At 45.5% G+C, this 144179-nt stretch overlaps 1 protein-coding gene across 1 annotated transcript; it reads right to left on the bottom strand.

Annotated features, from left to right (window-relative positions):
* Positions 1-39531: 39531 nt before the first annotated feature.
* Positions 39532-121791, bottom strand: FBXO30 (F-box protein 30). The gene is made up of 2 exons (XM_077486515.1): positions 119832-121791; positions 39532-49124 (listed from the first exon to the last, which is right to left on the bottom strand). Exons 1-2 carry the CDS (start codon positions 121779-121781, stop codon positions 48894-48896), a joined length of 2181 nt encoding a protein of 726 aa, XP_077342641.1. The 5' UTR covers positions 121782-121791; the 3' UTR covers positions 39532-48893.
* Positions 121792-144179: the final 22388 nt, after the last annotated feature.

Below are 144179 nucleotides of genomic sequence, written 5' to 3'. Positions count from 1 at the left end.
TCTACACGGTAGAATCCAGGGTCTCCGATGTTAAGGATATTTCTCACACCCAGGGGGCAACTATAACTGAATTAAGAGACATAGTGCTTTCCCTTCAACGTAGGGCTAACGATGCCGAGGACAGACAATGAAGGAACAGCATTAGGGTGGTAGGCCTGCCTGAGAGAGTGGAGGGGGACAAGCCGGTCCTGTTTGCTGAGGCCCTATTCAAGCAATTGTTATCGCTGGAAAATTTACCCCCACATATGTTGTGGAGAGAGCTCATAGGGTCCCCACTGGCCGCAGACCACCAGGTGCTTTCCCTAGACCCTTCCTGGTCCGGTTCTTAAATTACAGAGACCACGACATGATCGTAGCCCAATCCAGAAAACTGCCAAAGCTTAAATATGAAAATGGGTAATGTTTTTCTCAGACTTCTCGGCAGCTACGCAGCAGCAACGCTGTTCATTCAATGATGTCCACAAGCATCTAAAGGACAAGGAGATTCAATACAGTATGCTATACCCGAGCAGACTCAGGATCCAATTCAAGGGCAGTGTGAAATTCTTTGATGACCCTGGGGAGGCGAGTGATTGGATCGACAAGGAACTCTCCTGAATCACATCAGCCTAAGTGGCCAACATCCCTGGATTTACAGTTGCACCAGTTGTGCCTTGTTCCAGTACTTTAGTTACGATTCTCTGACTTTGTATGATTGTAATGCTGGAGGGAAAAATTACTGCAAGATCATGGCGGATAAGGTTAATAAAGTGTCCTGGAACGTCAGGGGTCTCAATAATAAAATTTAAAAGGGCCTCAATTTTTCAATACCTGAAGCATTATAAGCCCCATCTAATTTTTATGCAGGAAACTCATTTAGAGGGATGCAGAGTTCTGGCCTTGCACAGACATTAGATACAGAGAGCGGTTCACGCTATGATCTCCATGTTTGCGAGAGGAGTCTCCATTCTTATAAGTAGATTGGTTCCGTGTACCATCCACCAGGTAATATCGGACCCAGGTGGAAGATATGTGGGGGTGGTGCTAGACATTTTTCACAGTCATATTTTGATCTTAAATGTATACATGCCTCCTCCCTTCCAGGTACATATTCTTTATGACATGTTGACTCGGCTGGCTCAATTTGTACATCTACCCCTGGTTGTGTTGGGCGATTTCAACGCCATTCTGGACTAGGTGTTGGATTCCTCCAACCCAGGTAGTGCAAGCTCTGCTGATTTGCAGGGGGTGGGCCTCGGTGGCTGGCGTGGTGGAGTTATGGAGATGGAAGCATCCATATACAGTACCTCATCACCACTGTTGATGCTCAAGAAGAAGACCTCATTCTACCTGACCCAAGGTTTTATTGGTGAACTGTTCCTGGAGTCAAGTCTTTGGAAAATTTTGCAGGAAAGAAGAAGAATTTCTTTGTGTTTTCAGCTTTTCCAGTGTTTTAAAGTTACAAGGACTCTGGGGCAGTTAGGTAGGTAGTTACTGCGGGAAAATGCACGTCAAGTTCTTCAGGCTTTTAGCCCACCGTGCTCTGTTATTGAGAGACTTGTAGTTACAGCGGCTCTGACCACTAGGTGGCGTGAGTAGTAGCAGGAAAAGAGCAGTAAAAGGCAAGAACTTTTTATTTTACAAAGTCGTTAGAAAATGTTAGATGAGAAAACTCATGTGTCTTTGAAGGCGGAAGTTCCGTTGAAATAATAATGGAATTTCACTCTTCAAGGTGAAATGTATAGTGTACAGTGTTGTCTTTTGTATCGTGTTTTCGTTCAGGATGCACCAAGATTGTCTGTCAAGCTCATCAGAGGTTGGGTGGGTTTAGTCAGTCAGCTTGGTGGTATATGTACAGCATTGAATGTGTCATTGTGAAAACATTAATGTTTGAATATGTTTTCCCTCCTTTCCCTTCCCCAACACCCAAGAAAAAAAAAAAACTCAGGCACTACATAGTTTTTTGGATAGGATTTTTACCCTGGTTGTTACCTAGACGATGGGGGGCATGTGTAGCGGATGACATTTTGGACAAAGTGTCATTCGTGTGTAAATTTCGTTTTTGCCTCAGAACAGTAGTGGGGTTCTGAGGGTTAATTATGTAGGTTAACTTTGACATCAGTTTTTGGCTTGGCTGTGTTAGAGTTCTGCCTGGTTGTGTGTACGGTGAGGGGCACATGACAGGCCAGAACCAGGCCTGGTTGGACGTTTTGGGTATTAACTTCCTCGGAACCAATCAGTGGGCTGAGGAGTCTGGGGAAGGGTATTTAAGATGTTAAGATGTTGAAGTCACGTGTTGAGTAGGAGTTTGTGAGGCCCGAGCGGTCTGTTCTTATTTCGTGGACCCGGGTAGCCCCATGAGGGGTCCCGGTCATGGAGCATTCGACGCTCCGCGACATGCTTCTGTTAGTTAGCCCCAATAGACCCACCTGGTCTGGGTTAGGGATTCGTCTGTTCCCGAGTCTAGGAACCGGCTGGTCCGAGGTGCAGTTACTGAGGGAGGATTCAAGGCGTCCGGGTGTGCTCTCGGCTTAGAGGGGCACAGCAGGTCGTGAAAGTGATCGGGGGAGGACTTTTCGGAGGAGGGCCGACAAGCGGCATCCTGACAAGTGCCTGGTTACTGAGTGTGTGTTGTGTGTCAACTTACCACAACACCATTATTATCTTTTTATTTTATGGTTTTCTTTTTTAATCTAGGAGGTTGTTTGGTGTTGGTGCCCCTTGTTATTAATTTGACTTTGTATTTTTGAAATGTACCTGCCTACTCACAAATAAACTGTCCTTTTTGAGGTAAAACACATAGGCAAGTATTTCTTGAACCAAAAAACCTTTATTTAGGTGTCAGTAACAAATAAAGAGGGAGGCAGCGCTAAAGAAACTGGGGAGATTAGCGAAGCCTTTGGCCCCAGGGCACACATCAACTAAATAAACGCAAAAATTGGTGGGCAGAGGAGTACAAATTTGAGGGAGAGCAGTCTGGTCCTGAAGTCCACGAAACCCAGAACAGCAGCAGATGACATCTATGTTCCCAGGCTGTGGTCCTACAAGAGGATGCATCTTCTGTCAGACCAGACTGAATACCAGGCCATCACTCTCTGGTCTTCCTTCCAGGCTGTGGCTGTGGTGTTGGAGGTGTGGTAGAAGGAGGAGGAGCATGGCTCCAAATCACACAAGTGTGTTTGTGTGATTTGGCCCAACAACCCCTTGTTGATGGTCTGGATGATGAGCTCCTCACACAAGAGGATTTTCCCCTCCTCCATTTGCTGGAGTTTGCAGGCAGCCAAGGCGGCACAGGCCTCTTGATATGTGGGGGTGGCTTTGAGGGCTGCTGAAGCCTCTCCAATGAGCTTAAGAGCCGACTCCTCCACATTCCCCCCCCTTTCTGGCCCTTTTGGGTGGAAGGTGGAGGGGAGGGACCTGTGACTGAGTCAGGCTCCTATGCCTGCCCACCTCTTGGCTGCCACTTACCCCTGCCTCCTCCTGGCTGACACTTTCCACAGCCACCTCCTGGCTGCTGCATTCCACACCCTCCTCCTGGCTGAGGTCTTCCTGTGTATGAAAAAGGGACATAGTTTTAGTTTTTGGTTCATCAAACACACACAATTTTCAGCTCTTGACTGTTGCAAATTGTTAACAAATAGAAAAGACTATCATTCTGAGCCCAGCATTTTTCATTCTTGGCCCAAATGTTTTGCCCACTACTGTCTATTGATATATGAAACACTTTCTAAAATCAGCAATTAGTGAGCAACAATCAAGTTAACATCATTCATTTTTACTACAAAAATATGTATAACACTATACCTGGCTCAAGCTGGGCTCCTCCAGTTCTTCCTGTCTGGAAGGCCCAGGTTGGGCATCGGAAGACTCAGCAAGGGTGGAATTAAGCGTAGAAGGATGCGTGGAAGGAAGAGTAGAGAGGGATTCCCTGACCTCAGCCTGGTCTGACAGAAAATGCATCCTCTCATCGTACCACAGCTTGGGGACATAAACTTCATCTGCTGCAGCTCCAGTTTGCATGGACTTCAGCACCTTCTTACGCTCCCTCAGATATGTACTCCTCAGGCCACCAATTTCATTTTTTAAATAGGTGGTGTCTGCCCAGGTGTCCACCGGCTTCACAAACTCCAGCAGTTTCTCCATCGCTGCCTGCCTCTTTAATTTGTTAGGCCGCGTACACACGGGCGGACTGTCCGCCCAACTAGGTTCGTCAAACAGTTTGACAAACAGTCCGTTCAAAATTTGCATGAGCGGACTTGACCACACACGACGAACGAACAGTCCGCTGAAAACTTGCGCGATGACGTGAACGGCACGTACGACGGGATGAGAGATTCGAAGTCCTATACACTGCAATGCAACCTTCGGCGTGTAAATCCTTTCTGAGCATGCGCGGAACTTAGTTTGACGAACAAGCCTACACATGAGCGGACTGTCCGCTCAAACCAAGTTTCAGCGGACAGTCTTACGGAAATTCCGAAAAACTTTGTTCGTCAGACTGTCCGCTGAAACTGTCCGCTGAAGCCCACACACGAGCGGACTGTCTGCTGAAACACTGTTCAGCGGACAAAGTTGGACGAACAGTCCGCCCGTGTGTACGCGGCCTTACTGTAGTGTGGATGTGTAGCTTGCCACAGACAGGGCAGCTCCCTGTACTTATCGATGAACAGAGGGAGGAAACTATGGTCATTAAACCCATCCCTATTCTCTGCAAGACACAACACAAGACAAACCCTAATGTCAGGGTAAACTCTACTAAATCTTGTCCCAATACAGGCCTCAATCTAGAAGCAGTATAAGCTAGTGATGTACCAAGTTAAAAATTGTACCTTTGTTTGCACGATCGGCACGTCAGCTTCTCCCTCTGCTCACAGATCGTACGTACGACACACGCACGTTGCGTTTTATATACAGTGCACATGCGTGAAACTCCTCCTGCCCCTGACATTCTTTCTAGACTATTCCCCGCCGCTTCTCTTTCGGCACGCAGTGGGGAGAGCACATGGCAGAGAGACACAGCAGGGGCATGATAATTCCACTAATGAGGAGAAGGATGAGGAAAGCCCGGAGCCTGAAACGTCCCGATCCCAGAGGAGAAGATTTTAGGCCTCAAATATGTCTTTTGTTGAGATGTTGGAGATGGTGGACATATTGAAGAGGAACGACTATGATGGGAAGTATAGACCTTACCCAAACCCAAATGTCAGAAAGGCCAAGATCATGACTAAAGTTGTGAAGAGTCTTCAGAAGAATTTTGGGGTACAACGATCCAAGGATCAAATGAGAAAACGCTGGTCAGACCTGAAACTGAGGGAGCACGATCAGTACAGAAGGATCAAGCGAGTTCTTCAAAAAATTAAGTAGTTGTGTGTTCATATTATTATTATTGCTTGCATACTGCTCCATGTGCTTTGATTTAATGTTGTACATTTTAAAATGGCCACTTTCATGTTCATGGGTTCAATCATTCGTAATAAACATCGTTCGTTAGCACACTCCAAAAACGATGTTTTGCCAACTTGCACTTGACTACATTTGTTCACACAAGAGGTAAGTATTCCAGCTTTAGAAAGTGTCAAAAATAATGTTTTCACCTTTGAACTCTGGCAATAAACGACACTTCCAAGCAATGTTTCATATTCCTATTTCTGCCCTCTGTATGCTAAGTATTCCTTTTTTACATTCTCATAGGGGAGAGAAGACTTGGGACGTCTGAGGACACCAGGGACCCACACCTCCCAAAGAAGGGGAAATACCAAAAGCACAAGCAGAGGAGGAGGAGGAAGGAGAGATTGTCGAAATTGGCGAAATTGGCACCACAACAGGTGTCGGAGACCACAGCTTCAGGTAAGCTAATCAATGTATGCCTGCATATTTATAATACATGGTGTGTTTTTTTGTTTCTTTTTAGGTGATGTAGATGTTGTGGAAGAAGAATCGCATTTTACCAGTCAAAGTGCCCAGATCCTCATTGGGGAGATAATGGGGTACAATCGCGATTTAGAGAATATACAGAAAAACATCACTGATGTTCAACAAAAAATGAAGAACATCATTGATGTTTTGGGGAGAGTCTGAAACACCCCAAACTAGCTAGCATCCATTTTAAATTAAAAAAAAACACTTTTATATTTTTAGAAAAGCCAAATTTGGAAGATGCACATAGTGTGTCAACATGTACTATCTCCCATCATGAGGGATTAATAATGTACGTGTTTTGTGGGTGCAACCCCTTCCTTGCTACTAAAGTGGCTGAGATGAAGGGGTTGCACCCCCAAAACACGTACATTGATACCCCATGATGGGAAATAGCACAAGTTGACATTAGGCATGGGATCAGGAGGAAACTGGCCACTATTATTCTCAATTTGTGTGCATCTTCCAAATTTGGCTTTTCCAGGGGTGACACCACATCCGATGAAGGCAATATCAGCACAGTTTGTACATACTCATGTCTGATATTGTCTTCACTTTTCAAAGTTGAACTTTGTAAGTTCCTGTGTTCTGTATGTTATGCTTTGATACATGCCTGTTTATACAAAAACGCCAAGTTATAAAAATTTTACCCAAAATAATGTTTTATATACACCAAATATGTTGGTTTGTTGTAAAACCCTTTTCTAAATGCACATGTGAATGTGCTTTGAGTAAAAAGTTAAATTATCAACAATGTGTGGCTTCCTTTTTCAATGTGCAAAAAGCAGTATTTGTAGTAAAGTTATTGTTTTCTGTGGCAATAGGTGTCATTTACTAAAGGCAAATCCACTTTGCACTCCAAGCACACTTTCAGATGCACTTTTGCAGTGCACTTGTAGTGCATAGTGGATTTTCCTTTAGTAAATAACACCCACAGTGATGTTTAAATGTCCCCAATCACGCCATTTTCATGACCCCACATATTTCTGCCATGGTGCTGAAAATGAGCAATATTTTTGTCAGTAATGAACTACATACATTATCAACAAAAACAAGGTGTGTGTGTAGCAGACCTACAACATAATAAGATTATCTGAAGAAGAGATTGTCACCTCATCTTGCTCTGAACTTGGGTTTGCACTGTTGTAGAAAAAGGCCCAAAAAAGACAAAAAACAAACCTAGGAGACACCTAAGGCTTGGTTCACACAGGGGCGACTCAGATCCGACTTCAGGTCACCCCTAGTCGCCTCAGGTCGGACAACATTTAAAAATCAATGTAAGTGAATGAGAGCCGTCTTAATGCACGCTACTGAAGTCGCTCCGACTTCAAAAGAAGTTCCTGTACTACTTCAATCCGACTTGTAGGCGACTTGTACCCATTGATTTCAATGGAGGTCGCCTCCAAGTTGGATCTCTGTATATACAGAGGCGACTTTGACAGAATTATTAGCTCTGAAGGGGGAACTCCACGCCAAATTTATGAAAAAAATTTGGCGTGGGTTCCCCCTCCGAGGGCATACCAGGCCCTTAGGTCTGGTATGGATTCCAAGGGGAACCCCCTACGCCAAAAAAACAGCGTGGGGGTCCCCCTGATCCATACTAGACCCTTATCCGAGCACGCTACCCGGCCGGCCAGGAAAGGGGGTGGGGACGAGCAGGCGGCCCCTCCTCCTGAGCCGTACCAGGCCGCATGCCCTCAACATGGGGGGTGCCTTGGGGGAGGGTGGGCGTGTGGCCCCCCACCCCAAAGCACCTTGTCCTCATGTTGATGAGGACAAGGGCCTCTTCCCGACAACCCTGGCCGTTGGTTGTTGGTGTCTGCGGGTGGGGGGCTTATCGGAATCCGGAAGCCCCCGGATACCGCCCCCCCACCCTATGTGAATGAATATGGGGTACAATGTACCCCTACCCATTCACCTGTAAAATAAAGTACAAAAACACAACACACAGGATAAAATAGTTTATTGCACAGCTCCGGGGTCGTCTTCTTCTTCTTTCTTTTTCTTTTTCTTCTTCTCTCCGCCCCCTTACGACGTCACAGTCCCGGGGCTCCCGAATTCCGATAAGCCCCCCCGCCCACAGACCCCAATAACCAACGGCCAGGGTTGTCGGGAAAAGGCCCTTGTCCTCATCAACATGGGGACAAGGTGCTTTGGGGTGGGGGGCCGCAACCCCCCCCATGTTGAGGGCACACGGCCTGGTACGGCTCAGGAGGGGGGGGCCGCCCGCTCGTCCCCACCCCCTTTCCTGGCCAGCCGGTTAGCGTGCTCGGATAAGGGTCTGGTATGGATCTGGGGGGGACCCCCACGCCGTTTTTTCGGCATAGGGGGTTAGCCTTGGAATCCATACCAGACCTAAGGGCCTGGTATGCTCTCGGAGGGGGAACCCACGCCAAATTTTTTTCATAAATTTGGCGTGGAGTTCCCCCTTCAGAGCTCATTCTCTAATTGGCCACGGCAAAAGTCGCCAAGTTGCCTCACAAAGTCGTCCTGAAGTCGTATCGCCCCTGTGTGAACCGAGCCTAAAACAAAGCCAAGCAGTAAATGAAAACAAAGATTATTGGAGTTTCAAAGAAAAATGTATTAAAAAAATGCCTTTCAGACATTGTCTGGCATATCAATGGCCCCCCTACCCACAAAAAATTCCACATATCTGTATCGGACCTCACGGGCGCTTTGGGGGGCAAGCCATGACGAGCAGCTTCAAAGGCCGTGAGGTTCACATTTTCCATCAAGTCTGTATCAGGGCCAACGGAGGCCACATAGTTTTCTGAATGTTTTTAAAAAAAATTGTGCAGAACGCAGCAGGCAAGCACAATATGATTTAGTTTATATTCCGCCATGTGTATTGGAGTCAAAAATAGGCGGAACCGGCTGGCCATTATCCCGAAAGTGTTCTCCACTACTCTTCTGGCTCTGGCCAGCTGCACATTCAAGATCCTCTGATCCGGGGTGAGGGTCCTCATCAGGAAAGGCTGCATCAGGTGGTTTGCCAGAGCAAATGCCTCATTTGTGACGAAAACAAAGGGGAGTCCTTCTACATTCTTCTCTGGAGGTGGCAAGCCCAGACTGCCACTCTGGAGAGACACCAGTAGAACTCTGTCCACGCGAAAACTCCACCATCCGACATACAGCCATTTTCCCCCACGTCCACATACAGGAAGTCATACGTCGCTGACACCACCGCCAACATCACGATACTAATATACCCCTTGTAATTATAAGAGTAGGATCCCGAGTTGGGGGGTGGGATGATGCGGATGTGTTTCCCATCAATTGAACCTCCACAATTGGGAAAGTCCCAATGGCTGGCAAAGTGGGAGGCCACAGTCTGCCATTCCTGTGGCGTTGAAGGAAAATGTGGAGTCAAACAAGAAAAAAAGTTTGTCATTTTGCACATCAACATTGCAAGCAGATTAGACACAAACATTGTTGGCCAATATCAGTATAGCATTTTTTAAAATGAGTAGTTAAAGCCTAAAGTATAAGGTCCCCTTATCAGATTCCTAACCCCCCTCCCCCCATCTGATGGCCCATTGCAAAAAATTAGGGGGTGATGTTTAGGACAGGTAAACCTCTCCACTTCATTGAGAGCTGAATGCATAAATAAATGTGTGATACTCTGGCCAGCCCCTCCTTACTTACACTATTGGCAGCCCACCAGACAGGTAAAAAGTGTCATAATAATAAAAAGGAACAAATGGAAGCACATTTTGACATTCTGGGGGTGTTTAGGGGAAAGCAATACTATGGAGCTGACAAAATACATTGCTAAGCGACTAGGCTATAGGTTTATGGGCCCAGAAGAGCATGCTGGGGAAGTTAGTGAAGGCAAATATGCATGAAGGACAAAAAAGGAACTTGAAAAGCTTCCACCATGCATGAGGACAAAGGGGCACAGCATATCAATTACAGCATATTGCAATCATGGTAATTAGGGAACGAGGAAAGAATTCCAATACATTAGCAAACATTAAATACATAGAATGTGATGTTAAAGGAGAAAACTTACCTTCATATAGTCCTTCTGCAGGACCTGTATGATTGCAGAACAGGTCTCTGGAATAATGATACCCAGAGCCTGGGGGGAGATGCCTGTCGAGAACTTCAGGTCCTGACGACTTCTCCTTGTCGCCAAGTACCGCAACATGGCAACTAGCCTCTGCTCCAGAGTAATGGCTTGCTGCATGAAGTTATCCTGCCTGCTGATATAAGGGGACAGCAAAGCCAGCAGACGGTTAAAAATGGGTTATCTCCGTCATCCGGAGATAATTTCTGAAATCATCAGGATTATTCTCGAGGATCTCACGAAGCAAAGGCATGTGCGAGAACTGGTCACGCTGGAGCAACCAATTCTTGGTCGATGAACTCCTCGCCCTGTTCATGGACCGGGCTTGTGTCAAAGCTAAAAGCCCAACACCAAGCCCCTGCACAGCACGAACTCTATGACGAGTACATACACGAAACATGGCTTCAAAACGGTTGGCTGGTTAAGAACGGACAACAGAAGGCACCAATAAACAGCAAGGCCTGAAAGAACGAACTGAAAACCAGAAATGAGCAGACAATAAGCAATGATAATCAAAGCGTACTATATACCAAGATATAGTCCACAATGACCAACAAATGCTAACTGACTACACGCACTGATAAGTAGATACGCACCGACAAGTACAAACTGAAGAGCAGTAATGATCTGAAGCACAAATCTGAAAAGCTTGAATCTTCTCTAACCAATCTTCTACTAACACGCGATAAACACAAGACCAGCAGAAGGAGCCCTTTTCTAGTCATACACGGCTTACGTCACCGTGTTCTTGGCAACCGGAAATTCCGACAACTTAGTCTGACCGTGTGTATGCAACACCACTTCTGGACCACTTCCGGACTAAATCCGTCGGAATTTATCTAACGGATTTGGTTGTCGGAATGTCCGACCGTGTGTACAAGGGCTAAGAGATATTATATAAAATATACTTTAAAAAGGCAAAACAAATTAATCTGATTCATAGTATTACAATACATAAGTTATGGACAATAAATAAATGCATAAAATATACACTTATAAAAATTGGATATATAAAATTGTGATGCCCAAATGTATACCCCAAAAAATTGGATACATAAAATTGTGATGTCCAAATGTATACTCACCCCTACTAATACTTAGACACCTAGTGTTAATTAAATAAAAAACGATCTTTTTAGATAAAGTACCCACTGTGTTCTCAGCAACTAAATGCATGTGAAGTACATGAGTGTATAGAGCTACTTCAATTTGCGACAAATGTATACTACATGATGAAAGTACTCAGAATCAAATGGAAAAGGAAAGACACCCCTTATTCCCCAAGACGGTGGAAAACCACCACTACACCCTTGGAAATATTAAAAACTACATAAAAAATAAATACTAAATGAGAGAGCTTATTATCTATTAATCAGTACTACGTATCAATAATAAAGCAATTGATAGCTAATTCGATGTTCAGGCCTTTGGGCGCCAATACGTCCACCAAATAGATCCATTGAGTTTCACGTTTAGATAATTCGCGGACCATATTAATACCTCTCCAATGCGGTAGAATTTGTTAAACCCCCCAAAATTTCAAACCAGTTGCATCCATATCATGTTTTTGTTTAAAATGCAATGAAACATTGTGGTCTTTAAAACCAATTTTAATGTTATGGATATGTTCCGTTATCCTTACGCGCAGCATCCTTTTGGTCCGTCCAATGTAAATAAGCCCGCACGGGCACCTTAATGCATAGACTACATGGGTGCTATTGCACATGATACACTGATTAATCAAGACATTTGATTATTTGCTGGAGAAGTACATTTTTCCAGCCCCCTCATAGGTCTGGAAACTTCTCTGCATGCTTTGTACTTCCTGCATGCAAAAAAAATTCTGATCCCAAAAGGTTGGTGGATCAACCACTTTTCTATTAATCCTATCACCGAAACTTGTGGCCTTCCTATAAATAAATTGTGGTCTAGATGGCAATTCCATATTCCATTTTTTATCCAACAATAGTACATGCCAGTGCTGCCTGAAGATGGCTTCTACCTCCCTGTATTGAGAATGAAAGCCCTAGATGAAGCCCCACTCTTTGCTTTGGGTATTCTTCACCACTTCTTTTAAAAGGAGCAACAGCCGTTTTTTCTTCTAGACAGGTTGATCTTGGGATATCACCTATTTCCTCGATCACCTTCTCCAACCTGTTGTAGTCATAGCCCCGAATCACAAACCTTTCTGCCAATATATTGGCCTGTGCAATGTAATTGTCATGTTCGGAACAATTTCTACGAACTCTCATGATCTGTCCCTTTGGTATGTTTTTTAGCCACTGCGGGTGGTGCCCACTTGTTGTTGTTAGATAACTGTTTCTGTCTGTTTTCTTAAAATACACCATGGTTTGCAACTTATCATTCTTCCTATAGATCTTGACATCTAGGAAATTCATTTATTTTTCATGCCATTCAGAGGTTAGTCTGATGTTTTGGTCATTTGTATTCAGGTACTGTATAAATATCTCCAGATCTTTCACTGTACCGGCCCTGATAAAGAAGAGGTCATCTATAAATCGTTTGTAGAAGACGAGTTCGGGTAGCTGTTTACTAAATATGACCTTATCTTCCCACTCTGCCATAAATAAATTGGCAATGCTTGGTGCGAACTTTGCACCCATTGCAACGCCCCGTTGTTGTGAATAAAAATCGTTGTTGTACCAAAAATAATTATGGTTAAGACAAAAATCCAAAGCATTTCTTAAAAATATTTTTTGTTTGTGTGGGAGGTCATCTCTTCTACTTAAGGCCCAGTTCAAAGCTAAAAGAGCATAATGCTGAATTATTGAATATAATGATGATTGTCAGGACCTGGACTTGAACCTGGGACCTCAGCTGTGCCTGGCAATGAATCTTCTCACTAAGCTATCTGAGATGCTGGATAGTGTCTTGTCAGATCCTTTAGACAACCCTGCCATGTACCTTGATTTCAGCTGAACCTTGAACTCTTTGCTCCTCCCATGAACTTCCTGATATAAGCCATGTCTCTGCACTCCCTCCTTGCCAGAATATTGTGCTATCTCCAGCCTGTATCTCGCTCCCATCTTCCCTGCTGCCGTTAATACTTGCTACTGCTCGTTATTGACCCTTGGCTTGTTCCACGACTACGCTTCTGCCTGATCCCAACCTGCAACAACTCGTTACCGACCTTGCTCACCTCCTGGTGGGGCGATCCTGAGGACTGCGACCAGGTACTAACACACAGCTAAATCCATCTCCACCATCAGAAGCTCTGGGGAAAACCGGTTAGTACCTAGACTCCGCACCTCAGGTGAGCCTGTGTCATCTGCCAGGGTGACTGCCTGTGTACCTATCCTGCTGGTTAGTGGTAGTCCTGCAACTGCTATAGCAATTGGTCTTCGGGCCTGACCCCTGATCGTGACAGAATATTCTGGCCAATAACATGGAAGCCGCTATAGCAAATGCTGTGGCTCCGGTCAGGAAGCAAATTGCAGAGCTGCAGGAGTTCGGTATCACTTACCAAGAAAAATTCTCCGTACTGTAAGGTGTGGTGAAGGAGCAGCACGAAGAGATCCATGCTCTGACAAAACAATTGCAGGATCTACGTTCCCAAGATGATACTAACGCACATATGCCTCACCCACCCAAATTTAATGGTGACCACCACCATTACAGAGGTTTTCTTAACCAGTGTCACATCTATTTCCAAATGCGACCCACTGAATTAAATTCTGAAAGACAGAAGGTAATGTTTGTTATCAACCTCCTGACTGGGGAAGCTCTAGCCTGGGCCCCTGGGCCCCTGGGCTCCCCCCCCCCAGACAGTGCCATGCTGAATAATTTCTAGACTTTCGAAGATGCAATGAATCAAGTTTTTGATGATCCCTACTGCTGCGCTACGGCTGAAGCAAAGTTGCATAGTTTGCGGCAGGGTAAACGCTCTGTTGCCGAGTACACAGCTGAATTCAGACGTTGGATGGCAGATACCACTTGGAACCCAGCAGCGCAAAAAAGTCAGTTCTGCCAAGGGCTTTCTGAAAAGGTAAAAGATGAGCTTGCCAGAGTAGAGACTCCTAATGATCTTGAAGCCTTCATCCAACTATGTATCCGCTTTGATCAGAGGTTTACAGAAAGGAGGAAGGAGAGGCTGGGAATCTTACCAAACAAGTTCTCCGCTGGTTAAGGAATTGCAAGTTGGTGTGGTAACTACCCAGTCATATCACAACTTGCCTCCACAATGCCATGCGTTCTAGGATGTCTGTGATAAGAAAAATGCAGATCAATTACCTCCTCACCGTCCATACGATTGCCCCATTGAGCTTCTCCCAGGGGCTGAAATACCTTTTGGCCGCCTTTTTAATCTGTCAGAACCTGAATTAAAAGTGCTCAGGGAGTGGCTTGATGAAAATTTAGAGAAGGGTTTTATTAGACACTCAACATCTCCTGTAGGAGCAGCCCTACTATTCTTTGTTGAAAAGAAAGACTCCACCTTGCGTCCATGCATTTATTACAGGCACATAAATAAGGTCACTATTAAAAAACTTCATCCACGCCCTTGATCTCGGAAATGTTGGAAAGACTTCTTTCTGCTAAAGTGTTTACAAAACTTGACGTACGGGGGGCATATAACCTGGTCCGTAGTCGTCCAGGAGACGAATGGAAAACCGCTTTTAGAACCAGATATGGACATTTTGAGTCCTTGGTCATGCCTTTTGGTCTCTGCAATGCCCCTGCAACCTTTCAACACTTCATAAACGATGTTTTTCGAGATCTGTTGGACCAATTTGTTATTGCTTATCTGGATGACATGCTTATCTTTTCCGATAACTTGAAAGAGCGCCGCAAGCATGTTTGCACTGTCTGAAAGATTATGGCAGAATCGACTTTACATCAAACTGGAGAAGTGTGAGTTTGAACAAGCCCAGATCCAGTTCTTAGGGTATATTATTTCTCCAGATGGAGTGAGCATGGATCCCGAGAAGATTAAAGCAGTGGTAGATTGGCCTGCCCCTGGAAACATTAAGGAAATAGAACGTTTGTCGGGTTTGCCAACTTTTACAGAAAATTCATACGGAACTTCTCTAAGGTGATAGCTTCAATTACCCAACTAACAAAGAAAGGGGTGCCCTTTGTGTGGTCAGCTGAGGCACAGGCTGCTTTTGGAAAGTTAAAAACTCTCAATCCTGAATTACCTTTTATAGTGGAAGTGGATGCTTCGGACTCTGCCGTGGGAGATATTCTCTCTCAACGACGTGGTGAAAAGATGCAGCTTCATCCTTGTGCTTACTTCTCTCGTTTAATGTCTTCAGCTGAAAGAAATTATGATATTGGGAATAAACATGTGCAAAAGGAAAAAATTTGTTTTGTTTAGTTTTGTTTTAATTCGTTAATGAATTAATTTTGTTTAGTTATATTCGTTAAATTTGTTTTCGTATTTTGTGTAGTTTTCTACAGAATTCGAAAAATCGGTCGCATTCGAAAATATTTCAACCAAATTTCGAAAATATTTCAACCAAATTTCGAAAATATTTCAACCGGGTTCGAAAATATTTTGCGACCCGACTTTAGGGCCATGTATCTCGGGGTCACTTGGTGCTAGAAAGATATGTTGGAGTGCTAGTTCTATTTTGTTTGCATACCAAATTTGGTGTTTCTAGCTATAAGTGACCCTGAGATATGTGACCCCAAATTCGGGTCGCAAAATGTAATTCTCTGCTGCAGAAAAGTGCTTGACATTTTGTGACCTGACTTTGGGGCCACATATCTTGGGGTCACTTGGTGCTATAATATATTCTATTCTGTTCTATCATTTTTCTAGTCTATTTTCTATTTTATTATAATCTTTTCTATCCAAATTTAAAATTAATTAATTAAAAAATTTGAATTCATACTATTCGAAATTCAAATGTATTCTATTTGAAATTTGAATTTCAGAAGATGGTTGTATATTCTTTCTATTTTATTCTATTAAATTATATTTTTTTCTAATCTTTTCTATTTGAATTAGAAATTTTGGAAGATGGTTAGTTACTTATATACATCTGTCACATCAACTTCTCATACTTGCAGTGTACCAGTGCAAAAAAACACACACATCTTATTTCATTTATATTACTTTTCTGCAGAAGAGAATGACATTTTGCGACCCGACTTTGGAGCCACGTATCTCGGGGCCACTTATAGCTAGGAACCCCAAATTTTTAGCACTACAACATCTCCAAATTTGGGGTTCCTAGCAAGTGACCCCGAGTTACGGGGCCCCAAAGTCGGGTCGCAAAATGTCAAGCACTTTTCTGCAGCAGAGAATGACATTTTGCAACCCGAATTTGGGGCCCCGTAACTCGGGGTCACTTGGTGCTAGAAACCCAATTTGGAGATGTTATAGTGCTAGTTCTACTGTGTTTGCATACCAAATTTGGGGTTCCTAGCTATAAGTGACCCCAAGATACATGGCCCCAAAGTCGGGTCGCAAAATGTCATTTTTCGAATTTGATTCGAATTTCGTTTGAATTCGTTAGCATTGTAATTCGGTCATTCGGATGCATCCGAATGTCCGAATAATGAAAATTCGTCCGAATTTCGTTTTGGAACGAAACGGAATGCACATGTCTAATTGGGAATAAGGAGTTACTGGCAATTAAGGAAGCATTTTCTGAATGGAGTCATTTACTGGAAGGCGCTAAGCATCCTGTGACCGTTCTCACAGATCATAAGAATCTGGAATTCATTTGTTCTGCCAAGAGATTGTCTTCTAGGCAAGCACGTTGGTTGTTCTTCTTTTCCAGGTTCAATTTTATTATCTCGTATCGACCTGGGTCAAGGAATGGTAAGGCTGATGCCTTATCACGAATGTTGTCTGGGCCTCTACAGGAAAACAACTATGAATACACAGTCCTGCCTCAAAAGAACTCTAGGTGCCACAAGTTCTAAAGCACTCGAGTCTCCTTAAGGAAGGGTATGAGAATGACCCACTCCTCAAAAAATCCTTCTATGGACATCATCCTTGAGTATAAAAATGGCTTCTGGACTCAAGCACATCGCCTCTATGTACCTAAAGTTGCTCGGGTTGAAGTTCTCAAGGTGGTTCATGACTCCAAACTTGCTGGACATTTTGGAGTTTCTAAGACAGAGGAACTTTTATCCCGTTCCTTTTGGTGGCTTGGGTACAAAACAGATGTCAAAGGTTATGCAGCCTCGTGCCTGGTCTGTGCTCACAATAAGACACCCCGAGCTTCTCCTTTGGGGTTGCTCCAGCCACTCCCTGTCCCATCAAGACCATGGGGATCGATTTCTATGGACTTTGTAGTCGATTTACCCCCTCTAAAGAAATGACCACTATCTTGGTCGTTATTGACCGCTTCACGAAGATGGCTCACTTTATACCGGTCAAGGGTGTACCTTCTGCAGAACAAACTGCGGAGTTGATGGTTCGAGAAATCTTTAGACTACATGGAATTCCAGAAGATGTCGTTTCTGACAGGAGTACAGTTCACTTAAAAATTTTGGAAAAGCTTTTGCTCAGCTCTGTGAGTAACAATTAATCTATCTTCTGCTTTTCATCCTCAGTCTAATGGTCAGACTGAGAGGACCAATCAAATGTTAGAGCAGTACCTTTGATGTTTTGTTAATTATCTTCAGGATGACTGGGTGGACTATCTTCCTACAGTGGAGTTTGCTTATAACAATTCTAAACATAGCTCCACCTCTCAGACCCCTTTTTTCCTAAATACCGGGCATCATCCAGCTTTTATCCCTGATCTCCCTATCTCAACTCCGATTCCTGGTGTTACCAACAGATTAACTGCTTTACAGGAGATCCAGAAGAAACTGATCGAGACTTTGAGGGAAGCTCAGGAAAGTTACAAGAAGGCTGCAGATAGACATTGCAGAGCACTTCCTACCTTTCATGTGGGTGATCAAGTTTGGTTATCTACTAAAAATCTGAAGATGTTTTTGAGATGATCAAGATGATCATGTTCCTTCTGCAAAGTTGGGACAAACGTTTGTGGGACCTTTCCAGATCTAGGCCCAGATCAACCCAGTCGCCTTTTGCCTAAAACTTCCAGCCAGTATGAAGATTCACCCTGTGTTTCACATATTGCTACTCAAACCTTTTCACGAAAATACTTTTTCGGGAAGAATTCTTGCACCCCCACCCCCTCCTCCTGTTAAGGTACAGGGTGAAGAAGAATATGTGGTGGAGAAAATTCTTGATTCCAGGATGTATAGGAACAAATTGCAATATCTGGTTCAATTGGAAGGATATGGGCCAGAAGAAAAATCTTGGGAGCCTGAGCAGAATGTTCATGCTCCTAGATTAACAAGAGAATTCCACCAGAGGTTCCCTCTCAAACTGGGCCCTAGGATGTCCAGTGGACTTCCTGGGAGGAGGGGAGTACTGTCAGGAACTGGACTTGAACCTGGGACCTCAGCTATGTCTGGCAATTAATCTTCTCACTGAGCTATCTGAGATGCTGGACAGTGCTTTGTCAGATCCTTTAGACAACACTGCCATGTACCTTGATTTCAGCTGAACCTTGAACTCTTTGCTCTCCCCATGAACTTCATGATATAAGCCATGTCTCTGCACTTCCTCCTTGCCAGAATATTGTGCTATCTCCAGCCTGTATCTCGCTCCTGTCTTCCCTACTGCCATTTATACTTGCTACTGCTCCTTATCGACCCTTGTCTTGTTCCACGACTACGCTTCTGCCTGATCCCTACCTGCAACAACTCGTTACTGACCTTTTGGCTTGCTTACTGACCACGCTTCTGTTTGATCCTTACCTGCTCATCTGCTACTGAACCCCGGCTTGCTCACCTCCTGGTGGGGCGATCCTGAGGACCGCGACCTGGTGCTAACACGCAGCTAAATCCATCTCTACCATCAGGAGCTCTGGGGAAAACCGGTTAGTACTTAGACTCCGCACCTCAGATGAGCCTGTGTCATCTGCCAGGGTGACTGCCTGTGTACCTATCCTGCTGGCTAGTGGTAGTCCTGCAACTGCTATAGCAATTGGTCTTCGGGCTTGACCCCTGATCGTGACAATGATACAGCTGCCGTCACTATGAGTATTTGTACTTCATCCACCAAGTCAACATTTTGTAGAAGATTCAAACTTAATGTGATTGTAGCCGTATTAGTGCAATTGTGACAGAGAAAAGTGAGTACTGTCCGTGATACTTTTTTTATTTGCACTAACATACAATTTTTCAGGACAAGCTTTCGGGGTATGTCCCCTTCTTCAAGGTCCAAGCAGTACTGACAGTACCCTCAGAGGTGTTTTTTTTTTTTTTTCTACATTCTGCTTAAAAATTTGTAAATCAGTACTGCTTGGACCTTGAAGAAGGGGACATACCCCGAAAGCTTGTCCTGAAAAATTGTATGTTAGTGCAAATAAAAAAAAGTATCACGGACCGTACTCAATTTTCTCTGTAGAAGATTCAAAAAAACTTTTCGTATCCCGTAAGTAGGATCGGGTACCCTGTACACTTTTCTGTAAAAATGTATCCAAATACTGACCTAACCTAGAGGACACAGAATCGTTAGTTTACTATTGACCTTGCAGGTGGATTCACTGGGTCTTTGTGGATTTTTGGCAGGGTGTACAATGTAGGTACCCAATTACTGGATGGTAGCAGATATCTTCTCTCTTTGCCTGTTAGCACACCTGCGTTGGATCCCATATTTATCAATTTTTCAAGTTGATCTCTATACGGTGATGCAGGGTCTTTTTCCAATTTCTTATAAGTTACTGTGTCTGACAGCATATCCATAATCTGGCCATGGTAAAAAAATCTTTAGACAATACAACCATGCCTCCTCCTTTATCTGCTGGACGTATAATGATGTCCTTCCGTTTCTCCAACATTTCAATACCTTCATTGATGTGTCTTACACTTATTTCCTTTTTTGGTTTGATGGCTTCCAGATCTTGCAGAACCAGGCCCTTGAAAAGAGGGTTGAACAAAGACTTGTTTTTTAATCCACTATTCACCACTTTGTTCTCATAACGTACTGGGGTGCCTATTCTGGGATTGCTCCCCAGGAAATAGTTTTTAATGTTTAACTTTCTAACAAATTTATGGATGTCAATGAAGACATTAAATTTGTTAATAGGTTTCTTTAGCCCACATTTCAAACCTAGATTCAGTATATTTAATTCTTTGAGTTAGCTCTATTTGTGTTAAATTGAAAATGCCCCCTACTCCGACTCCCCTCTTCTTTTGTTGGGCCCTATAGCTTGCTCTGCAGCCTCGGGTCTTTCCTCTCTTTGGTGTTGGTGTGTTTTGGGCTCCTTTTCTCCCCCCGCTGTGGTTGCTCTCTCGGGTGCTGGTCCCTGTAGACCACTTGTTCCTGTGGTCCCTTGTATTGGGACTGGGGCCAGAGGTGCCCTGGAGGTCTCCCCCTTTGTATTGGGAATCCCTGATCCCTCCATTGATTCCCCCTCCCTAAAAAAGGACGAGGTTGGGGTTGACCTGAATATTGTTCCTGTTGTTGTAGTAATGGTTGAAACCGATTGTGCATTGGGATGTTGTACGGTGCCATATGAGATTGACCTCCTTAATAAACCTGATTATTCCTTCCCCTTATTCCCCTTGCTTTACCCCTTCCCCGTTTAAATCGGGGTCGAGAAATACACCGGGGAATGGATTTGTGTGGCTTCACCATTGTCATACACCCATGGTCTATCTGTCCCTTGGGCGGATGCTCTATTCACCTCCTGTTGGGGAGGTAAAGATTATTTTTTATGCATTCCCGGAGCCCTATGGTAATCAACCCTGACATCTAGTGGACGGTTGGAGACGAGCAGTGGAAAGTGGAGTTTTTAAGCTTGATATCAAGACTCTCTTATGGTCTGGTGAGTGTACCCACAAAAGGGGAGTTTTTTGCCACACATGGTAAATTGTGGGTGGAAGCTGTGTACAAATTACAATAAGAGACTCTGCTTTTCTGCTATTTACCTCATCGTATTGATCATGAGAAGTGATATCTGTATTTGAATGAGGGGAAAAAAAGCGCTGCTGCAATATTATAAAAAGGACTTCCATTTGTTTTTTTGTAGTATTGCCAATTTTCTATTTCTGACTTTCTAATATAAAGCAGCTGCTATTTATGATACACGTGTAACGATAAGGAGATTGGTCCAAAGAGTGCAGAGGGGTGTGCATAGGGGGGCGTTTTTTTTTCTGCAACATCCTTTATTATTTCCTTTTTATTTTAAATTATCTTTCTTTTTTAGGTCCAAAGTAAATATGGCAGCACCTCCAGAAAAAATCAATGTATGTCCAATATCCTGTGGTCTGATGAGACCAAGATAAACTTTTTTAGTTCAGATGGTGTCAAGCGTGTGTGGCGGAAACCAGGTGAGGAGTACAAAGACAAGTGTGTCTTGCCTACAGTCAAGCATGGTGGTGGGAATGTCATGGTCTGGGGCTGCATGAGTGCTGTCGGCACTGAGGAGCTCCAGTTCATTGAGGGAACCACGAATGACAACAAGTATTGTGACATACTGAAGCAGAGCATGATCCCCTCCCTTCAGAGACTGGGCCACAGGGCAGTATTCCAACATAACGACCCCAAACACACCTCCAAGACGACCACTGCCTTCCTAGAGAAGCTCAGGGTAAAGGTGATGGACTGGCCAAGCATGTCTCCAGACCTAAACCCTATTGAGCATCTGTTGGGCATCCTCAAATGGAAGGTGGAGGAGCGCAAGGTCTCTACCATCCATCAGCTCAGAGTCAGAGTAAGTCTATTATTCCTTAATGGGTTATACTTCATCTCCAGGTGACAGGACACTGGTAGACCAAAGGTCTTTAGACAGGAAGTGATCCCCTATATAACCCCTCCCATACAGGAAGTACTTAAATTTTTTACCAGTGCCTGCAAGGTGGATGGGCACGTTTGTTTGAGCTCTCTTGAGCTCCAGGTCTGGAGTCCCAGCACAGATCTTAAATGAATCAAGGGATTGACCGATCGGATCCGAGTGACCTCCGGGGTGCTGGACCCTGCGGAGTGGAATCCTGGACACCACAGAGCTAAGCCATTCCTGCAGGGTGCTGTACATGTCCAAGGGAGTGGACCCTAAAACATGAAAAGGGTACCCAGTTCTTTAACGTCCTCAAGTGACGGGAAAGATTGGGCACTTTGTTTTTAAGGTTGTCCTGCGCCTGGACGGGTAAGTGAAATCCCCCTAATTTACTTATTGTGGGGTGCCCCATGTGTGTAACAATCTGTCAATCTAGCTAAGGCTGGACACCTGTGTAGCGGTGAACGCAGGGTGTAGTTTTGGGCCGACTGTTGGAAAGAGTAGCTTTCTTGTTGCCTTTTTTGGATGGTCCGCGCACAACATTTTTTGCATGTGCGAACCCGGGACCGTGACTGCGCAGAGCGACCCGGCGCACACCCATCTTATTTAAGCTGAGAGTGGCTGACATGTGGTGCTTCCAGGGGACAGCTGTGGGACCACAAGGATGAACTGTCCTTAGCCCTAGCCGGTTTAGAGCACGGGATTGCTGGCATGATTGCCTCCATCCCACAGGGTGGCAAGAAGCGTGACAGATCTCTGTCCCCTGAGTCTCCTAATTTGGAGCAGGAATGGGTTGAGAAAAGGGAAGAGCTAGATGTTAAGGACTTAGGAGAAGGCCTGACAGATGAGTCTGCTTCTGAGAAATCTGGGCCAGATGATGTGCAGTTGGTTTCAGTCGCAGCGGCTTTTGATCCAGACTCTTACTGAGATGGTTGGTTCTGCCTTTAATTTACCTCCTGCAGAGGTTTCTGAGCCTCCCTTGTCCTCTTTGGGGTCCCTGAAGCCTCCTCAGGCTGCACAGGCTTTCATTGCACCGGCTGTTGGAAAAGGCAGTGTATGCCGGTTGGGAACATCTTGACAGGATTTTTGTTCCTGCTAAGAAATTTGTCCCCTTTTATATCCCATGGAGAAAAAGTTTGTTAAGAAATGGAGCACGTCAGCCGTAGATGCGGCAGTCTCTTCCTTAAACAAGAACTTAACTTGTCCAGTGGAGAACGCACTTTTCTTTCAGCAGTTCAGCTATTCAGCCAGCTGTCACAGCAATTGGAGTCTGCCAGTGCTTAAAGGATCAGGTCAGTGGGCCTGATAGGACTAACCAGGAAGATGATCTTGCTGAAAATAGGACAGATATTCCTTGACCGCTGTAGATGTCTTAAAGGATTCTATACAGCAAGTTTCTCATCTGGCTCTTCCGTCTGTACACATGCGCAGACTTGAGAACTGGCCAGCCGACTTCCCTGTAAGAATTTATTGGCCGGTTTCCCCTTCCATTGGGAAAGTTTGTTTGGTGATGAGCTGGACAAATACATCCAAAAGAGTTCCAGAGGAAAGAGTTCTTTACTTCCTGTAAGGAGGACCAAGCATCCCTCATTTAAAACCTTGGGGACTTTCTCAGGTATTTCAGTGCCAAGGCAGTTCCGCCGCCAACAGGGCGCTAGAGCCAGGGGTCAGGGCCAGAAAAAACCCTGGGTTCAGAACTCTAATCCTGACACCAAAGCCTCCTTTTGAGGTGACGCCCCCACTTTAACGGGTGGGGGGGGGGCTGCTCCAATTTGCAGGCATTTGGAGAACAGTGGGTCACCTCAACAGTGTACCGCGGTTACAAGCTGGAATTACGAAGATTTCCTCAGAGGTTTTTAACCACCTCGTGCCCGCCCTATAGCCGAATGACGGCCATAGAGCAGGCGCGTTCGTCCATGAGGCCATCCCTGGACGTCCTATTGTTTACTTCCGCAATGTGCGCTGCCGCGGGCGCGCATCGCGGAAGTTCTGTGTTCGCCGTGTCCCCCGGGGACAGGCAAACACAGATCGCTGTAAACGGCCAATCACAGCGGCCGTTTACAGCGTGATCGGCGTGTCCAATGGGAGATGATCTCATATGTAAACATATGAGATCATCTCTCAGCGCCGCTCTCCCTCCTCACACAGAGTGTGAGAGGGGAGAGATGAACGGCTGCAGCGGCAGCCGTTCTGCTTTGCTTTGATAAAAAAAAAAGTAAAAAAAAAGTGCCATCCTCCCCCAGCAGTGCCATCCATCCTCCCCCAGCAGTGCCATCCTCCCCCAGCAGTGCCATCCGCCCCAGTGCCATCCACCCCAGTGCTACCTGCCCCCAGTGCCATCCACCCCAGTGCTACCTGCCCCCAGTGCCACCTGTTGTCAGTGCCATTTGTCACCAGTGCCATCTGTCATCAGTGCCATGTATAAGTGCCATCTGTCATCAGTGCCACATAGTGCCATCTGTCATCAGTGCCACGTATTAGTGCCATCTGTCATCAGTGCCACGTATCAGTGCCACCTGTCAGTGTCACGTGCCATCTGTTGTCAGTGTCACATGTCATCAATGCCACTTATCAGTGCCATCTGTCATCAGTGTCACACGTCATCGGTGCCATGTATTAGTGCCATCTGTCATCGGTGGCAGGTATTAGTGCCACGTATTAGTGCCATCTGTCATCAGTGCACCGTATTAGTGCCACGTGTCTTCAGTGCCACGTATTAGTGCCACGTATAAGTGCCACGTGTCATCAGTGCCACATATTAGTGCTATCTGTCATCAGTGCCACATATTAGTGCCATCTGTCATCAGTGCCACGTGTCATGAGTGCCACGTATATGTGTCATCATTGCCACGTATCAGGGCCATCTGTCATCAGTGTCACGTGTCATTGTCCTGGTGCTTCAAAAGTGTAATAAATAGTCAACAAGTTAGATGTGTAATTTATGCTCCTAGAACACATGATGGCGCTACCTGCATGTTGGGCCTCTCTATGTGGCCAGGCTGTGAAAAAGTCCCACATATGTGGTATTGTAATACTCAGGAGGAGTAGCAGAATTTTTTGGGGGGTGTCATTTGTGGTATACACATGCCATGTGAGAGAAATAACCTATTACAATGACAATTTTGTGGAGAAAAAAAAAATGAAAAATCTTAATTTTGCATAGAATTGTGGGAAAAATATGACATCGAAAAGCTCACTATGCCTCTTACTAAATACCTTGGAATGTCTACTTTCCAAAAAGGGGTCATTTGGGGGGGTATTTGTACTTTCCTGACTTGTTCGGGTCAGAAGAAGCGAGATAGTCCACCAGTACATAAGATGTGATCAATTTTGTGCGATTCGCACCACAGCTTGTAGACTTTCTAACTTTCACAAAGACCAAATAATATCCACTAATTTGGGTTATTTTTACCAAAGATATGTAGCAGTATAAATTGTGGCCAAAATTTATGAAGAAAAATTTATAATTTGCATAATTCTGTCACAGAAACAAAGAAATATGCGTTTTTTTTCAAAATTTTCGGTCTTTTTTCATTTATAGCGCAAAAAATAAAAACCCCAGAGGTGATCAAATACCACCAAAAGAAAGCTCTATTTGTGGGAAAAAAAAGGACAAAAAATTAATTTGGGTACAGTGTTGCATGACTGAGTAATTGTCATTCAAAGTGTGAGAGCACCGAAAGCTGAAAATTGGTCTGGGCAGAAGGGTGTTTAAGTGGCCAGTAAGCAAGTGGTTAAGATCCAATGTTCCTGTGGATCCTCCAAAAAAAAACTTCTTGTTTCAAGCACTAATGCAGTTTGTGCATCAGGGAGTGATCATACAGGTTACGGTGTCTGAAAGAGGCACAGAGTTTTATTAGAACCTGTTCACGGTTCTAAAACCAAATGGGGACATAAGGCCAATCTTGGACCTAAGATCCCTTAACCAACATCTGTTAACCCATTCCTTCAGGATGGAGTCAGTCTGCTCGGTAGTAGCCTCACTCCAGATGGGAGACTTCTTAGCCTCCATCAATATCAAGGATGCGTATTTACACGTACCTATCTTTCAGCCTCATCAGAGGTTCCTGTGATTTGCAGTAGAGGAATGTCATTTCCAGTTTGTAGCATTGCACTTTTGGGCTTGCCACAGCACCTCGGGTGTTTACAAAGAACCTAGCACCTATACTGGGTGTTTTAAAGGCCCAGGGGATCTTGGTGTTCAGATACATGGACGACCTCCTGCTCAGGGATCACTCACTACAGGCCCTGGAACACAGTGTAGCCTGCACAGTGCGGTATTTAGAAAACCTGGGCTGGGTCATAAATACTGAAAAGTCTGCCTTGAGACCAGCTCAGAGTCTCAAGTATCTAGGTCTGATCCTGGATACGGTCCAGGCAAAAAGGTATTTTTGCCACCCGTATACACCTTTACCCTGAAGGATCAGGTGCGTCGGGTAAGGGGCACCAGGCAACCCTCCATTTGGCTCTGCATGAGTCTTCTGGGAAGGATGGTGTCCTCCTTTGAGGCAGTTCCCTACGATCAATTCTATTCCAGGCCTATACAACAAAACATCTTGTCGGCTTGGATCAGGAGAGCACAAGCCCTGGATTACCCCATGTCCTTATCTCCCCGGGCACGCTTAAGCCTAAGCTGGTGGTTGTAGGATCGGAACCTGCAAAAGGGAAGATCCTGCTTCCCGGTGTCTTGGAGCACTGACCACAGATGCCAGTCTCTCAGGCTGGGGAGCGACCCTGGTCAAGGGAAGAGCAGAGTCTGCCCATCAACATCCTGGAGTTACGGGCGGTACATCTGGCCCTACCATACTGGACGGTGGAGCTTCAGGACTGTTCAGTCTGACAATGCAGTGGCCTATATCAACCACCAGGGTGGTACCAGGAACCGTTCAACTCAAGAGGAGGTGAACCACATATTAACTTGGGCAGAGGGACATGTGCCTGTTCTATCGGCACTCCATATATTCCGGGGAGTAGAGAACTGGAAGGTAGAATATCGCAGCCACCAGCAGATCATGGAAGCAGTTCTCCCTGGTTTATGCTTTCTCCGTGATCCTTCTCCTTCCAAATTTGTTGCGTGGGATTCAGAGAGAGGGGGTCCCAATCATTCTGGTGGCACCAGCCTGGCCCAGAAGGCCCTGGTTCCCAGAGATCATGAGACTGGCAATAGATGGGCCATTGACGCTTCCGAGCCGCCCTGATCTATTGTCTCAAGGTCCTATATTCCACCTCAATTTACAGTCTCTAAATTTGACGGCATGGCTATTAAAGCCAGGGTGTTAATGGATGGTGGCATCTTTGGACCGGTGGTGTCTACCATAGTGAATGCCACAAAATTGAGCACACCCCTCACATTTTTGTAAATATTTTATTATATCTTTTCATGAGACAACACTTTGCTACAATGTAAAGTAGTGAGTGTACAACTTGAATAAAAGTGTAAATTTCCTGTCCCCTCAAAATAACTCAACACAGCCATTAATGTCTAAACTACTGGCAAGAAAAGTGAGTACACCCCTAAGTGAAAATGTCCAAATTGGGCCCAAAGTGTCAATATTTTGTGTGGCCACCCTAATTTTCCAGCACTGCCTTAACCCTCTTGAGCATGGAGTTCACCAGAGCCTCACAGGTTGCCACTGGAGTTATCTTCCACTCCTCCATGATGACATCATGGAGCTGGTGGATGTTAGAGACCTTGTGCTCCTCCACCTTCCATTTGAGGATGCTCCACAATAGGGTTTAGGTCTGGAGACATGCTTGGTCAGTCCATCACCTTTACTCTCAGATTCTTTAGCAAGGCAGTGGTCATCTTGGGAGGTGTGTTTGGGGTTATGTTAGAATACAGCCCTGCGGCCCAGGCTCTAATGGGAGGGGATTATGCTCTTCTTCAGTATATCACAATACATGTTGGCATTCATGGTTCCCTCAATGAACTGTAGCTCCCCAGTGCCGGCAGCACTCATGCAGTCCTAGACCATGACATTCCCACCACCATGCTTGACTGTAGGCAAGACACACTTGTCTTTGTACTCCTCACCTTGTTGCCATCATGCACGCTTGACACCAAATAAGTTTATCTTGGTCTCATCAGACCACAGGACATGGTTCCAGTAATCCATGTCTTAAGTCTACTTGTCTTCAGCAAATTGTTTGCAGGCTTTCATGTGCATCATCTTTAGAAGAGGCTTTGTTCAGGGACGGCAGCTATGAAGACCAATTTGATGCAGTGTGCAGCGTATGGTATGAGCACTGACAAGCTAACCCCCACCCCTTCAACCTCTGCAGCAATGCTGGCAGCACTCATTCATCTATTTCCCAAAGGCAACCTCTAGCTATGATGCTGAGCACATGCACTCAACTTCTTTGGTCAACCATGGCGAGGCCTGTTCTGAGCGGAACCAGTCCTGTTAAGCTGCTGTATTTTCTTGGCCAGCGAGCTGCAGCTCAGTTTCAGGGGCTTGGGAATCATCTTATAGCCTAGGCCATCTTTATGTAGAGCAACAATTCTTTTTTTCAGATCCTTAGAGTTTTTTGCCATGTTAAACTTCCAGTCACCACTGTAACACTAATGAGTCACATGGGAAGGAAAATGGCTAATTGGGCCCAATTTGGACATTTTCGATTATGGGTGTACTCACTTTTGTTGCCAGCAGTTTATACATTAACCACTTAAGGACCGGGCCTATTTGTCAAACTTGTTTATAAGTTAAAATTAGTTTTTTTTTGCTAGAAACCTTTGCTAGAAAATGACTTAATATAAAGGACCTCCTTAAAGTGGTAGTAAACCTGCTGACACTTTTTTATACCCCTGTAAGGCAAAAGACATAATGAGCTAGTATGCACCGCATACTAGCTCATTATGAAATACTTACCTTAGAACGAGGCGTTGGCATCTCACTCGATCCACGCCGAGGGATCTGACATTTTCCCTTCGCGTGTCTTCCAGGTAGCGCGGCTTAGATTTTTTTTTTACCTACAGGTAAGCCTCATTATAGGCGCTGGCAGGACGTCAGAAAAAAGTCCTGCCAGCAGCTACTTTGGAGCAGTGAAGGAGCGGTGTGTTTACCGCTCCTCCACCACTGCTCCCCATTGAAATCAATGGGGCAGCGCTGTAATGCCGCTATTGCGGCGTATTGACGGCGGTTGTAACCCTTTCGCGCCCGCTAGCGGGGGTAAAAGCACCCCGCTAATGGCCGAAATGTGGCGCAAATCCGGCGGTAAAACACCGCTAAAAATAGCAGCGTTTTACCGACCACGCTAACAGCGGTGTGTTGTGAAAGGGGTCTTAAAGTGATCTTGCATCTTGCGGTGAATCTGCTGCAGAGACCACTTTTATCTGAAAGTGGACTTCCCGCTGAAGAAGAGGATACTGGGGTTATGGCAGTTAGCTGTTGCCATAACAATGATATCCCTCTTCAAACAACTGTCGTATAACATATATAATTGGAATGGCCTCACACCAGAGAAATATAGCTACAAATTGATAATTATATAGAGTGCACCATCATCCAATTTATATGAAATAAACAATGGAAACTCTGGTCCCCAGCCAGAAACACCAAAAAAAAAAAAAGGGGAAGAGCTGGCAGACTGTTGCGGTGCACAACACAAATTACATATATAATTAACCACAAATATACAAAATTATTAAATACATTTATTGAAAGTTAAAACAAGAAACAAAATAGACAATCAATGGCTAATAGAAGCGGTGGTGTATTTAGACTAGTTTCGCTTTTCAGCTTCTTCAGGAAATACAAACATCTAGAAAATATACAGCATAATTGAGAAAAAAGGAATACACACAAGAAAATAGAGGGGGTGAAGGGTGACGTGAAATTATAAAAGAGACCCGTAAAGTGTGGAAAACAGTGAAGGTGATGCGGAACATGCCAACAAGAGCCCACAAAAATAAACGTGCATCATAAAATGCTGAAGAGGTGACTGTGAAACCAAATGGAGAGTGTGAATCGATAGAACCTACAAATTTAATTGTATATGTAGGAAATATGTATAAATAGTTACCCTATCCAAATGAAAATGATGAGACCCAGGTTTATTTTCGTGGGCTCCTGTTGGCATGTTCCGCATCACCTTCACTGTTTTCCACACTTTTCGGGTTTCTTTTATATTTTCTTTTTTTTTGTCAAATAACTTTTTATTATTTTAAAGTGAAACATTACACGTCAAACACTTCAGTTCAGCATTGGGGGAGCGGAAGAAAGGGATCAGAAAAATTACAGGGGAGAACATACCATAAAAGCATATTGGCCTACGTAATACAGCCACCTGGAGCAGGTACAAGCCAGGCCAGGTAGAGCTATTCACAGACAGCATGTTCTGCAACACATGTAAAACAGGGATACAGTCCAACCAATAATAGACCTATCCTCAAGACTTAACCGCCAAACCAGAGTTGCAATCCGAGGATACGTGTGGCAACGAATAATGTAAGACACTTATAATACACTTTAACCCAAACAAACACCCCCCCTCAGGGGGGGGGGGGGGTCTGGAAGAATGATAGGCATAAGAGAAAGGAAGAAGGGAAAAAGAAAGAAGATAGATAAAAAGAGAGAGGAAAGGGATACCTAAGGATAGAAAGAAAGGTAGAGAGGAAAGGGAGGGGGTAGGGGTGGGTAGTCATCCGAAAACTTCCGCTTGCCTGTCAGGGTCGATCGTCCTTAAGATTCCAGGGGTTCCAGACTACGTCATGCGCTTCCAGCCGGTCCCGTATCCTGGCGGTCATCCTCTCCATAAGCTCCACATCTCTGATGCGGGCGTATAATGCGTCCGGGGTAGGGGGGTGTGTTTTTTTCCAGTGGAGAGCAACCAGACACCTCGCTGCGGTCAAGATATGGCGGGATAATTTCTGTAGGGATTTGGACAATTTGGGGAAAGGGACTCCCAGTAAAAAGTGCTTTGGGTGTAAGTCCAGGGGTTGGTCCAGGATACTGGCCAAGAGCGTACGGACTTCCGTCCAGAAAGGGACTATACGAGGGCATTGCCAGTATATATGCAAGAGGGTGCCCTTATGCCTCACACAGCGCCAGCACCGGTCTGTTGTAGAAGGGTAAATAGCGTGCAGGACATCCGGGGTCATGTACCAGAAGAACAATATTTTGTATGCGTTCTCCCGGTAGAGCGTACACATGGAGCTCTTGGATGCCTGCGACCAAATCACCCGCCATTGCTCCTCCGTGAACACTTCACCCAGAGCCTCCTCCCATTTAAGCATATATGCATGTTTGCCGTTAGGGCCCATAGGAAAGGCGTTAATTATTTTATAAATATCCGATATCATCCCCTTCTGTGCCGTACCTGATGAGATTACTATTTCAAACATGGTAGGCGGGGAGAAACGGAGGTCTGAGGAGATGGTCTGGGCAAAGTGACGGATTTGTAAGTAACTATAGAAGCTCTGCCGGGGGAGGTCAAACCGGGATTGGAGTTCAGTGTAAGTCAGTAGTCTCCTAGATCTGGGATCCACCAGAGATCTCAGCTGGAAAAGGTTCCGGGAGGACCAGGGGTGTTGCATCTGGCGAGATAGGCTATCTGGCACTCGAGGGTTGGATATAAAAGAGGTCAGGAGCGATTTAGCTGAGGTCAGGGCAAATGCCTTGGAAGACCTACGCCATAGGTTCTGCAGGTGGGACATAGGGCCCAACAATTGGGACTGAGGAATCGCTGCCGCCGCACTCCAGAGCATACTATTAGGGTGTGTAGGGGCCAACCACCGGGATTCAATTTCCGACCAACGATTGTGAGGCCTCTGGGTAGTCCAGGAGGCGACCGCGCGGAGTTGGGCAGCCTGATAATATCTGACTAGGTCCGGGAACGCTAACCCCCCATCCGATTTGGAGGCGGTCATGACCGAACGAGGTATCCTGTGCCTTTTATGATTCCATACAAATCGAAGTAGGTCCCTTTGCAATTTTTTCAGGTGAGAGGAGGGGACTGGAATGGGGAGGGTCTGAAAAAGGTAGAGGAGTTTCGGGAGGATAGCCATCTTCACAGAGGCTATTCTACCAAGCAGAGATATCTGGTGTTTCCGCCACTTTAGCAAGAGACGCCTAATATCTCCATAGAGGGATGGGTAGTTTGCCTGATAAAGGGAGGTATAGGTTGGGGTGATGTTTACCCCCAGGTATCGAAGGGAGGTGGACCTCCAATGGTAGGGAAAGTTGGATCGTAGGTGTTCCACCTCCAACGGTGGAATGTTAATCGGAAGGGCTTCGGATTTCGACGCATTAAGTTTGTAACCCGATAGCGCACTGTAACGATCCAGCTCCATATGCAGGTTGGGTAGGGATATTCTGGGTTGGGTAAGAGTGAGAATTACGTCGTCCGCAAATAGCGAGATCTTAAACTCCTGGCCTCGCACCGGAACCCCTCTTATAGCCTGGTTCCGCCTGATAGACGCCGCCAGGGGTTCAATACAGAGGGCAAATAGTAGGGGTGACAGCGGGCATCCCTGACGCGTGCCGTTGGAGATGGAAAAGGGGGAAGAGGTGGCAAAGGGAGTCTTCACTTGAGAGGACGGGTCGGAGTAAAGATGTTGTATGGCTCGCAGAAAAGGTCCCTCCATCCCTATGTGGGTCAGAGTGGCGAAGAGGAAGGGCCAACCCAGTCTATCAAATGCTTTTTCTGCGTCCAAGCTCAGGAGCAGGGACGGCACTCCCTCCCTGTTCGCCACCTCGACCAGGTCTATCACCTTCCGGGTGTTATCCCCCGCTTGTCGGAGGGGGACAAAGCCCACCTGGTCCTTATGGATCAAAGAGGGTAGGACCTTGTTAAGGCGCAGAGATAGCAATTTAGTAAAAATTTTTAGGTCCGCGTTCAGCAGCGCAATGGGTCTATAATTCGCACAGTGGATGGGGTCCTTATCTGGCTTGGGGATTAAGGTAAGGAAGGAACGTTGCATATCTGAGGGGACGGGTGTTTTCTGTAGAAAAGCATTAAAGAGTCTGCTCATATGCGGAGTTAAGAGGGGGGAAAATGCTTTGTAATATTCGTAGGGCAGCCCGTCTGGGCCTGGGGACTTATGTGCGGGGAGGGATTGAATGGTCTCTCCCACTTCGTCTTCCGTGACGGGCTTGTTCAAAATGAGCAAGTCCGAATCTCTAATTTTGGGAATGGCGCTGTCGGACAAGTACTGCTGTATACGCTGTGAGACCTCCAGCGACACAGGGTTGCTAGGGATGTCAGGACTATTATAGAGCTCCGCGTAAAAGCCCGCAAACGTATCAACTATGTCTTTGGGGTGGGAGACAACCGCATTAGATCTAGTTTTTATCTGGTGTGGGGCAGAGAGAAGGGTTTTGTCTTTGAGCTTCCGCGCTAGAAGGGAGTGTGCTTTATTGCCCCTGTCATAGTATGTCTGTTTGATCCTCAGAAGGGCTTTCTCAACACGGCGAAGCGCCAGGTCCGCCAGCGCCATTCGCAAATTAACAATTTTCCTAAGGAGTGGTACCGTCGGTGAGGCCTGCAGGTTCTGCTCTAACTGTCTAAGTTCCTTCTCGGTGTTAAGCTTGGTGGCCGCGACGTCTCGCTTCAAGGCCGAGGAAAGCGCAATGCATCTACCCCGCATCACCGCCTTGTGGGCTTCCCACACAGTGGAGAGGGGGACGTCTGGGGTCAAATTCTCAGCAAAATAGTGACGCAGGGTCAAGGTTAATTCCGATTGAGAGGGAAGGTGCTGAAGAAGGAAAGTGTTCAGCTTCCAATTATATGGCCGAGTTATCGGGGGGCCTAAATCTAGGGTGAGTAAGATCGGGGCATGGTCCGACCAGGAGATCGGCAGGATAGATGCGGCACGCGTCGCTCTCAATGTAGCATTATTAGTGAAAAAATAGTCAATCCGAGAGTGCATGTGGTGAGGGGCTGAGTAATATGTGTACTGCCGATCCCCAGGCCGGAGAGCTCGCCACGCGTCAAACAGTGCATAGCGGCGAGTGAGTTGCCGAAAAAGCCTCGAATCCCGGAGGGCTCTAGGCGAGGGCACGCGGGTGGGCGCTGTCTGCCGATCAGCCGTGGCCGAGTGAGCCAGGTTAAAGTCTCCTCCCACCACCAAATAACCGTGGTCTTCCTTAAATAGCCGCGCAAAAACCCTGGAGAGGAAGCTATGCTGATGGACATTAGGGGCGTATAGCGTACACAGGGTGATCGGCCGTGACTGCCATGTACCCTTAAGTATCAGGAAACCCCCCCGAGGATCGCTGTAGTGATCAACATAGGTAAAGGGTGCTCCTTGTCGGATCAGGACAGCCACCCCCGCTCTCTTGTGGGACCCCGAGGATAGATACACAAGCGGAAAGCTCCTGGAGGCGAAGGCAAAAGATCCCCCCCTGTCAAAGTGCGTTTCCTGAACCAGGATAATATCCGCTCCCGACTGTTTAAACTCCCTTAGTGCCAGATGCCGTTTCCTGTTTGAATTTAAGCCGTGAACATTCATAGATAGAATCTTAGCCATCAGTCAAGTCCGGGGGGGGGGTGGGGGGGTAGGGGAGCGGTCTGTGTTTAGTAAATCTTACCCGACCACCACGTCCAAGATGGACCGCCAGGAGCCAGGAGCAGACGCTTTCCGGTCGTAGGGCCCCGCCACTACGTGTCCGATCCCTGCAGGCAGCGGAAGGATGACAGAGGAGAGAAGAGAGGGGGAAGTAGAAAGTGAGAGAAGGGAGAAAAACATTAGTACAACAAAAAAGGCATTGCAATGAAAACATGGGCCCATAACCGGACCAAACATAGGGCAATATACGGCCCCGGGTAAAAAAGTTATCCGGGACTACACGGATTCCCAGGGGGCCACCAGACCCAGCGCACAAGGCCTGGGCCTGGCGGCCGCATAGGAGTCCAGGTCTCCTCATTCAGGTCCTAAGGAGGAATAGAGGAGCTTAATATGTGTAAAAACTTGAACAGGAGCAAAATCACTAAAGTATAAATAAGATGAATAAAGTAACTAAATATGAAAAACAACCCAAAAAAAAAAGGGTTAGAGGGAGGGTCGTGAGAGCAAGGGGGAACCCACTCTCCCGAATCTCCCAACCAGCAGCCTAAGTGCGGTTGATTGTTGAAAAGGCACCAAAGGGGAAAGGGTAATGAGTGCAACTAGAACCAGGGCAAAACCACGTCTGAGCACTACGCCGCTGAGCGGTCCGGGACGCTGCAAATCTTCATCTCCACCGGCAACAGGTCGCGGAGGGCCAACCAGGCAGTGATGAGAAAAGTTAAGAGTCACTTGGAAAAGAGAAAAAGGGGGATGAAGGGCCGGGATCCTCAGCCAGGGCCTTGCCTCTTAGGTTTGTTTTGCGTTTCCCGGTTTCTGGGTCGTTGGCGTGGGGGAACTTTTTTCCACAGCGTCGGAGGGGTGGGTTGAGTAGCGATGAGGTCCCAATCGGGAAGCCGGGGTGGGCGGATGCCCAGATCCTCACAAAAAGTCGGCAGATCTTCAGGGTACCTCAGGAAGGCCGATTTACCCTGATGTTTGGCAGTGAGGCTAAATGGGAAACCCCAGCGGTACTGGATCTGGGCGTCTTGCAGGGTACGGAGCAAGGGTTGGAGAAGTCTACGTTTTTGCAGCGTAATCCAGGAGAGGTCCGGAAAGAGTTGCACTGGGTGGTTCCGGAAAGACACCTCACGGGCTAAACGGGCTTGTCGCAGGATATCCTCCTTGAGGTGGAACGAGTTGACTCTGCAAATAAAGTCCCTGGGGCCAGAAGTAGCATTTTTGGGGCGTAGGGCCCTATGAGCTCTATCCATCTCAATAAATTTAGTGGGGGGTTCTCCAAGGAGAGTGTTGAATAGTTCCTGCAAGATAATCTGAGCGTCCTCTGGGCCCTCCGACTCCGGAACCCCACGCACTCTGATGTTGTGCCGGCGCCCCCTATTGTCTAAATCCTCCACATGGCGCTGCATATCTCTCAGGAGCAAATGGTGTTCAGCCCCTTGCGTTTGGGTTTTGTGGACCGCAATTTTGGTTTCTTGTATCTCCTCTTCAGCCATCTCCACCCTGTCCGCAAGGTGCTTAAGGCCCGAGTGGAGCGTTTGTATTTCCGCCCGACACGTGGATTTGACATCTTCAATCAGTTGTTTAAAATCCTCTTTGGTAGGGATCGCTTGTAAGTATAGTTGCCACTGAGGGTACGGTGGTGTTGTGGTCATGTCTCCCGGGTCGTCCCGGTCTGTGTGATGACGTGGCGACAGTGGTCTAGGGTCCACGGGGCCTGCAGTACGTGAGGGGGGGGCATGCTCAGGGAGAGAATCCCAGACCCCCGGCCACTCTGAAGCACGGGCCAAGGGAGGTGGCTGGTGTCGTCCCCTGGTATCCTGGGGTGGAAGGGCTGCGGACCCCCCCGGATAAGCCGTCATCCCTGGTCGTTCCCCGCAATCACGTGGGGGGGAGGGGTGCCCCGAGGTGCCCAGCCTCTGGGACTTAGGTGGGGGCGACCCCGAGTCAGGGTTCAGCAGGGGTCCGTCCATTCCCCCGGGCCCCCGGTACGCCCAGATCAGGGGCTCCTCAGGGGGGGGGAGGGCAGGAAAGTCCTCGGCTGCAAAAGAGAGGGGGGACCCCTCGGACCCAGCACTGGAGTCCGGGGGCGTCCGGAGCAGCCTGGGCAAGGCCAATGAGCACTGAGTGTCCGGAGGTGGGGGGGACCTACTGCCAGAGGGCCCCAGGCCTAGTCCACCCCCCTCCCTGATCTGTCCAGTCCCGCTCAGAAACTCCTCGCCGGCGTCTAAAGCCGCGGACGTGCGGTGGGGGGGACTGCGGTGCCGTGCAGCATGGGGTTAGAGAGGGTCCCAGGGAGGGCCTGGTCTTGTGCCCTGGCGGCGGCGTGGTAGGCCGCAGGCCTAGCTGGGCGGCCTCGGAGGCGGGCGGGACCGGGGTTTGACTCACCGCACCGAAGGCCTCCGGGCCCGGGGATGTCATCCGCGGTGGTCCTCGATCCTTCGGTCCGTGCTGGATGTGCGGATGGGCCCTGCGGGCTGGAGAAGGAGCCCGCGCCGGCGCGGCTGCGGCCGCCGGCGCCATTTTGGGAGGTCCGTCGGTCGGGAGCTCCGTCGTGGAAAAGAAGGATCGGAGGTCCGTGGCAGTGCCCAACGACGGTGCGGGAGGTCCCCTGGAGCTGGAGGACCGTGTGGCCCTAGATTTCCCCATCGGATGGAGCTGGATTCTCCCCTTAGGTGCGGTATAGCTGAGGCTGGTGGGAGAGCAGGAGACTTAGGCTGCCATCCGGGTCGACTTCCGGTCACGCCCCCTCTTTTATATTTTCATGTCACCCTTCATCCCCTCTATTTGCTTAATCCCTCACCCCGAATTGGTCATTTTTGGAACTCAGTGACACCTACACTTCACCCCTATCCTGTTTGCTGTTCACAGCGTTATTTTATTCTATATCAAGTTCTTACGATCCTATAGACATGGGCCTGTTTTTGGCTAAATACCGCCCCCAGTCACCAGTGGAGACATTTGCGTTGCTTGAGCAATTCAGCGGGCTGAAGCCTTAGGGTAAGACCCTGATGCCTGTTTATCTTCAAAATTCAAGATTTTTCTTGTGTGTTCTCCTTTTTTTCCCCCTCTCCTTTCCCCCCCCCTATTTTATTCCCCTATATATGTACTTACATTCAATTATGCTGTATATTTTCTAGATGTTTATACCTGAAGAAGTTGAAAAGCGAAACTAGTCGAAATACACCACTGCTTCTATTAGCCATTGATTGTCTATTTTGTTTCTGGTTTTAACTTTCAATAAATCTATTTAATATTTTTGTATATTTGTGTTTAATTATATATGTAATTTGTGTTGTGCACCGCAACAGTCCGCCAACTCACTACTTTACATTGTAGCAAAGTGTAATTTCTTCACTGTTGTCACATGAAAAGATAATAAAATATTTACAAAAATGTGAAGGGTGTACTCACCTTTTGTGAGATACTGTATATTGCTTGGTGTGAAGCCAGAAAATGGCATCCTTGGAAATACGCAATTGGGAGAATTTTCTCTTTTCTACAGTCGGCTGTGGAAATCCAATTGGCTTTGAGTACAATCAGGGGTCAGACTTTTGCCTCGTCAGTATTTTTCCAAAGGCCCTTAGCTTCCCATTCACTGAACTGAACCTTTATGCAGGGGGTAAACTTGTCTGTTCCCCCCATTAAGTCACCTATGTGTCCTTGGGACTTAAACCTGGTACTGTGTGTTATAGAAACAACCATTTGAGCTTAGCAAGCAAATGCCATTAGTCTTACTGTCACACAAGCTAGCCTTCCTGATGGCCATCACCTTGGCTAGAAGAGTGCTGGAGTCAGCGGCCCTTTCATGCAGGGAACCATACTTGATCCTTCACCACGACAGGGTCATGTTACGACCTGTTCCATCCTTCTTACCTAAGGTGGCGTTGGCCTTTTATTTGTATCAGGACATTGTTTTGCCCTTTTTCTCTTGGCCTTGTTCGGCAGAAGAGAAGCAACTGCGCTCCTTGGATGTAGTGCGAGCAGTCATTTTATTTGTCTAGATCTGCGAAGATCCGAGGATCAGACTACTTTTTTGTTTTACCAGGAGGACCCAAAAAGGGGCAGGCAGCTTCCAAAGATTCCATTGTCAAATGGGTCCATTCAGGCCTCTGGTCTGAAATTAGGGCTCTTCCCTTTATGCAAGGGCTGCCACACATTTGAACAAGTCCTAAGAAGGTGAAAGAGCATTTGGATCAGTACTGTGAAAGTTAGAACATATATGTCAGCATTGTGACAGTGAAAAAACATATGGGTCATTACGATTTGTGCACGTATGAGCCAGTACCCCGTGTGCATGAGAGTATGTATCAGTACTATGTGTTGGACTGTTAAATAAATAAATGGGTAGGGGAATAAGGGTGCAATGGCAACCAGAATTTGTTTGGATCGGTTTTATTGATATATTTACACAAATGTACACTTTATGAGCGTTTGTGGATTCGTATACATGTCAGTAAACTAGACATGTGCACTGACAAAAAAATTAGTTAATTTTCATTTCATTAGTTAGATTTTTTCGGAAATTCAAAAATTCAGAAATTTCATGAATTTTCACATTTCGATTTTTTGGATTTCTGAATTTCCAGGATTTCCGAAAATTTCGGATTTTCAGAACTCAGACTTTTCAGATTTTTGGAATTCGGGAATTCAAAGATTTAAAAGTCTAAAAAATTTGAAAATCTGAAAAAAAGAAAATAAAATCAGTTTAATAACTATTAAATTAACGAATACAAATTTATCCGAAGTTACAAATTATCTGAAATAACGAATGCCGCATCTAAACAAATGGAACAAAACAAATTAATGATAAATAAAAAGGTTTATTATTAGATTGTTACATTCGATTTGTTTAGATGCGCCATTCGCTATTTCAGATAGTTCGTAATTTCGTACTCGTTATGTTCACTAACAGACAAATTTGAAAGGGAATTCCAATACCTATAATTTAATAGTTAGTTATTTAGAATTAAACCGATTCTTATTTTTTTCTGATTTTTGAATTTCCGAAAATTCTAAAATTCGGAAATTCGAAATTCCGGAAATTGACAAATTCAGAAATTCGGAATTAACGAATTTGTCAAAATTTGTTAAAAAACTAATTTGGAACTAAACGAATTGCACATGTCTACAGTAAAATAAGATTGTAAAATACCGATCACCATGGTATTACACAGACTGTAAATTGCTGGCTCCTTGAGCTCTGCGAGATTGATCCAGGCCAAGAAACCCATTAACACAGAAAGTAAAACATTAAGGCAAACATTTTTAAAAATACAAAAATCTGTGAAACTTTTGAAAAGCTTTTATTAGATTGCATCTTTATACTATGTGAAATAAGGTCAATAGGTAAAACAAGTTTTCAATAATAATTTGGATTTCCAGGTAATATACAACAAACATTTTAAAGCTGTTCCGTTTTTCAGTTCAGGTGTATAGAGGCAAAAAGCAAGAATGTGCAAAATTCGGTTACCCAAAATGATTACGTTTCAGCACAGCAACTTTCATTGAAGGGTAATTCATACTTATACATGTGCTGTAATGCACATTTTCAAGCATCAACACATGGTATACTTTTCTTCTTTAAGGTGACGATTGATTTCACATGGATTGCCAACATATATATTAAAATAATTGAATTAAAAAAACGTATTTTTCTCCATAGAAAACATGTACAGGTATGCAATTTGTTAGGTTCCAGGATCAATGTTTTTTTTTATGCATTGAAGTTGAGGGCCTACAGGAAATAAAGGAGTACCCCCACAATAAGCAAGGACTTTTGGAAGCAACAAGTGTCAGTGCATTAAAATTCTCTTTCAAATGCAATCTCCTGCGTGTGCTGGGGTGTGGACTGGCGCTTAACATTGCATTAAAGCCCAGTAATAACCATTCTTAAAAAATGTTTCCTCCTACCTACACTGTGTAAAAAAGAATCACATACTTACATTTTTGTCTCATCTGATCTGGCCATGTGATAGCAACATCGGAACCTCTGTCAGTGAGTAGCTGCTGCAGGGGAGAGGATGGAGTGCCGACAACAGCTGGGCTATGGAAATCTATGTTTGCCGTAAGGTGACCAGAATGGAGTGGATTAAAAAAAAAAAAAAAAATATGGGCTCATACCTTTTTTTTTTCTCGAGGTGGGCAAGATAGGTAGGAGGGAGGGAGGGAGGGAGGCTTCATGCACACTGGACATTTCTACAGCTGCTGTTAAGGGCGTCTGGCATTTTATCCACGCACACCTAGGTTTTTTAGCAATGTTGAGTGGTTTTTAGAGGCAGGAAAATGGGATTTTTGTACTCGCCATAAAATCCTTTTCTCTGAAGTTGACTGAAGGATACAGCTCCTTTAATTCTTGACCTTAGGGTCATCACGCCACCTTCAGGAGAGGACTAGGCAAAACATATAAAAACAGCAAGACTGCACAGCACTGCCCAGGGCGGTCCCTCTGGCTATACCCCTCACCCCACAGCTCAGTTTTTTTCTGCTTAGTGTAGGAGAAGGACCTGGCTCCCTGATGGGACCATTGGTCCTGGAAATCATTAAAAAGCAGTACAAATAAATAGGAGGGGTGGGTGCTGTGTCCGTCCATGAACTTCAGAGAAAAGGATTTTACGGCGAGTACAAAAACCCCATTTTCTCTTTCGTTTATTAACGGACAAAGCTCCTTTAATTCTTGACCTTAGGGACGTCCTCAAGCAGTTTAAAAAAACGAGGGGTGGAAACAGCAAACCATAACTTCACCCAAAACAAAAAGGAACACCTCAGAGGAGTTGCCATCTTAAAAACGGCCACCATCAAAACCTGTGGCCAACTTATGCATCAAAAGATGCGTTCACAACAAACTTGTAATTGAAAGAAAGTGTAAATTGCAACATTACACAGCCACCTGTAAAACCTTGCGGCCGAAGCAAGCATCCGAAGATACGGTTACGTCAACTATGTAGAATTTTGTGAAAGTGTGAGTGGACGACCAAGTCACCGCCTTACACACCTGACATACAAATGTCGGAAAGCCCAGGAGGTTCCAGTTGCCCTGGTGGAATGAGCCGTGACAGGAAAAGTGGGCACACGCCCCTTTAAGGCACAGGCTTGAACCATGATCTGTCTGATCCACCTAGAAATGGTGGATGATGAGACAGAGTTCTGACTTCCGGAAGGGAGCCGTAGCAGACAGATACACCCTTCAAGTCGGACCATGTCCGGGGAATGTAAGGCAACTTATTTTAGGCATGTTGCCTTAGGACATAGGGATGGTAACACAATGTCCTCATTTAGATGGCATGCCAAAACCACCTTTGGAAGGAAAGAGGGCTGCGACTGTAGCTCCACCTTATCCTTGTGGATGACCAGGTAGGGATATTTGCATGACAATACCGCCAACTCAGAAACCCCCGTCAGAAGTAATAGCCACTAGAAAGACTACTTTATGAGAAAGCGTTAACAAGGGAAATCTCCCTAAAGTTTTCAAACAGCTGTTTCTGGAGCACCGATGGCCCCAGATTCAGATCCCATGGAGGTAGTGGTGGTCAAACCTGAGGGACTGTGTCAAAACCCCTTTCACAAAAGTACCCACCAATGAGTGAGTCGCCAAGGGACATTGGAAAAAAAAGACAGCCAAGGCTGATATCTGCTCCTTGATGGTGCTTAAGGTAAGTTTCTGATCCACTGCTGGCTACAAAAACAGCAGGATGCTGGAAACTGAGCACGTGTGTGGACGCCACCCCATCTCCTCACAAATGGAGATGTAAGCCTTCCACGTACGATGGTAAATCTTTCGAGAAGACGACTTCCGTGCCCTCAGCATAGTGGAAATTACTGAGCCATGCCGTTAAAACCAGTGACGGTAAAGCAGGATGAAGTATCGGACCCTGCGATAGAAAGTCCTCTCACATCGGCAGCCGCCAAGGAACATCCGCCACCAGTCATACTATTTCGGTTTACCAAGGATGTCGAGGCCAATCTGGGGCAATCAGAATTACCGGAATCCCCTCCGCCTCCACTTTGCGCAGCAGACATGGTAGAAGTTTGAGGGGGGAGGCATAAATCAGCCGATAATGCCCCCACCAACGCATCTGATGCATCCGGGGGTCTCTTGTCCTGGACACAAACCTCTGCACCTTCCGGTTGAGCCAAGAGGCCAGGAGGTCCACATCTGGTGTGCCCCACCTTAGGCAAAGGAGCCAGAATACATCTGGAAGTAACGACCATTCCCCTGGGTCCAGCATCTGACGACTTAGGTATTCCGCCTGCCAGCTTTCTACGTCTGGAATGTAAATGGCCGACAGGGCTGGCAAGTGCTGCTCTGCCCACTAGAGGATGTGGGCGACCTTCCGTGCTGCGGCCAAGCTCCTTGTTGGTTGATATATGCCAACGCCATGGCGTTGTCAAACTGGATCCTGACCGGACGCCCCTGTAGCCTCCTGAACTATGTGGAGAGGCACCGTCTGATCGCCTGAAGCTCGAGCACATTGATCGGCAGTTGGGATTCTTCCCGCGACCAGAGGCCCTGGGCTGACTGTACGCCCAAAAGTCCCCCCCAACCGTCAGGCTGGCATCCGTTGTGATCACCATCCAATGGAGAGGAAGGAACGATCTCCCAGACCGAAGGACTGGAGACCTCAGCCACCAGAGAAGGGAATCCCTGACTAACTGGTTCACCCGAATTAGACAATCCAGTGATAATGTTCCATTTTGACAAAATCTCCTTTTGCAGGACTCAAGTGTGAAATTGAAAGCGGCTACCATGAGGCCTAGAACTCCCATGCAGAAGCGCAGCGATGACCACCCGCAGTTCACCAACAACTTCACTGCAGCTTGAAGAGTCTTCAGCTTGTCTGAAGGGAGAAAAACTCTTGCTTCTAAGGAGTCCAACGGTAAGCCCAGGTACGTCAGACGTTGAGACGGCACTAACACTTTCCAGCGTTGGTACATGTACTATCACCCCGCGCAGCAGCAGGTCCTATACTGCCCCGAACAGGGCTTCCCGATGAGCCGGAAGTAGAGGTAGGTTGGATGAAAAAAAAAAAAAAGTTTTTTGGACAAGAAAGAAACTCTTGTATCCCGATGAAACCAGTTCACAGACCCATTGGTTGGACAGTAGGGAGGTCCACCGAGCTGCAAACGCCCGACGGCGACCCCCCAACTGAGAGTTGGGTGGGGGCAAACCTTTATGCAGTAAAATTTTTGCTTGCAGACTTGTTTGGCTTGCGAAACCAGGGACGCTTTTGTCCTTCAGCAGGTGCCTTGTCGGACTGGAAATGCTTACCTGCCGACCTGGGCGGGCGAAAAAGCCATTTCTGAGCGGAAAGAGCCCTTGCCTACGGCGTGGCTCCTTACCCTTCTTGGACTGTGGGAGCAACATGCTCTTCCCACCGGTAACATTTTTAATAATGTCATCCAGCGAAGCTCCAAATAGCCTTTCACCTTGGAAGGGCAAATCCGCCAGTGCCTTTTTAGATGCCTGGTCCGCAGACCAGCATTTCAGCCAAATCAAGCACTGTAGCGCCACTGCTGATACTGATGCTCTAGAGAGCAAGGGAACTGTATCCAGGGCCGCATCACAGACATACTTGAGGCCATGCACGGATCTGCCAGTTCTACACAGACCAGGGAAGACTGTTGCTTCTCCAATTCAAGGTGCAACAACTTTGCCCATTCAGTAAGCATCTGCAACACCAAGGCCATGGCCGGCACAGGTCGTAACGCTGACCCCACCACCGTAAACATGGACCGGGCCACTGCCTCGGCCCTCCTGTTGGTAGGGTTCCTTGAAGGCAGGAGTCCCTTCTACCGGAATCATGGTTATGTTAATTAGCCTGGATACCAGGGGGTCAACGACCAGAGGAGACACCCATTTTTTCAAGAGGCTATTCTCAAAGGGGCAATGCACCACCATTCTTCTTGGGACTGAAAAGGCCTGTTGCGGGCTTCCCCATTCCTTGTAGATGAACTTATCAAAATAAGTCAAATACAGAAACACCTTAGGTGTGCGGGCCAGTTTGCGGGACCCAAAAGGGACCGCCACCTCAGCAGAAGTTCCTGCTGCATCCTGTATCTTCAGGGTATCCAGCACCGCAGTGATAAGTGTTCCTACTAGCATTTTTTCCCTGCGCTAACCCGGACACAGTCACTCACTGTCCGAACGGTCCTGGTCCGCATCCTCTGACACGTCAGAATAGGGGCCTGCCAGTCCCCGTGGGGCCAGAGTCTGAATCAGAGCTTTCCCCAGAAGACGGGGGCATTTTTTACCCCCCTTGCGCCCGCATGCCGCTTCCACCCTGGCAACAAAAGTCTTCAGGACCGCTGACAAAGCATTTTTAGCAGGTGAGCCAGTTGCAATAGCAGGGATGTCTGGGGGAAGAAGCGCCGCTGACCGCTTTGCCCTGTGTCAGTCACAAATTGCCCAGAGTAAAAAACACGCTGTTCTGAGGTACACAGACACCAGCACTAGAGGCAAGCCGCACTGAGGCTACAAGAAATGGCCGCCCTAGCAAAAAGAAACAAGAAAATGGCCGCCGAACCCTCTAGAAAATGGCTGACGGCACATACACTGCATAAGACTACTGGAAAACGGCGGCAGCCTCTCCTCATGGAAAATAGTCCAAGCACCTCACAGTGAAGAAAAAAGGGCAGTAAAGAAAAAAAAAAAAAAAAAAACAGACCCCAACAGCCAGCACAACCCCCGCCAAAGACCGGAGCCCCCTGGCCAGGTACATACACTAAACCTCATGCCCAGTCACACAACGACCCCAGCAGGGGGAGGAGGGAATGGGGGATAGGGAGAGAGGAAAGGGAGAGTGAGATATCCCCTAGTCGACCTCCCAGGGAATACCCAGCTGCTCTATCCTGCTGAGGCAGCGAGAGCCGTACTCACCCCTACTGTCAGGATTGCTGGACACATTCCACCACAGACCCATCACCTGAGCAGCACGGAGTGGCTTTTGGCCAAGGCACACTGACACGGACAGCAGTAGCCCTGTCATATGTGTGCCCCGGAGCATATAGCTCACCGGCTGCCACTGGAGCAGAAGGGGCATGTCGTGACCAACCCAGTGCATAGCCAGGTTCTTCTCCTACACTAGGCAGAAAAAAAATGAGCTGCAGGAAGTAGGGTGAAGGGTAGGGACCGCCCCCTGGGCGGTGCTGTGCAGTCTTGCGGTTTTTACATGTTTTACATGTTCTGCCTAGTCCTCTCCTGAAGGTGGCGTGATAACCCTAAGGTTAAGAATTAAAGGAGCTGTGTCCATCAATGAAGGAAAGAGAAAACCCACTGCCAGTGTGTCCAGGAGCAGCAGAGTTTGTGCAGGAAAAAAACAGGCCTAACACTACCAAACGTGACTAAACACTAGGCACATTTTGCACTTGAACATTAATTCAATGGCTAGAATAAATTATTTACCCTGGCCAATAAAATGAATTAATGCTCAAGAGCTTGATGTCTATAAAGCGTTAGACACTTTTACAAGCATCAGACATTTTTTCTGCAAAAACGCTGCTGACTTAGAGTGGGGTTAAATAAACGTCCTGTGTGCATGAAGCCTTAAGAAAAAAAAAAAAAAAAAAAAAAAAAAAAAAAGTGTGTGTTAACCTAAAAAAATACAGATCCTGGTCCCTTAAAGCAGAACAAACAGTACAGTGCTTGTGCTATGTAATCTGCCCCCCCTCTAAACTGTAAAAATCCTCCCTGGTCCCTCCACTTCCTGTGTCCCCCTCTCTACACCGACAATGAAAATCAGGGCTGTTGAGCCCTGACCCTCGTTTGAGTACGTCCGTCCATCATCCACAGCCCTGCTCTCTCCCCTTCCTCCCGGTCAGCTCCGTGTCTGTCTTTGGCCCGCCCCCACCAATATTAGTAAAATTAAAAACTTTGAAATGGTCACTGCCCTCTTTTAAAGCCTGGCATAGCACACTTCTTTTATAAAAAAAAGGCTTCTAAATACCTGTTTAGAGTGATATTCGGGCAGATCACATGACTCTTGGCTGGTTTCCAGGGCTACTGCAGGAGGGGCTGAGAGGACATGTGACCTCCCCAACTGACGTCGGAGGGATATCTTGGTCCCTCCTACAGAGTCCATTCCTCTGAGCTGTACAGCAAGTCATGTGACCGGCCTGAAGACAGCTCTAAACAGGTATTTACATAGTGGTAAGGCTGAAGACAATAGTCCATCCAGTTCAACCTGTGTAGGTGCATGTATCAGTGTCTATAATGATTTCCCATATCCCTGTATGCTGTGTCCTTTAGGGTTCGCTCCGTTTTTAAGTTATGCTGTTTGCGCCCCTGGGAGCATAACCCCATATTTGTACTGGTGACAAAGTGAGGAAAAATACATAATTTTAAAGTTAGAACTAGTAATGAGGCGAAGTTTCCAAAGAGTACGCCTATTCTAGTGAAAATAAAAGGGAAATTACACTCACTTTGGTAAATTTTCTGCAACTCCCTGTTGTGGCTCTTAAACTTGAAGTAACCGGTATTTTTTTTCCAACAGACAACCAAAAAAAAAAAAAAAAACACACACCTTAAATAGAGGTTAAACTTTAGGACATCCTGTCCTATCCAAAACTAAAACAAAGGCTATATATAACATTTTGCACAAATGAAAAATGAAGAACACAGTCTCAGAAGTCATAAAGCTATAAAAGAAAAGCTATTCCCCCAAGTAGAAAAAAGGGGAAAAGAACCACTCTCATATGACAACTATTTAGGGTCGGCTGGAGGGGTGTGCAGAAAAGCTGCCAGAATAGATCAGTTGTCAGCCAATGTGATCAGCTGTCAGCCAATGACAGCTGATCACATGATCAAAACAAAAGCTCAGTGATCGTTTTTTTTCTCCTCACGCTATCAGCAGAGGAGAAAAAAGCAGATCACCGGCTCATCTTTAAGGGAAATCGGTCCCAAAACAGAAGAGGCAATTATGCCTAATTAATGCCATCTGAAAGTGCCCACAAGTGCCACCTATCAATGCCCACCAGTGGTGCCAATCAGTGCCACCTAGAAGTGCTGCCCATCACTGGCACCCATCAGTGTCGCCTCATCAGCGTACATCAATGACGGACAAAAATGACCCGTTTTAAAATTAGAAAACATTTTTTTGAATTCAGTCTTTTGGTTTTTTTTTTGTTAAAAAAAAAAAAAATGTAAAAAAAAAATAAAAAATAAAATGCACAGGTGATCAAATACCACCAAAAGAAAGCTCTATTTGGGGGAAAAAAAATGATAAAAATTTCATTTGGGTAGTGTTGTATGACCACTCAATTGTCAAAGTGCATCAGCGCTGAAAGCTGAAAATTGGTCTGGATAGGATGGGTTTTAAGTGCCCAGTAAGTAAGTGGTTAAGTCCGCTCCAGCTCACCTGCCTCCATCAGTGGAGAGGAACGATTGATGATACCAGCTGGGCCTGGGAGCCTATGAGTGACATCATGGCTCCCAGAATGCCCAGCTGTTGTCAACTGCTCCCTCTTCGCCCACACAGCTGCCACACCTGTCAAGACCAGAGCAAAGTAGAAATAGGTAAGTGTACACCATTTTTTATGCAGGGAACATTTTTAAATCTCTTCTCCAGCTTTCATTTAACTATAAAAAGTTCCTTTGGACCAAGCTGGTCCAAACTAGTTTCATCACTGACAGTTGCTGTGGCTGTGTGCTGCTCAGTTATTCACAGGAAGCTTTGTATTCTGTGAATGAATACAAAGCTACCTCTGAGTGGCTGAGGTGGCATTTGTGTCATCAGTCCACCTCAGTCAATCAGAAAACGCTGCATTCATTCATAAGATACAAAGCTACCTGAAATGGATGAGCAGGGCTTAGCCTGACCCAATTTTGATCCAGAAGTGGGGAAGAAAGTTTAAATTCTGCTGCCAGAACAGTGACGTATACGGTATGTAGCTGAGGCTACATACAGCTTATACAGTGCACATAGCCGCTGCAACTGTTCATAAAGCAAGTAGTGTGTTTGGACTAACTTGTTCCAAAAGAACTTTGTAAAGTTAAATGAAATATGGAGATCAACTTTAAGATGTTATGGTTAGTCTGGAATTCTTTAAGTGAAATTTGGGAGTCTGGTATTTCCTCTTATATGGCAAAATATAAGCGCATGTCCTCAGATGTAGAAAGATAGTCAGGAACAAATTGCACTCAATGGTGCTCAGGTCCACTGCTACTAAAAATTACCTCAATTTATAAAAAAGGTACACAATAGAAAGCAAAGCTCCAACACACACATTTGAAAAGTGACAATACTTACATTGCTGAAATATGATTATTTGAAACAATGTTTAATCATGCACAAATAAAAATAAATAGTTACTCTTTAAATGCTTCTGAAAGCACCAATAAGCAAGCTCTGATAAAAGATGGAGGGTCAGTATCGATGTCTGCGCTCATTACCCCCTCCAATTATTATTCAATTTCTCAGAGTTTAAGGCATTTTTACCCACAAACGTATTTAATTTGATAAAATAAAATCACTTCTAAAAGCCATTGATCTCTAGATAGAGATCTATCTAGATCTATATCTCTCTCTACATACACACATACACACACACACACACACACACACACACACATTTTTTTCACATATATACACACTCAGTGGCTTTTTATTTAAATATGAGTATCAAAATAAAACCAAGCAAAGTTAAAAATGGTTTAGTGTTGGTGTTGTGTTGTGTCTGAAGACCAGACAGGCTTTAATACTGATTGAAGTGAGCGTCCTCCTTTAGTGAGTTCCCGAGTCACACACATACATGGAAGAGGAACAGCCTCTTCTCTTTTCTCAACAGTGTTGTAGCTGCATTTTTTCAAATGGTCAGCCATGCTGACAACATCTGCAAATTTCCACTCCTTCACTGCACTGAATGCTGTACTGAAGCGCCATACCTGGAAGGAAAAAGATAAAATATAATTAAAAAAAGTTTTAAGTTAAAATAAAATTAGGATGCCGCTTTATTTTGAGAAGCACAGTGCAGTACTGTATTCACTATAAGAAATAAAAAACAAATACCCGCACTAGTAAAGAATGACATTCGTGATAAAAATACAGCTGCTGACACATACAAAATCTCCTGGCATGAAAGACAAAATATCATAATCACAAAGTGCAGCATTAAAAGCTAATCGAAAGTCCCACTGTTGAGACAAGAAGACATCTCCATATAAACAGTCCTGAAAGCCCATACAAAGGAAAGTGCTGGGAAGGATCCGTCACCAAGAGGGAAAGGTTCACACCAGGGGTCTCAAACTGGTGGCCCTCCAGCTGTTGCGAAACTACAAGTCTCATGGGGCATTGCAAGGCTGACAGTTACAAGCATGACTCACACAGGCAGAGGCATGATGGGATTTGTAGTTTTGCAACAGCTGGAGGGCCACCAGTTTGAGACCCCTGGTTCACACATACTCTTACCCCAATGAGTGGACTGCTTAATCAAACACGCTTGAAAATCATCCATTTAGATTTCACCATACACATGGAGATAGACACATTGAACAATAGGATCCTCAGGCAAACTTATCACATCAGGACATCATGTAAATAGGCAAATAAACGTCATTGCACAGTATTACTGACCAGTATATTTATTTAGAGTACAGCAAAAGTATAGAATGCTAACACAGGTCCACAGCTTTGGTCAATCCAGGAAGAGCTGCCAGCCTGGGCTGTCTTGTAATTTAGTGTACCTTGCAACCTACCTTAGCATATACCCAGTCAGTGATTAACCACTTGCTGCCAAATTAAGCACATGATTTGACTGCATGTGGTTATACTGGGATTAAAGCTGCAGCTGTCCTTCATTAACCCTGTATCAACATTTTCAGCCAGTGGTGCGTTGTAAAGTAAAAGTAATCCTAGCAGCTAATTAGCCACTGAATTGCTTTTACAGGCAGCCGAAGGGGGTCATCAACCCCGCCCCCCCCCCGATGCTTGAGTTCTCCCATCCCAGCATCTAATCTGGCGGCTGCACAACAGAGGTGACCAGAGACCAGACTGTCTTTGATCACCTTTATGGTCTAGGAGACCAGAAGGGACGGGCATTTTTGGCACTTCTGGTGTAAACACTGCCATTTTTTTTTGGAAAAGCATGAGATCAATGTTTTTTGTTGTGTTTCTTTATCTCATGCTTTGAAGGGTAGAGGAGAGATCGGGAGTCTTATAGACCCCAGATGTCTCCATAAAGGGGACTTTTATTTTGTCTTTTTTTAAGTGTTCTCCTGCTTGCATGCAGAGGTGAACGCATACGTAGGTTGTGCACACATACAGTGGGGACGGAAAGTATTCAGACTCCCTTAAATTTTTCACTCTGTTATATTGCAGCCATTTGCTAAAATAATTTAAGTTATTTTTTTTCTCATTAATGTACACACAGCACCCCATACTGACAGAAAAACAATTGTTGACATTTTTGCACATTTAAAAAAAAAGAAAAACTGAAATATGACATAATAATATCACAAATATAAGTATTCAGACCCTTTTCTGTGACACTCATATTTAACTCAGGTGCTGTCCATTTATTCTGATCATCCTGGAGATGGTTCTACACCTTCATTTGAGTCCAGCTGTGTTTGATTATACTGATTGGACTTGGTTAGAAAAAGCCACACACCTGTCTATATAAGACCTTACAGCTCACAGTGCATATCAGAGCAAATGACAATCATGAGGTCAAAGAAACTGCCTGAAGAGCTCAGAGACAGAATTGTGGCAAGGCACAGATCTGGCCAAGGTTACAAAAAATTTCTGATGCACTTAAGGTTCCTAACAGCACAGTGGCCTCCATAATCCTTAAAAGGGAATATGTTTGGGATGACCAGAAGATGCAGTTGGGAGATGGGAGAAAGTTGTAGAAAGTCAACCATCACTGCAGCCCTCCACCAGTCGGGGCTTTATGGCAGAGTGGCCCGATGGAAGCCTCTCCTTGGTGCAAGACACATGAAAGCCTGCATGGAGTTTGCTAAAAAAAATACATGAAGGACTCCAAGATGGTGAGAAATAAGATTCTTTGGTCTGATGAGACCAAGATAGAACTTTTTGGCCTTAATTCTAAGCGGTATGTGTGGAGAAAACCAGGCACTGCTCATCACCTGTCCAATACAGTCCCAACACTGAAGCATGGTGGTGGCAGCATCATGCTGTGGGGGTGTTTTGCAGCTGCAAGGACAGGATGACTGGTTGCAATCAAGGGAAAGATGCATGTGGCCAAGTACAGGGATATCCTGGACGAAAACCTTCTCCAGAGTGCTCAGGACCTCAGACAGGGCCGAAGGTTTACCTTCCAACAAGACAATGACCCCAAGCACACAGCTAAAATAATTAAGGAGCGGCTTCAAAACAACTCTGACTGTTCTTGAATGGCCCAGCCAGAGCTCAGAAACGCTACGTGGGGGCGTGATAGCGTCATGACGTAGGAGGCGTGGCCTTGGAGCTCGTTCCTCCGTGTCCTCCCCGCTCTCCCTCGCTTCCCCCTCACCTCACGCCGCATTGAGCGTGGATCACTGCTCGGGCGCACGGGTGCCGCGGACCGGACAGCTGACACGGACGCCGGAGGGGGCATTGCCTGGATGGAGAAAATGAGCAGACCGGAAAGCAGACTCAGGCGCCGGGGCTACACCGGGATGAAGTAGGACACCACCACTCTCCGTTTGCTGCTAACTCTGCATACGCTGGCTGAATGATCCACATCCCCGCAGACCCTCGCTTCCCCAAGCAGCGCAGTGACGAAAGATAGGAGCCTCTGGAAGACAATGCTGACGGCGGAACGCCGGGACAGACTCTGCATGGCTGTACCAGGGAGGTGGTAAGCTCGTCAGCCTGTGAGGGCTAAACACAGCTATATAGTACATTTGCTTGGTGGTATCTGTAAGGGGAGCTTGGTGGCAGTGACAGGTGGAGGAAGACCTGGGACTGGAGAGTGCCCCAGGAAATGTAAGGATCTGACAGTAACCCCCTATAGATACACTGGAAGAAGGGCATCAGTATCCTAGATGGAAATTATATTGAAGACTATTTAAAAGCCAAGGTGTCACTGTAGTGCTGAAGTTCCTGTATTACTGAAGTTTCACCATTGCATATGTGTTGCTGAGCCCCCTTACAGTAAACAGCGGAAAAAAAAAAGGGGGGGGTACGGTCCCATAGAGGAATGGGGGAGAAATAAGCAAAATAACCTATAGTGAACATAGTTTTTGGGGCTCTCACTCGATCCTTCCTTAGAGTCAGTAGGAGTAGATGTAGCTGGGACCACTGGACGCGTCAGAGAGAGGAAATCAACCTTTTTCAATTTGCAACCAAAATATGGAAGTACTGAACGTGGTTACTTATAACGTAAGGGGTTTAAATACAAAAAGGAAAAGATATAGGATTAATGATGAACTAAGGCATATGGGAGCAAGTGTGGTGTGTCTCCAGGAGACACACATAACACACACTTCAGGCATAAAGATTAACACAGTGGACTTCCCGGTGTGGATATATGGGGATTCTCCCTCCGCTTACTCCAGAGGAGTGGCGATCGGTTTTGGTAAAGCAACAAGATTTGAGCTAGAAAAGCGTCTAGTGGACCCAGAGGGGAGATATTTGTGTGTAAAAGGGATGTTATTAAACATGAAATGTACAATTGTAAATGTTTATGCTCCGAATAAGAACGCGGATAAATTCTTAAGCAAGTTGTTAAAAAAGATAGAAGATTTTAAGGAAGGGAACCTGATCTTAGCAGGCGACCTTAATTGGAACATGGACGCGAAGAAGGAGAACATCGGGGAGGGAGGAAGTAGGCCACCTAATGTCAAACAGAGGAAGTTGGTAAAAGCTTTAGCAGGTTTTCAACTGCAGGATGCTTGGAGGGCATTACACCCAAGGGACAAGGACTATACCTGCTTCTCCCCGGTACACGGCTCTTTCTCTAGAATTGATTACATTTTTTTAGAGTACAATCTCCTATCAGCTTTGAGGAAGGCTGAAATAAAATCAATAACGGTTTCTGATCATGCGCCAGTGGTGATCCAGTTGGAGATGGGGGGGGAGTGCGTGAGCCGGGGACAAGCTGGAGGCTCAATGAATTACTGTTACAAGATAAGGAATCAATAAATAGGATCGAACAGGAAATGGAACAATTTTTTAGGTTAAATAATACCCCGGAAGTCTCCATCTCAATATTGTGGGAGTCACATAAAGTTGTAATGAGAGGTATACTAATTGGGATTGGGGCTGGAAAGAAGAAAGAGAGGGAGAGAAGGAAGCGACTATTGTATGAGGAAATACAGAGAGAGGAACAGAGTAGAAGGATGGAGGGAAACCCGGAGAGTCAGGAGTTGAAAAGGATGAAGAGTGAGCTAGAAGAATGTTTGGAGCAAAAGAGGAAGGCTGCTTACCACATGCTAGATAAGGAGAGATATCTTTGGGGGAATAAATCAGGCAAATGGTTGGCCAGGAAGGTGAAGGAAAAAAAAAATAGAACTTTTATCCCAAAGGTAAGAGATAAGAAGGGAGAAGTACAAACTATTCCGGAAAAGATAGTGGACACCTTTCATGCGTATTATAGTGCTCTCTATAATATTGAACATGGGAGGGAGGGTGCGACCCGAGAGGAAATAGGCGATTACCTGAGGGGGCTAGATCTACATAAACTAACGCAAGAGGAAATGGCCTCGTTAGAAGCTCCAATTGCGATTTAGGAAGTGGAAAGAGCAATCAAAAATACAACAGTGGGAGGATGTCCGGGCCCGGACGGGTTCCCGATCTTATATTATAAGAAATTTCAAAAACAACTCGCGCCAAAATTATGTGAGTACTTCAATGCGGTGGGAGAGGGGGGGGGGGGGGTAAGTTTAGAGATGAAACAATGCTGGCACATATAGCATTAATCTTGAAGGAGGAATGGCCCAGCCAGAGCCCTGACTTAAACCCAATTGAGCATCTCTGGAGAGACCTAAAAATGTCTACCATCCAACCTGACAGAACTGGAGAGGATCTGCAAGGAGGAATGGCAGATGATCCCCAAAACCAGGTGTGAAAAACTTGTTGCATCTTTCCCAAAAAGACTCATGGCTGTATTAGCTCAAAAGGGTGCTTCTACTAAATACTGAGCAAAGGGTTATCACTGCAAACATTGTAGCCAGAGCAAGAATTCTAGTGCTAGACCTCCTTTGTAAAAAAAAAGATTAAAAAAATATGAAAAAGCACCACTTAGATTTTTAGGTATCAGTTTGTTGCCATTCCTTGAGTGTGCGCAATTCTAAAGCGCGACATGTTAGGAATCCATTTACTCAGCATAACATCTTTTATTTTACCAAAATGTGGGTTACATATATAGTTTTTTTTTGCATTAAATTTAAGTGTATTTTGTTTTTAAATTGATTTTGAAAAACTGCTGCGCATGAATGTTTGGAGGCTCCAAGTAACTTTCAAGCAAAAAAAAAATACTGATTTTTACATTTGTCAAAAAGTGTCAGAATAGGCCTAGTCTTCAAGTGGTTAAAATGTCTTTCAATGAGTGCAGAGAAAAGGATTTTACAGAGGGTACAAAAATGATTTTTTCTAGACACTGGTTTGAGTGGGCATTCTATGCATTAAAGGTGAAAAACCTGTGTTGCAGCTCCCCCCTAGATCCCCTTTTTCTACACTGAGCCTGATCTAATCCAGCAATATGCATGAGTGCAGCAGCTCCAGCCACTGTCTCTCTCCTCATTGGACAGATTAATAGCAGCAGGAGCTGTTGGCTCTCGCTGCAGTCAATCAAATCCAGTGACAAGGAAGTGGGGCCAAGTCCTGCTCTCGGTGTCAATGGAAGCAGCAGCGGGACTCATGAGTGAGGGCACCCGATAAAGAGGGGCCTGGAGCATTGGCAGGGCACCCTAGAAGAAGCGGATCGGGGCTGCTCTGTGCAAAATTAATGCACAGAGTAGGTAAGTAGAGGCATGTTTGCAATTAAAAAAACAAATAAAAATCAGCATTTACAACCCCTTCAAAGTACTGGTTCCTCCTAGTATCAGTTAACTTTCCAGCAAGCAAAGAGTACCATGCATGCTCTAGTTGAAACTTACACATACCCAATGACCTTTTCTTTGTCCCTCACCTGCACAAAAGGGCAACACAATATGATCATATGGACTCTCATGGTTCTGATATGGTTTTATATCTTGTACATCTGTTACTCCACCAGTAACTTAATGTTCTTTTTTTTTAAATCAGTAAAAAGCTTTGTGTCACAAGGTCAGATGTAAAAAAAAGAATAGCACATAAGAAAATATCATCAGCGTATACATTAGAAACACTATAGTATAGAGGAGATGGTTCAGGGTACATAAAGCCAAGATATGCCATTTCCATTCACAGCAGAGAATACCTATGACAGACGTACCCCTTCCCAGGTTTTTATCACAGTACATGCTAATGATGAGCGGACAACAGATTAGTGGACAATCATAATCAAATAAGCAAGGGTACTGTAGAAGAACTACCTTCCGAAGGGAAGGTAAACTAACTGGAAATTCTTATAAGACCCAAGGGATTACAGCGGTTATCTCAGTTAGCTGGCTAGTGAGAGAGGAGATACTTAAAATTGATCAATGTTATTTACCTGCTCAATCCACTGTTTTGTTGTTGGACTATGCAGTGATAGCAATAAACAAGATATCTGTTTGCGAGCAATATACAGTAATATCAATACTGCCACATTAATTGGAGGGGTAAAAAATTCCTCATCAACTGCGCCTAGCAAGCAGGTAACTGTGTGTAACGGAACAGTGATTTGATAAACAGACTATATGATATCAGTTACAACTTTCCAATATCTGAAGAGTTTTGGGCAGCGACAAAGCAACTGTATGAGGTCCCGCTAGCTCTCATATTTGGGGCACAGGGGGGGGATTTCCTCCTGCTTCATCTGTGAAGCATCACCATAGTATGGTAGGTTCTGTGTAGGATGAATAGCTGAGAGAGCCTGCAAACATAATTCCCCCCAATCTCTCCCAGGTCTTGTCCCCACCTATATCTACACAGTAGTCTAGCTGCATCCCGTATCCGAGGAGAGAGCACTATATATCTGTGAGATCATGCCCCTTTTATTCTTTGTGGTGAGTATGTCAGTTATTACCAGATGTTCTACGAGTTCTAACCTGGAGTGTTGTACCTGTGGATTGTAGAGCATGCCGAAGTCGGAGATATATATAAAAATGGTGTTTTGGCAGCCCAAACTCCTCTTGTAAGTCCACGAAGGATTTAAAAATGGTCTCATTATAGAGTTGAGAAACGCAGCGAATACCCTTGGCCTCCCAGGACTGAAACCCCTCTAGTTTATGTAGTGCTGTGTAGCAAGGGTTACGCCACAATGGAGTATGTGCCATGAAGCCCGTCATACCAAGACTGTTTTGATAAGGGCCCATACATTTGAACGTTTGAACATGGGGAGAAAGCAGGCAAGTTATTGGCGTACTTGGTACATAGTGAAGATAGACCCCCGGTGGTAATGACATTACATGGCCCCGGAGGACAACAAATTACAGAGCCACCTACATTAACTTCCATGTTCAGAGAATTCTTTGCTGACTTATACAAAACCGCTCCCACTGAGACGGAATCTATGTCCATCTTTTTTGAGGGTATCGCTCTCCAGCAGCTGACAAAAGAACAAATCAACCTCTTGGAGGCACCCCTCACTACGGACTAAATCACGACAGCCATAGCTAGTTTTGCCAGGTCTAAATCCCCAGGATCAGACGGACTCCCAATTGAATTCTATTCCCAATATAGCAATATTCTCATCCCTAAATTAATAGTTTTATATAATTATCTCTTTGAGTCCTGTGTATTACGCCCAAACATGAGGGAGGCAACAATAGTCCTGATTCCAAAACCAGGGAAAGACCCAAGATACCCAGAGTCTTACCGCCCCATATCCGCGTTACAGGTTGACATCAAAATACTAGCCAAAGTTTTGTCCATTAGGCTTAATCAGGTCATTTTATTAATACACACGGACCAAGCAGGCTTCGTGCCTGGTCGGAACACCTCATTTAGCCTCAGGAAACTTTATATAAATATACAAGTCATACATGAAGAGGTTGGATCACGAGTCGTAGTGACTCTAGACACAGCAAAAGCTTTCAACTCGGTAGAGTGGAGATATCTCTGGAGATGCTTGGAGGGCTTGGGCTCTGGCCCCAAATACATTAAGTGGGTCCAACTACTGTATCAGGCACCCACATCCAAGGTGGTAGCTAATGGGTGGCAGTCTCGAATGTTTGACCTCACTAGAGGCACAAGACAGGGCTGCCCTCTATCCCCACTGCTATATGCCCTAGTGGCAGAACCCCTTGCAATATCCATCCGAGCAAATCCGGAGATCAGAGGACCGAGAATGGGCTCCCTAATTGAAAAAAATCAGTATGTAAGCAGATGACATTACCATACCTGGCTGATTCAGGCCCATCTCTGCATATTGCACATCCACACAATCTAACAATTTGGAATATTTTCAGGGTTGAAAATCAATTGGGACAAATCTCAAATCTTGCCAATTGACAGCTTCCCACCCTCGGAATCCCAAGCCAGCCTAGCATTACAAAGAGTTAATGTCATCAATTACTTAGGGATACATATATCTAGATCCCCTGCAGATTACACTTCTCTAAACATAGAACCTCTCCTCGGTTAAAGCTAAAGTAAGGATCTGGTCCCGGCTCCCACTTGGAATCTGGGGTCGCATAAATTTAATTAAAATGGTCCTACTCCCTAAGATACTTTATGTACTATGACATACCCAAATATACCTTCCCCTGAAATATTCAAATCTCTGGAGGCCCTTTTAAAGCCTTTTGTGTGGGGAGCCAGACACAAATTAGCGTGGCAAACACTTAAGAATCCAACTGAACTGGGAGGCATGGCTCTCCGACTTCAATTTATGCTACATTGCATCACAATGGTCACAGCTATTCCACATAGATAAAGACGGATGGTGAGAGAGTCCTCGCTCTCCTATGTCCAAAGTGGGCACAACCCTCCAGAGAACCCCGATATATGCGATAGCATCGGGCTCAGGAGGGTTGGAAAAAGGGGGAAATAGGCAAACAAATTTATATCAATATAGGAAAATATGGGACTTAGCCTCCTCTAAACTCCAAATTCCACGACAACGATTACACACCGCTATGGCATAACAAAAACTTACCAGTCACCAAAATACAGGACACAAGTGTATGGTCCAGACAGGGAGTGTTTTACTTGCATGGAATACTAAAAGATGGATGCTTTAAAGCCTTTGACTCACTCATTAGAATTTCTAATCCAAAACCGAATGTTCTTTAGATATTTACAACGCTATGTGACGCAATATCAATTTCCTGAATCAGTCCCAGACTCTACACCTAATGTCATTATGTCATAATGTCAAAAGGCTTGATGGTCAGTATCCCAACCCCCCTGCTCAAAGCGGAGCTTTTTTCTTCCTCTTAATTGAAAGTTTTCTGATGCGTTAGAGAAACCCACAGGTGGAGACATTGGAATCAGCAGAGTGGCGAGAGATATAACATCATGCTATCGCTTGCTTGGGATCAGACCAGCCACATCTTTGGAAGCGTAATAAACAGGCTGAGAAGTTGGAGTCTACGGAGAGATCTGTTTAAAGCATTTAATCCTGTGCATTTGCTGGTTTAAAGGGGTTGTAAAGCTTAGTTTTTTATTTCCAAAATAGGTTCCTTTAAGCTAGTGCATTGTTGGTTCACTTAGTTTCCTTCGATTTCCCTTCTAAAATGTTTTTTTTTTTTTGTCTGAATTTCTCACTTCCTGTTTCTCCTCAGTAAACTTCACACCATCATCCGAGCAGTGTTTAGTCAGCCAGCACAGCTTGCTGAACAGCTTACTGAGGAGGAACAGGAAGTTAGAAATTCAGATAAAGAAAACAAACAAAAACAACAAAAAAAAAAAAAAAAAAAAACACACACACATTTAGAAGGGAAATCGAAGGAAAAGGTAATTAAACCAACAGTGCACTAGCTTAAAGGAACCCATTTAGAAAATAAAAAATGAACCTTTACAACCCCTTTAAATCTTTACCAGCCACAGTCTCCGGTGAGTTTAGGACTTTTGAGGAAGGCACGTATCAGGCAGACATCAGAATATATGATAAGATATTTTGGATTATTTTTCATTATGGTACACATAGGTTTTGTTTTAGGAAGTTTTTTTTTTTTTTTTTTTTTTTATATATACTAATTTTTCACACATTTGGGGTTTTCTATTATCCAATTAACAGTTTCCTGTAGAAGTTAATTAGTATTACACACATTGTTTATGGCAAAGAGTTTGCTTTCATCACAATGAATATTGTACCATTACGGCTATACACTTCTTAAATTAGCACTTGCCCTTTATATAGGCACATATATAGCATTTGCAGTGGCATTTTATTTTTTCCATAGGATTGTCACAATTTATGTCGATTTTATATATGAAATAGTGGCAGCGTGTGCTAGGGAGGTGCTGGCAATTTAACAACCATAAACCGTCAATATCTTTTTAGAAAAAAATATATATTCGTTTTGGAATTGTCCATACAATTGTTGATTTTTCATTGATTTGCACTGCAATTGTATTTATCTTTACTATCTATTAGCATTTTGCTAGGATTAAAAGTGGTTTTAAACCCTTTACAACCACTTTTTAGTACAGGCAAGCCTATAATAAAGCTTACCTGTAGCTACCCCAGTAATCTTCTAAATCTGCATGGTTTAGGAGATATCCCTGCATCAGCAAGGGCCAAAAAGTCATTGGCACATGCACACTGAAGCAACAGCACTTACTGTACGTGCCGTTGCTTCAGCTAGTGTGCCGTTACAGGTGGCTCCAGCACGCATTCGTGGGAGTGATGTCAGTGTCGCTCCAGCCTATTACAGCCCCAAAGCCCGCGATACCTGGAAGCAACTTGGAGGAACTTATTCTTAGTAATCTCATGCAACACATTATGTACCACCTCTGTGGGTTCTTGCTTTTTGGGGGAAACCCCCTAACCTTTGAACTTTTGCTCATACAAGTCCTAAAACATGGGGCAGCCTCGCCCGTTTATTAAGTCATGAGGTAATCCTGGGACCACCCCAACTTTTAGTGTAGCTGTTCCTGATGGTGCACACAGGCCACCGGATAGTTTTTAACATCACCATGCACACAGGGGACCCCGACCTGTTCCCTTGGTACCAGGTTTCTTGGAAACCACTTCGATCGGAGCAGGGTGACGACACTCCCAGAGTGAAGGAGCACTACCGCATCCTATCCATTGACCCGCACCACACACTCATGCCGATTCAGGCTGGTTGCAGCACATAATGCATGGGCATACATGGAGCGACGGCGACCCACGTCGCACTCCATTGTTCTTCCTGACTTGGGCACTGGGCCGCCAGATGACCCAGTTAATGGCAGGAGCAACAGTAAACCTCATGGGGTTCCCCCTGTCAGTTCCCTGGAAGATTAGGTCCTGGGGTGCTCCTGGAAGTTGTATTATACCCCCAAGCAGTCACCATGCGATCACCGGGAGCCACCCTGGACCTGGAACACACTTTATTGAAATGGGCCAGCTCACATGAAGGAGGGACTCTCCTGGAACTTTTCCGCACAACTGTAGCGCTCAACAGCAGCAGCCATCTCATCCAGGGACTGAGACTTGGACTGAGCCACCCCTCAGTGGACCTCCCTGGGTAGTCCATGCAGGAAAAGGTCAAGTGCGACTCTTTCCACAATCTGAGTGGGTGTCTTTTCCTCGGGATTCAGTCAATCTTGGAACAAGTGCATCAGGTGGTAGAGCTGCGCAAGGGCAGGCTTAGCCTTGTCAAACTGCCAGCCATGGACTCGGTTCGCCCTTAAAGAGTCAGTCGCTCCCAGCCTTGCTAGGATTTGTGCTTTCAGGAGCTTATAATCCCATGCTGATTCAGGGACCAAGTCACAGTACACTTGTTGGGGGTCTACGGTCAGGAAAGGAGCCAGTACATCTGCCCAGTGTTGATCAGGCAGACCTTCCCTTGCTGCAACCTGCTCAAACAAGCATCGCTAGGTATGCTTCCACGTTGTCTGAGGCCATCTTTTGCATGGTCCTCTGCACTGCCTTCCGGGGGTCATCATTTACAGCGCGATCAGCTTTAGTCATTTCAGCCTGCTGGGTCAGCGCCTTTTGCAGTCCCTGCTAGCTGTTCAACCAGTAAGCGGCTTGTTTCTTGTTGTACAGCACCTGCTTGGGCATTAGCCATTGCTAATTAGCTCCTCTATGGCTTGTTCTGAAGACTTCGCAGCCTGTGTAACTTTCACCCAGGACATGGGATTGGCCTATACCACTCAAATTGCCCAATTTCTCCACCAATTTGTAGGGGATCAGAGGGGTGAACAGCCGGCTTGGAGACAGTCTAGTAAAAATAAAAAATGGCTGTATTCAGCAAACTGGCAAAGACAAACAGAAGACACGACAGGCTGTCTTGTCACACAGGTAAAGCTCACAGTTCCGCAGCATACAGGCTTACATGCAATAGTTTATGGCTTTAATCAGAGCTATAGTCTTTTGTGGTTAACCAGCAAGTACACAATCCAGCAATGGAACTTTTCACACAGTGTCTCTCTCTCCTACTCAACAGCTCTCCTCTGACACTTTCAGCCCAGCTGACAATAAGCAGGTCTGCCCTCTTCGATTAACCCCTTCTTAAACCCTGCCCGAGGCTGACCCTCTACAGCTGTATAAAATGTCAAAGGTCCCAATCTGTCTGCCATAAATCTTTCCCATAGTTTGCAGATACTAACTTTTGTGCAAACCAAACAATATAAACTTATTTAGTTTTTTCTTCTTTTTTACCAAAAATATGTAGAATATACAGTACAGACCAAAAGTTTGGACACACCTTCTCATTCAAAGAGTTTTCTTTATTTTCATGACTATGAAAATTGTAGATTCACACTGAAGGCATCAAAACTATGAATTAACACATGTGGAATTATATACTGAACAAAAAAGTGTGAAAACAACTGAAAATATGTCTTATATTCTAGGTTCTTCAAAGTAGCCACCTTTTGCTTTGATTACTGCTCCGCACACTCTTGGCATTCTGTTGATGAGCTTCAAGAGGTAGTCACATGAAATGGCTTTCCAACAGTCTTGAAGAAGTTCCCAGAGACGCTTAGCACTTGTTGGCCCTTTTACCTTCACTCTGCGGTCCAGCTCACCCCAAACGATCTCGATTGGGTTCAGGTCCAGTGACTGTGAAGGCCAGGTCATCTGGCGCAGCACCCCATCACTCTCCTTCTTGGTCAAATAGCCCTTACCCAGCCTGGAGGTGTGTTTGGGGTCATTGTCCTGTTGAAAAATAAATGATGGTCCAACTAAAACGCAAACCGGATGGAATAGCATGCCGCTGCAAGATGCTGTGGTAGCCATGCTGGTTCAGTATGCCTTCAATTTTGAATAAATCCCCAACAGTGTCACCAGCAAAGCACCCCCACACCATCTCACCTTCTCCTCCATGCTTCACGGTGGGAACCAGGCATGTAGAGTCCATCCGTTCACCTCTACTGCGTCGCACAAAGACACGATGGTTGGAACCAAAGATCTCAAACTTGGACTCATCAGACCAAAGCACAGATTTCCACTGGTCTAACGTCCATTTCTTGTGTTATTTAGCCCAAACAAGTCTTTTCTGCTTGTTGCCTGTCCTCAGCAGTGGTTTCCTAGCAGCTATTTTACCATGAAGGCTTGATTCACACAGTCTCCTTTTAACAGTTGTTCTAGAGATGTGTCTGCTACTAGAACTCTGTGTGGCATTGACCTGTTCTCTAATCTGAGCTGCTGTTAACCTGCGATTTCTGAGGCTGGTGACTCTTGGTCTTATTGTCCGCAGCAGAGGTGACTCTTGGTCTTCCTTTCCTGGGGCGGTTCTCATGTGAGCCAGTTTCTTTGTAGCGCTTGATGGTTTTTGCCACTGCACTTGGGGACACTTTCAAAGTTTTCCCAATCGTTCGGACTGACTGACCTTCATTTCTTAAAGTAATGATGGCCACTCCTTTTTCTTTACTTAGAATTTGTATTATGACAAGAAAAAGGAAGCCAACAGTCTATTCAGTAGGACTATCACCTGTGTACTGTATCCACCTCCTGCACAACACAACTGATGGTCCCAACCCCATTTATAAGGCTTGGAATCCCATTTATTAAACCTAACAGGGCACACCTGTGAAGTGAAAACCATTTCAGGTGACTACCTCTTGAAGCTCATCAACAGAATGCCAAGAGTGTGTGAAGCAGTAATCAAAGCAAAAAGGTGGCTACTTTGAAGACCCTAGAATATAAGACATATTTTCAGTTGTTTCACACTTTTTTGTTCAGTATATAATTCCACATGTGTTAATTCATAGTTTTGATGCCTTCAGTGTGAATCTACAATTTTCATAGTCATGAAAATAAAGAAAACTCTTTGAATGAGAAGGTGTGTCCAAACTTTTGGTCTGTACTGTATATTGGCCTAAACTGATGAAGAAATCAGTTTTTTTTTTGTTTAAATGTGGGGGATATTTATGATAGCAAAATGAAAAAACTTTTTTCAAAACGTATGCTTTTGTTTCTTTATAGCGAGAGAAACGCATAGGTGATCAAATACCACCAAAAGAAAGCTCTATTTGTGGGAAAAAAAAAAAAAAAAAAAAAAAAAGAAGACAAATTTAGTTTGGGTACAGCATTGCATGACTGCGCAATCGGTCAAGTGGTTAAAGTTACTAGCTTTAGTAAATAGTAGGAAGATATAATTTACTTTTTGACCCCCACACATTTCTTCAATTGCTTACTGGTTTCTGGCCAAGGCCAAAATATCATACATCTCAGTCAAGGGAATTCCCCCCCCCCCCCTTCATCTGGGAGGGGCTTTGTCAGCTTAGCACACCCTCCTGCATGTCTGAGCATATGGATTCCAGAAAGTAAATGCTAGATGAAGCACCTGCCCTCTCTCAGGAGAGCCGCAGCTAACAATGCCAGGAGGGAGTTTCATAGAGATTGGTTTGTTTGCTTTGAAAAACATTAAACATTTTCAGTTTGTGGTGCTCAGATACAGGTAAAATGGTTGTAAAACCCTTACACATACACAGTGAATTGCCTAGCCTCAGGCGATACACAGATGAAACAAATCCTCCTACATAGGCTGTACCTGTTTATCAGTGTTTGTCTCTTCTCTACATCCATTCAAAGTCCAGAATTTATAAAGCTTTTCTAAACTCAATACGTAAATATGAAGCCATCAGCTATAACCTTGAAAATATATACACACACACACACACACACACACACACACACACTCTATGGCCTTGGAGGACTGGAGCAAAGTCATTTTGTCACTTCTGGTCTAAGACAGAAGTAAACTTTTTTTTTTACCGCATTCCACCCAGCCTATAGCAGATTGATGTCCAAGTGGGGTCTATGACATCCTGAATGATCATCATATGACATCCATCAGGATGCGCCGCCAATGTGCAACCCCCGGGGGCATGCAGCCTAGCGATCGGTGATAAGCCGTGTCCCCAGAACATAGCCTATCACGATCATCCCAAAGGTGTTCTATCGAGTTGAGGTCAGGACACTCTGCAGGCCAATCAAGCTCCCCCACTCCAAACTCGCTCAGCCATGTCATGGTTCGGTTCGCACCAGAACATGCAAAGAGGCAAAAAACTCAGACGAACACAAACATGAAAAATCAAAAGTGCTCATTTTAAAGACTTATATGCAAGTTATTGCCAAAAAAAAGTGTTTGGGGACCTGGGTCCTGCCCCAGGGGACATGTATCAATGCAAAAATAAGTTTTTAAAATGTCTTTTCCGGAGCAGTGATTTTTTGAATGCTTAAAGTGAAACAATAAAAAATGAAATATTACTCTAAATATGCCGGGGGGGGGGGGGGGTCTGTGTATATAGTATGCCTGTAAAGTGGTGCATTTTCCCGTGTTTAGAACAGTACTACAGCAAAATGACATTTCTAAAAGAAAAATAATTGTGTGTAAAGAATTGTTGGGTCTTGGCACTATAGATAAAACTAATTGAAAAAAATTATAGCGCCCTGATCCCATCGTGCTCGCGGACGCATATGCATTCCATTATATATTTTATGATTATTTTGCCAATTTAGCAATGTTTGATTATATACATATATGATACAGTTGTGCTCATAAGTTTACACACCCTGGCAGAATTATAGAATTTTTGGCCATTTTTCAGAGAATATGAATGATATAATCAGCACTGGCTTCTAATACCATCTCTATGCTGACAACCAAATCTATCTCTGTAACCCTCAGCTCCCTCCTTCAGTCTCCTCACGTATCACCAACTTACTAATAGACAGTCTGGATGTCACACCACTCCCTCAAACTCAATCTATCCAAAACTGAACTCCTGATTTTTTTCCTCCCCCACGTGCCTCTGATCTCTGTCAATATCAATAGCAATACTATCAACCCATACCGCATGCCAAGGTTCTAGGTGTCTAGGTGTATCACTGGACTATCCTTTAGGTCCCACATCAAACACTTTGCAAATCTTGCTGTCTCAACCTCTGCGACATCTCCAAAATATGCCTCTTCCTAACCAAAGACCCCACAAAACTCCTAGTTCACTCCCTGGTCATCTCCCGCCTCGACTACAGCAACTTCCTCCTCACGGGATTACCTTTACACAGGCTATTCCCCCTTCAGTCCATCATGAATGCTGCTGCCAGGCTCATCCACCTTACAAATCAATCAGTGTCTGCTACCCCTCTCTGTCAATCCCTCCACTGGCTTCCATTCACCCAACAAATTAAATTCAAAATTCTTAATAACTTACAAAGCCATCCACAACTCTGCCCCTGGCTACATCACTAACCTAATCTCAAAACACCAGCCTACTCGTTCCCTTCGTTCCTCCCAAGACCTCCTGCTCACTAGTTGCCGCAAAACCTCCTCCCATGCTCGCCTCCAGGACTTTTGCTGAGCGTCTTCCATCCTCTGGAACTCCCTACCCCAATCTGTCCAATGATCTCCTACTCTGTTTGCTTTTATACACTCCCTGAAAACCCTCTTCAGAGAAGCCTATCCGGCTCCCACCTAACTGTACTCAACTAGTAGCTGACAGCCGGCCGTCAAATGATGGCCAGGCGGCGCGCACCTATTGTGGCAGGAGACAGTCATATGACGTCCTCCTGTTTAAACAGGGAATGCGCACGCATCCCTGTTCCTTTGGTGGCGGCGTGCCACGGAGACACCGCTCGCCACCGAGGGGGGTGAACAGCCATTGGTCATGGCTGTGTACCATGTGATCGGCCGTAATGAAGTCACGGCCGATCACAGATGGTTCCACCCCCACTGTGCACGGCGCGTGCACGCAATCGCGGGCGCGCTGCGTGTCAGTGGCGGCGTGTTCCCGGGAACACTGCTTGTCACCGATGCTGGTAAACAGCCACTGGCTGGCTGCTTACATTTTAGTGATCGGCTGTGAAAGGATCACAGCCAATCACGTGGGTAAACAACCCGTGGTAACGAGAGGTTACCGGGTTCTCCTCCTCACACACCGATCGTGTGTGAGGAGGGGATTGCGGTAACATCTCATCAACGCTTACAGTACACATCAAGCACACTGATTGCGCCCTCCCCAATAAAGAGGACCTGTCACTCACAGTCCATCAGAGTACCTGTCACGGCCCATCACAGTACACGAGTACCTGTCACGGCCCATCACAGTACACGAGTACCTGTGACGGCCCATCACAGTACCAGAGTACCTGTGACGGCCCATCACAGTACCAGAGTACCTGTGACGGCCCATCACAGTACCAGAGTACCTGTCACGGCCCATCACAGTACCAGAGTACCTGTCACGGCCCATCACAGTACCAGAGTACCTGTCACGGCCCATCACAGTACCAGAGTACCTGTCACGGCCCATCACAGTACCAGAGTACCTGTCACGGCCCATCACAGTACCAGAGTACCTGTCACGGCCCATCACAGTACAAGAGTACCTGTCCCAGCCCATCAGAGTACCCGAGTACCTGTCCCAGTTCATCAGAGTACCCAAATACCAGTCACCAGGCCATCAGGAGTACCCGAGTACCTGTCACCAGGCCATCAGAGTACCAGGAGTACCTGTCACCAGGCCATTAGAGTACCCGAGTACCTATTTGCAGCCCATGCCTCATAGAATATACGTTGGGGAGCTTGCTTTACAAAATGGGGGGTAATTCCATTGTCCTGGTTCAAAAGTGTAATAGGTGGGGGGCGTGTCCGGATGTAAGCAGCGGTGGACGTCTATTGCGAGAGCTCTGATAATCCTGAAGCCCAATCCGCTGCCATCCGCATTTATTTGGACCTGTTGGGAGCCAGGCACCTTACCCAGCTGACCGTCTAAGGTGCCCTGTGGGGTTTAGAGCCAGAATTGGCCAGAGATCCTGATCTGGACAGCTCTAAACACTCGCGGCCGCCATTTTGACGATCCGAGGCCTGCCGACATCAGCCTTCATCTGCACAAACTGGGAGGTAGGGGACCCTCATATCCCTACTCTACATCCTCTCTGCACCCTCCGGTGGCCCGGCTGAGCTTTGGGGACGGCCTAGTGGAGCCTGCGGATCCCCGGCGTATACTACAGCGGTCATCCCACGGAGGAGCATTGCGGCCAGACTGGCCTTGGCTTGGAGGTGCAGGCCTTCCCTCTATTCATCCAAACAAGACTCTGCCAAGCCTGGGGAGCTGCCGGAGGCTACATATATCGGGGCTGGGGTGTCCGTGACCTGGTGTGCCTCCCTTGTTACTCCCCACTGTTTAAATTTGAGGATACTTATGCTCCATTGACTCAAGCCTTGTGTTGCCTGCTATCCTCGGCCCCATTTATCTCCTATATTGCCACTGACTGTAAACTGCTGGAGAGGGGGGATGGCTGCCGATAAGCATTGACTATCTGGGCGCCTGGCTACCCTTGGATATTAGAATCCTTTACGGCACCACCGACCTGGTCCACCAACCCTCAATATCAGGAACAGACCGCGCTGACCCAAAGTACTTGTGGCTAAATCCGATGATGCCGAGAATCGCCTCAGGAGGAATAACGTGAGAGTGCTTGGTCTGCCGGAGGGCTCCGAGGGCGAATGACCTGCAGAATTCGCTGAAGCTTTCTTTAAAGACATCCTAGAATTACCACCTGTCTCGCCAACCTACGTGGTCGAACGTGCACATTGAGTTCCCACTGGTTGACGTCCCCCGGGGGCGCCGCCTCATCCATTCCTGGTAAGGTTCCTCAACACGCGACCGTTTCCTCAGTGAAGCCAGGAAACATCCCCACCTAAAGTATGAAAATGCCGAAATACACTTGTATCCTGACTTCTCGGCTGACCTACAGAAGAAGAGAAAGACCTTCCAAGACATCCGCCGGTGCCTCAGAGAAAAGGGCCTGCCCTACAGTATGCTATACCCGAGCCGGCTGAGAGTTGTACATGCTGGCACTGCGAAATGTTTTGACTCCCCGGAGGAGGCCGACTCCTGGTTCTCTACCCTGCGGTGAGCTGTTCTGGCGCATACTTGGATACTTTCCTATCTACTCCTTTTACCATCCTCCAAAACCCGAAGTAACCGGAGCAATGCAGAATGGAAGACCGTTGCACCCTTGGACGCTGCCCCCCCCCCCCTTTTGTCTTTCTCGAGTCTGTCTCCACTCCAAGTACTGTCATCGCACCACGAAAGTTTAGGGAAAATAGAACTGCCTGGTTCTGATCGCCCCTGCAATTAGTCTTTGGTAACAGACTGTTCCAGTTTTTGTTTAGGGATGAAGCTGACCTGTCTTAATGGTTTGGGCGGGTTGGCAGGGGTTGTTTGCTTGCTGCTAAATTATTATACATTGATACTACTTACCTGCACACGTGCTTACGATATTGACTACATACAGGCAATTGTTCTCTTATCCTTCTATGGGGGTGGAGGGTTCGAGGGAAGTGGAGGGTGGAGAGATTGGCTCTTCCCCCCTTCCTTGGTGGGCTGTCCTATTGTATGTATATATGTTAGATGGAGCTTAGATTGGTGTCATGGAATGTGCGTGGTCTAAACAGTCATTTCAAGAGCGCACTTATGTTCAAGTATTTACAAGCACATAAGCCACATATTCTTTTTCTGCAGGAGACCCATCTGACGGGCAGTAGACACTTGGCCCTCCGCAGGAGATGGGTGAGGCAGTCCTTCAATGCCACATACTCCAACTATGCCAGGGGGTGTCCATTCTCCTAAACAGATCTTTCAACTGCCAGGTGGAACACATTATTTCAGACCCGGGGGGCGGTTTATCATATTGCTGTTGACTATAGAGGCCCAATGTTTGCTTTCGCGATGTCCCGCCCCCTTTTTCAACATCTGTGCTTCATGCGGTGTATGACAAGCTGGCTCCTCACATGGTCAGTAGAATCTTCATAGCAGGAGACTTTAAATGGCATTCTGGATCGGACTTTGGACACCTCCAATCCAACCAGACTCCCATTTGGAGCAATGGGCCGCGGCCCTGCAGCTCACGGAGGTTTAGAGATGGAAAAATCCACAAACACGGCACTTCTCCCACGTGTCTGCGGTCCATTGCTTGGGCTCCAGAATAGACCTAGCCTTCTGCTCTCCGGCTACACTCCCGTATATGTAGCTTTGGCAACATACTTGCCGACGGGGATTTCAGATCATTGCCCCCTAGAGGTCGTTCTGCAGCTTGGAGAGGGGGAGTGCAGGGGTTGCTGGCGGCTGGCAAAGCGCTGGCTGCGGGATGAGAAAGTGGAGGAGAATATGCGAGGGAAGATTGCCCAGTATTGGGACTGTAATGATAACGTGACCACAGCCCAGGTCACCTGGGATGCCTTTAAAGGCAACGATAAGAGGCGATTAGATATCTGCAATCAAAGCTGCCAGGGTGGACTATGCCTCTGAGACTAAAGACCTTGAGTCATGTGTGCGCACGACAGAGGTGGTGTTTGCGTTGGATTCTTCAACTGGGGCATATTCCTCCCTGGCACAGGCTCAGAGGGAGCTCTCTCTACACTTATCTAACTCAACGGCCTCTTCGGAGAGGTTGCTCAGGGCCAGAATAGTTGAGTCTGGGGACAAGAACGGGAGGCTGTTAGCCAGTTTGGTGGCAGACCTCAAATTTCAAACAGTTGTACCCATAATACATACTGAGGCGGGGGGGGGTCGCTTCCAACCCGTCTGACATTCTTAACGAATTTAAGGCATTCTACTCTTCATTATATAGATCCACCACCACACAGGTATCCCCCTGAGCACCTCTCATTTGTCCGAGGGCTGTCCCTGACGGTTCTGACGGAGGAGGACGTGGCCTTATTGGAAGCCGAAGTCTCGGTGACCGAAATAGAAACAGCGATTCGCTCACTCCCACCTAACAAGACGCCGGGCCCTGATGGGCTCCCAGGGGACTGGTACAAAATGTATATAGTCGACCTGGCCCCACGCCTCCAAAAGTTGTATGGCCTTAGCTTAGAGGCAGGAAGCCTGCCCGACTCAATGTCACAAGCCCACATAGTAATCGTACAAAAGTCAGGTAAGGATACCTCTTATCGTTCAGCATATCTTCCCATATCCCTTCTTAACTAGGATTTAAAGATACTAACGAAAGTGCTGGCCACCAGGCTGATGGGGATCCTCCCGTTCTTAGTGAACATAGACCAAACTGGCTTCATGCCAGGGAAGTCGACAGATGGTAATATCCGTAGAGTGCTCACCCACTTACAAATCCACCCTACAGGACAGGATACTAGAGTCTTGGTTGCCTTGGACCTAGAAAAGGCATTTGATTCTGTGGCCTGGCCCTACATGGCAGAGGTACTCAAGCTATATGGCTTCAGCCAAAATTTTAGGAGATGGATTCAGCTCTTGTACCAGAAACCAACGGCACAGGTAAAACTGGGAGGGGTGTTGTCCTCCTCATTCCCGGTGGAGAGGGGTACCCGGCAGGGGTGCCCTTTGTCCCCTGCCCTTTTCTCCCTGATGATTGAACCCCTGGTGGTCACGCTGCGGTCCTCGGATGCCGTTCGGGGGATGCGGGTAGGGTCCCTGGAGGAAAAGATAGCTCTCTATGCTGATATTATCCTTTTCCTCCGGGATCCAGGGCCCTCCCTCCGGGCAGCGCTGGAGCTCCTTTCGGGCTTCGCTGCTGTGTCGGGTCTGAGGATCAACTGGGACAAGTCCCAGGTGATGCCAGTGGACTTGGGTGCTGGGCGGGTGGCGGATCCATCCCTCCCATTACAATGGGCGGAGCACATCAAATATCTTGGTATTATTATATCTTCCAGAATTCAGGACTTTTGTAAACTTAACCTTCTCCCTAGCCTGCAAACTACTCATAATAGACTGAAAGTGTGGGCTAACCTTCCCCTTACGCTGAATGCAGCAGTTGCCTTGGAGGCTTCGGTTGTGGGGTCGTTTGAAGCACTGCGGAATGTCTTATATCGGGGTGCTAGAGCGCCGCATCATCTCACTACCTCAATGAAAATGGTGCTGAGGGCATGGTCCGGGGCAGTTGGCCTCCGGACGGCCGAGCCTCAGGTACGTTCCCCAAATACTCCACTTTGGCTTAATCCCTCCCTACCTGAATTTTACTCCATTCTGGAGCCGATCCTGTGGGCGTCGCGGGGCATTCGGTATCTACATCATATTTGTGAGAATGGTGCACTACTGACATTTGACCAGCTTAACCGGTTCCCGACCAGCGCACGCCGATGTACGTCGGCAGAATGGCACGGGCAGGCATATTGGCGTACAGGTACGTCCAATCTTCAATGCCGCTCTGCCAATGCGTGCTGGTCGGGACCTCCGCGAGTCCGGTCGCAGGTCCCGTGGACTCAATCGCCGCGTGCATACCCACGAACGTCTCAAGGGACGGCTGAATGGAGGAAATGCCGCGTAAACAGCATTTCTCCATTCTGCGTAGCAACTAGTGACGCTGATCTCTTCTCCATGTGATTGGAGCAGAGATCAGTGTTCACTAAATGAAAGCCCAACCCCCCCCCCCCCCCCCCCATAGTTAGTAACACACCCCTAGGAACAGTTAACCCCTACACTGCCACCCACTGGTTAACCCCTTCACTGCCAGTGTCATTTACACAGGAATCACTGCATTTATATAGCAGTGATTACTGTATAAATGACAATGGTCCCAAAAATGTGTCAAAAATGTCCGATGTGTCCACCATAATGTCGCAGTCACAATAAAAATCGCTGATCGCCATTACTAGTAAAAACTATTAATAAAAAAATGCCATAAAACTATCCCTATTTTGTAAACGCTATAACTTTTGCGCAAACCAATCAATCGCTTATTGCAATTTTTTTACCAAAAATATGTAGAAGAATACGCATCGGCCTAAACTGAGGGAAAGAAGGTTTTTTTTTTTATATATATTTTTGGGGGATATTTATTATAACAAAAAGTAAAAAATGCGTTTTTTTTTCAAAATTGTCACTCTATTTTTGTTTATAGCGCAAAAAATAAAAACCGCAGGTGATCAAATACCACCAAAAGAAAGCTCTATTTGTGGGAAAAAAAGGAAGTCAATTTTGTTTGGTAGCCACATCGCACGACCGCCCAATTGTCAGTTAAAGCGACGCAGTGCTGAATCGCAAAAAGTGGTCTGGTCTTTGACCAGCAAAATGGTCTGGTCTGTAAGTGGTTAAATCTAGATTTGACTTACCTAATGTGTACTTTTTCCAGTTCCTGCAGCTCCGCCACGCTTATGGGGCACAGTTTGGGAGCTCTCCCCTGACCCTGTTTCAGTCTAACATGGAGTTGCTCCTCCGTCAAGAAACACTGACCAAGCCATTATCCATGATCTACAAGGCTTTGCAGCCCTCTGTTCATCATGGTCTAGAAAGACTTTGTGGCTTTTGGGTGTCGGAGCTGGATGGGGAGGACTGGGAGGATGTCTGGAACTCTCCCTTTATACACTTGGTCTCTTCTAGAGACCGGCTGATTCAGTTTAAAATATTGCATAAATTCTACTATACCCCATGTAGACTTCATAATATACCCGGACTGCACATTGCGGTGTTGGCGCTGTCAAGCCGACTCTGTGGGATACATACACATGATATGGTCATGCCCCGAGGTTCAGCATTACTGGGTACAGATAACTTCCTTCATCACTAGGCTGACAGCAATCCCTATACCCCAAACTATGGAGATCTGCCTACTTGGCTTAGTAGACGTCCTTGCCCCCTCAGGGGCGGCCCGTACGCTACTGTGATTGCTACTCTTATGCCAGGAAGCTCATTGTGCTCAAGTGGAGGGCCCCTACGTCTGCCCTCACCCTGAACGCATAGAAATCGTTAGTTAACTCTGCAGTACCTTTATATAAGGAAGCTTACTCTAACAGAGGATGCCCCCAAAAGTGTCAGAGTCTGGAATATATGGCTAGAGTCTGAGACAACGACCATGGAATAAGAAGACCCTATGTGACCAACAGCCTAATCTGATCTGTAGATGTGAGGACGGCTCTTTTGATGATCCCAACCAGGGGTGTACTTAGACTGCCCACGTACTAAAAGCCACCCATTTTATAGACTTTCTTTTAGAAGAATGCCTGTTGTATATCAAATAGGAGGTCGACCGATATATCGGCCGATATTTGCCGTTTTTTAAATAATCGGCATCGGCCGATTGTGCTGATAAAAAGCCGATTTAGAACTACAGCGGGACTTTGAAATGACTTCTGTAAGAAGTCAGTGTAAGTTGCCTGAGTCGTCATAGCAACACTTTCCTCCTCTCTGGGCAGGCTGCCAAGAAAAGAACTAAATGATACAATGTTTACACTGAATGAATGCAGTCATCTCAGTGTGTAGAAGTTCTCAGTTTAACCATTTAAAGACTAAATCTTTTCTGACACTTGTTGCTTAAAAAGTAAAAATCCTGTATTTTCTGCCAGAAAAATCACCTAGACCCCCCAAAAATTATATATATTTTTTTAGCAGAGATCCTAGGGAATAAAATAGCGGTTGTTGCAATATTTTATGTCACACGGCATTTGCACAGAGGTCTTTCAAATGCATTTTTTTGGGAAAAAAATACACTATTTAAAAATAAAATAAAAACAGTAAAGTTAGCCCATTTTTTTTTTTCGTCCAAAAGTTTTGACTACCTGTTTTTATTTAATACATAGGTTTTTTTTTTTTTTTTTATCTAAATCATACATACAAGTAAACTGATTGGAGGTTTGTTTTGTTTAATAAATGTTTAAATGTAAGACATTTTCTGTATCACTTATGAAGACTGCTTTCACACTGGAGCGGGCAGGCGTTGATGGTAAAACCCAAGTTTTAGCGGCTCTTTACCATCATTTTAGCGGTGCTATTTGGCTGCTAGTGGGGCACATATAACCCAGCTAGTGGCCAAGGAAGAGGTTAAATGCGCCCATGAAGCACTGCTGCCAAATCGCATTGCATGCGCTTCGGCAGTGGTGCCCATTCATATCAATGGACAGGAGTGGTGGAGGAGCGGTATACACCACTCCAAACGTGCTGCTTGCAGGACTTTTTTTTAAGATCCTGCCAGCGCATCGCCTCAGTGTGAAAGCACGGTCTTTCACACAGACTGCAGGGGAGCCATTTTGCAGGCACTTTACAGGCGCTATTTTTAGCCCAAAAGCGCCTGAAAAACACCCCAGTGGGAAAGGTGTGTTAGATCAAGGGGGATTTAAAAAAAAAAAAAAAAAATAAAGGAAAAAAAATAAATAAAATAAAATCGGCCTAACATATCGGCCCAAAAAAAAATCGGCATCATATATCGGCCGCCATGATTTCTAAATATCGGCATCGGCCAGAGAAAAACCCATATCGGTCGACCTCTAATATCAAACACCTAAGTCAACCACTGCGCATTATACTTATCCTGTTAAGTTTAGCAGCAAGCTACGGGATTGTTTTGTTGAATGTTCTTAAGGCTAGGCTAGTAGTTTTAGGGTTGTTATGCCTTACCGAATGTTTTATTCCCTTGAGCCGGGGTATGCTCAGAGGCTCTGTTTTTGTAACTCTTATTTCCTTTGAAAAAAAAAAAAAAGCGTAATAGGTGGTTGTGAAATGAGATGCGTCATTTTTGCTTGTAGAACGTCTGAAAGTGCCACTTCAATGTTGGTGCTCTGTATGTGGCCATGCTGTGTAAAAGTCTCCCAAATGTGGTATCGCCATTCACGGGAAGAGTAGCAGAATGTATTTTGGGGTGTAATTTGTTGTAAGCATATGCTGTGTGTGAGAAATAACCTCATAATATGGCAATTTTGTAAAAAAAATAAATCTTAATTTTGCAAAGAATTGTGGGAAAAAAAATGACAATTTAACCAGTTGCCGACCGCCGCACGACGATGTACGTCGACAGCATGGCACGGGCAGGCATAAGGGCGTACATGTACGTCCCTGCCTTCCCGCGGGTCGGGGGCCCGATCGGGCCCCCGCCCGGTGCCTGCGGCGGTCGGTTTTCGTGCGGGAGCGATCCCGGACGAGGGGACGGCCATTCATTCATGGCCACCCCCTCGCGATCGCTCCCGACGAATGAAAATCCTTCGTGACATCACTTCCTCTCCTGTGAGGAGAGGAAGTGATGTATTCTCTCCTCCGTGTCGGTATTTTTCGTTCCGACACGGAGGAGAACGGATCGGTGAGTTGCACCAACACTCTACACAAACAGTAGAACATGCCAGGCACACTCACACCCCCCCTTTACCCCCCGATCACCCCCCCAATTACCCCTGCCCCCCAGTCACAGTGACACCAATGTCATTTTTTTTTTTTTTTTTTTTTTTTTTTTTTTTGCATTGGTGTCATTTGTGACTGTAATAACTGTTAGGGCAGTTAGGGTTAGCCCCCTTTAGTTCTAATGTACCCCCCTAACCCCCCCAATAAAGGTTTAACCCCGTGATCACCCCCCGTCGCCAGTGTCACTAAGGCTGGGTTCACATTGCAGCGGTTTATGAGAACGAATGTGATTCGCACCGCACTGCAGTGCAAATCACATCCGATCTCTGTGCGATTCGAGTTCAGCCATTCGCCGCACCCGCCACACCCGCCGCACCCGCCGCAAATTCGCACGGGACCCTTTTTTTGGCCCGCAGCAGAATCGGATCGCATGGGTGTTCACGCCATGCGATCCGAGTTTGCAGATCGCACTGCGATATGCAAACTGATCTGGGGGTGTCAGTAACATTTCACTGACACTCCCAGCAGTTCGCATAGGGCAGTGTGAACTGCCGCCGGGAGGCATGCGATGCGGGAACCCGCCGCGCATTCGTGGCGTTCCCGCATCGCTCCAGTGTGAACCCAGCCTAATAAGCGATCATTTTTCTGATCGCCGTATTAGTGTCACAGGTGACGCTAGTTAGGCAGGTAGGTATTTAGGTTCGCCGCAGCTTTTTATAGCACCAGGGACCCCCATATACTACCGCATAAAGCCCCCTGATTGCCCCCTAGTTAACCCTTTCACCAGTGATCACCATATAACTGTTACAGGTGACGCTGGTTGGTTAGTTATTTTTTTATAGTTTCAGGGCACCCGCCATTTATTACCTAATAAAGGTTTAACCCCCTGATCACCCGGCGGGTGTCATTTGTGACTAATAACTGTTAGGGCAGTTAGGGTTAGCCCCCTTTAGTTCTAAGGTACCCCCCTAACCCCCCCAATAAAGGTTTAACCCCGTGATCACCCCCCGTCGCCAGTGTCACTAAGGCTGGGTTCACATTGCAGCGGTTTATGAGAACGGATGTGATTTGCACCGCACTGCAGTGCAAATCACATCCGATCTCTGTGCGATTCGAGTTCAGCTATACAGATAGTATGGCTGAATTCGTGTCGCACCCGCCGCAAACTCGCACGGGACCCTTTTTTTGGTCCGCAGCAGAATCGGATCGCATGGGTGTTCACACCATGCGATCCAAGTTTGCAGATCGCACTGCGATATGCGAACTGATCTGGGGGTGTCATTAACATTTCACTGACACTCCCAGCAGTTCGCATAGGGCAGTGTGAACTGCCGCCGGGAGGCATGCGATGCGGGAACCCGCCGCGCATTCGTGGCGTTCCCGCATCGCTCCAGTGTGAACCCAGCCTAATAAGCGATCGTTTTTCTGATCGCTGTATTAGTGTCACAGGTGACGGCAGTTAGGTATTTAGGTTCGCCGCAGCTTTTTATAACGCCAGGGACCCCCATATACTACCGCATAAAGCCCCCTGATTGCCCCCTAGTTAACCCTTTCACCAGTGATCACCATATAACTGTTACAGGTGACGCTGGTTGGTTAGTTATTTTTTTATAGTTTCAGGGCACCCGCCATTTATTACCTAGTCTCACTAGTGTACCCCTAAATTTAGGGGTGTCTACTTTCCAAAATGGGGTCATTTGGGGGGGGGTTTGTGCCATCTTGGCATTTTATGGCCTTCAAAACTGTAACGCCCTTAGAAAGCCTGAAGGCGGTGCTTGGTTTTCGGGGCCCCGTACGCGGCTAGGCTCCCAAAAAGTCCCACATATGTGGTATCCCCGTACTCAGGAGAAGCAGCAGAATTTATTTTGGGGTGTCATTTCACATATGCCCATGGTATGCGTGAGCAATATATCATTTAGTGACAACTTTGTGAAAAAAAAAAAAAAAAAAAAAAAGTTTGTAATTTTCCCGCAACTTGTGGCAAAATATAAAATATTCCATGAACTCAACATGCCTCTCAGCAAATAGCTTGGGGTGTCTACTTTCTAAAATGGGGTCATTTGTGGGGGTTTTGTGCCATCTTGGCATTTTATGGCCTTCAAAACTGTAATAGGTAGTGAGGAGTGAAGTCAAATATTTACGCCCTTAGAAAGCCTGAAGGCGGTGCTTGGTTTTCGGGGCCCCGTACGCAGCTAGACTCCCAAAAAGTCCCACATATGTGGTATCCCCGTACTCAGGAGAAGCAGCAGAATTTATTTTGGGGTGTTATTTCACATATGCCCATGGCATGCATGAGCAATATATCATTTAGTGACAACTTTGTGAAAAAAAAAAAAAAAAAAAAAAAAGTTTGTAATTTTCCCGCAACTTGTGGCAAAATATAAAATATTCCATGAACTCAACATGCCTCTCAGCAAATAGCTTGGGGTGTCTACTTTCTAAAATGGGGTCATTTGTGGGGGTTTTGTGCCATCTTGGCATTTTATGGCCTTCAAAACTGTAATAGGTAGTGAGAAGTGAACTCAAAAATTTACGACCTTAGAAAGCCTGAAGGCGGTGCTTGGTTTTCGGGGCCCCGTACGCGGCTAGGCTCCCAAAAAGTCCCACATATGTGGTATCCCCGTACTCAGGAGAAGCAGCAGAATTTTTTTTGGGGTGTCATTTCACATATGCCCATAGCATGTGTGAGCAATATATCATTTAGTGACAACTTTGTGTAAAAAAAAAAATAAAATTTTTTTTTTGTCATTATTCAATCGCTTGAGGCAAAAAAATAAAATATTCAATGGGCTCAACATGCCTCTTATCAATTTCCTTAGGGGGTCTACTTTCCAAAATGGGGTCATTTGGGGGGGTTTTGTACTGCCCTGCCATTTTAGCACCTCAAGAAATGAGATAGGCAGTCATAAAATAAAAGCTGCGTAAATTCCAGAAAACGTACCTTAGTTTGTAGATGTGACAACTTTTGCGCAAACCAATAAATATACAATTATTGACTTTTTTTTTACCAAAGACATGTGGCTGAATACATTTTGGCCTAAATGTATGACTAAAATTGAGTTTATTGGATTTTTCTAATAACAAAAAGTAGAAAATATCATTTTTTTTCAAAATTTGCGGTCTTTTTACGTTTATATCGCAAAAAATAAAAATCGCAGAGGCAATCAAATACCATCAAAAGAAAGCTCTATTTGTGGGAAGAAAAGGACGCAAATTTTGTTTCGGTACAACATTGCATGACCGCGCAATTACCAGTTAAAGCAGCGCAGTGCCAAAGTGTAAAAAGACCTCTGGTCATTTACCAGCAAAATGGTCCGGTCTTAAAGTGGTTAAAAAAAAAACTCACCATGCTACTTACTTAATACCTTGGGATGTCTACTTTCTAAAAAGGGGTCATTTAGGGGGCATTTGTACTTTCCGGACTTGTTAGTGTTTTAAGAAATGATACACCTGATGTACTGAAGACCTGATCAGATGTGATGAATTTTCAGTGATTGGCACCATAGTTTGTATACTCTATAACTTCACAAAGACCAAATAATATACACTAATGTGGGTTATTTTACCAAAGATATGTAGCAGTATAAATTTTGGCCAAAATGTATGGAGAAAAACTACTAATTAGCTAAATTTTATGACCGAAACAAAGAAAAAGGCATTTTTTTTTTCACAAAATGTACGTTTTTTTTATTTATAGCACAAAAAAAAAAAAAAAAAATAAAAAAACACTAGTGATTAACCACTTGACCACTGGGCACTTAAACACCCTCAATAACCAGACCAATTTTCAGTTTTTGGTGCTCTCACATTTTGAATGACAATTACTCAGTCATGCAACACTGGACCTATATGAAATTTTTGTCCTTTTTTTCACACAAATGGAGCTTTCTTTTGGTGGTATTTGATCACCGCTCGGTTTTTTATTTTTTGTGCTATAAAAGAAAAAATACAGAAAATTCTGTAAAAAAATGAATTTTTGTTTGTTATAAAATTTTGCAGATTAGTAATTTTTTCTTCATAAATTTTGGCCAAAATTTATACTACTACATATCTTTGATAAAAATAAGTACAAATTGGCGGATATTATTTGGTCTTTGTGAAAGTGGTTGTAAACCCTTACAAACCACTTTGACCTCCAGGTAAGCCTAGATTAAGGCTTACCTGTAGGTCCAAGAAATATCTCCCAAACCTATACGGTTTAGGAGATATTTGTCCGAAGACGGGCACCGCTATCTACGGCGCATGCGCCATAGACAGCGGCACGCAGGCGCACTGAGTGGGGCATCGTTGATAACGGCAATGCCGCGAGTCTCGGCTCCCGTGCGCATGTGCAGGAGTGACGTCATCGCTGCTCCGGCAAATCACAGCGCCGGAGCAGCGAGACCCACCAAGAAGATGGACGCTCGGAACTACAGGGGACAGCGGTGACGTCGCTGGCTCCTGTGTCAGGTAAGTGACACATAATGGACTACTATGCGATGCATAGTAGTCCATTATGCTTTGCCTTTGCAGGGAATCAAAGAAGAAGTAAACCCATCAGGGTTTACTTCCTCTTGAAAGTTATAGAGTCCACAAGCTATGGTGCCAATATCTGAAAATTGATCACACCTGAAGTACTGACGGCCTATTTCAATTCTTGAGACCCTAACATGCCAGAAAAGTACAAATACCCCCCAAATGACCCCTTTTTGGAAAGAAGACATTCCAAGGTATTTAGTAGGAGGCATGATGAGTTTTTTGAAGTTGTAATTTTTTCCCACAATTCTTTGCAAAATCAAGATTTTTTTTACTTTTTTTTTTCCACAAAATTGTCATATTATCAGTTTATTTCTCACACACAGCATATGCATACCACAAATTACACCCCAAAACAAAATTCTGCTATTACTCCCGAGTACGGGGATACCACATGTGTGAGACTTTTACACAGTGTGGCCACATACAGAGGCCCAACATGCAGGGAGCGCCATCAGGCGTTTTGGAGCCCCCAGGACAATTCTGACATTTCTCTCCTACATGTAAAAATCATCATTTATTTGCTCGAAAATTACATAGAATCCCAAAACATTATATATGTTTTTTTAGCAAACACACTGGAGAATACAATGGTGGTCGTTGCAACTATCTCGTACGGTATTTGCGCAGCAATTTTTGAATGCTTTTTTTTGGAAAAAAAACAGTTTATTTTATTTTTTTTTAAGCACAAAACACAGTAAAGTAAGCCCAATTTTTGCATAACGTGAAAGATGAAGTTACGCTGAGTAAATAGATACCCAACATGTCACTCTTCAAAATTGCTCGTGGAATGGCGCCAAACGTCGCTACTTAAAAATCTCCAAAGACGATTTCAATTTTTTTTTACTGGTTATATGTTTTGAGTTACAGAGGAGGTCTAGGGCTAGAATTATTGCTCTCGCTCTAACGTTTGCAGCGATACCTCACATGTGTGGTTTAAACACCGTTTTCATATGTAGGCGGGACTTACATATGCGTTCGCTTCTGCATGCGAGCACATGGGGACAGGGGCACTTTAAAAACATTTTTTTTTTTATTGTTCATTTTACTTTATTTTAGTTTGACATTTTTTTTCCCCAAAAATAATTTTTTTGACCACTTTTATTCCTATTACAAGGAATGTAAACATCCCTTGTAATAGGAATATGGCATGACAGGTCCTCTTTACAGTGAGATATGGGGTCAATAAGACCCCGCATCTCACCTCTAAGCTGGGAAGTCTGAAAAAAAAAAAAAAAAAAAAAAAAAAAAAGATTCTGGCTTTGATCGTATTGACGAGTCGGTAGAAGCACCGGAGGGCGGCGGGATGTCTATGGCTGGGTATCTCCAAGTATGGCGTTGCAGAGCATTGCAGGGTATTGGCGGGTGCTGCAGAGCATTGCAGAGTGTTGCAGGGTATTGGCGGGTGCTGCAGAGCATTGCAGAGTGTTGCAGGGTATTGGCGGGTGCTGCAGAGCATTGCAGAGTGTTGCAGGGTATTGGCGGGTGTTGCAGAGCATTGGGGGGTGTTGCAGAGCATTGCAGGGTATTGGCGGATGTTGCAGAGTGTTGCAGGGTATTGCAGAGTAATGGCAGGGAATTGAGGGGTTAATTTTCCGTGAGCAGCGATGTGGGCACTGCAGATGCAGCCCACAGCGTTGCTGACACTGATCTCTTCCCCCTCCGATGTACCGATCGGTACAGAGAGAGGGGAGGGAGGAACCGGCGTCATAACATGACGCCGGTTTGTTTACAAGTGATCACTCCGTCATTTGACGGAGCGATCACGTGGTAAACGTCCGCGATGAGCGGCCGTTTACCGTGATGCGCCGGGTCCTGCGGACCCTTCGGTCACGGATGCGCGCGAGAGCGGAATTCTGGGAGGACGTCATTCGGCTATGGGTACATGTTAAATACCACTAAAAGAAAGCTCTATTTGTGTGGAAAAAAGGATGCAAGTTTCATATGGGTACAGTGTTGCATGACTGAGTAATTGTCATTCAAACAGAGTGCTGAAAGCTGAAAATTGGTCTGGTCAGGAAGGGAGTGTAAGTGCACTGTATTGAGGTGGTTAAACTTTCTCCATCAGATCATCACCCACAGTATCACTTGACACTCCCTCCTAGATTGTAAGCTCTAACGAGCAGGGCCCTCTGATTCCTCCTATACTGAATTGTATTGCAACTGTACTGTCTACCCTCATGTTGTAAAAGCGCTGTGCAAACTTTTGACACTATCTAAATCTTGTATAACAAACATTTTTCACTCATGGTTAATGTTTGTATCAATCGACTGTTTACTCTTTAAATCATAATGGCAACAGATTACCCAAATGACCCTAAACAAAAGTTAACATACCGTGGTGATTTTGGCCTGATAACATGCACACAAGTTGGCACAAAGGGGTTTGAATGGCTATTAAGCACTGCCGTACCGCCATACGTCCTAACTTTGAAGAGGGATATCTTTGTCATGGCAGCAGCTAGCTGCCATAACCCTGGTATCCTCTTCTTAAGGGGCGCTCCGGTTTCAGATAATAGTGGGGTCTGCAGCAGATTCGCTGCAAGATCACTTTATTGGCAGCGGGAGAGGGCTGCACTGACGTTTCTGGATTCCGATTCATGGGGAAGCAAAAGAATTGTCAAAGGATCTGCGGGGAAAAAGTAGTTGAACTGTATAAAACAGGAAAGGGATATAAAAATATATCCAAGGAATTGAGAATGCCAATCAGCAGTGTTCTAATCAAGAAGTGGAAAACGAGGGGTGCTGTTGAAACCAAAACACGGTCAGGTAGACCAACTAAAATTTCAGCCACAACTGCCAGGAAAATTGTTTGGGATGCAAAGAAAAACCCACAAAGAACTTCAGGAGAAATACAGAAATCTCTGAAAACAGGTGGTGTGGCTGTTTCAAGATGCACAATATGGAGGCACTTGAAAAAAAGATGGGCTGCATGGTCGGGTCACCAGAAGAAAAACATTACTACGCAAATGCCACAAAGTATTCCGTTTACAATACACCAAACACAGAGACAAGCCTCAAATCGTCAGGTACAAAGTCATTTGGAGTGATGAGCCCAAATTTAGCTTTTTGGCCACAACCATAAACACTACATTTGGAGAGGAGTCAACAAGGCCTATGATGAAAGGCACAGAGGTGGATCATTTTGGGGATGTGTGAGATGGCAAGATGAATGCAGTATGTTATCAAAAAATACTGGAGGAACATTTGCATTCATGAGCCAGGAAGCTGTGCATGGGACGCATTTGGACATTCCAACATGACAATGATCCAAAACACAAGGCCAAGTCGACAGTCATTTGCTACAGCAGAATAAAGTGAAGGTTCTGGACTGGCCAAGCTCAGTCTGACCTCAATATCATTGAGCCACTCTGGGGAGATCTCAAACGTGCAGTTCATGCAAGACAACCCAAGAATTTACAGGAACTGGAGGCTTTTTGCCAAGAAGAATGGGCAGCTTTATCGTCCAAGATAAAGAGCCTCATCCACAAATTACCACAAAAAACTTTAAGCTGTCACTGATGTTAAAAGGGGCAATACACGATATTAAGAACTGGGGTATATAAACTTTTGATTAGGGTCATTTGGTTAGTTTCTGTTGCCATTATGATTTTAAAAGAGTAAACACAGTTGATTAATAAATGGCTTCAGCCAAACAATATGTGTGACAAGAAAAACGTTTTTTGTATTATTCATATTCTCTGAAAAATGGCCAAGAAATCAAACTTATGAGCACAACTGTATTATTATATTATAAGGCTGCATTCACACCCGAGCATAGAGTTTAAGTGTTTTTCACCGCGATTTGCCACGAATTTGTGCAGGGCAAAAGGTCACCAATGTTAAAAGAAGAAAAAACGCCCAAATCAGCCCGATTCGCGTGACAAAAAAGGGTCCGGAACTTGTTTGAGCTTCAGGCGTAGGGCTTCAGGCGACTTGGAGTGGAGATGTGAACCATCTCCATTGAGAATAATGGATTTTTTCCCCTCCAGCGTTTTGTAGCTTCAGGCGTCAAGCTACAAAATGCTCAGGTGTGAATGGGGTCTTATAGTTGACACCTGAACAGATTATCTACGACCTCCAAGGTCACTCATCTATACCCATGCCATGTCCACCTTCCCATTGTTCCTTCTGGGTTTTTTGGTTGGCTTCTCTCCCTCAGCTCCCTTTCCAAGCATATATTGCTGCCATCCTCGGTGAACGTAGCCATGTGATTAGTTTGAGTGGCTGTAAACCCTTACATATACCCAGTAAAGTCATTAGTCTCAGGTAATACACAGATGAAACAAATCCTTCTACATAAGTTGTACCCATCTGAAGTCTTCTCTCCATTTGTTCAAATTCCAGAACTTTTAAAGCTCGTCTGAGCTTTCAGAAAACGGGGCCGAGAGCTGAAATTGCACACTGAGATCTCTCAGAGTGCTGATTGGAGGGAGAGGACACACCCTCCTTCACACAGATACACAGAGCGGAGGCTGTAAAATCAAAGGCTATGTGCTGGAGCTGACTCCCATGTCACCTTGTTTACCACTTGGTGTCAGGAAAACTTTCAGACGTGGGACATGCAGACAAGTGACACTTAGGGGTTTATATATTAAAGCTGGAGAGTGCAAAATCAGGCTCACTTCTGCATCAGCTTAATTAATCGGACATGCTTTGTTCATATTTCACAACTGAGTTTTACAGGCACTCTTGAATTCCTCTTGATCCTCTGACCAAGCGTGCGTGTGTGTGTGTCTTATTTTTTTTCTATTTGTGATGTTTGTCAACATAAAATGATGTTGCTAGTGAAATTCTTGGTAAAGCCAATGTACAAGGGGTATATTTTGACTTATAACACTATAAAAAAGTGAGACAAATGTTAAGTACATTATGATCTGACAGTTAATATTAATTGCATTCCTTGAACGTAACTGTTTTGGAAAACTATTAACCAGTTCAGCTCTTTGGGCGTATCATGTACGTCCAAAGAGTGAACCTTAAGGCCTCATGCACACAGGGCATTAAAAAAAAAAAAAAAAAACGAGCTGCAAAGCCACAACCAAAGCCAGGAAAAAGCAACTGTAAAAATGTGCTTTTAGTAGCTTTTTGCATTGCTGTTAATGCACGTTTAGTCGTGCTAGCTTTCAGCAGTGTTTCTCTGCCTCTATTCAAAATCAACAGTTCCCTACGAGAGCCCACTGATTTGAATATCAGTCACACTACAAGTCCAATCATGATGATCCAACTTGCGGTGCAGCTTGTGCGTGCAGGATCTTGAAGGGGCAAGGAAAAAATAATAATTTGCATGGGGTTCCCCTTCAAAATCCATACCAGACCCTTATCCGAGCATTCAACCCAGGAAATGGGAGGGGGAGACGGGACGAGCGAGCGCCCACCCGACCATATCTAGCCACATGCCTTCAATATGGGGGGGGGGGTGGGCGCTTTGGGGCAGCTACCCCCCATGTTGAGGGCATCAACAGCAAATCACCTTGGCCCCATGTTGATGGGGACAAGGGCCTCTTCCTGACAACCCTGGCGGGTGGTTGTCGGGGGGTGGGGAGTTACCGGAATCTAGAAGCCCCCTTTATACAAGGGGGCCCCTACATCCCGGCCCCCCGCCCTATGTAAATGGGTAGGGGTACAATGTACCTCATACTCATTCACCCCAAAAAAGTGTTAAAAAATAAAATAAAAAATAAAAAAAACAGTACACAGGTAAAGTAATTTATTAAGGCAGCTCCGGCGTTGTCTTCATCCTCGATTTTTTCTCTCTCCGGCAATGTCTTCATCCTCAATTTCGTCTACGCTCCCGGCATGCCTTAATAAACTAAAACTACTTTATCATCAAAAACCTGTGTACCATTTTTATTTTTGACACTTTTTGGGTGAATGGGTAGGCCATACTCATTCACATAGGGTGGGGGGCCAGGATCTGTTAAAAGAAGGCTTCCAGATTCCAATAAGCCCCACACCCGCAGACACCGACAACCATCTTCCAGCGTTGACAGGAAAAGGCCCTTGTCCCTATCAACATGAGAAGGTGCTTTGGGTTGGGAAATGCAGGCCCCCTGCCCCAAAAGCACACACCCCATGTTGAGGGCATGTGGAGGGCGAAGGCTCTCGCTAGTCAACCCCCCTTTCCTGGCCTGCATGCTCGGCTAAGGGTCTGCTATGGATTTTGGGGGGAACCCCACGCCACTTTTTTTGGCACGGGGGTTCCCCTGAAATCCATACCATCATGATCCGACTTGTGGTGCTACATATTCAAATCAAATGGGCTCTCATAGGGGGACCATTTATTTTGACATGTCAATAAAAAAAAAAAACTTGATGAGGCTTAATGTGGCTGTATCCAACGTTAAGCCACATTTAGCAGCTTTTACCAGCATCAGACGTTTTCACAGCTGCCGGTCCTCAGAATGCGCTGGTCCCGTTTTTTTTTTTTTTTTACAGCTTGAACGCCTATGCAACTTACAGCTCCTAAAAGCCTGTGTGTGCATGGGCACCTAAAACATGGAGAGGTGTTTAACCACCTCAATACAGTGCATTTACACTGCCTTCCTGACCAGACCAGTTTTCAGCGCTCTCACAGTTTGAATGACAATTACTCAGTCATGCAACACTGTACCCAAATGAAACTTGCATCCCTTTTTCCACACAAATAGAGCTTTCTTTTGGTGCTATTTAATCACTAGTGGATTTTTTTATTTTTTGTGCTATAAATAAAATAAAAAAAGTACATTTTGTGAAAAAAAATGCCTTTGTTTCTGTCATAAAATTTGGCCAATTAGTAATTTTTCTTCATAAAATTTGGCAAAAATTTATACTGCTACATATCTTTGTTAAAAATAACCCACATTAGTGTATATTATTTGGTCTTTGTGAAAGTTTTAGAGTCTGCAAACTATGGTGCCAATCTCGTTTCTTGACACCAACAAGTCAGGAAAGTACAAATACTCCCCAAATGACTCCTTTTTAGAAAGTAGACAATCCAGGGTATTAAGTAAGTAGCATGGTGAGTTTTTTTAAGTTGTAATTTTTTGCCACAACTCTTTTCAAAATGAAGATTTTTTTATTTTATTTTTTTTACAAAATTGTCGTATTATCAGGTTATTTCTCACACACAGCATATGCATACAACAAATTACACCCCAAAATACATTCTGCTACTCTTCCTGAGTATGGCAATACCACATGTGAGAGACTTTTACACAGCCTGGTTACATACAGAGCACCAACATTGTAGTACCTTCAGGCGTTCTACGAGCAAAAATGACACATCTCATGTCACAGCCACCTATTACACTTTTGAAGTCCCTAGAGTACCAGGACAATGGAATTGCACACACAATTACCCCAATTTGGAAAGCAAACACCCCAACGTATAATCGGTGAGGCATAATGAGTCTTTTGAACAGTTAATTTTTTTTTCCAGAAGTTTTTGGAAAATGTGGAAGAAAAACTTTTTTTTTTTTTATTTTTTTTTTTACACAAAGTTGTCAATTTATAAGATATTTCTAACACATAGCATGTATATAGATTATACATAAATTACACCCCAAAACACATTCTGATACTCCTCCCGAGTATGGCAATACCACATGTGTAGGACTTTTACACAGCCTGGTCACATAGAGAGGCCCAACACTTTAGTACCTTCAGGCGTTCTAGGAGCATAAATGACACATCTCATTTCGTTCCTACCCATCACACTTTTGAAGGTCCTGGAGCACCAGGACAATGGAATTACCCACAAAATGACCCCATTTTGCAAAGCAAACACCCCAACGTATATTCTACGAGGCATGGGCTGCAAATAAGTACTCTGATGGCCTGGTGACAGGCACTCCGATGGCCTGGTGACAGGCACTCCGATGGCCTGGTGACAGGCACTCCGATGGCCTGGTGACAGGCACTCCGATGGCCTGGTGACAGGCACTCCGATGGCCTGGTGACAGGCACTCTTTATTGGGGGGGGGGGGGGGCCCCAAACAGTGTGATTGGTCTACACTGTAAGCGTTAACAAGAGGTTACCGCAATCTTCCCCTCGCACACGATTGGTGTGTGAGGAGGAGTACCCCGATAACTAAATGTAAACAAACCACGGTAACGAGATGTTATCAGCTGTGAAACAATCACAGCCGATCACGTGGGTAAACAGCCAGCCAATCGCTGTTTATCAGCGTCGGAGACAAGCAGTGTTCCCGCTCGCGATCGTGTGCCGTGCACAGTGGGGGTATAACCATCTGTGATGGGCCGTGACTTCATCACGGCCAATCACGTGGTAAACAGCCATACCCAATGGCTGGTTATCCCCCCCTCGGTGGAGAGCAGCGTCTCCATGACACGCCTCCACTAAAGGAACAGGGATAAATGGGAGGACGTTAGGCTTACTGGTGACAGTATTTCTACGAGCCTATCAGGACAGCACTTTGTAGAGGGGGCGTAGCTCCACCTCTTCACAGGAAACACTGCATGACAACACCCCTTTTAAAAAGCAGCTGCTTCCACCATGCCATCAGTTATTACTGAGAAATCCTCAGACATGCTAGAAAATATAAGCAGACAATTACCAAGCCCTATAATTATACCCAACAACCTAGGGAGGGAAGTAGGCTGCTGTCCTGAAAGGCTCGTAGAAATACAGTCACCAGGAAGTCCAACTAAGGTTTTCTCCCTTTGCCTTTCAGGACAGCACCTTGGAGAGGATAACCGAGAAACGTATGTCAGGGTGGGACTACTGCCTGTAAAACCTTCCTACCAAAGGACTGGTCTGAGGCTGAAAGCAGAGCCAAGTGGTAGTGCCTTATAAAGGTTGAAAAACTGGACCATGAGGCAGCCTTGCAAATTTGCTCAGGAGATGCCCCGGCCCTTTCTGCCCATGATGCCACTACTGCTCGAGTCGAATGAGGCAAGATCCCTTCTGGAGGTTCCAGGCCCAAAGAGGTGTATGCCTCTTTAATGACTTGTTTTAACCATCTTTCAAGGGTGCTTTTGGAAGCTTTACATCCCTTGTGAGTACCTTCCATTAAAACAAAGAGTGAAGATGATTTTCTAAATTCCTTTGTCATCTCCAGGTACTCCTGACATCAAGAGTATGGAAGGCTTCTTCCCCTGGCCCCAAAGGTAAAGGGCAAAATGTAAGGAGAATGATATCCTGTGTATGATGAAAGACTGAAGCCACTTACGGCAGGAAGGCTGGATCTGTCCTTAAAGACTACTCTATCCGGTAGACATCTCTTAAAGGGTTCTTTAATTGATAGAGCTTGTAACTCACCGATTCTACGGGCAGAAGTTACTGCCACTAACAAAACCGTTTTGAATGTCAAAAACTTTAAATGATGATCCTTCTATAGGTTCAAACTGAGTCGTCGTCAGTCCCTGAAGAACTAAAGATAAATCCCATTATGGAAAACTAACAATAGGTCTAGGTACTACTTTAGCCATAGCCCTAAAGAATCTGATTATTAAAAGGTTTCTTTCCAAAAAAAAAAATTATAAAGCAGATGCCTTCGTCTTGAGCATACTTGGTGCTAACCCCTTCTTCAAACCTTCTTGAAGAAATTCCAAAACCAAAATTGTATTAAGCAAATTTAAGTATTTTTTCTGGAACACCAGGTATTATACACCTTCCAGACTTTGAAATAAATGTCTCTTGTCGCTTTTCCTACTTGCAAGAAGGGTAGTAATAAGCTTCTCTGAAAAGCCCTTCTGTCTTAAGATTTATTCTTCAGAAACCAGGCTGTTTGGCACCTTCCAAGGAGGCTTCACTGAGAGGTTCATCAAGATTGAAAACCAGGGTCTTTCGGGCAATAAGGAGCTATTAAGATTAGTTCAGTGGATTCCAGCCTGAATTTGGCTAACACCCTTGGAATCAGCAGAAACGCAGGAAAGAGTAAGACAGCAAGAAGTCCCACTTGTGGGCTAACGCATCTGTCAACAGGCCCAGAGCCGACATGGCTTGTCTTACAGAAATCTGAGTTGAATTGAAGTGTTCTCAGAACTGGCTGCATCTTCTCCATTTTCTCCTGGGGCAGAAATTCTCTGTTCTAACTAATCTACTTCGTACCCTGGAAACCTTACCCTTTGAGATGGTATTAGGTTTGACTTTTGGAGCCTGTGAAGCCAACCTAAAAACTCTTTAGATGTGCTTGAGTTATTTGAAGATAGACTTCTACCCAACCCTTTGAGTCGGCAAACAGTGGCAGATCGTCCAAATAGGGCACTATTGGAATCCCTTTTAGCCTCAGGGGCTCCAAGGCTTCTGACATCACCTTCGTGAATAATCTGGGGGAGGAAGAAAGTGCGAAGGACAGAGCTTGGAACTGCAGATTCCAAACCCCCCGCTCCCAGGACCTTCCAGGACGTGTGCCTTTTCTTCATAATAATGAAATCTAATTATTACATCTCTTGGCTTTTCCTTGGATAAGGGTTGATATCTCGTAATCCTGTGGACTCTATTTTTAGTATTTCTTCTTCGGCTCTGCCCATTATGGGGTTCAAGAGGGTCTGCATCACTTTACTTAACTCCTCATTTTTAAACTTCTCTTCTAAGCCTCTTATCCTCAAATTTTTCCTTCTTCCTTGGTTTTCTTGATCTTCAATTTTATATAAGATTGATCTATTTGTTCTTTGGATAGATTTAATTTGCTCCCTTAATTCCGTCAAGCTCTGGGCATACTTGTTCATTCTCTCCTCCACCTCCCGAAAATCTTCCCAGAACTAACCCTATATCAGCCCTTACAGCTGCAATTTCCGTTTTCAATTAAGTTTCCACTTTTGCCAAGAATTCCGTGCATATTTCTCTAACTAGTCCCAAGTTTACCTGAGGCTCATCTATCCCCAGACCATCCTCTGTTACAAGAGATGTCCCTCCTTTCCTTTTCTGTTCCTCCCTTCTAATTTTTTCCTCCTCCCGTACACTATCCCTCCCATCCTGGTACGTGTAGTACATATGTCCTTAGTTTTTTTCTGCTCCAAGTCCTTCGCCCCCCTCTCTAACCCCACCCAGTCCAGCTCCAGATTTCCTCACAATTGTCTGTCTGGGGGTTTCCTGTGTATTCTCCATCAGGCTTGTTACCCCAACCATAAACCGTTGAATCCCCCCAGGGCTCACGGTCCCAGACCCCATTTTTTTATTGGCCTTTCCCCACATTCCTTTCCGTCCCCACCACAAATTAATTAATTTTAACCCTGTGGGGAAAAGAGCGTGAGGCGGAGCTATTGATCGCTACTCAAATACCCGTTCACAGGTATATTGACACAGCAAGGGCAGAAAGAGGGGGTGGGGGTCAGAAAGGATGGGGGGACAAAAAAAAAAAAGAGGGGGGGGGGGCCAGGAGACTGGGTTAGCCTCTACTCAAGTCCAAAATCGCTCACTCTATTATGGTTTTGTCTGTGCTCCAACAATGCCCAAAGAAACGTCAAGCCAGCCTAATCAATAAGGTACACATTTAAACATTTAACAGTCTCAGCGGTTAAACCATTTCCATCACTTTTCTGAAGTCTCTGCTATATCCCTTCGGCCCGGGCTCAGAGCTCAGCCACGGCTGCCCCATATAGATTCTTTACCATCTCTCTGCTAAGGTATATCAGGCAGTAACAAGTGGCTACACAGGTCTACAGAAAGCAATCTTCTCCAGCTGTCTTTACTTAGTCCGCATCCACATCTATTCATATAAAGAGCATGAAAAGCCTGAGCACATCCAATATTAGTATTGCTTAGCAGTATACATTACCGCCCCCAGCCAGGCCGGTCAGCATAGGATAGAGCCTTCGCTGTCTTATCTCTTCATGCTTACTCACAGATCAGAGCCCAATCCATTCATTCCACATTCTCCTTCACAGAGTCTCCGTAGAAGGGGGAGAGGGGGGGGGGGGGGTGTGAGAAGGAGCGGGTCTCCGGCCAGACACGTCTATCCTCCGCACTGTGGTTCCTGGTCCTAAACCTCCGCTCTGGGCCAGTTCCCACGTTCTAGGCATCCTCACGGCGTGGTTCCGGCTCACTTCTCACTCCAGGGGTGTCGTTGATGATCTCTCTTGACCAGGTTAAAAAGCAAACTCAATTGGGATTATGATCAATGATAAGCTCACTCATTCTCTGTAATAACCTCAAAAAATGTAACAAGATATGGGACCCATGGATTGACTACATGTCGACTCCATAAACAAACTCCAAGATGAACCTCTCTTCTCTCCTCTCACCTTTTACTTTCGTTTTTCTTTTTTTCTCTATAGAAATTTCATACACAATGCAGACGATTACATATAAGGTCTGTTACGACTGTTGGTCCTAGGGGTGCTCATAAACCTACAGCCGGGACCCCCCCACCCCCGATCATAACTGGGAGACTATTGCTCAACTCCATCGACTTTTGGAATCTTATCTTGCACTCCTGTGAGGACTCTTACTAAATTCATAATGCAGGATCTGCACAGAGGTTTGGGCCAAAAGTCCCTTAAAGGATTTTTGTATGAGGGGGCATTTTTTTTGCTGATGTTATCTCTGATTTGGCAGTAGCTTTCTGAAACCCCCAGGTCTTTCTTTAGCTATAGCCTCTAAAAAGGAGAATGGATAGCACCCACAGCCAACACCCTAAGTGCCCAGAGTCTCACTCCTTGCTGAACTGCTAATGGAACATTTTACACCAAAGCAGACAGCTGCAGGTTTTTGTTTAAACAATAAAAAAAAACACCCAGTGACATAAAAAAGAAAGGAGGACCGCTGTACCTCTTCTACCTCGGACTGGCCGGGTACCTTGGTGCCTGCATCCACCATTGCTGCCGACAATTATTCCTCCATAACAAACGTTGCAGCCACCACCTGTGTGCTTTTGAATGGTGTCCTCCATGTGCCAAACAAAAGGAAGTCCGGCCAGAGGACCCGCCCCTTCCTCCTGTGTTCCAGCAGCCGGAACCAATCGCTCCCAAGTCCTGCTGAAAGTCTCTACCCACCAGAACTGGTGTCACTCGCCCTCCGGGATTCGGCGCCGACATGCCGAGGCCTGGCATGGAACGCTCGTTCTGAGCGCACCCGTAGCCCCCCCAAACACCATGGGCGGAGGACCTCCACCAGCCCATTACTCCTGTGAGCCGACGAAGGAAGGGACATCAAAACACCCCCCTTTCGTACGAGAAGGTTCTGGTCTGGTCATAAAACTTGAAGGTACTGTCAAAACCCTCTCCTTGAAGAGAGCACAGCCCCTCTGGTTCCCAAGCAGTGCTTCCATGGTGGAGGAAACACTAAAACTGACGACATGGTGGAAGCAGCGGCTTTTAAAAAGGGGCGTTGTCACACAGCATTTCCTGTGAAGAGGTGGAGCTACGCTCTCTCTAAGGTGCTGTCCTGAAAGGCGAAGTGAGAAAAATTGCCAAATCCCCTGTTGCGCTGCAAACCTGCACAATGTGAATGCAGCACATGGTACTTACGTGGATGTAACCCACCTACATCTCATACGGAATCATATTAATTTTATTACTATTTTATCTACTCAACGATACCATTTTCTCCTATTCAGTGGTTCTATATTCACTACGTGGGCATGCTTGTCGGTATCAGGCATGTTGTCACTGGCATTATTATGCTATATTATTCAACATATTACTAGAGTCAAGTGCTGCTGTATGTGCATCTTTACAACATACTTGTGCCATGTGCACGCCATTTTTTATCTATATGAAATGAATATTTTTTTTACGGTTTGCACATTTATTTTTATTAACATTCCATGGTGAAAATAAAACATGGTTTAATTTACCTCCACTGTCCAAGCGCTTCATCTAAAGTCCCAATTTCCCTTTGTATTTACCTATTACAGGGATGGAGGCACTTAGTTGTGCTTAATTTAAAGTCCCAATTCCCCCTTATTCTCATATATATCCCGGGATGTAAGCAATTTGATACATGGGATTGGTAGTGTTCCCCTACCTTCCCTGTGCGAGGTCTGCCCTCATTTATAGAGTACCTTATGCTAAGGCTTATATACGGTTTATCTTCACAGATACCATATTTATGTACTTAAGCTTAATGTGCACAGGTATTCTTTCATAGGCAGCATTCTTGTCACCAACTCAGTGTCCCACATGGGTATTCATTTATAAGTGTACAATGCACATTTCCCACCTGGCCAGTGCTCAGTTTTGTGTAGTGGACTGGGCGTTTGAGTGGTGCTGGACTTTTTTCTTCCCTGCGGGAGCAGCTATGCACCAGTGCGTTCTCCCTCCCTCCCCTTTCACTTAGTGATCGTGAGGTTTGGGCGAACACCCCTCTGTGCATCAGCGCCACGTATCCTATGCCGTGCGTGATGTTAGCTCTGACGTCATCACACTGACGTTTAGCTGTCAGATCTGTGTCTCCATGGAGGAGTTTTTGCGCCAGTTGGCGGTATATATATATATATATATATATATATATATATATATATATATATATATATATATATATATATATATATATATATATATATATATATATATATATATATACATATATACATACATATATACATATATACATATACATATATATATATATATATATATATATATATATATACACACACACACACATATATATACACCTCCCACTTGGAGCTAGCTGTGTTCGCGGCCAGTCTCAACCTGGTATTATTGCACACCAACTACACGTTTTGCTGGTGGTGCTTAGGTGCGACCTTCGGGTGAGTCTTTGCTGTTTTTTGTTTTGTCTTGGTCTAGATTTCTTCCCTTTTTAATCATTTGATTTTGGTTTTAGTTTTTATCTGCACCTTTATTCTCACTTCACTTATACCCCTTCACTCACAATCTTTAGTGCCAATCTCACTTAAACCTTGCAAACTTTCACATCTACCCCGATGCCATTCACTTTTAGACACCTTATTCTTAATATCTCTTTGCACCATCCTGATTCACGTCATCACTTTTCCTGGAATCTACTGGGCTCATTATTATGTATAAAATATTACCATTATAAGCTTTACACATATTCAATATTTTGTTCCTGGATATGGTTTTTTCAACCACTCCCGATTATGGAGAGATTTCGTTACACCTTGTACTCCCCTAATCTGCCTTGTGTCACATCTATCTATATGCCGCCTCAGCTCCCATGGAGAGGCAATGTTCCTAGCCCACCTTGCTCCTACCACTGCGCACTGCACTCGCTGTCTGAGTTGGTGAGGGTGTTTGGCTAAACCATCTTTACACATTAAGTGTTCATTCACTTTTATACTCCTTTATATAGACAATATGGTTCACTATATCTTTATATATATATTCCATAATAATTTTGGCTGCATCAGCTCCCGATGAGTGGAGAAATATCCACGAAACGCGTCAAGCCTGGTTTTGATGCGCCACCTACATCTCATACGGAATCATATTCATTTTATTACTATTTTATCTACTCAACTATACCATTTTTTCCTACCTCAGTGGTTCTATATTCACTATCTGGGCACTCTTGCAGGTATCAGGCATGTTGTCACTGGCATTATTATGCTATATTATTCAACCTATTATTAGAAACTAGAAGTGCTGCTGTACGTGTATCTTTATAACATGGAAAAAGTCAAAAAGGGGGTAAAGGTGCGCTATGGACCCTAAATCTATTAAAATATAAAATATGGTGGAGTAAAAAAGTGATTAAAGTGAATAAAGGTATTTTATATTATATATGAAAAGATATTTGGAATCAAAAAGAATAAATGAAAAAATAAATAAATAAATACCCTAGTGGTAAAGACAGGGGCTGCCACTACCTGTTATAATCACCTGAGAGGTGAATAGTATATTGGTGTATCAAAGGGGTAGTCAACGGCGCACACCTGCTACTAATATGTGCAAATTGCAAATCAAGTGATGAAAATCACATAATAGAATATCTTAAAACTAAATACGTGATGACCCGTAGATTGGGTGAAAATTATTTCATACCTAATATAATATTGAAAAAATCCCTAGGAGTGCATATTGTTAATAAAAGGTGCTTGATGAAAATCATCATCAAGCACCTTTTATTAACAATATGCACTCCTAGGGATTTTTTCAATATTATATTAGGTATGAAATAATTTTCACCCAATCTACGGGTCATCACGTATTTAGTTTTAAGATATTCTATTATGTGATTTTCATCACTTGATTTGCAATTTGCACATATTAGTAGCAGGTGTGCGCCGTTGACTACCCCTTTGATACACCAATATCTTTATAACATGCTTGTGCCATGTGCACGCCATTTTATATGTATATGAAATATATTTTTTACTGTTTGTACATTTAGTTTTATTAATATTTATTAATAAACATTCCATTATAAAAATCAAACATGTCCAAGTGCTTCATCTAAAGTCCCAATTTCCCTTTGTATTTACGATTGCACCACACATGTGACATATCACTGAACGTCTGCGTGAGAACAAGAATTCTAGCACAAATTGATAGCACAATAAATTCTAACTCTAAATTGAGGCATCGTAAAGCATCACCTATGGTGATTTTTGGGCACCACAGTGTTTGGTGATATCGCAGGTGTAAGCATGCAATTTTAAAATATGGAATATTAGGCATTTGTTTACTCGATGCAACCTCATCTTTTATATTTTAACCAAAAATGGGTTGATTTTGCACTCAAATGTATTTTATTATCTTTTTTCCAGATAATTTGCGTTTAACAGTTGCGCACATATCACTTGAAAAAAAATAACTTTGCAACTATCACATTTTTATTCTACAGGGCCTCGGCTTTCAGAAAATATATAATGGTCTGGGGGGTTATGTAATTTATTGCCATAAATGTATATTTTTACAAGTATGTGACAAAAAAAAAAAAAATTGCTTTGGAGCTGAACTGGTTAAAGCAGAAGTAAACCCATCACTTTAACGGTTTCCCAAAACAGTTTAGGGGCTTGTGCACACTGGGCTTAAAAAAAAAAAAAAAAAAAAAAAAAAAAAAAGTTGCCTTTACATGCTTTTGACTTTTTCCCCCCCGCCTGTAAATGCACCTTTATGTTAGCCTATGTGTCCATTCACACATAGGTGTATTAAAAGAGCATTTACAGGTAGAAAAAACCCAGCCACCAGCACGTTCAGCAGAGGAGCCTTCCACCTTCCCCAAGAAAGATCAACCATGATCTTTCTGTGAGTGCTTACAGACATTACATATGTCTAGCCTTGGCAGAGAAGTCAATGAACTTTATTCCAAACAGAAAAGAAAATGAATCTTTAGACCTAAACATGTTTTATAAAGAAAAAAAACAGTTCCCTACCAAACCTGTGGCAGAAAATGTGCTTGAACATAATCATACATCGCTCTAGAGCAGCCTTTCTCAACCTATTCAACACAGAGGAACCCTTGAAATAGTTCTCCGGTCTAGAGGAACCCCTGCTAAAAATTAGAAATCTACAACTCACGATACATTAGTGTGATGGTAAGTGAGAGGAATTGTCCTTACACTTGTGGTCACTGGGAAGAAATACCTCCTTAGGGCCGGTTCACACAGGGGGCGACACGAGGCGACACGACTTGCCGTGCTGCGACCTGACAAGTCGCCCCCCGTTCTGTACAATGGAACCGTTCTAAGAGGAGCGACTCGAGTCGCTCCGACTCAGAAAAAAGGTTCCTGTACTACTTTTGGGCGACCTCGGGGCGACTTGCATTGACTTCTATACAGAAGTCATTTGCAAGTCGCCGCTGAGGTCGCGGCGAGGCAAGTCGTGTCGCCTCGCATCGCCCCCTGTGTGAACCGAGCCTTACAGTTAGCTAAAAAGATCAATGGTGTCAGTGGGAACTTATCTGAGAGGCAGAAATTACCCATTGCTGAAGGAACCCCTAGAAACCTCTGGAGGAACCCTAGGGTTCCACAGAACTCTGGTTGAGAATCACTGCTCTAGAGTATAATTTGCTACTACAATCTGTAATGAAAAGTAAACCACACAAATAGGTATACAGCTCCCATAAAGTGCTTGTGCTTAAAGGAGTTATAAAGGCAGATAGGCATTTGTGTGTTTACATACACAATTTCCCCGCTTTGGCTCAAAGGAGCTAACATACAGGTACGTTGATTCGTGGGAAGCAGTCAACTTGCTGACGTAAACGTGTGTGAGCTGGTTGGCAAGTGGTTAAAACTTCAAAATAGATAGGTGCTCCATTAGTGCTCAGTTCCAGTGCCCCACATGGATGTGCACTCTGAATATAGGCCAACTATCTCTAGTATGGTTACTTTCGCCTGTGGCGAATCCACCCCTGGGTGATGTTCTAGATGGGGGCACTCTCAAAAGGATCACTCACAAGGCCCCCTATTGCTATTTCTTGAATTGGTAGGGGAACCACACCTATTTAGGATCCTCCAAGGCCCAAAAAAAAATAAAAAAAATAAAAAAAAAAAAAGACACCTGACTGGATGGGTCGTCAGATTGCATTACGCAGGAAAAAAAAAAAAACACAATGGTGAATTCCACAAAGCGTAAAAACGTAGATTAATCACGGGACCATTTGGCTGGTCAAACACCAGAGGACTTTTTACAATTTGGCACTGCATTGCTTTAACCGGTAATTGCACGGTCATGCAATGTTTTACCCAAACAAAATTTGCATCCTGTTTTTCCCACAAATAGAGCTTTCTTTAGATGGTATTTGATTGCCTCTGTGATTTTTATTTTTTGCGATATAAATGAAAAAGACCGAAAATTTTGAAAAATAAAAAATAAATAAAAATAAAATGATATTTTCTACTTTTTGTTATAAGAAAAATCCAATAAACTCAATTTCAGTCATACATTTAGGCCAAAATGTATTCAGCCACATGTCTTTGGTAAAAATAAAATAAAAAAATAAATAAAATAAACGTATATTTATTGGTTTGTGCAAAAGTTATAGCGTCTACAAACTAGGGTATATTTTCTGGAATTTACACAGCTTTTAGTTTATGACTGGCCATATCATTTCTTGAGGTGCTAAAATGGCAGGGCAGTACAAAACTCCCCCAAATGACCCCATTAGGGAAAGTAGACACCCTAAGGAAATTGCTAAGAGGAATGTTGAGCCAACTGAATATATATATATTTTTTTTTTTGCAAAATTTTATAACAAAGAAAACATTTTTCCCCCCTATCGTTTATATAGCAAAAAACAAAAAAAAAACAGTGTGGATTAAATGCCATTGCCAGTTAACCACTTGCTGACCAGCTCATGCCGATATACATCGGCAAAGTGGCACGGTGTGCAAAACAACCGCGGCTAGCGGGCAGGCATGTGTCGCGGTAGCGTGCCCGTGTCCACCAGTGGCCCGTGATCGTGGCACAGAGAGGACCGGGGAGATACCCATGTAAACAAGGCATTTACCTGTGCTGCCTAGCAATATGACAGTGATCTACTGCTCCCAGTGATCTGTGATGTTCTACTGAGCCCGCCCATTCAGAGAATGAGAATGAGCTCTCAAGAGGGAACTCCACGCCAAATTTATGAAAAAAATTTGGCGTGGGTTCCCCCTCCGAGAGCATACCAGGCCCTTAGGTCTGGTATGAATATTAAGGGGAACCCCCTATGCCGAAAAAACGGCGTGGGGGTCCCCCCCAGATCCATACCAGACCCTTATCCGAGCACGCTACCCGGTCGGCCAGGAAAGGGGGTGGGGACGAGCGTGCGTCCCCCCCTCCTGTGCCGTACCAGGCCGCATGCCCTCAACAGGGGGGTGCCTTGGAGAAGGGGGGCCGCGCGGACCCCCCACCCCAAAGCACCTTTTCCCCATGTTGATGAGGACAAGAGCCTCTTCCCGACAACCCTGGCCGTTGGTTTCGGGGTCTGCGGGCGGGGGGGCTTATCGGAATCCGGGGGCCCCCGGATACCGGCCCCCCACCCTATGTGAATGAGTATGGGGTACAATGTACCCCTACCCATTCACCTGTGAAAAAAAAAAAGGAAAAAAAAAAAAAAAAAAAAAAAACACAACACAGGGTTAAAATAGTTTATTGCACAGCTCCGGGGGTCTTCGGTCTTCGTGGGTCTTCTCGCCGGACTCCTCCGCTATCTTCTTCCATCTCTTTTGCTAGCGGAGGAGCCCGGCTTTCTTCCTCACCGCTGCCCTCTTCTTCCAACTTCGGGGGTCTTGTCCCTCTCTTCGGTTCTTTTGCCGTGCCACCGTGCCTTCTTATAGCTCTTTTACAGGCGGTGGCACGGTCTTCTGTCGCCGCTGCCTTCCGTTGTTGTTGTTCTTCTCCTGGAGATGTTGACTCGATGCTCTCTCCGGCCGCAATGCCAGGGACGTGGTGCGCGGCGACTTATATAGGGACAAGGGGCGGGGTCGCCGGTTGATGTCACATGGTGCCACGATGTCACAGTCCCGGAGGATGCTGAGACTGTGACATAGTAAGGGGCGGGGTCACCATGTGACATCAACCGGCGACCTGCCCCTTGTCCCTATATAAGTCGCCGTGCACCGCACCTCTGGCATTGCGGCCGGAGAGAGCGTCGAGTCAACATCTCCAGGAGAAGAAGGAGAACGGAAGGCGGCGGCGGCGACAGAAGACCGGGCCACCGCCTGTAAAAGAGCTATAAGAAGGCGCGGTGGCCCGGCAGAAGAACCGAAGAGGGGGACAAGACCCCCGAAGTCGGAAGAAGAATGCCGGGCTCCTCCGCTAGCAAAAGAGCTAGCAGAAGATAGCAGAGGAGTCCGGCGAGAAGACCCCCGGAGCTGTGCAATAAACTATTTTAACCCTGTGTTTTTTTTTACTTTTTTTTCACAGGTAAATGGGTAGGGGTAACGTTGTACCCCATACTCATTCACATAGGGTGGGGGGCCGGTATCCAGGGGCCCCGGATTCCGATAAGCCCCCCCGCCCGCAGACCCCGAAACCAACGGCCAGGGTTGTCGGGAAGAGGCCCTTGTCCTCATCAACATGGGGACAAGGTGCTTTGGGGTGGGGGGGGCCGCGCGCCCCCCCCTTCTCCAAGGCACCCCCCATGTTGAGGGCATGCGGCCTGGTATGGCACAGGAGGGGGGGGACGCACGCTCGTCCCCACCCCCTTTCCTGGCCGACCGGGTAGCGTGCTCGGATAAGGGTCTGGTATGGATCTGGGGGACCCCCACGCCGTTTTTCCGGCGTAGGGGGTTCCCCTTAATATTCATACCAGACCTAAGGGCCTGGTATGCTCTCGGAGGGGGAACCCACGCCAAATTTGTGTTCATAAATTTGGCGTGGAGTGCCCTCTTGAGAGCTGATAATTCTGTCAGAGTCGCCTCCGTATAGACGGAGATCCGACTTGGAGGCGACCTCCATTGAAATCAATGGGTACCGGTCGCCTACAAGTCGGATTGAAGTAGTACAGGAACCTTTTCTGAAGTCGGAGCGACTTCAGTAGTGTGCATTAAGACGGCTCTCATTCACTTATATTGCTTGTTAAATGTTGTCCGACCTGAGGCGACTAGGGGCGACCTGAAGTCGGATCGGCGTTGCCCCTGTGTGAACGGACCCTAAGGGTATACATTTTTGATTTCACTCCTCACTACCCATCACAATTTTGAAGGCCATAAAATGCCAAGATGGCACAAACCCCCCCCCCCCAAATGACCCCATTTTAGATAGTAGATACCCCAAGCTTTTTGCTGAGAGGCATGTTGAGTCCATGGAATATTTTATATTTTGCCACAAGTTGTGGGAAAATTACAAACTATTTTTTTTTTTTGCACAAAGTTGTAACTAAATTATATATTACTCAAACATGCAATGGGCATATGTGGAATTACACCCCAAAATACATTCTGCTGCTTCTCTTGAGTACTGTCATACCACGTGTGGGGGACTTTTTGGGAGCTAGCCGCATACGGGGCCCCAAAAACCAAGCACCGCCTTCATGATTTCCAAGGGCGTAAATTGTTGATTTTACTACCCATCACTGTTTCGAAGGCCATAAAATGCCAAGATGGCACAAAACCTCCCCAAATGACCCCATTTTGGAAAGTAGACACCCCAAGCTAGTTGCTGAGAGACAGTGAGTATTTTGCAGCTCTCATTTGTTTTTGAAAATGAAGAAAGCAAAGAAATTTTTTTTAAAAATGTTTCAAAAATCTGTGACAAAAATTGAGATCTGCAAAATACTCAAATAGCTTGGGGTGTCTACTTTCCAAAATAGGGTCAATTTGGGCATTCCATGGCCTCCGAAACTGTGATGGCAAAGTGAGGAGTGAAATTAAAATTTTACACCCTTAGAAAGCCTGGTTCTCGGGGTCCAGTATGCGGTCAGGCTCCCAAAAAGTCTCACATGTGTGGTATCCCCGTACTCAGGAGAAGCAGCATAATGTATTTTGGGGTGTAATTTCACATATGCCCATGGCATATAGTGTCATCTAGTGAAAAAAAAAAAGTTTGTAATTTTCCCGCAACTTGTGGCAAAATATAAAATATTCCATGGACTCAAGATGCCTGTCAGCAAATAGCTTGGGGTGTCTACTTTCCAAAATGGGGTCATTGGGGGGGGGGGGGGGGGGTGTTGAACTGTCCTGGCATTTTATGCACATTAAGAAGAAGCTTATGACACTCACTCTCCTAACCACTTGAAGACAAAGCCCTTTCTGACACTTTTTTTCTGGCACTTTATTTACATGAAAGAATATATATATTTTTTTTTAACCACTTGCCGACCGCCTCACGCCGATGTACGTCATCAGAATGGCACGGGCAGGCATAAGCACGTACATGTACGTGCTTTGCCTCCCGCGGGTCGGGGGCCCGATCGGGCCCCCGCCCGGTGCCTGCGGCGGTCGGTTTTCGTTCGGGAGCGATCCCGGACGAGGGGACGGCCATTCATTCATGGCCACCCCCTCGCGATCGCTCCCGACGAATGGAAATCCCCGGTGACATCACTTCCTCTCCTGTAATGTAAACACAGGAGAGGAAGTGATGTATTCTCTCCTCCGTGTCGGTATTTTTCGTTCCGACACGGAGGAGAGCGGATCAGTGAGTTGCACCAACACATCCCACACACAGTAGAACATGCCAGGCACACTCACACCCCCCCTTTACCCCCCGATCACCCCCCCAATTACCCCTGCCCCCCAGTCACAGTGACACCAATGTCATTTTTGTTTTTTTTTTTTTTTTTTTTGCATTGGTGTCATTTGTGACTGTAATAACTGTTAGGGCAGTTAGGGTTAGCCCCCTTTAGTTCTAATGTACCCCCCTAACCCCCCCAATAAAGGTTTAACCCCGTGATCACCCCCCGTCGCCAGTGTCACTAAGGCTGGGTTCACATTGCAGCGGTTTATGAGAACGAATGTGATTCGCACCGCACTGCAGTGCAAATCACATCCGATCTCTGTGCGATTCGAGTTCAGCCATTCGCCGCACCCGCCGCACCCGCCACACCCGCCGCACCCGCCGCAAATTCGCACGGGACCCTTTTTTTGGCCCGCAGCAGAATCGGATCGCATGGGTGTTCACACCATGCGATCCGAGTTTGCAGATCGCACTGCGATATGCGAACTGATCTGGGGGTGTCAGTAACATTTCACTGACACTCCCAGCAGTTCGCATAGGGCAGTGTGAACTGCCGCCGGGAGGCATGCGATGCGGGAACCCGCCGCGGATTCGCGGCGTTTCCGCATCGCTCCAGTGTGAACCCAGCCTAATAAGCGATCATTTTTCTGATCGCCGTATTAGTGTCACAGGTGACGCTAGTTAGGCAGGTAGGTATTTAGGTTCGCCGCAGCTTTTTATAGCGCTAGGGACCCCCATATACTACCGCATAAAGCCCCCTGATTGCCCCCTAGTTAACCCTTTCACCAGTGATCACCATATAACTGTTACAGGTGACGCTGGTTGGTTAGTTATTTTTTTATAGTTTCAGGGCACCCGCCATTTATTACCTAATAAAGGTTTAACCCCCTGATCACCCGGCAGGTGTCATTTGTGACTAATAACTGTTAGGGCAGTTAGGGTTAGCCCCCTTTAGTTCTAAGGTACCCCCCTAACCCCCCCAATAAAGGTTTAACCCCGTGATCACCCCCCGTCGCCAGTGTCACTAAGGCTGGGTTCACATTGCAGCGGTTTATGAGAACGGATGTGATTCGCACCGCACTGCAGTGCAAATCACATCCGATCTCTGTGCGATTCGAGTTCAGCTATACAGATAGTATGGCTGAATTCGTGTCGCACCCGCCGCACCCGCCGCAAACTCGCACGGGACCCTTTTTTTGGTCCGCAGCAGAATCGGATCGCATGGGTGTTCACACCATGCGATCCAAGTTTGCAGATCGCACTGCGATATGCGAACTGATCTGGGGGTGTCATTAACATTTCACTGACACTCCCAGCAGTTCGCATAGGGCAGTGTGAACTGCCGCCGGGAGGCATGCGATGCGGGAACCCGCCGCGCATTCGTGGCGTTCCCGCATCGCTCCAGTGTGAACCCAGCCTAATAAGCGATCGTTTTTCTGATCGCTGTATTAGTGTCACAGGTGACGCTAGTTAGGCAGGTAGGTATTTAGGTTCGCCGCAGCTTTTTATAGCGCCAGGGACCCCCATATACTACCGCATAAAGCCCCCTGATTGCCCCCTAGTTAACCCTTTCACCAGTGATCACCATATAACTGTTACAGGTGACGCTGGTTGGTTAGTTATTTTTTTATAGTTTCAGGGCACCCGCCATTTATTACCTAGTCTCACTAGTGTACCCCTAAATTTAGGGGTGTCTACTTTCTAAAATGGGGTCATTTGGGGGGGGGGGTTTGTGCCATCTTGGCATTTTATGGCCTTCAAAACTGTAACGCCCTTAGAAAGCCTGAAGGCGGTGCTTGGTTTTTGGGGCCCCGTACGCGGCTAGGCTCCCAAAAAGTCCCACATATGTGGTATCCCCGTACTCAGGAGAAGCAGCAGAATTTATTTTGGGGTGTCATTTCACATATGCCCATGGCATGCGTGAGCAATATATCATTTAGTGACAACTTTGTGAAAAAAAAAAAAAGTTTGTAATTTTCCCGCAACTTGTGGCAAAATATAAAATATTCCATGGACTCAACATGCCTCTCAGCAAATAGCTTGGGGTGTCTACTTTCTAAAATGGGGTCATTTGTGGGGGTTTTGTGCCATCTTGGCATTTTATGGCCTTCAAAACTGTAATAGGTAGTGAGGCGTGAAATCAAAAATTTACGCCCTTAGAAAGCCTGAAGGCGGTGCTTGGTTTTCGGGGCCCTGTACGCGGCTAGGCTCCCAAAAAGTCCCACATATGTGGTATCCCCGTACTCAGGAGAAGCAGCAGAATTTATTTTGGGGTGTCATTTCACATACGCCCATAGCATGTGTGAGCAATATATCATTTAGTGACAACTTTGTGTAAAAAAAAAAAAAAAATTTTTTTTTTGTCATTATTCAATCGCTTGAGGCAAAAAAATAAAATATTCAATGGGCTCAACATGCCTCTTATCAATTTCCTTAGGGGGTCTACTTTCCAAAATGGGGTCATTTGGGGGGGTTTTGTACTGCCCTGTCATTTTAGCACCTCAAGAAATGAGATAGACAGTCGTAAACTAAAAGCTGCGTAAATTCCAGAAAACGTACCTTAGTTTGTAGATGTGACAACTTTTGCGCAAACCAATAAATATACAATTATTGACTTTTTTTTTACCAAAGACATGTGGCTGAATACATTTTGGCCTAAATGTATGACTAAAATTGAGTTTATTGGATTTTTCTAATAACAAAAAGTAGAAAATATCATTTTTTTTCAAAATTTGCGGTCTTTTTACGTTTATATCGCAAAAAATAAAAATCGCAGAGGCAATCAAATACCATCAAAAGAAAGCTCTATTTGTGGGAAGAAAAGGACGCAAATTTTGTTTGGGTACAACATTGCATGACCGCGCAATTACCAGTTAAAGCAGCGCAGTGCCAAAGTGTAAAAAGACCTCTGGTCATTTACCAGCAAAATGGTCCGGTCTGAAAGTGGTTAAGCAAGAAAATTAACTTTGAACCCCCAAACATTATATATCTTTTTAAAGCAAAGGCCCTACAGATTAAAATGGTGGGCGTTTCATTTTTCTTTTACACAGTATTTGCGCAGCAATTTTTCAAATGCATTTTTTTGGGAAAAATAAAATAAACTTTTTAAAATTTTAATGCACTAAAACACACCATATTGCCCAAATGTTTGATGAAATAAAAACTGGAGTTAGTACTCACCGGTAACTCCTTTTCCAGTGGTCTTCCTGGACAGCCCTTGAGAGATGGAGTCCCTCCCATCGCCACAGGAAACACATTGCCAATCAGTTCAAAAGGCGGACCTTCAGGTCCCTGGTCAGTCATTTACCAAGAACCGAAGGATGGAACTGTAAGAAAACATAACCACAACAAACATCGTTATTGTATTAAGCTTGTGAAAAAATAAAGGGTGGGATCATGCTGTCCTGGAAGACCACTGGAAAAGGAGTTACCGGTGAGTACCAACTCCAGTTTTCCCCAGTTGTCTTCCAGGACAGCCCTTGAGAGGATCCCCAAGTACTTACCAGATTAGGGTGGAACCACGGCCTGGAGGACTTTCCTCCCAAAAGCCTGATCCTGACTGGACATTAGATCCAGTCGATAATGGTTTTGTAAAGGTGGAAAAGCTTGACCACGTGGCCGCCTTACAAATTTGCTCTGGGGTAGCACCAGCCCTTTCTGCCCAGGAAGCCGCCAATGCCCTTGTGGAATGGGCCCCAACACCCCCAGGAGGATCTTTGTCCATTGCTCTATAGCCCTCTGCTATAGCTAACCTGATCCACCTAGGTATGGTGGCTTTTGAGGCCTTCTGTCCTTTGCGTTGACCTGAAAAAAGGACGAAAAGGGAATCTGGAGATTCTAAACGGACTTGTCACTTAAAGGTATTCTAAAATACAACGTTTAACATCCAACAAATGAAAGGTTTCCTCCTTATTTGATGCATTCTGACAGAAGGAAATTTAGATGCCACTTTTGGCAAGAACCCAGGGTCTGTCTTTAGAATTACTCTGTCTTCCAAGATCTGTAGGAACGGTTCTCTTATTGAAAAAGCTTGCATCTCACTAACCCTACAGGCTGAAGTGATTGCTACCAACAGGACTGTCTTGAATGTGACCAATCTTAGAGGGGACTCTGATATAGGTTCAAAAGGAGATCCTAAGAAAGCTTTCAGAACGACAGCTAAATCCCAGGAAGGAGTTTGGTTGACTGACTGGTTTATGTCTAGAGATTGCTTTACAAAACCTAGAAATGAAAGGATCTTCCTGCAAACGTCTTTCTAAGTACACGCTTAAGGCAGCTATCTGAACCTTGATAGTACTAGGGGTTAACCCTTTGTCTACCCCCTCTTGTAAGAACTGAAGGATATCAGCTGTGTGCATGCCCTTCCTCCCACAGTTGTCTAACCAACTATTGAATTTTCTCCAGACTTTCCTATATATAGCCCTGGTAGTTGGTTTTCTACTCTGTAACAGGGTCTGAATCACCCCATCCGTCAGACCCTTACTTCTCAAGATTTCCTCCTCAGTAACCACGCCAAGAGGTTCAACAAGGCTACCTGAGGGTGAAAAAGAGGTCCCTGCGACAGGAGATCTCGTCTGCAGGGGAGTCTCAGTGGAGGCTGGTCCGACAGCTGTAGCAGCGTTGTAAACCATGGCCTTTTGGGCCAATATGGTGCCACCAGGATTAAGCAAGTCTCCTCCGCAAGGAACTTTGCTAGAACCCTTGGGATAAGGTGGAGAGGCGGAAACGCATATGCCAGGCTGAACGACCATGGAGTTTGAAAAGCATCTACTGCCAAGGGACGATCACCTGGGCATAGAGAGCAAAAATTTTGGACTTTTGCATTCGACCTGTTTGCAAAAAGATCCACTACTGGCCTTCCCCAGTGAGTTACTATCAGATTGAAAACTTCTGGATGTAGCGACCATTCTTGATTCGATACTTGTTGTCGACTCAAGAAGTCCGCAGTGCAGTTCATCTCCCCCTTCAAATGAATCGCAGAAATGGATTTTAGATTGGACTCTGCCCACTGAAAAATGTGCCTGGCCACTGATATTAAACGAGGACTTCTGGTACCTCCTTGTTTGTTTAGATATGCTACAGCCGTCATATTGTCTGAGCGGACCTGTAGATGATGACCCTGTAGCAAGGTCTGGAAGGCCAACATGGCCCTGAGGATTGCCGCTAACTCCTTCCAATTGGAGGAGAGAAGCCTCTCCTCCTGAGTCCACCGGCCCTGGGCTCAGTCTGAGTTGAGATGAGCTCCCCAACCCCAACTGCTCGCATCTGTAGTCAGAGTAGATGTGATGGGCAAGACCCAGAGAATCCCCTTGTTTAGGTTCCCTGCGTTCTTCCACCACCAGAGGGACTGCTTTACTCTTCTGGGAATTGATACCTCTTCCTCCAACTCCTTGCCCTTCAAGTGATCTAGCAATAAACTCTGGAGGTCTCTTTGATGGAACCTGGCCCACTGTACAGCTGGAATGGCTGCCGTCATGAGGCCTAGCACTGACATTATCTCTCTTACTAAGCACTTGGAAGACGTTTGGAGAAAAGAGATTCTGCGCCACAGGTTCAAAATCTTTTCCTCCAGTAGTACTATCGTTTGCTCCACTGAGCTGACTTTGTAGCCTAGGTATAGGATCTCCTGAGTAGGAACAGTCTTGGATTTTTCCTGATTGATAATCCATCCCAGCTGTCCTAGACTGAGCTGTGTTAACTCTAAGTCCTGAGAGAGCTTTTTCTCAGAGTGGGCCGTCAGTAGTAAGTCGTCTAGATATGGAATGATCGAGACCGACTGAAGTCTTAACGGAACTAATGCTTCCCCGAGAACTTTGGTAAAGATTCTCGGGGAGGCTGACAGTCCGAATGGAAGAGCTCTGCACTGAAAATGATAAATCTTTGCATCTATCTGAATAGCCATGCAAAGAAATTTCTGGCATTCCTTCCTTATAGGTATATGCAGATAGGTGTCCCTTAAATCCAGGGTAGCCATAAATACTCCCTCTTGGCGAAGATTCCTTATTGAATAGATCGATTCCATCCGAAACTTCGGATGGAGAGATTCAGAGGGCAGAGGTTCATAATCAGTCAACTTCCCGGACGGCTTTTTTACCACAAATATATGAGAGTAAAAACCGTCCCCCTGCTCCTGAACGGGGACTGGTGTCAATACCTCTTGATCCACCATTTCCCCTATCAACAAAGGTAAAGCCCTGGCCTTTTCTGAATGGCTCGGGAGTTTTGTTAAAAGAAAATTTGAGGGTGGGCAGCTGTGAAACCTCTAGCGCATACCCTTTCTTTATTATGTTTAAAACAAACTTGTTTTAGGTTATCTTCTCCCATTGTGGAAGAAAGCTCGATAACCTTCCCCCCACAGGGAGCCTGACGTCACTGGGGCTTAGGGGTCTGGCTGGGGTGGCTAAAAAGTAAGCCCCCTTTTCCCTTTCCTTTTTGACCTGTCCAGTGCTTTTTAGGCTTGAACTCCTCCCCTTTGGTGGGTTCCTTAAAGGGACGAAAATTTTTTCTTTTTGATGGGAAAAGTCATCTTCCTGTCTGCCGTCCTTTCTAAGGCGGTATCTAATTCAGGACCAAAGACCAAATCCCCTCCTAAAAGGGACACTACACAAATGAGATTTGGATGCAGTGTCACCACCCCATGTCTTCATCCACACCGCTCTCCTAGCTGCCACTGAAAGTGCGGCTGTTTTAGCCGTAAATTTCACTGAATCAGTGGAGGCATCAGAGATAAAACTCGTGGCCTTAAAGAGCATAGGAAATGTCTTTAATAGCTCAGCCCTAGGAGTGCCTGCTTTTAGATGCTCTTGCAGCTGAGATAGCCAGAACTCCAAATTTCTAGCCACACAAGATGTGGCTAGAGCCGGTTTTAACCCGGCCATGGAGGCATCCCAGGCCCTCTTTAGGACCACATCTGTCCTTCTATCCATTGGATCCTTTAGGTGACCCATGTCTTCGAAGGATAAGTCAGATTGAATTGAGACCTTGGAAAGAGGTGCGTCTAGTTTTGGATTCTTATTCCAGACCGCCTCTGGGCTCTCGTCAAAAGGGAACCTTCTTTTTAAGGAATTTGGAAAGAAAAACTTTCCTGTCTGGTTCGGACCACTCCTTAAGAACCAGATCAGAAAGCACTTTATGTATGGGAAAAACCTTCACCTTCCTTTTCCCCAGAGCCTCATACATTAGATCATGCCTGGATAATCGAGTCTCCTTTTCATCAATTTCCAGCGTATCATAAATGGCGCTCAAAAGCTCCTCTACCTTCTCAAGAGAAAGCTTATACTTTGCGCCTTTGTTAGCTACAGCCTGATCCTCATCTTGATCCGAATCAACGTCAGAGGATTCAGGACTAACGCAGGGCTATGCTCCCTGACTATACGGGGCTCCCCGGAACTAGGTGTCATAAGGCATGGTGAGGAGGAGATTGTGGTTGCCTTAGTGGTGGAAACAGCTGTACCTACGTCCGTAATCAAATCACAAAGTGATTTAAAAGTTGAAGCCATTTCTTCTTTAAAGGAGCCCAGAAACTTAGCCAAGGGGGAATCTGCCTCTGTTTTGAGAATGCCTGCAATACACTGTTTGCATAAGGCTTTACCAGACCCCGAAGATAACCTATTTCCACAGTTTGGACATTTTTTGCGCCCAGATTTATCTTCCCTTGGGGCTTCCTTAGTCTGAAACAACAAAGAGGGAATCCTTAGTAATTAGACTTAATACACTAGGGAACACCTGTGCTGTACCACCACCACACACAATCACCCGACCTGTTAAGTGAACACCGCCCTGGTGTACTACAAGTCCCAGCCTTAGCACTACCACCAACCACCAGTGTAATGACGTGCCCAGCAGCCTACCTGGTTTTGACTGGTGCCTGTCTCCACCAGAGCGTCCTGGGGATTAGCCTCCATGGTCCCCCTTGAGATCCGGATCCTGCCGCTAGTCCGGTGCAGCTGGACGCTGGCGGGATCAAACAGGCACAGCGTGGGCTTTCCTCTTCCTCCCTGTGTCTTTCAGAGACCCGGAACCGGAAGTCTCGGCACACAGGGATGACGCTGTTCCGCCGGAAATGACGCAACGGCGTCTCCGACCCCCACCGCTATCAGCGCAGAGAGCAGAGGACGACACAGGCTGCCGCACTGCTCTCAGGGGGAACTCGCATCAGCCCGACGCTGGCCACCTCGGCACCGGAGAGAGGAAGGGAGCGGGTCGGCTCCTACAATGCTGGATGGTACCCGAGCCCTAAAAGGAGAAAAAATATGTACTAGCAGAGAACCTGCCGGACAGGACCCAGTCCCCCAGCGCAGGTTCACCCTCTTCAGGCAGCCCCTGAGAGATGTAGTCCTCCTGGTTCCTTCTAGCAACATGTTCCTCCGACAGAGGAAACACAAATGACTGACCAGGGACCTGAAGGTCCACCTTTTGAACTGATTGGCAATGTGTTTCCTGTGGCGATGGGAGGGACTCAAACTCTCAAGGGCTGTCCTGGAAGACAACTGGGGAAAAAGATGTTCTTAGGCCGAGTACATGGATACCAAACACACGCTTTAAAATTGTGCACAAAGGTGCATCAGTGACAAACTACATACCGTATATACTCGAGTATAAGCCGAGATTTTCAGCCTCTTTTTTGAGGCTGAAAGTGCCCCCCTCGGCTTATACTCGAGTCATCGCCGTCTGACTGCTCGATCAGCGTATCGAGCAGACAGACGGCGGACATACTACAATTTGAAAGCCGCGCCTCCTTCTCCGCCTCCGCCTGTGATAGGCGGAACACTGAATTTCCCAGCAGCCTGTGTTCCGCCTATCACGGACATCGTCTCATCCTCGTCCGTAGTACGAGGATGAGACGATATCGGTGATAGGCGGAACACAGGCTGCTGGGAAATTCAGTGTTCCGCCTATCACAGGCGGAGGCGGAGGCGGGGCTTTTGAATTTTAGAATGGCCGCCGAGGCGATCCTGGCAAGGCACGGGACGGAGGCAAGGCAAGGCACGGCACGGGACGGGACGGAGGCAAGGCATGACACGACACGACACGGGACGGAGGCAAGGCACGGCACGGGACGGAGGCAAGGAGGCAAGGCACGGCACGGGACGGAGGCAAGGAGGCAAGGCACGGGACGGAGGCTCGGGACACAGGTAGGCTGGACACACACACACACACACACACACACACACACACACACACACACACACACACAGGGATGGATGGATGGATGGAGACACACACACACAGGGATGGATGGATGGAGACACACACACACAGGGATGGATGGATGGATGGAGACACACACACACACACACACAGGGATGGATGGATGGATGGACACACAGGGATGGATGGATGGATGGACACACACACACACACAGGGATGGATGGATGGATGGATGGACACACACACACACACAGGGATGGACGGACACACAGGGACGGACACACACACAGGGATGGACAGGCATGTCTCACCCTCGGCTTATACACGAGTCAATAAGTTTGCCAGTTTTTTTGGGGGTAAATTGGGGGCCTCGGCTTATATTCGGGTCGGCCTATACTCGAGTATATACGGTACATTTTTAAAAGCCTTTACAGGTTACCACTTTAGATTTACAGAGGAGGTCTACTGCTAAAATGACTGCCCTCGATCTGACCTTCATGGTGATACCTCACATGCATGGTGCAATTGCTGTTTACATATTACGCCAGACCGATGCCTGCTTTTGCATGATGAGAGCAGGGGGGGACAGGGGTGCTTTGTTTTTTTTTATCTTAAACAGTTCCATACATTTTTTTATTTTATTTTTTATCATTTTTTTTATTGTTATCTCAGGGAATGTAAATATCCCCTATGATAGCAATAGGTAGTGACAGGTACTTAAAAAAAATAAAAAAAATAAAATAGACCCTAGATCTCTCCTCTGCCCTCAAAGCATATGACCACACCATGATCGGTGTGATAAAATGCTTTCCCAATGGCGCCGTTTACAGCTGGCAAAATCATAGTCATGAAATGCTCGTAGCTTCTGGTTTCTTAGAGATGACTGGAGCCATTCTGGTCTCTGATCAGCTCTATGGTCAGCTGGCGGAACCACCGGCTGCATTCTCAGGCTCCATGTTGGGACAGGAGAGCCAGAGAAAACCATGGAAGACGGTGGTGGTGGTGGGGGCTTCCACTGCTTGTAAAAGCAGTCTAGAGGCTAATTAGCCGCTAGGATTGCTTTTACATGAACGTCAACCGCTGGCTGAAAAGAATGACACCAAGATGATAACTAAACCCACAGGCATTATTCTGGTATAACCACTCACAGTCCAGCAACATACCAGTACATTGCTAGTGCTTGTTGGGCACATATTGTAATCTTTTTTCATGCAGCCTGTGGGCTGAACGAAAAAAAAAAAAAAAAAAGAAGAGATTGATCGTGGGTATACACATTAGAATACCTCCCTTCATCCACCCACTTTTAATGATGGACATACATGCACCATTTATATATGCCAAAGCATGGGGGCATCAGCCCCAAAAGGTAGGAGCAAATCGCTCTTCCACCCCTGCTGCCCCCATGCTTCAGCATATATGTTTTTTTGTTTTTACCTGTGGTGGTGAAATCACCTCCTACAGTGCTAGAGTAACAGCTTTATCGTGAGAGCAAATGCTGTTGCTGTCAAGATAAATAAATAAATCCGTGCTGCAAATGAATGGCATACCTGCTAAGCCAATGATGATTAACAATAAAACAAAGTATCATTACAGTATAACAGTAAGACTTACCATACCTGCAAAGCAAATACAAAAAAAAAAAAAAACAACATTTAACGCAATCTGTGCCCAGTGTGTGTGTGTGTGTGTGTATATATATATATACATATATATATATATATATATATATATATATATATATATATACACACACACACACACACACACATATATACATATACACACACATTACACACACACCGAAGCATGGGGGCATCCTCACGCAAAAGTTAGGAGTAAATCGCTCCTCCACACCTGCTGCCCCCATGCTTCGGCATATATGCTTTTTTTTTTTTAACTGTGGGGGTGAAGTCACTTCCGACAGCGCTGGAGTAGCAGCTCTATTTATCGTTAGAACAAACGCTGTTGCTGTCAAGATAAATAAATCCATGCTGCAGCTGAATGGAGTACCTGAAAACAAAGAAATGGTTAACAATAACAGACAGTAAACAGTAAAGTATAAAAAAAAAATACATACCTGAAAAGCAAACATGATAAAACATTGCAGAAGAGAATACAGTAAAAGAGAGAACAATAGAGAGATAGAGAATAAAACGAGAACTATTTTAGGTTTTTATATTTTATACTTTGTGTATTTTTTACTTTTTTTTGTAACAGTAATGGTTGTAACGGTTCCAGGTTTGGGTCTCTCAAAATGCGATGGCATCTTGGGAGATCCTGTGAAAAAGTGCGCCTAGTCTGTGCAATGCTACCCTACGCTAAAACTCAACTAGTGTATAGTAGCGCTCAAAACATTCACCAGTGCAAAGACCAGGCTTGTCAGGACAGCGGTTACAATAATAATGGGTGTCACGCGTATTTCCACGCTTTCTACAGACACGACATTTTCTTTGGGAGGCTCGTTGGGTAGGGGTACTCCAGAGGACATAAGGAAAATGCCTCTCATGCAGCCGACTTACTGCATTTGGATTGGGAGGGTGAAGTGGAGCACCGTCTGGAAACAGAAGGGCTCTGGTGATCTCTTCCTAGAATTTAAGGAAGGGTCCAGTCCATCCTGAAGCTCTGTATAGCACATGTGCGTTCAGCAGAGCCAATTGAAATCAATAAGCAGACACTTTTTTTTACAAGCATCTGGCCTTACGGGCAACTAGGTATGGCGCCAACAACTGGTCGTTGAGGTCCACCCCTCCCATATTAAGTTTATATTCGTGGACCGTCGTGTCTGCGTGAAGGGAGGCAAGAATGAAAACATTCTCATTATCACTCCACTTCATAGCGGGCAAGTTATTACACTTCAAGCAGGCTTTCTCCCCCAGCCTAAGACAGGAATCTACAAGCCGCTGGGGAAAGCCCCAGTGATTAGATTGCATGTTGCCACATGCTCCAATCTGTTGATCAAACAAGTGACTAAAAAGTGGCATGCTCATGTAATAATTGTCCACGTACAAGTGGTACCCCTTTCCGAATAAGGGCGACACCAAGTCTCACACAATCTTGTCAGCGCTTCCGATGTAGTCAGGCCAGTTTGTCGGCTCTACGTGACCATCTTTTCCCTCGTAAACCATAAAACAACATGTATAGCCTATGGATCTGTCACAAACATACAGGATCATAGTCTTGACCCCGTATCTGGCACTCTTGCTGGGAAGGTATTGTTTGAATGACAAGCGGACAGAAAACTTAATCAGGGAGTCATCAATGCAGACAATTTGATGGGGAGTAAACAAGTCTGCAAAACGTTGAAGTGGTTTACAAGGGGCTGAATTTTGTAGAGCCGATCGTATCCAGGGTCTCCACGAGGATGACAGAGTTCATTGTAGTTGAAGTGCATGAACCACAAGATCTGCTCGTATCGTGCCCTGGCCATGGAAGCAGAGAACATGGGCATATGGTGAATTGGGTCAGTGGACTAATATGACTGCAACTTTACAATCTCTGGCAAGGGAGGAGTGGGAAATATTGGCGATGTGTTGACCAGCTTACAAATTGCTTTGGTCCACAAAAGATCTATAGAGATCTTTGGTGAAAAACAGGGAATAAAAATCAAGTGACATAAAATAAACTTTTTCCACCTGAATGCCACTGAATGTTGGGTTGGCTAGTAAATGGGGGACGTATGGGTGCTGCAGAAGTGGTGGGTTCCCAATTGGGATTGGCGAATGCAGCAGGAAGGGCACTATGGGCTCGATGGGCCTGTCTGTCTTCTTGGTGGCTGCTAGACACTACTTGTGCTTGCCACCTCACAAGCTTGAACTGCACTTATGGGACTTGCCACATCACCAAGTGTTACTGCAGTGCTGAATGTATGACCAGGGTGTACTAGGCCGCTGGTGCTTGCCAGTTAACCAGAAGTTATAGCGGCGCTAGTACTTCTCTGCTCCATACGAGAGGACTGCAGTTCTTGCACCTCAACAGCAGAAGATCGGGGTCTGGTACGCCTGACCTTGGCAGGGACCACAACTCCGTTGTCAGAGCCATCTGTCACGGAGCCGCTGTCTACAGGATCATAGTCTGAGCCTGAATCTGACAGTTGAGTGACTTCCTCTTCAGTGTAGACCACTTCACTAGTGTACTTTTGATTTGCTATTTTGGGCTCTAAATTTAGTGGTACACTAGTGAGACTCACAGGTAAAAAAGCTCCTAGGCTGTCAGCGACTATCAAAACACTACAAAAAAAAATAATAATTAGCAAGCACAGGGATCAGGCCTGACTTAGTGTTTTGTAAGTCACCATGATCGAATCGATACTGCACTTGAGTGGGCTGGGCTGGGCTGGGTGGAGGGGCAAAATGCATGTGCAGCCCAATTGGACACGGTCATCAGGTGATCAGGAAGGCCAATCACAGAGACCTCCTGCCGATCCGGGTGACACGAGCGCATCGGGCACACGTGCGGGATACCCCTACTTCTGAAGAACTTCAGGAACGTCCAGTCAGTAGTAGCGAGCTCCAATCCGGTCGTATATATACACATTGGCCGGGTGGGAAGGAGTTAAAAAAGTAATTAGTTAAGTTACAAATTACTTCTCCCAAGAAGTAATTGCGTTAGTAACTTGGTTACTACTTTGGAAAAAGTAATTAGTTATTCAGTAATAGTAACAGACTTTTTTTTTTTTTTTTATATTCTATAGATGGGACTAGCGAAGGAAGTGAATGTCACCGCCTCCATCGGCAAGACTGACACCTTGCTAGCCCATTGTCTGGTATGGATTTAAAGGGGAACCCCTACGCCGAAAAAAACAGCGTGGGGGGTCTCCCCAAAGTCCATAGCAGACCCTTATCAGAGCATGCAGCCTGGCCGGTCAGGAAAGGGGGTGGGGACTAGCGAGCGCCCCCCTGAACCGTACCAGGCCACGTGCCCTCAACATGGGGGGGGGGGTGCTTTGGGGAAGCACCCCAAAGCAGCTTGTCCACATGTTGATGAGGACAAGGGCCTCTTCCCGACAACCCTGGTCGTTGGTTGTCGGGGTCTGCGGGCGGGGGGCTTATCAGAATCTGGGAGCCCACTTAAAAAAAAAAAAAAAAAAAAAAAAAAACACACAATACAGGTTTTTAAAGTACTTTATTAGGAGAAGAAGAAGGAGAAGGAGAAGGAGGAGAAGGAGGAGAAGGAGAAGGAGAAGGAGGAGAAGAAGGAGAAGAAGGAAGTACTTTAAAAACCTGTGTTGTACTTGTACGTTTGATTATTTGTTATCGAGATTATAACTCCCTGCCTCAGCCTATTTTCCCTACCTACAAATTTCCTCTTTTCTACGGAAGCACCCTCTACCTTTTTACCTGCAATTACCCTCACTACTAAACAAATTCCTCCGGGACCCTAATGGCCCTATTAAAGGAATATCTCTTTTTTACAGCATCTATAACGCCCAACATTCCTTTTCCAAAACAACTACTATTGCTAAGTGGGAAAACATCCTTGGTAAAACTTTTTCTGATGATTATTGGAAGTCTGCGTTTTCCACTACGTATACTTCTTCCAGATGCGCCATTCATTGGGAAAATTTTTCTAAAGTAGTTCACTTCTGATACCTCACACCTTATAAACGTAGTAAATTTTGCCCAGATCGCACAGCCTTATGTTGGAGGGGGGTGCGGAGATGTTGGTACATTGTACCATATCCTGTGGACGTGCAAATCAGTCCGATCCTTCTGGAACAAGGTTTTCACAGTGATATCTGACATATGTGATAATTGTGTGGATCCCACACCTGAACTAGCCTTATTACACCTAACAATACATGAGTTTCCTTCTAAGATTAGAGTGGTGCTTACACAAATATTACTAGCGGCCAAACTCACTATCACACGATTATGGAATTCGGTGGATTCTTCATCTCCCTCCGATGCTGTTCTCACCCTCAATCATCAGTGCAAGATGGAGACTCAGCCTTTATGCATTTCAAAGCCACACCGTTTAGGCTTAAATGGAGTAGCTGGCTAACCCACCCCAGCTGTTCGGTTAAAGATTGAGTTAAAAGGTTGATAACTTGGTTTACAAATGCAATCCAATTTATGCCCTGTTGGGATATTTCTTCTATGCATGTTCTTCGTGTTACAAATGGTGACCTATTCCCCTCCCCCCCTTACTTATCCTCTCTTTGTGTATGTCCATCCCTTTCACTGTTATGGTTTCTGTACCGTTTTTGACAGGGGAAGGGGCCCCCACCCTTGCTGGCACAGTGTGATCCCATTGGGGTGCCAGTAAGTGAGTGCGGGATTCCTTCTTCCCGATTATTTCTCCAGCCTCAGCCTATCCGACATTCGCCTTATTATTGATATTGCTTTATTGTTGTTATGTTATGCCATGATACTCCACTCTTTCATGTTGGTTGTTCACTATTTGGCGGATACTAGCTCTACACATATGCTCGTTGGCTGTATTTGTATGTTCTTTCATATATAAACTCAATAAAAACGATTGAAATAATAAAAAAACAACACAGGTTTTTTTTTTTTAACACTTTTTTCCCCCCAGGTGAATGGGTAGGGGGAACAACACACCCCATACTCATTCAGATAGGGTAGAGAGCCAGAATCTGGCAGCCCCCTTATTGAAGGGTGCTCCCGGATTCTGATAAGCCCCCCACCTGGCACGGTTCAGGAGGGGGGGGGGGGGGCGCTCGCTCGTCCCCACCCCCTTTCCTGACCGGCCGGGCTGTGTGCTCCGATAAGGGTCTGCTATGGACTTTGGGGGAACCCCCACACCATTTTATTCAGCGTAGGGGTTCCTCTTTAAATCCATACCAGGCGACAGGGCTCGCAAGGTGTCAATCCCCGCCAATGGAGGCGGCGACATTCACTTCCTTTGCTAGTCCCGTCTACTTTTTCCCGGCGGTAGATGTAATTGCGGTAACACCGCCCAAGTAATGGGAACGGTATTACCATGAGGGGGAAGAGTAATCAGTTAGATTACTCGTTACCCTCTAAAGTAACTGCTTTAAGTAACTCAGTTTATTTTAAGTTACTTACATCACTGTGCATGACACAGAAGGTCCAAAACCTTTTCAGGTGTAGCGTCACAATTTGTAATGCACAAAAACACGACTGCTGGCCACGTTTGGAGCGCCATTAGAAATGAACGGCCTTTCAAGTATGACAAGCATTTTTCAAACACTTCTGCAATGCACAGGTGTGCATGGGACCTAAACAGAAAGACTGTTCAATTAAATCTTTCAAATAAAAAATCTAGTTACCTTTTCTTTGATTTGCCAAGAACTTCCTTGTGGATGTAGTCTCTTTTCCCATAACAGAACAACAATTCCACGAGCCTGCAGCAAACTTGCACAAACGTCTCTCATGAGTCTAGAAACGCTTGAAAATTGGCACAAAGTAAAACTATCAAGAAATCCTGCAATGTGCTGCAGAACTTCATACGGCAAACTACTAAAATGATCCACAGATATGCTTTGGGGTGAGTTCTTTATAGACCGACTTTTGCTGGGTATGTGAGGCTGAACCCCAAAAGACTTCAAGTGTCGATCATGAATAATTTTTGATCCTTGGGTCAATGGGCAAAATCTACGTTGAGAAAAAGTACATCCATAATATGCCAACGGACATCTTTGTTCCATCCATCCATTTAAACCAGCGTGAATATCAGCATGCACATTCTTAAAGTGAGCAGAAAATTCATCTCTTCTAAATAGCTGTCCACATACAAATGTAAACATAGACCTTTGTTTGACTTGGTATCCTGCAACATATTCTAGAACCAAGTCTAGGCCAAGTGTCTGGAAAGGACTAGGATTGGAAAGCTGAGGATTAGCATGATCACAAGCACAAGCTGATGCAATGTCCCCGACCATTGTATTTGTTGCCAATATTGCAGATGGAAATGAAAAGGTTTGGGTTCCGCAGTCAATATGATTGGCATCTACATATCGTCTTTCAGAAATACCTCTACCTCCAGGTGACTCTCCTAAACAGAACAGAAAAGCAGCTGTGACTAAATCAATGCGATGGAGTCCCATGGGATCCTCTTTTACTTCCAAATCAGAGGTGTCTACTGCCTTGCTTTCAGTCCTAACTTTAAACCAATATGAATTACCAAGAAATGGGCTTCTTCCAAAGACAGCAACATTTCGGAACCACTGTTCACCGTTTTTATCCATTCGCTCCTCAGAACCATTTTTGATACACGAAGCCGAGAGCTGATCAACACCAAGAAAAGAACTATTAGGGTTTACAACATGGGTTTTACGGCCATCTAAGGGAATATCAGCATTTTGTCTTGCTACTACAGAAAACATATCCTTGCCATCATTTTGGAAACCATTACACATTAGAGAGGATTGCTTTATATTAACATCTTCGCATTCAGCTAAATCACTACAGTTACTTCTTGGATAGAAGTCACTGGAACCGGTTTGATGCAAATGATTAAAGGGACTGCGCATCACTTCATTAGAAGCCCCAATGCCTTCTTCCTCTACAAATCCCTGATCTTTAAAGATATCACATCTCCCATTTTGCTCAGAAATCTGAAATGTTTTGTTCATCTCAGAACTGGCATCTCTTAACCTACCGTTCAGCATAGCAATGTCTCTTGTAGCATTATTTAATATGTCCAGAGCAGCAGCTAAACCCCTTGTTGTCTCAAGTGTTGCTTGATAAAATGCACTATAAGGATCTTCATCATCTTTTGTAGGCATTCTATTATCATTTTCTGCTTTACCAGGTATCGGTTCATGAGGTTCAAGCTTTTCAGTGGTTTTGGACATCATTGTTGCCACTTTGAGAGATTCCAAAAGCATTCTTTGATCTTGCAAAGCTAAAGCCAAATCTAGCTGTTCTACTTTATCAACATCTGTGCTGAGGTTTTCATAAGATGTTCTATCTGCATAGCTTACTGGCCATCTATTCCACTCCATCGTACAACATACTACATTTGCAGGGCAGTACTGTAAGTGGTCAGCTAACTTGTTACGAGTCATTACAAAAGGACAACCAAATCCTTGGTTTAAACAAGGCACTCTTTCTAGGGGGCACAATATTTGATGCTCATCAGCTTTGCACGAGTGAAAAACTGCCCCACAAACATGCTGGCAGTTGACTAAATTACACGATACTCCAGCCTCTAGCTTTATCATACAGCGGCGGCTGACACAGCTTGCACAGTGTAAATGTTGATTTTCTTCATTCATGATGAGGCAAAAATCTGAAAAAAAAAAAAAAAAAAAAAAAAGTTTTATCTTATTATATACAGACTGTATAGCTTACAACTTAGTTTCCAGAACCTAATAGTTTGAGACAGTCTTATACTGTATAGTAACAATACCTTTGGCATGCTACAAGCATATTGTGCCATGCCAAGTTACTTGGGCTTTTAACATTCAATATATGTCAAGTCTATTCTTTTTGCCATAATTTACACTACATACAGTATCTATCCAAAGAAATTTGATTTGCTCCAGGTTGGAGCAATTAAGATAATATTGTTGCCTGTACCATAGAAGTATTAAAGGCCAAGTTCACCTTTGTTCACTTTTTTCCTAAATTCCAGCCCATGTACCAATATAGCATTCATGTACCTTTTTTTGCAAAAATATCAAAGCTTTCCATAAAATCTACAGACACATACCTTACTGTCCTTAATCCATGTTTCCAAACGTAGCTATTGCGTCTGTCTTCCTTACAGACTGTAGGTCATGACACAGGAAGGAGTTGACCAGCTGACCTCATTAGCACGTACTCTGCATCATTCACCCTCCCGTTCTCAGCTGCAAGTTTCTTTAAATTAAATGCAACCAGTGATCACCCTTCTCACTAAATACACAATATACGATCAGATCGCATTGTGTATGGTCATCTTTATACAAGTACAAAGGAGGGAGTGGTCAGAAACACTTAACTGTCAAGCCCCGTTCACATCTCTTCATAGCAGGAACGCGCATTCCCACTAGTCTTTTTTTAGCGAGGGGGGAGGCGTTTTAGAGCATTTTCACTCATCACACATAGGGCAGCCTAGCCACCTGAATGGCCCTACACAGCAATTGCCCCAATGATGCTTCAGAACTTTTTTTTTCTTTAGAGAGGGGCTTGGTGCATTTTTGTTACTGCGATTTTTGGTGTAGCGCATTTCTGAAACGCAAGGAAATGCACAGATGTGAATGGAGCCTCATTGTTCTTGTGTTACCGCCCAAATTTCACTTTCAGGCCCCATTCACAACTAGCATAGTGAGGGGGCGCACGTTTTGAGGCTCGTTTTTTCCTGTGACATGCATAGGGCAGCCAGTTGATTTAAATGGGCTGTGATATATAGGACATGTTGACATTTTGTGGGTTGTGTGTTTTACTGTGCGTTTTACAGGATTTGCTTTGCCACTTGTTTTTCATTTTTTCACATGGCAAAATAAGTTTTCTACCGTGTTTGGTGTGCTGTTAAATAATGGCAATGAAAGTGCAACTAGTAATTTTGGGTGTATAAAGATGGCCATACACTATATAATCTGATTGTACAATCTCTGAATAACCAAATGGATATAATAGGAGGCAGGCTATTGCATTACATAATTGATGGCAGATCCTAATGAGTTTGTACAATCAAATTGTATAGTGTTTGGCCACCTTTATACAGTTAAAAATTCTAGTTGTGCTTTCAGTGCCATTAATTGTTAATGACACACCAAACACAGAAGCAAAACACACATTTTGCCAAGTGAAAAAAAACGAGGGGCAAATGCTGCAAAAATGCACAGTAAACACACAAAACGCCAAAATGTCCCATAAGCCACATATAGCACAGCCCATTTAACCACTTCCCACCCGCCGTCACATGATGTCCTTGACTTTGAGCAAGGGTATCTGAATGATGCCTACAGCTACAGGCATCATTCCGATATCTTTTGGAGCTTTACGGGCAGCAAGAGGGAGTGTACCCCTTTCTGCCACCCTCCGGTGCTTCTACCGACTCCCCCCTGCCATCGATGACTGGGAGTACCGATCTGCCGCCCCAGATGTTGACCATAGAGATTTCCGTGGGAACAGATGGTCCCCGGAGTCTGTATGATCGTTCGGAGGCCAGGCGCAATGTTATGATGTCACGTGTGGCCTCTGCATTCAAACAAATGGCACAGCCTCAGCTGGGAAGCCGAGTTTTTTTTTTTTCTTTTTATTTCAGGCTCCCCAGCCTAGAGGAGAGATGTGCGGTCTCATTGACCCAATATCTCACTGTCATGCTTATTCCTATTACAAGGAATGTTTACATTCCTTGTAATAGGAATAAAAGTGATGAAAAAATTCAAATAAAACAATAAAAGAGTGCTCCAGTCCCCGTGTGCTTGCACGCAGAAGCGAACCCATACGTTACTCGCGCCTACATATGTTCCACGAGCGTGCGCAATTTTTAAGCGTGACATGTTAGGTATCTATTTACTCGGCGTAACATCTTTCACATTATGCTAAACAATTGCGCTAACTTTCCTTTTTTTTAAAAAAAAGCATAACTTCTCTCTCTCTCTCTCTCTCTCTCTCCCCCCCCCAAAAAAAGTGTACCGTGCAAAGATAAAGAAAGTCTACCTTCTTATTCTCTAGAGTGTCTGCCAAAAAAAAACCTATATAATGTTTTGGGGTTTTATGTAATTTTCTAGCAAAAAAAATTGATCATTTTTACACGTAGGAGAGAAATGTCAGAATTGGCTGCCCTATGCATGTCACAAAAAATAAATAAATAAAAAAAAAAAAAAAAAAGAAGGGTAGCCATACAACATTCGCTCCCACTATGCTAGATGTGAATGGAGGCTGTGGAGGCGAGACAAGATGAGAAGTATAGTAAGAGGAGCCAAGGACAGGTCGACTGAACGGAGGGAGGAAAGAGTCACCTGTGGAACATCACTGGCTTGCCTGTTCCTACGCTATTTGCATATGGCTGGATAAGCTTAGTGTCGGCTAAAGGACACCTGGAGATGCGAGTGTAATATGTTTTAAAATTTTATAATTAAAGTAAAAACGGTTTTACACTATGTTGGTTTTATATACCTTTTTATGAACATACAATAACCGAGGAATTGCTAACGGGAGAGCGTATTAAGGAGCGGTTATCCATTGAATGAACCGAAGGCGTAGTGTGACTGTTAAGTCTGGTGAATGGCCATTTCATAAGGTGGTGGTGGCACGAATAGTTCACGTTGGTTGATAGTAAGATGTATTAACACAGGAGGATTTGAATTTTGATTCCACTCTAGTGCATCTTGGAGATTGGACTGTATCTACAATACGGAGGGGGGGAGAAGGGTGCAGTCCATTGCATTCTGGGACCATTGTGGAATTTGGGGTGGTTTTTCATTTTTAATAATTTTAGGATTTGTTTTATGTTGGAATTAGCTTAAAATTTTGAGTGGATATCGGTGGTAACATCACCATATTGATTTTTATTGTGAATGATTGTTATGAGGGATAGAATTATATATATTTTTTTCACATGAAATCACATAAGATACTGAAGCGGTTTGGGTGACACGTAAAAAACAAGAGGGGGCGCAATCCCCAAAACACGGTTTATAAAAATTTCCTTCATATAGGTGAGGGAGCACTTGAGATTGCAGCATACCAGCACAAGATCAAAAGGGGTAGTCATTTGAGCGCAGATATTTTGATTATAATTTTAGATGTGAATGGGGCCTGAAAATTAAATTGGTGCGTTTACACAACAACAATGGTCCACCATTCACATCTGTGTGTTTCCTTGCATTTCAGGGCAATTGCTGTGAGTAGGGCAGCCCATTCAGGTGGCAGATATCCGTTTGGCCTCTCAAAGCCCATCAGTGCATCTTTACACCCCCCAGATGGACACTGAACTCTGGGCCCTCCTTCAGGCCCTTCTGACCAAAATCGGATATAGAAACACTCATTGGCCGCCTGGAGGAACACCACCACAAAATACAGGGGGGTCAGAAAAGACGTCCAGTCTCTCTCCACCAGATTTGAAAACGGGGGAGTCCTCTATGGCGACCCCAAGCCAGCGAGTATCGGCACTGGTATCCCTACAGGAACTATAACAAAAATAAAATACTGCACTATCTGTTAAAAAAAAAAAATTTATTTACAATCATGCAAATCTAAACTCTGTTGCAACTTCTTGTGAGACACACACAATATCGTACAAAATAAAAATTCAAGTTGTGCTAATTAGTAATTAACCACTTCAATACAGGGCACTTAAACACCTTCCTGCCCAGACCAATTTTGAGCTTTCAGCGCTGTCGCACTTTGAATGACAATTGCGCGGTCATGCTACACTGTACCCAAATGAAATTTTTATCATTTTTTTCCCACAAATAGAGCTTTCTTTTGGTGGTATTTGATCACCTCTACGGTTTTTATTTTTTGCGCTACAAATAAAAAAAGTTTTTTTGTTTCAGTTTCAAAACTTTGTAAATCAGTACGTTTTCTCCTTCACTGATGGGCACTGATGGGGCTACACTGATGGGCACTGATAAGGCGGCACTGATGGGCGACACGGACGGACACCGATAGCTGGCACGGATGGGCGACACGGATGGGCGACACGGACGGACACCGATAGCTGGCACGGATGGGCGACACGGATGGGCGACACGGACGGACACCGATAGCTGGCACGGATGGGCGACACGGATGGGCGACACGGACGGACACCGATAGCTGGCACGGATGGGCGACACGGATGGGCGACACGGACGGACACCGATAGCTGGCACGGATGGGCGACACGGACGGACACCGATAGCTGGCACGGATGGGCGACACGGACGGACACCGATAGCTGGCACGGATGGGCGACACGGACGGACACCGATAGCTGGCACGGATGGGCGACACGGACGGACACCGATAGCTGGCACGGATGGGCGACACGGACGGACACTGATAGCTGGCACGGATGGGCGACACGGACGGACACTGATAGCTGGCACGGATGGGCGGCACAGGTGGGCGGCACAGGTGGGCACTCATAGGCGGCACTCATAGGCGGCACAGGTGGGCACTCATAGGCGGCACAGGTGGGCACTCATAGGCGGCACAGGTGGGCACTCATAGGCGGCACAGGTGGGCACTCATAGGCGGCACAGGTGGGCACTCATAGGCGGCACAGGTGAGCACTCATAGGCGGCACAGGTGTTATACTATAGTAATGGATGCCAATCAGTGCCAAACAATAATGCATGCCAATCAGTGATGCCCATTGTGGGCACTGATTGGCATCCATTATGGGCACTGATTGGCACCCATTGTGCTGACTGGCATCCCTGGTGGTCTAGGGAGGATTATGACCTTTATTACCTTTTCCCTGGTGGTCTGGTGGCATCCCTGGTGGTCCAGTGTGGGCATCCTGGGGGGGCTGTGCTGATAATCGATCAGCACAGACCCCCCCTGTCAGAGGAGCAGCTGATCGGCTCTCCTCTACTCGCATCTGACAGACGCGAGTGAGGGAAAGCCGATCACCGGCTCTTCCCATTTACACTGTGATCAGCCGTGATTGGACACGGCTGATCACATGGTAAAGAGTCTCCGTCGGAGACTCTTTACCGAGATCGTAGTTGCCGGGTGTCAGACTGACACCCCGCAACAACGATTGCCGCGATATGACGTCCTGTCAGGATTATGAAACCACTTTGCAGCCGTCAATTGCCTATAGGGCGGGCGGCAAGTGGTTAATACTCTGAATGATACCTTAATTATGTGACACATAAAACCATTTATATGTAATCCTGTGAAAATAAATTATTGATAATATAAAATAATGCAATTGTTGAAAAAGTCACCAATTAATCCTTGATAGAAAAGGAGCCAAAAAGAGTCCATGCATTAAAAGCGGTACATCAATGTATTCCTCCGCAATGAAACCACAGGAAAAATAGGATTTTTGCACTCACCGTAAAATCCTTTTCTCTGTAATTCACTGACCGACACAGCTCCTCTCTGTAACTAAATGAGTTTAGCCTGCCATTAGGAGAACTAGGCAAAATTGTTACACAATACACAGAACTTTCAGTCCCACCCCAGGGGGGGGGGGGGCGGACCCTACGCCAACAACCCTCCCCGCTGCTCCCAGCAGACTCACCTGTATAGACTCAAGCAGTATAACGTAGAGAAAAAAAAAAGGAGGGGTGGGTGCTGTGTCGGTCGGTGAATTACAGAGAAAAGGATTTTACGGTGAGTACAAAAATCCTATTTTCTTTTATATTCACCGACCAACACAGCTCTTCTCTGTAACTAAATGGGACGTCCCCAAGCAGTGCCAAAACAGCATTAAAACTTCATCCACCATGGCAAGTGGGAAGTAGTGAAACTAAACCCACAAAAAAAAAAAAAAAAAACACAGCAGTGTACGGAAAAATACACTGCCATAAATCGGGCATTCTCAACAGGAGAGATACCCAACACTGCAACCTTTTTTGCGGAAACAATGCAACAGTGCATTAACAAACAGTACTGCGTTTTTATTGAAAAACCAGAAAAAAAAAAAAAAAAAAAAACTCAATTGCAACTACATGGCCGCCTGCAAAACTTTGCGGCCTAAACAGGCATCAGCCGATGCACTGACATGTACCTTGTAGAACTTGGTAAACGTATGGACAGACGACCAGGTCGCCGTTTTGGACACCTGAGCGACAGACGCTTGGTGTCGGAAGGCCCAAAGATTTTCCGATTGCTCTTGTAGAGTGGGCCATGACTGGAAAGGGGGGCACCTGCCCCATCAAGGCGTAGGCTTGGACTACAATCTGATCCACCTGGAAATAGTGGCAGACGAGACCACCATACCCTTCTTTGGACCAGCCACCGAAACAAACAGTGAATCTGACTTCCGAAAGGGTGTCGTGGCAGACAAGTACACCTTCAGAGCCCTAACCACATCGAGAGTGTGAAGGGGTGCTTCGGCTTGGGACACAACAATGGTAATACAATGTCCTCATTGATATGAAAAGCCGAAACCACCTTCGGTAGAAAGGAGGGTTGCGGACGCAACACCACCTTATCCCTGTGGATGACCAGATAAGGCGACTTGCACGACAAGGCCGCCAATTCTGAAACCCTCCTGCCCGATGTGATGGCCACTAGGAAAACCACTTTCTGTGAAAGGGTCAAAAGGGGAATCTCCCTGATATTCTCAAAACGGCGGCTTCTGAAGCGCCGACAACACCAGGTTCAAGTCCCATGGGGGTAACGGAGGGCGCACCGGAGGGACTACATGTGGCACCCCCAAACAAAAGGTATTCACTAATGAGTGGAAGATTGGACCTTGAAGTAAGAGGTCCTCCCACAGTGGCAGCCATCAGGGAGCGTCTGCTACCAGATGCACCAGGTCTGCGTACCAGGGCTGCTGAGGCCAATCTGGGGCCACCAGGATTACTGGGACCCCCTCGGGCTTCCACTCTGCGTTTAACGGGGGAAAGGCATAGATCAGCTGGTACTGATCCCCCGGAGCCACCAGCGCGTCTGACCCGTCTGCTCATGGATCCCTGGTCCTGGAGACGAATTTTGGTACCTTCCGATTGAGACGGGAGGCCAATAGATCCACATCTGGTGTGCCCCACTTCAGGCACAGCAGCCTGAATCTCTCCAGATGCAATGCCCACTCTCCTGGGTCCAGCATCTGTCGACTCAGTCCACCTGCCAATTTTCCACCCCCGGGATGTAAATGGCCGACAGGGCCGTTACATGTCGCTCTGCCCACCGAAGTATGTGAGTAACCTCCCGAGCAGCGGCTGAGCTTCTTGCTCCCCCCTTGGTGATTTATGTACGCAACAGCTGTGGCATTGTCTGACTGTATCCTGGTCGGACATCCTTTAAGACACGTTGACCACGTGTGGAGGCACAGCCTGATCGCTCTCAATTCGAGCAGATTGATCGGCAACTTGGATTCCTCCGTCGACCAGAGGCCCTGAGCCGTCTGAATCCCCATCACTCCACCCCAGCCGGACAGACTGGCGTCCGTAGTGATCACCGTCCATTTCAGATGAAGGAACGATATTCCGGACTGAATCACTGGGGACCTCAACCACCAGTTCAGGGAGTCCTTGACTGGTTGGCTCACCTGGACCTGCCGATCCAGGGACAATGGAGATTTGTCCCATTTCGTCAATATCTCCTTCTGCAGGACTCTGGTGTGGAACTGGGCATAAGGTACTGCCTCGAAGGAGGCCACCATGAGTCCCAGTACCCGCAGTCCAAAACGGAGCGACTACCACTTGCGGTTCATTAGTAAATTGACCGCAGATCTAAGGGTCAGCAATTTGAGGGGAGAAAAACCCTCGCCTCCCTGGAGTTCAACAGTAAACCCAGGTACTCCAGACGCTGAGTCGGTACAACCACTGACTTCTTTAGGTTCAACAGCCACCCAAATTCTTGCAGGGTCTGCATGGTGATCGCCACAGCCTCCTCCAATTCTGAGGCAGAAGATACTCTCAGGAGAAGATCGTCTGGGTAACCCACGACCGTGATCCCGCGATGTCTCAGCAACGCCAATACTGGAGCCAGTACTTTGGTAAAGACTCGGGGGGGGGGGGGGGGGGGGCTGATGCCAGGCCAAAAGGAAGAGCCACAAACTGGTAGTGGGCTTCCCCGACTGCCAAACGCAGACATTTTTGATGCCAAAGGCATATGGGTATGTGGAGGTACGCATCCTGGATGACCAAGGAAGCCAGGGAGTCCCCTTGATGGAGTGCAGTGACTACTGAGCGAACTGATTCCATTCTGAACCTCTGCACTTTTACAAAGTGATTGAGGGCTTTCAAGTCCAAGATCGGACGTACCCCTTCCTTTTTGGGAACCACAGACAGATTTGAGTAGAACCCCTGGAAGCGTTCCGATTCCAGAACTGGTACAATCACCCCCTGATTCAGGAATTAGCTCACTGCCCCTAACAGGGCCTCCCGGGGAACCGGAGATGCGGGTATGGTGGAGGGGAAGAATCTGTTTGGCGGCCAAGAGAGAAACTCTTGTAGTCTGTCGAAATCAGGTCGCAGACCCATTGGTCGGATAACCGGGAGGTCCACCGGGCTGCAAACTCCCGAAGGCGACCCCCCACCCGAGATGTGGGTGGGAGCAAACCTTCATGGGGTAGCACTTTTGTTCGCAGGCTTGCGGTTCCAGGAACGCTTTTGAACATCCATGGGCGGCCTGTCGGGCTGGGGACATTTTGTCGAAGCACCAGGTGGACGAAAAAGCCGATTGTGAGCAGAAAGAGGGCCCTTGCCTGCGGCGTGGCTCCTTAGCCTTCCTGGCCTGTGGGAGTAGTGTACTCTTACCACCAGTGGCATTTTTAATAAGGTCATCCAACGAGGCTCCAAAGAGCCAGTCACCAAGGCAGGACAGATCTGTCAGGGCTTTCTTGGATGTCTGGTCAGCAGACCAGCATTTTAGCCAAATCAGGCGCCTCAGCACCACAGCTGACACTGAAGCCCTGAACAACAGAGGGCCTTGCACTAGTTGATCTGCTAGTTCCACGCAGACAGGGGAGGCCTGTTGCTCTCCCAATTCGCGGTGCAAACGTTTTGCCCACTTAGTGTCTGCGACACCAGAGCGGATGCCAGTACAGGTCACACGGCTGACACCACAACCGTAAACAAGGAACGAGCCACCGCCTCGGCCTTCCTGTCCGTGGGATCCTTGAATGCAGGAGTCCCTTCAACCGGGATTGTGGTTACTTTATTTAACCTAGATACTGGGGGGTCCACAACCGGAGGAGCCGACCATTTCTTCAGAAGGCTGTCCTCAAAGGGGTAACGAACTGCCAAGTTTTTAGGGACCGAAAAGGTCCGTTGCGGGCGACGATTTCCTTTAGATGAATTTGGCAAAATAAGTCAAGTACGGGCACACCTTAGGTGAACATGCTGGCTTGTGGGACCCAAAAGGGACCGGTACATCAGCAGAGGAATCCGCTGGCTCCTGAATCTTTAGGGTATCATGCACAGCTGTGATAAGTGCTCCAACAAGCGCTTTGTCGCCCCCGGAGCAGGACGGGGAATCATCCTCACTGTCTGAACGATCCTGGTCAGCCCCGTCTGATGGGTCAGAGCAGGGGTCACCAGCCGCAGCATGGCCCCAGTCTGCATCAGAGCTCTCCCCAGACGACGGGGGGGGGCACAGGGGCCTCTTACGTGCACCTTTCCTTCCACGTGCTGCCTCTATCTTAGCAACAAAAGAGTGAAGGACCGTCGTCAGGGTGTCCATGGGCAAATAGCTATCCGCAGGTGACCCGGTTGCAATAGCAAGGATTTCGGGGGAAGAAGCACCAGTTTCTGAAGGCATGCTGACCCTAGCCTGTCTGCCACCTACAAGGGGACTTAGGACAGTGAAGGTCCCACCCTCCTGCTGCCGCCGCCGCGTGGGGAGGGGGGTACTTAGCGCCAGACTAACCACCCTGGTGCATTCTGTGAATGCCACTAGCCGTGCCTGTAGTCCCTAGGAGGTTACCCAGTTGCAGAGTGGAGAAAACTGTCAGCAGCAGCTGTCTATAATAATAGCGGTGAAACGTTCTGCAGGGCTTGTTTCAGTGTTCAGCAAAGAGTCATCCAGCATCCTGTACACACAGTGGACACAGGAAACAGCATGTGAGAGCCCATGTAAAGCGGTCACAAGAGAACTGCGGATGAAAAGAGCGCTCCGGCTTCAAGAAAATGACCGCCAATGCAACTAATAGGAGAATCCTATAGAAGATGGCTGCTGAGGCTCACAAGGAGAAACTACATTTCCCACAGTCAAGATGGCCACCGGACAGCGCCATGCAGTGACAAACCCAGAACAATGCTGCCTGTCTACAGCCAGAACACCTCCAGAGACACCTTTTGGGACCCCCCCAGACCGGGACCAGGACCAACGCTAGCCGCACAAAGCCCCCACAGGTGGGAGACCCAGCGAAACACACACACCACCCGCAGCGCATGCAGCCACCCACCTCAGAGGGGGGGGGGGGGGGAGGAGGGAAGATAGGGACTTGGGGAAAAAAGAGAAGGAGGTGAGGTGGCCCCCGAATCGACCCCCCAAGGAATGCCCAAGCTGCTCACCCCACCAAAGTAGGGAGAGCCGTACTTACCAGTCCTGAAGAGCTGGCAGACATTCCATCACAGACCTACTCCTGCGCAGTTACAGGGTAGCTGCTGGCCCGGTATATTGTGATCCAGACATCAGTAGCCCGGTCATATGTATGCCCCGGAGCATTGAAGCTCACCGACCACCTCTGGAGCTGAGGCATGTCGTGGCCTGCCGAGCCTTAGCTGCGGCCTCCACACGCTCAATGGCCGGACTGGGGAGACTACAAGGATAACATTAACCAGCCGGCAGTTGACAGAAGATCCCAGGATCTTTCATCTTGCACACGGCTATCCCCTCACGCCAGATTTTCTGACAGCAAACGTGGTGATGATTCCTAAGCCGGACCGTGACCACTCATCTTGGGCCAATTTCAGGCCTATCTCGTTCATCAATGTAGATATGAAACTCCGGACAAAAATTTTGGCGACTCGTCTAAACTCTTTTCTCCCTCGTTTGATAAAAAAAGACCAGGTTGGCTTCGTGCCACAAAGGCAGGCGGGTGATGCAATCCGACGTATAGTACAACTCCAACATGTAGCCCACACTCGCTCTCTTGAATCCATGCTTCTATCCCTCGATATAAATAAGGCCTTTGACTCCTTATCTTGGCCCTACCTCATGTCTGTTCTGCGGCACTATGGATTCGGGACCTCTTTCATGACTTGGATGTCAGCCCTATATGATTCTCCCCCCCTCCCCCCCCCCCCCCCGAGCAAAAATTAAATATTACGGATTTGAATCCCCCATTTTTGATATCCGCAGGGGTCAGGGGTGTCCGCTGTCGCACCTTTTTGTGTTGGCATTGGAACCCCTGGCGGAAGCAATAAGAGCTCATCCGGATATCAGGGGCATTGAAATAGCAGGTTGTCCCCATAAGATTTCCTTATTTGCAGATGACCTTCTTTCTGTCACCTCTCCTAGAACTTCCCTACCAAACCTACACACACACTGTTACAGACCTTTGCATCTCTCTCAGGACTACAGATTAACCCATCAAAGTCGAAGGCACTGTCGACTAACCTCTCTATGGAGTTGCTGGGGGACTTGCAGTCGGCCTTTCCTTACCAGTGGGTTCCTCCTTGCCTTATTTGGGAATCCGTCTCACTTCTACGTATCAGGTTTTATATCAGGCGAATTATCCACCATTGTTCAAAAGATTAACGGATATGTTGTCTGCGTGGTCCTCTTTTCCTCTTTCATGGTTCGGGAGAATAACAGCCATCAGAATGGCGTATCTCCCAAAGCTACTATACTATTTTCGGGTTCTTCCTATCCCAGTTCCTTCACATGTCTTCAATACCCATCAGCGTAGGATCCTGCAATTTATCTGGGGATCATCTTGCCCCCGCATTAACAAATCATGTTCGCCAAAATAATTAATGGGGGGTCTCATGGTCCCAAACATAAGAGACTACTACGTAGCAGCTACCATAGCTCCGCTCTCCCACCTCCACGAGACGTATCAGCTCCCACTATGGGCTACTATTAATCTGCTTGAAGTTGACCCCGTCCCAATTTCTTCATTATAGTTTCATAGTTAGTAAGGTTGAATAAAGACACCAGTCCATCCAGTTCAACCTGAGTGAGTGTCTACAATTATCCCTATACATTGCACACTCACGTTGGCCCCTACCCTCAAAGAGCCCACAATCCAAGGTCCCCATTCATATACTAGGGCCAATTTTGGACAGAAGCCAATTAACCTACCTGCATGTCTTTGGATTGTGGGAGGAAACCGGAGTACCCGGAGGAAACCCACGCAGGCACAGGGAGAACATGCAAACTCCAGGCAGGTAGAGTCGTGGTTGGGATTTGAACCAGCGACCCCTCTTACTGCTAGGTGAGAGTGCTAACCACTACACCACTGTGCCATTATCATGGCTCCCACCTATACACCGCCCTAAGATTACGGGGCCTTGTATGAATCGCACGTTACGAGTTTGGGACTCGGTGAAGTACTCTGCAGAGCTGATTTCTCCCCATCTCCCGTTGATGCAGCTCCTTTGTTGCCCACTTTTCCCCACGGGCCTTGATAACCCAGCACAATTCAAGTGGTGGACCACGAATGGATTCGTGGACGTACACTACTTGCTTACTCCCACTAGAATCTTATCATTTGAAGTTTTACGCTCGTCGAATGACATACCTTTACGAGAACATTTCAGGTATCTACAGATCCGCAATTTCCTCCAAAGTCTCATTAAATCTCAAGACGCCCCATACAGGTTGACGCCGTTTGAGAGCATCTGTAGATCCAGGCCCCACTCTCCTGGTCTGATATCTCTGATATACTCAGCTCTGATCTCTAAGAAGAGACCTCCAGTGCCGTCCTATCATTTGCAGTGGGAGAGGGAGTTGGGGAAGAAGCTTGACCCAGAGGACTGGCAGGCAATGACCCTAGCCATATCCAACTGCTCGCGCAACATAATAATTTTGGAAAATGGCTATAAGGTCATGTACCGGTGGTATTATACCACGATGCGCCTGGCTCGCTCTGTCCCAACCTGTTCCCCTCTCTGCTTCAGGGAATGCGCCCAGGAGGGCACTATGGCCCATATTTGATGGACGTGCCCGAGGGTGTGCAGACTATGGGTCAGGGTTTACGCATTACTCAGTAGTCCACTTCGAGTAAATCTTAAAAGAGATCCGTTCGAGGCACTTCTTGGCAAACAAATCACTGCATTACTACGCCCAGAACGACAGTTGGCGCAACATCTTTTTACTGCGACTAAGTTGACAATAGCAAGAGCATGGAGAACCCCAGCCCTGAGTTTTGAGGCAGTCAAGAACCAACTGAACGATGTTATGGTCAATTAAAAATGGTCTTCTGTTCTTTCGGACACTCATGCCAAGTTCCTACGGGTCTGGCAACCCTGGATTGCATACCATTATTCACCTAGATTCGATGTTGCTTTATTGTCACTGTAAGGACCGGCTGGGCACACCCTGTGAACCAATTCCCTTCTTTCTCCCCCCCCCCCCTCTTCCTTCTCTTTTTTGACCCTCACTACTCCTCCCCCGCTTTTCATTCTACAAACTCTTCTAATCAACTCTTGACCCTTAGAACATCTCCTTCTTTCCTTCTTCTCTTTTCGTCTTACCAATTTACTGCAGATGATTACTATGGGCTTTCTGTATATTGTTCGACACGCTTCTGTTGCAATCATGTGTAAACCCGGGTTCGCCCGGACACAGGAAATGTTTACATTACTAGGCAACAGCCTACTTCAATTTATACTATACTGTGAAACACCTGTACTGAAATCTAAATGTAAGCCTATTGTATTGGAACGTAAATTTGTAAATAAAACTTTTGTTAAAGAAATGGTTTTAGATAATATTCAGTGTCCAAAAACTATACAATCCTTCGTAATAAAAATGCAGCCAACACCTTGTTTATAGGGATTGATAAATTTAGTGCCCATTGGAGGAGGAGCTCTGTAGTTCGGGAACTGTCCAGATTGGAAATGGCCTGGATACACAGGTTAAGATGCTATACTCAGCATGGCCTTAATGTTGATGTTGACGTTAACATGTTCATCGATAATGTGTGAGGCTATAGCACACTATGTGTATGATACATTTTATGTGAACCTGTTTTGTGGGGTCAATGGGGGTTTGACCACATGGCTCTTCAGCTGGTGTGTACATGGAGGGTCAGTGTTGGCACTACTTTGTGAGCATGGTGGTCACTCATTCTCTCCCACATGATGGTCATGTATGATTCCCTTGATAACATGGATTATTGCCCTCGTTTTACACCAGTGATAAGTTCTGGTTATATGGGTATTTCTAACCATCATATGGTGACACATCAGTTGTTAGTATAGCCCCAATATAATCTATAGTGGTTATGATGGCACTCATAACAAGTACAATAATTTGCTGCCCCTTGTTTTACAGGGATTGTACAATGGAGATTTTGGTTTTTTGAATGTAGGGGCCCTATACAGCCTTACACTCCACTCGTAATACCTAAATTTAGGTTGTCATGTATTGATGGTTACAGACATATAGTTCAGAATTCTCTCTTTATTTTTCTCTTTTTTTTTTTTATGTGTACGTAATTATGCGTTTTTTTTCTCTTTTTATACCTCCATACTTCTTCAGGCGGTGAGAGTACATAACCATTGAGCCCTTTCCTTTTGTATTTTTAGGAGTAGCTTTCGATCGTATGATGAGTTTTTTTTTTTTTAGGGCATTTTCATAGGGTATGAATAAACACTACAGCTAGTGCGAAACGTCAACAATGTTTGCTTGGTCGCTGTGTTTGTTGAGCTGTGATGCAATTTTCCAATAAAAGAAAGTGGTCTTCTGAAGAGTGCGGCAGTCCTGAGCTGGTTTTTCGTCTACTGCCCCCTAGTGGTTAACTCCTTCACTGCCAGTGTAATTTACACAGGAATCAGTGCATTTAAAACGGAGGTCCACCCTAAAGTGGACCTTCCGCTCATCGGAACCCTCCCCCCCTCCGGTGCCACAATCGGCACCTTTTGGGGGGGGAGGGGGGTGCAGTTACCTGGATAATCCAGGTAACTCCACCCACTTCCGGGATAGCTCTCTGCGGAAAGGGGCGTAACTTACGCCCCTTTCCGCAAGTGCCTGCCCCTTCCCGCAAGTGCCCTGCTGCCTGCTGGGAAACACACAGATCCCAGAGGCAGCGGGGAGCGTCCTTATTGCGCAGCGCGATTCGCACATGCGCAGTAGGGAACCGGGAAATGAAGCCGAAAGGTTCAATTTCCTGATTCCCATACCCAAGATGGCGGTGGCAGGACCCGACAGGCGACCTAGAGATCGGCTTCGGGTGCCGACATCGCGGGCGCGCTGGACAGGTAAGTGTCACTATTTTAAAAGTCAGCAGCTGCAGTATTTGTAGCTGCTGGCTTTTAAAAAAAAAAAAAAAAAAAAAAAACGCGGAGTCCCGGTGGACTCCCGCTTTAAAGTAGAAGTAAACCCATAGATTTAAACAGTTAAAAAAATAAAAAAAGGCATGCCGGGAATGCTAACTGCATATTGGCTGTACTCTCAGCCAAACTATCAAACCATCCAATGGCTGGTGTCATAACGAATCACATGTGCAGCACCATAGCAGTTGAAGATTAAACCCCAGAAAAACAAGTGAGGTGGCTTAAAAGTCAACAAAAATATCAAAATATTACTAGAAAGGCAGAGAATAAGCATCTTTTTCAGCATCAACGTGCCTTTTCGCAGGCCGTATGCTGGCCTGGCTGGTGAAGACTAATAACTCCCCATCAGTAATCGCAGCAATTAGGATGCCCGGGGGAGAAATTACCTATCTGACCCTTGAAATATTGGACTCATTTAGACAGTATGTGAATTTATACAAATCCAGGCTGGGGAGAAGAGGCGAGAGATGCATTCTTTTTTTTTGGGGGGGGGGGGGATTGAGGTACCAGCTCCCTCAGAACAGGAAAAAAGAATTAGAAGCCCCCATAACCCTGGAGGAATTGCAATATGCAGTGGCTGAGATGGCTAACCAGAAGTCTCCCGGACCAGATGGTCTCCCCACAGAAATTTATAGACAGTATGGGGAAGTAATGCTTCCAGGATGATGAGGATTTTAGGGGAGGTGGCTGCGGAGGGGAGGATGCGCCCCCCCCCCCTCAATGTCAGAAGCCACAATAGTGGTCCTCCCTAAAGAGGGGAAAGAAAGTAGATACTTCGTATGGGGCCTTAAAGTGAATATGGGCGACCACTGGGCTTCTCAGGGATCGCCTAAAAGTGGCTACATTTGGAGGCAGGTTTTGCTCAAGGTGCTATACTTGTTTCACACCTTGCCCATCAGACTCCCCAAAAAGTTATTCACACTACTGAACTCGACATTGAGAGACTTTATCTGGTCAGGGAAGAAACCACGCATTAGCTTGATGACCCCAAAAAGCAGAGGGGGGGCATCAACCTTCCACATTTCAGACATTATTATTATTGCGGCTCATCTAGTACAAATTCTTGACGGGAACTGCCATGCTCCTTCCAAGGACTGGGTAGGTTTGGAAGACCTACAGACAGACAACCCTGAGGTTCCTACCATGGGTTCCTAAAAAGGCACGCCCACCCAATATAGCTCTACACCCCACAATTGGCCCAGTGCGAGACATTTTTCAAACGGTGAAACAACATTACAGCCTGGCCTCTGACTCCACTTAACAACAAGGAGTTTGCATCAGAGCGATTTTTTTTAAAAATGAAAAAATAAAAAAAAATAAAGAATTATAATACTTGATTCACGATTCAAAATTTTAAATTTTTTTTTGATGGACACCGCACCGGTCCTGAGGAGCTCCGGGCAGGAGTTTAGGCGAGGCCGCAGCACCTGCCCTCGCGGACTAGGCCAAAAACCGCAGCCTCGCCTAAAAACTCCTGCCCACAGCTCCTCAGGACCGGCGCGGTGTCAGCGCCAGTCCAGGTGGAAAAAAAATAAAATAAATAAATTTGATTTGCTGAAAGTTTGAATCGATTTGACCTCTCAACTCGATTCAATTTTCAAATCTATTTTTTCCCCAGCCCTACCACATAGGGAAGGTAAAAATCCCAACAATGGGTGCTCTTTGAATAGACGGTGGCAAAACTTAAGACTTTTAACCAACTGAGGACAGAACAACAGGCAAAACACTTTACACATTGGCAGTATAGACAATTGCATGCCTATGTAAACTGCACTGCCAACAGACACCAATTGCTGAGAGAACAGACCTGGTTTTAACAATTGTGCTTAGCAGGGGAACAAGTGTGTAAATCAACTTTGCTAATATACAATTGGCTACAGACCAACCTAAGCAGACAACCGAGTAGACCCAAGACTGGGAAGCCCTTTAAAAAAAAAAAAAAAAAAATCTTTTATGGACGAACAGTGGGGCAACGTATGTATCATGACACATAAATGCTCCATCAGCACGGGCACACAGGAAACATCATATAAGGTTCTGACAAACTGGTACTTTAATACGGCTAGATTGCATGCATGGTACACAGACACAACAGATGTATGTTGGAGATGTGGCACAGACAAGGGCTCCATGCTGCACATCTGGTGAGAGTGCCCTCTCCTGCGTAACTTCTGGGATGAGATCTGTGCACAGACATAACATGCCATAACAGAAACTGAATTGGAACTTACACCAGAGTGTTGTTTACTACATATCTCCAATTACTCCGAGTAGGTACAAAAAAAATGTGTTTGTGCACCACATGTTAAACGCATTAAACGCAGCAAAAACAATCATTCCAAGATAATGGAAATCTACACATTTACCCACAATAAGAGAATGGCTCTCAGTGGTTGATTCACTTTACAGGATGGAGGAGACAGTGGCTATGGCCTCCGAAAAACAAACTGGTAAATTCCACAAGTTATGGATAGCATGCTTTATCTTCAAGTACTCAGATGATTTTGCCAAGATGCAGAAGGGCTGAACACCTTAGATAAGAGCTTTATCCTAATACTCCTATTTCAATCCCACTTTCAGGGTCTAACAGATCATACCTAATTGAGTTTAGATTCTTGGGAACTCGCTCTCCTGTAATGGCAGCCAATAGACTAAAACTCCTCACACTACCCCTCTCTCCCCTTTTCTCGTCTTGATTTTTCTTTTCCTGCTAATTTTATTCAAATTTTAAAGACACTCATAAAATACACCCCGTGATATTGAAGAATAATTCCTTACAATATTAAAGGGGTTACTGTTATTTTACCCAGTTCTACGGGTTTATTCAAAAGGTTGTAACAGTTAAAGTGGCAACAAGGGTGGTACACAACCAGAAAAGTTTTATTGAATACTGAAATGTATGATGCCCTGTAAGACTGTATTGATTACGTTGCATTCTTTGTTATGACAATCCATTTGCCTAATAAAAACTTTTATTGAAAATAAATTTGGAGATAGATTGGGGTAGGGAATTCCAGAGGATGGGTGAGGCTCGGGAGAAGTCCTGGAAAAGGAAGAGTCCTGTTTAAATTAAACCACGGTCAGGTAGACCAACTAAAATTTCAGCCACAACTGGAAAATTGTTCAGGTAAAATACAGGACTGTCTGAAAACATGTGGTGTGGCTGTTTCAAGATGCAAAATAAGGAGGCACTTGAAGACAGATGGACTGCATGGTCAATTCGCCAGAAGAAAGACATTACTACGCAAATGCCACACAGTATCCCACTTACAATACAGCAAACAGCACAGAGGCAAGCCTCAAACCTTCTGGCACAAAGTCATTTGGAGTGAAGAGACCAAAATTGAGCTTTTTTGGCCACAACCATAAATGCTACATTTGGAGAGGCGTCAAGGCCCATGATGAAAAGGTACAGAGGTGGATCACTGATGTTTTGGGGGATGCGAGAGCTACATAAGGCACAGGAAATTTGGTCAAAATTGTTCACAAGATGAATGAAGTACGTTATCGAAAAAATACTGGAGGAACATTTGCATTCATCAGCCAGGAAGCTGCACATGGGACGTACTTGGACATTCTAACATGACAATGATCCAAAACACAAGGCCAAGTCAACCTGTCATTGGCTACAGCTGAATAAAGTGAAGGTTCTGGAGTGGCCATCTCAGTCTCCTGACCTCAATATCATTGAGCCACTCTGGGGAGATCTCAAAAACGTGCAGTTCATGCAAGAATTTACAGGAACAGGAGGCTTTTTGCCAAGAGGAATGGGCAGCTTTACAATCTGAGAAGATAACAAGCCTCATCCACAAATGACTTCAAGCAGTCATTGATGTTAAGCTCCCTGGAGGTATTCCTGAGTCTGGCTCAGGGTGGAATTTCAGAACCAAAAGCAGTAACCCCGAGCCAGACTCCAGATCGTATCACAGGATCCAGGAAGAGCTTACTGACCTTGCCCCCTGGATCCTGCGATGTCTCCCCGCAGTGTGAGTGGCTCGTCCTCCACTAAATTCATCACAGAGTCAGGCTTTGTTCCCTGCGAGCATTCTGACGCACAGGGGAAGGAGAACAGCGCCAAATTCAAAAATTGAAACACTGTACATACAGTATACTGCAGGCATGTCCAAAGTCCGGCCCGCGGGCCAATCGCGGCCCGGTTTTGAACGACCCGCCTGGTAATCTAAACATATATATCTTTTGTGGCCCCCGATGATCTCCCAGCGCCGGGGCCACAAAAGATATATAGTCTGGCTGCATTGGAGATAGGAGGCTGTACGAGCGCTGTGCACACAGGAGTATTTCCTGTTTACACTGCAGCCTTTGCAATAGGAAGTCCCATCTCTGCCATTGGACGACTGTTCTGTCCATCAAAGGAGGCGGAACTTTCTCTTAAAGAGGCCGCTGTGGAAACAGGAGATTCTCCTGTTCTTTGGCGCTCGTCCAGCCCCCTCCATGTCCCCTCCAAGGCTGCACTGATGGCAATGGTAAGTACATTCCTGGCCAATAGTGAGTGAAATCCTGGCTAATGGTGGCTGCATTCCTGGCAATAGTAACTGAAATCCTGGCTAACGGTGGCTGCATTCCTGGCTAACGGTGGCTGCATTCCTGGCTAACGGTGGCTGCATTCCTGGCTAACGGTGGCTGCATTCCTGGCTAACGGTGGCTGCATTCCTGGCTAACGGTGGCTGCATTCCTGGCTAACGGTGGGAGCGCAGATGGGCACTGACCCTTATTTTGCTTCAGAGTTTATTTGAAATTTTAATTTTTTTTTTCCTGAAACTTCCCTCTTATTCGCCAATAAATACGGTATATCCAAATAACACGCCCGAGCTCATCTCTTCAACACACACAGCCACAAAGGCAAGAGAATTCTTGTTGGGCCGTGTATTAGTGTTCGAACGAACACACTTAGACCGATTTTTAATGGTTCAAAGAATGTCAGGCAAAATGGTCGGCCCTCGTGAATGTTCACTTCATCAAATCTGGCCCTCTTTGAAAAAAGTTTGGACACCCCTGGTATACTGTAATATTATATTACTGTAGGAAATTTTTTCACATCCCTTTTGTCCCTAGTGATTTGACCCGTGCCCTGCATGCAGTTTTATATTTTAACCACTTCAGCCCTGGACCAATAAACACCTTAAGGACCAGAGGTCTTTTTCCAATTTCGCACTGCGCCGCTTTAACTGGTAATTGCGCGGTCATGCAATATCGCACCCAAACAAAATTTGCGTCCTTTTCTTCCCACAAATAGAGCTCTCTTTTGATGCTATTTGATTGCCTCTGCGATTTTTATTTTTTGCGATATAAATGGAAAAAGAGCTAAAATTTTGAAAAAAATAAAAAAATAAAAAAAATAAAAAAAGATATTTTCTACTTTTTGTTATAAGAAAAATCAAATAAACTAAATTTTAGTCATACATTGAGGGCAAAATGTATTCAGCCACATGTCTTTAGTAAAAAAAAAAAAAAAAAAAAAAAAATGTCAATAAGCGTATATTTTTTGGTTTGCGCAAAAGTTATAGCGTCTACAAACTAGAGTACATTTTCTGGAATTTACACAGCTTTTAATTTATGACTGCTTATCTCATTTCTTGATGTGCTAAAATGGCAGGGCAGTACAAACCCCCCCCCCCCCAAATGACCCCATTTTGGAAAGTAGACACCCCCAGGGAAATTGCTGATGGGTATGTTGAGCCCATTGAATATTTATTTTTTTGTCCTAAGGGATTGAATAATGACAAAAAAAAAAAAAAAAAATGTTTACAAAAAGTTGTCACTAAATGATATATTGCTCACACATGCCATGGTTATATGTGGAATTGCAGCCCAAAATATATTCCACTACTTCTCCCGAGTATGGGGATACCACATGTGTGGGACTTTTTGGGAGTCTAGTCACGCACGGCACCCCGAAAACCAATCACCACCTTCAGGATTTCTAAGGGTGCAAATTTTTGATTTCACTCCTCACTACCTATCACAGTTTCGAAGGCCATAAAATGCCAAAATAGCGCAAACCCCCCCCAAATGACCCCATTTTGGAAAGTAGACACCCCAAGCTATTTACTGAGAGGCATGTTGAGTCCATGGAATATTTTATATTTTGCCACAAGTTGCAGGAATATTACAAACTTTTTTTTTTGCACAAAGTTGTCACTAAATGATATATTGCTCACACATGCTATGGGCATAAGTCAAATTACACCCCAAAATAAATTCTGCTGCTTCTCCCGAGTATGGGGATACCACATGTGGGGGACTTTTTGGGAGCCTAGCCACGTACAGAACCCCGAAAACCAAGCACTGCCTTCCGGATTCAAATATAAAATGCTGCAAAAAAAAAAACTGTTAGCGATCGCAGGGATCAGGCCTGACTCTGCGATCGCTGCAGTTATGTGTTTAGTGTTTTGTAAGTGACAGTGATCGATCGATACTGCACTTGGGTGGGCTGGGCAGAGGGGCAAAACGCAGGTGCTAGCAGGTATCTGGGCTGATCCTGCTAACAATGCGTTTTTTTGGAACCCTAAACTGCTGGGGACGCTAGTATAGATCTGATCAGATATTGATCTGTTCAGATTCTATACCACTACGGGAGGTTTATGCTATGCGTGTGGGTGTTAG

Source organism: Lithobates pipiens, unplaced genomic scaffold (genome assembly GCF_037356315.1).
Source record: "Lithobates pipiens isolate NorthernLeopardFrog02 unplaced genomic scaffold, aLitPip1_a1.2 Scaffold_18, whole genome shotgun sequence".
Taxonomy (NCBI): Eukaryota; Metazoa; Chordata; class Amphibia; order Anura; family Ranidae; genus Lithobates; species Lithobates pipiens.
Note: the sequence above shows the minus strand (reverse complement) of the source record. Positions and strands in the feature narration are given on the sequence as shown.

Excerpts from the sequence above, each read along its gene's own strand:
- FBXO30 (XM_077486515.1), bottom strand. The coding sequence starts at position 121,781 with ATGAATGAAGAAAATCAACATTTACACTGTGCAAGCTGTGTCAGCCGC. Across the intron at positions 49,125-119,831 it reads CTTGGCAAATCAAAGAAAAG|GTATGGCGCTTCAGTACAGC; the intron begins GTAACTAGATTT and ends TTTTCCTTCCAG.